Here is a 144,179-nt window from a genome sequence, read left to right on the forward strand (position 1 = left end):
TCTACTGTTGCTCCCAAAGTTCACCACCTCAATTTTGGGATGATTCCTTGTCTATTCAGGTATTCCAGAGATGCAGGGTACATCAAGTTGATTGTTAAGATTTAATCCGCTGCTCCTGAGGCTGCTGGGAGAGATTTCCCTTTCTCTTCTTTGTTCACACAGCTCCTGTAGTTCAGCTTTGGATTTGGCCCCGCCTCTGCATGTAGGTCACCTGAGGGTGTCTGTTCTTTGCTCAGACAGGACGGGGTTAAAGGAGCAGCTGATTAAGGGGCTCTGTCTCACTGAAGCCAGGGGGAGGGAGGGGTACAGAATGCGGGGCGAGCCTGCGGTGGCAGAGGCTGGCATGACGTTGCAACAGCCTGAGGCGTGCCGTGTGTCCTCCTGGGGAAGTTGTCCCTGGACCACGGGACCCTGGCAGTAGCGGGCTGCACAGGCTCCTGGAAGGGGAGGTGTGGATAGTGACCTGTGCTTGCACACAGGCTTCTTGGTGGCTGCAGCAGCAGCCTTAGCGTTTCATGCCTGCCTCTGGGGTCCACACTGATAGCTACGGCTCACGCCTGTCTCTGGAGTTCATTTAGGCGGTGCTCTGAATCCCCTCTCCTCGCACACCCCAAAACAATAGTATCTTGCCTCTTAGGCAGTTCCAGACTTTTCCGCAGACTCCCTCCTGGCTAGTTTTGGCACACTAGCCCCTTCAGGCTGTGTTCACGTAGCCAACCCCAGTCCTCTCCCTGGGATCTGACCTCAGAAGCCTGAGTCTCAGCTCCCAGCCCCCACCCGACCCGGCGGGTGAGCAGACAAGCCTCTTGGGCTGGTGAGTGCTGGTCGCAACGATCCTCTGTGTGAGAATCTCTCCACTTTGCCCTTTGCACCCCTGTTGTTGTGCTCTCCTCTGTGTCTCTGAAGCTTTCCCCCCACCACCCCCCATTTCCGCCAGTGAAGGGTCTTCCTAGTGTGTGGAAACTTTTCCTCCTTCACAGCTCCCTCCTCGAGGTGCAGGTCCTGTCTCTATTCTTTTGCCTCTGTTTTTTTTTTTCTTTTGCCCTACCCAGCTATGTGGGGAGTTTCTTGCCTTTTGGGAAGTCTGAGGTCTTCTGCCAGCATTCAGTAGGTGTTCTGTATGAGTTGTTCCACATGTAGACGTATTTCTGATGTATTTGTGGGATGGAAGGTCCTCTCCACATCTTACTCCTCCGCCATCTTGAAGGTCTCTCTAAACTGGCTATTTTGTAAGCCAAAGTATGTGTTATCAGTTGGATCACTTATTGGCAACAATTACTGATCAAAAGAAAGTAAACTTTTATAGGTACTCCCCCTCTCACTTACCCCATCCTAGAACCATCTAAGCACCCTTCTCCAAACTCACACACTCACATAATTACACTCACACACAAACACACAAATACACATACACACAGCTTTTTTGTCTCCAATGTAATCAAGTTTCAGGGATAAGAAAACTGAAGATGGTGCAAAGTTAAGTGTGACATTTTTTTCCTATGAGAAAATACTACAGTAAACTGTAAAGACCTTACATCTTTCAACAAAAAAAGAGCTTGAACTTTTAAAAGTCAACATGCTGCAAAAAAAAAGTGGTGAGTGAAAAACAACTACTTGCAAAGTAAATTACTTTTCCTATGCATTTTTAATGCTGAAATATAACAATGAGCTAATGCTTCTTCAAAAGAAAAAGAGGAAACACCCCAAGTAGAATGAGTAAACTGAGCTGAAAACTTTGGGGAGAGAAAAGTTAACCATTAGATGCCAACCTCATAACCTCTAGAGGGTTGCACTCCACCAGCAGCTCAGGGCTTTGTACTTTTCCTTAGTAGATTTTTCCTAATTCTAAGTTATCATTTTCCTTCTCTCTGCCCCTGGATGTTCTTCAGTCTGCAAAACTTGGAGATGTCTCCTATTTCTGGGCCAGACTATACTCTGAATCTTCTGATTGCAGGGAAATAAAAATGTCAGCATTCCAAAAGACACAGTCTACCCAGGGTTCCAATTCTCCTTTATTCTCTGTGAAATATAAAGCCCAAGTGTACTGACAATTATTAAAGCTGTATGATGTGGATATCCCATTAATTATACTATTCTCTCAACTACTATGTATGTTTGAAATTTTTCACAATACAATTCAAAAATTCAAGGCCCAAACAATTTTCAGGTATTTCTTACTTTGCTTCCAGGCTTCTACCAACAGGAAGGAATTCTAAGTTGTCTAGATGGTCCTGAACTCCAGAAGTAGCATCATACATTTGATGATTGGAGAGCAGAGAAGAGAGGGGATTTTGCCTATATCCATTCATGCAGGGAATACTGCTCAAATAAAAAAAAAATGGATGGGGCTGTTCTGACTCATTAATTAATTTTCCCAGGGCCAATTAGAATTTCCTTTTGCCTCATTTATCTTAGAGAAAAACAAGTATCTCCCTAATCTATACGTATAAAAAAAGAACAGGTTCATTATTTCAAAATGCTGCAAATCACGTTACCTTACAAGGTGATAGACACTGCAAAAGGCCTGGTTACTGTGCAGTCTGTATAATCAGAAACATCTGATATTGAAAACTGATTTCAAACACATTCTAACTGCCTGCTTTTTCTCTCCCACATGGCCCTAATTTTATTTCTCACAATTATCTTTCCTCCACTCCCCGTTGCCTATTCTGTCTCACCTACCAGGACCTCTTATCTCCCCAGCATTTTACAATTGTTCTTGCCTCTCTCCAGCCTTTATTATTTATTGATATTGATATCCTCATTTTTGGCTACAAAGAGTCAGTGAAGAATGTATCCAGGTTGGATCACTTCTCACCCTCTCCATGGCCATCACCCTGATTCAAGTTACCATTTTCTCTGGCCTGGATTATTGTAGTAGCCTCCTAATTGGTCCCTCTGCCTCTGACTTTGACCCTCTGCAGTCCATCGGTCACAGTGATACTGTTAAATTTCTGAGCCAGATTACTGCTCTGCTCAAACCTGAAGATGCCTCCTATCTCTGGACCAGATACACATGTGGCTACTAATTGTTTCTTTAGGTCTTTATTCAAAAATTACTTTCTCAGTGAGGCCATCTCTGGCTGCCTTAACTAAAATTTCAGTAACACCCAAGAGTATCTTATTTCCCTGATTGATTGTTTTCCTCTCCTTAGCATTGATTGCAATCTGACATAACATATATTGCACTCATTTATCTTATTTATTGTCTGTATTCCTCACAGTATGTAAACTCCATAAGGGCAAAGATTTTTGTCTATGTTGTTCATTAGTATATCCCTAGCACCTAACAGACTACCTATCATATAGTGAGTGCTCGATTAGTATTTGTCGGCTAAATGCATGAATCAGAAACCACAGTAGGTACATATATATGTCTCTGTGGGTGTGTGTTGGTGTTGGTGGGACTGTAGGTTGAAGGATAGGGTAGGAAGTGGTATTATATCATCATCTTCCTATAATCAGACCATTATAAATTCTCCCATTTAACAACTCTTTTTTTCTCATTCTTGCCCTTTAACCACCAATCACATAATAAGATCTGCCAAGTTTTCTTTCTAGTACCACTGCCACTGTCCTAATTCAGGTCCTCATACCTCATGCCTAAATTATAGCAAGAGTCTTCCACTTATTCTCCCCAATGTCCATCCCACTGTCAAACCACTCTTCAAGAAGTCTGGTACTCAGCAAGCACTCAGAGGTAATGCTTTCTGAGGCCCCTCAAACCTTGTGCTATGTGCAATGGGCCTAGGGTTGCAGAAGTAGAGTTATGGTACATGAGGCTCAGAGAGAAGGAGGGTAGACACAGCTAGATTTCTTATGAAGTTCAGAGATGGATTAATCCTTGAAGAAAGACAGAGACAGGCTGAAGAGGAAAACAGCTAGCTCAATTTCTCAGACACAATGGTAAGCAATAAAATGAGAGAAAAAATGTAGGAAAAAACTATACAGCTAACTATAAGATTCAAGCTTCAATATTCTCCTCAAAACTTGTGAAGTGTGTAGGTAACATCATCTGAAAATTCAAGCTAATGTGCTATGAAACAAGAGTGTCTCTTTCTTCCTCTGAGGTGTGTTCTTTGAAAAGATTCATTTTGTGAAGTTGGCTTGGAGATTGAATTTATGTTAAACTGTGCTTTACTTGTCATGTATATGTATGTACTTATTTGCATACATAGATGTGACCATTGTATATATTGAGAAAGAAAAAGAGAGAAAGAGATAGAATTTGTTTTGATTGATTGGGGTTTTTTTCTCTCTTTAGTGATCGTGAAAATTATTTTCTAGCTCATTGCTTGCTAATTGAGGTTAGGTAAACACTTCAGTTGTACTACAAGGGGAAGAAATATAGAAAATAAGAAGTATGACATATAAAGGGGACACTGGTATGGAGCTTCTCAAGATCTGGGCCTATGAGTAAGGCACTGTATGATACTGAAATATCTCTAGTTAGAGCGCTTACTACTCGGGATTGGGGGTGAGTTGCTCTGCATGTGAAAACTGGGGGATCTTTGGGGAATGCACAAAGTCCTGGGAATTGTAAACAAAAATACTTGTACACACCACTACAACAGTAAAGTTTAGTAGTTGCAACAGAGATCATCCAGCCTACAAAGGCTAAAATATATACCATATGGTCCTTTACAGAAGAAATTTGCTGATCGTTGGCATACAGAGTTGAATAGAAAATCTCTGAGTGCATTGCAGGTAACAAGGATAATTGTTTGTGAAATGTTTGTTTTAGTTATGTGTGTGTGTGATACTGAGTCATCATGCAAAATGCATTTCTTACTATGGGGCGCAATCCCCCCAAATTGAAAAGCACTCTTGTCCATATTAAGGAGTTTGGACTTCATCTTAAGAAAACCATTGACAGGTTTTAAGCAGAGTTGTGATTTAACCAGCATTTTGTTTAAGCACTATCTTTCTGGCTACAGTGTGAAGAATGTGATAAATAGAGGCAGGGTGGATGAGAGGAGGCAAATTAGGAGACTATTTCAGTCATTCAGAGGAGGGATGCTGTGGCCTGGATCACAGTGGTGGCAGAGAAAAGCTTATCAGATATTTGGGGAAAAGCTCCTCTGTATTAATTTGGGGACATAAAATGCCTCTGTCCTGGTCTCTGACACTCCATATTTTTCTGCTAGAAGGAAAAAAAATGAATGCTAGAACAGTGTTGGTAAAACATCTCAATGCATAGCATTCCCTGTAACTGAATTCTGACATCCAAAATCCTAAAGAACTATATCCCAGACTAAGTTCTGGACCACTGAGGCAAACTGGACAAGATCATTTCAATAACAGGAATTTTAAAATGGGTTTGTCTTTAAATTCTTTATATCAAGGCCTCCTTTCGGGGAAACTGGTATATTCATTACCAAAAACTTCATGCATGTAATTGGGATCATTCCTCTCCTCCCTTCCCATTTTTCTTTGTCTGACTTCACTTCCTAGTTTAGCTCCGTGTTAAGGCCCTTGCTGACTAAGAAGGACCAGATAAAGGGCCTTTGGGGGCCTCTCAACACCTCTTCGACCCCACTTGAACAATGAGGCAGGCATGGGAACAAATTCCTAGGCCTCTGGTGGCCAAGTGTTCACAACTGATGCAGCCACTTTTCTCAGCTAATTTTTCTGACTCCTTGATATCTTTCTTTGCAATAGCCTGTGTTTCAATTTCTTTTCAAGTATGCCGCCCATCCCCACCCTCACTACCACCCTGTTTTAGCCTTCAACCTACCTCACTTTCAACCAACTTTTTGGACCTAAAAAAGTCACCAAGGTCTGTTGTAAACATATATTGGGATCGACTCCAGCTGTGCTGACCTGTAACACACATGAATACATCCTTGACAGATTGCTTGAAACCCAGAGGGACAGATGAACATAGGGTTACCAGACCTTCATTTCAAGGGCTGTTGACTAGCTAGTGTGCACAGACTCTAAAAGGAGCCATAGTTGTGTCGTGCATGACTAATGCAACTTGAAAGGCAGGTACTGGCTATAGAAGGAGTAGGGAGTTGCCTATGAGGCTGATCAAAAGACCCCTGGCTTAAAAATCCCACTGCTGCAATCACTTCTTTGGACCATGACACTGAGTTCACAAAAATCTCACTTAAAATGTCGATATGTTTTTCAGATGGATAAATGCCTTAAGATATTAGCATCCATTGTTAATACTCTAGTAAGGAAGAACTTACCAGGTTGATTATTTGTCCCTTAAGAGTAGTTGAGAAGAGTGATAATTTCTAAGTAGATAGACATGGTTTTCAATTGTAGCTCTGCTACTTAGTAGTCGTGTGACCTTGGGCAAGTCTCCTAAGCTCTCTAAGCCTCAATTTACTTGTGTATAAAATGGAGATAGCATCATCTACTACATAAAGTTACTGTGAGGATAAAATGAGATGATGTTTGCAAAACATCTGGTACATAATAGGTGCTCAATAAACGTTTGACTCCCTTAAACCCTAGCCGAGAAAAATCATAGAAGAGATGGGATTCAGCTAAATTTTAGAGATAAAGTGGAGAGGGAAGTAGGGAGACCCTTACAAGAGAGATGAGACCTCTGGTTGGGCAGATGGGGTATACTGGAAAACCTAGACAGCTAAAAGAAATTCAGGCTTTGGGCACCTGAGGAAAGTCAAGACACAAAAACACACAGAAAAGGAGAGTAGGGAAGTGTTGGGACCATTAGCCCAGCTCCCGCCTCACTTCCGGGCAGAAACAGCAGGTGTTCCTAACAGGGCCCAATGGACTCCCTGCAGTGCACTGATCCTTGAGAGAGTGGGATGGGGTTATGGCCAGTGAGCCAGGAATTGCATGTAATGGAGAGAATCTTGTATCACTTCCCACCTATCCTCCTTCTCCACCTCAAAAGCAGTACAAGAATGCAGCGTCAGACATGTGCAACTAGGTCATTTGCCAACATGAAGGAAGGTTAAGGACCCAAAACTCTAAGAGGACACCTCTCTGCTTCCATCCTGGAGAATTTTGTTTTGGGGGTTAAGGGTCTGATCCCCTTACAAGCCGTGGCAGTGCATCCAAGATGCTCCTCTCTCAGGCATATCTCTACCCCCAAACCAAAATAGTAAAAATGGTTAGTGCTATCTTTGTTCCTGGAGCAGCTGTCACCTCCTATCAGAAAACACCCTCTTAGGCATCAATTCCCAACATGGTTTCTTGACTCCCAACACAGCAAACCAGTGACACATTTGAGGTAAGTCAAAAGCACTCTGTTAACCAAAATGAAGAGGGGATTATTTTAATGATTTGTTTTATTGTGTTTTATAAATTTGAATAGTTTTGGGGTTATGCCTCTAATCTGGTCACTCTCCCATGTTAGGTAGAGGTACACAGTAGTGGTCCATGACCTTGGATATACCTATGTTGCATATGTGAATGCCCTTCATTACATGAGAATTTATTTATTTATTTATTTATTGCTCATTCTTTGAAGGATCTAATTTTAAAGGAGGAGTTGCCATTTCTTTGGGGACCAAAAAACAAAAGGTAGATGGAAGAGAGTCAAAAAACTTTTCTTTGCCCTCTTAGTGTGGACTAACCCAGAAGCACTCATAATGGCCTTCTAAGACATAATGCCCTCCAAGCAAGTGACAGACCAGCCTCCCTCCAATACACCTTTATGAACATCTGTGAGTCTGTGTGAACATCTGCACCTATACCAATGTATGTGACTTGCGTGTCCCCCCATGTCCATGTTTGCTTTCTGTTAAACTGCAGAACCTAATATCTGGCTATTGCTGCGGCTTTAGGGCTAATTCTGGGAAATAAGATGCAATCTCAATTTAATACATGTCGGTAGAGATAACAGGAAGATGGAGATCCGGGGAAGCAGTGGATTTCCTTGAGATCATTTTTTTTAATTGTCCAGAGAGAGTAGGTCATGCTGAAGCAACTTAGCCTTTAAACACTAAAGGCAGTATTTGGAAATGGTCTGCCATGCTCCCTTTTTTTCCTCCACTCTGATTTTTTTTCCTGCCAGTTGCAGCCAGAATGAATACTTACAGCGCAAGTGCTAAGTCTCAGAGAATAATAGTTTGGATAAAGAAAGCTTGTCAGGGCTTTCACTGCAGCCTTGTTATGTGCAAAGTCAGAGCCTCTCCTGTTGCTTCTTTCAAACCTGAAGGCATCAAAGGGGCAGCCAGGTCATCTTTGTTTTAGACTCTCTTTTCCCCTGCTGTCAGCCTCTACTATTTCTCACCTTTTTTAAAATTAATTCTTCAGAGAAGACCCACTGTGAAGTTGGCCTGAAATGGTTTATTTTAAAGAATGGTTTTAGTGCTCTTGTGTAAAGTACCACCCAGGAAAGTCGTTTACCACTCCAGATATGAATGGGTCTCCCTCCTCAGAAAAAGGTATTGACTGGGGTGGGAAGGAGAGAGGTACTGAGGAAATGACTGGAGCCTGGCTGAAGGAAGAATCCCCTCTTAGTTGGAGAGTTGGTGATTGTGTGAAATGAAAAAGGCAAAAGAAATCCTTTAGGTCTGAACATCAGTGAGCCCACCCAGGGCTGGTTCCCTCCTGGACCTTATAGTCACCCCCACGCCCCAGCCAACCAACACACTCCGAGACACATTTCACCAAACTATCATTTTTCCGTAATAGCCTTTAATACTAAAATGCATTAAATTTTTGAAGCAGAGAAAACACATTAAGGGGAAAACAGAGAACCACCAGATAAAAGGAAACAATGTGGCAGATAACACCGTCTAAAACATAACTGTAATAATTTAATAAAGCTGCTTTATCATCTTCATAAAATAGAGAGAGTGGTGATTCTTTTTTGTCTTTTTTCTTTTTACAATGATTCAATCACTGTGAAAATGTACATAACATACAGATCAGCATATACAACAATTTCATCTTCATATAGTCAGCAACAGAGACTGCTTAATGAGACATACTGTACTTGCATCCCTCTAAATTTCCACCCTGGTTTGACACGTAAACAGTAATAGTGTCATCAGGCTCATTCCCCTCACTAGAGGAGCGAAGGCGTAAGCCTTTTGCAACTAATACCTTAGCATTCAAATAGCACAAGGAGGTATTTGTTGCTGAATTTCTAGCTCGAGCTAGTCTGGCTCTTGGTCATTAAAGTCTGTATCCTAGCCTTCCTCAGCTGAACGCCAGCCAGTGCCAGTAAAAATCTACTTAACCAGTGCTGTAATGGTGTTAGCTGGTTTGTTTGCTAAGGTTGACAGCAACTTTCAGTTAGTAACAAGGTCATCTTTAATTGCCAACACAGCTGGAGCAACAATCAGCATCATCAGTTTTCCCTAATGACCTACAGTGCTTTCCAATCAAGATCAAGTTTTTGTGGGTTGTTCCTTACCAAGAGCGCCTTACGATATATATTTCAGACAAGGTGGTTGATTTTCTTTGTTTTACAAAAGCAATATGAGTTCTATTGGAAATTAATTCACTTTGCACAACATGTGACCCACAGGCCAATTCCAGCCTCACAAGAAAACAAAGAGAGCTGCAATAACTTCATTAGGACAATGTGTTTTGCTCTGGAATATTTCATATCAATATAAAGCCACCCAGTCCCAGCCCCACCCCCACACATCCCCTTTGAATATTACTTTGTTACATACTTAAACTAAAGAACAACATCTCAATACACTTCAGTGTCAGCAGATACAATTTGACTCATGAAATGACATCCTTAAATGTAACTTTACCAAGAAGGCAAACACTAGGACTGTATACAATGGACTTCTTAAGCTCATTTATGCCAGTTTTTCAAAGGCAGGGTCTTATTACCCTGGGTAAAGAGCCAAGTGGACCAGACTTGTCAGGATGCTTTGGGGAACATTCAACATCAAAATGATCCCCATAAAGTGAATTGGAATCCCAGCCAGAACTTCTATTATGTACAATAATAATCCTTTTCCCACCCTGAATGTCCAGTCAAGCTATCGCTACACCCTTGCCTCTCCCAGAACTGCCCTTTATCCTTGCTGCTTCAAGTGAACTGCTTTTGTTTTGCTTGTTAATATGATAGAGCTATACGAAAAGTTCAACTGAATTCCCTTCAGACAATCAGTTGTATGCTGAAGTAACACTATTGGGATGACACTCTGGGTGGTTCCAATTTTCAGAGTTCTAAGTTATATTCCTTTAATATTTTTGATTAGTGGTCAGCAGGTCACCAACTAATCAGTTTAAATGGGCACCTTAGGTACAATTAGCTCTATTAGGCAGGTTTACACTGGAGCAGTGATACTCAAAGTGTGGTCCCTGGACCAGCTGCATCAGCATCACCTGGGAATTTTGAAATCAGCAAAGACTCAGGCCCCATTCCAGACCTACTGAACCAGAAACTCTAAGTGCGGGGCCCATCAACCCGTGCTTTAACTAGTCCTCAACCTTTAGTGGGCATCTGATCCATATGGATTGCTAGGTCCCGCCTCCAGAGGTTCTGCTTCAGTTGGTCTGCATGAGGATGGAGAGTTACCATTTCTAACAAGTTCCCAAGTGATGTTGGTGTTGCTGGTCCAGGGACTACACTTTGAAAATCAGGAACTGCGGCGTCCCTTGGCCCATTACCTATTTGGGCAATAAGGTGGGCCATAATTTACTCTACTAGCTTTAAGAGAATCAAGGGGATGGTTAGTTTCCTTCTGAACAGGTTCATAGATTAGTCAGTATAGAGAAAAGAAAAAAGAGACTCCACACATCATGGCTCCCTTCTTCCTATTCCTTGTATGTAGTGTATTCCCATATTTGGGGAAAAGCAATCAATCAATGCAAACTAAAACATTTATATTGCATGAAGACATTCATCTGCTCAGGGACGTGCCCAAAACAGTTATTAGTAAAGCAAGTCACGTCTCAACACCAACTCCTCCCCAAAAGGGACATCAGAATAAATGGAATAGAACTCCCTACAATTTAGGAACTGAAATTGCTGCCTCATACTTAAATGTGTAACATGTTTAGAGAGGAAAAGAAGAGAATATTTGGCCCTCTGGCCTTTGTGGCTTTTCATCAGACATGCTCAAAAGAAGGGGAGAAAAACATGAGCCCAAAGAGAAATTTAGGATCCTTACACAAAATTCCTATTTGCAGCCACAGCCTGCCTATAAAACCAGCTTACAAAGCCCTCCTAGGATGCACTTGTGCTTCTGGGAGGATGTATACATCAAACAACTGTAGAGGGGGAAAAAAAAGATATTTTCTTAATGAAGGGAATTCTCTGAACATGCTCAATAAAGGGTTTGGAAGCCAAAAAAATGTCTGACTGCCCATTGTGAACAAAGTTTTTTGAGAAGGAAAAAGGATTGGTCTATCGCTTAAAACTGAATTCTGGAAAAAAAAAATTGGAGGAAAAAAAACACAAGAGAAAAGCAGAATCAATGTCACTGTTACACTAACCATTTTAAACTTGGCTGTTTTAAAATGGTTAGTGTAGAGACATGGCAGCCAGTGGCCCCTCTGGCTCAATAGCCACATAACATTGAATCCTCCCACTTGCCACAATCTTTTCAGCTCCCTCATTCTGACTGAGCATAATAAGAAATACACCTATACAAAAACTGTCAAATCTGACTTGAAAGCGACCTTGAGGTGGTAGCTAACAACATGATATCAGGATGGATCAGGTGAGGAACAGTCTAAATTCTACAGGCAGCCATCATAACTTAAATGGAAAAAAATTAATTTTTAACGTGTTAATCAAATAGTCTATTCACTTGCAAACAGAAATAAATACCTAATTCAAAATCTACTACTAAAATGAAATGAATCAAAGGGGAAAAAAGCAAGAGAATAAAATGAGCCAAAATGAAGATGCTATGGTAATTGATTTCTAATTGTGTCAGTTTCAGAGGGAAATTTGCAGCCACACCAATATTTTGCATGAGGTAGTATTCAGCACTGAATAAGAAATAAGGATGAATTTGTAGCTTCATTATAACTTCTTTTTCAGAAATATTCTCCCCTACGTAACCCCATCCCCACTGCCTTACCCACCCACCCCCAAAACCCTCCCTCCTGCAAAAGAAAATATTCCTAGTAATGTATAATGCCAGGAACTCAGGCAAAAATAACTAAAACATTTAAAAGAGCAGACTTATCTACCTAAATTTAAGAAAATAAATCCTCTTTTGCATTCTTAGTGCTCTAACCTCTAAGCCTTTTTTTGCTGGATACTCTTGAATTTCAAAAAATGAAACAAATGAGAACATAACCACAAAACTTGTTTCTCTAGAAACAACTCTTCGAAGACCAAGGCAGAGCAAAGGTGACATATTTGTTTATTTTTAAATAATGAACTCTTAGGCTGCAAGAATACTATGTTGGCTAGTGAATATTAATAGACAGTTAATAAACAGGGGAGTTCGAGGAATGTTAAACAAACAAAAAAAGAATGTGTGTAACAAACTTGTTAATAAAAAAGGTGTATTCCTAGCCTACAGCAAAGAGTTAGCTAAATGTAAAGCATTTTTAATAGTTTCCTGTTCACATTTTTAATTTAAAAAAAGTGTTAGTCATAAAAAGACGAGTTCAAGTGTCCAAGTGTCTCCATTCAGAAGGCACAGTAATTGAATTAATGATGCTGTTACCTGTTACCTGTCTTTTCCTAAATGTACACTTTGTACTGCTTACTCTATCCCTATTTATAATCCTACGATACAGAGCAACATGGAGTTCTCAATTCCAGCCCATGACATGCTTTGCAGTCTAATTCTAATCATGACGGGGAAACACTGAATCAGGAAGTGTGTGTCTGGAAAGATGCTTATTTAGAACTCAAAATAGATTCAGTCTTTTTGAGTTTTAGATGATTGGAGATAAGGAATTTCTAAGCCTGGAAACTGATAACTTCAGGAGCAACTTTTCTGTTCAGGGCCTGAAAATTAGAAAAATTGATCTCATAAAACTTTCAGCACAGTATTTCTGACAGCTGCAAATTAGATAGCAGAATATCCAAAAATGTCTTTCTGCAATGATCTATCATGGATCTGGGCAGAAGACTGAAAGTCAGGAAAAATACCCTGCAACGTGGTGAGCAACCACTCCCTGGGTAGACTCTGTGAGTGAGTATCCTCCAAGTACTCAATCCATATGTGTGGTGTTACTCATTCACTTGTTGTCTCAGTTGTTTGCACTTTGTTTTTATCTGTAGTTTTATTTTAGTTTTTTAAGGAAAAAACACCAACTTCTAAAAGCCTTTTGCCATCACCACACACATAGCAATTTGCAATATCAAATATGACAATAGCACAGCTAGCAAAAGGGTTCTTAAAGCAGGGGTGTCCACAGCAAAGTAGCGGCATTGGAAAGTACTCGAGCTTCAGAAACAACCATTTGGGGGCTTGATTTCACATCACTGAATCAATGAATAGTACACAATAAATGACCATTAACTTGTCTACACTACAAAACAGTGGCGAGCCTATTAAAGGTGTCCAGAGCTTTTTTTTTTTTTTTGCTTTTTTTAAATGTAATCCTCCACAAACAATGGTAATTTTTATTATAATTTTGACATACAAAAATATATAAATCCAAACACTTAATACATAATACTTTTCACAACTGAATTTGTCTCTGTTTCCCCAACATCAAGGCCCCATGAACAACTCAAGCCAAAGCTAATTTGCTCCAATGGAACACCCCTGCTGCCTGTTGAAACGAGAGGGATTGTCACAGAATGATAGTCACTTATAAACAATACATTTAGGGAAAGCTCTGAAATACAGCCACTCAAGAACCAACCATTGGTGAGCAATTAAAACGATCAGCTCCTGCTTCTTTGCTAGCCAGCATGGTTTCTCTCTCTTCTTCCCCAAGACTGATTTAGAGAACGATATCCTTCAGACGCTTCACGCCAGGAGACTCTTTGTCTCGACCTTCCTTCAGAATAGGGTTGACCTCATGCACGACTTTCTCGCCATCAGCTCCACGGGGTTCAGCTTCAGAGGGACGAGAAGGGCCATTGTTGACATACTGCTCCAGATCGCGGGCCGGGGGCGCCAGGGCAACGGTGTAAGACACAGAAGGCTTAGTAGGCAGAGGGCTCTTGAGGTGCAGAGGGGAGGTGACAGGGCTAATAGCCTCACAGCCATTGCCTGCCTCCCGGATAGCGCCGTTGACTTTGGGGCTGCAGATGGTCACATCAACAGTCCTCCTGCCTTTCAGGGTGGGCCTCTCCTCAGCTGGGTGGTCGCTGACATCCTTTCCAAAGGTTGCGAAAGTCCGCTTGGTGGGGCCGCAGTCATCATAAGCTTCAACATCGGCAGCAGTAGCTTCAATGGACAGTGCAATGATGTTCCTCACATGCTCAGGGGACTTGGAGCGGGTGGGCATGGGGTTCCGGGGCATCCAGCACCTGTCAGAGTGGCCAAGAATCCGGCATTCTTCCCTGCAATGAAATCCTTCATTCTGATCTGTTTGGAGAAAATAAAATGTCAATTTCATCAGCTTTTCCCAGGAATCATTGTTAGTCCCCAGTGTTCTGGTTTCTTAGGTACCCACAGGCCCTTCTGGGAAATGATACTTTTAGATAGTCCTTTGTTGCCTTTTGGGACAAGTGTGAAGAATTGGATTTTTAAAAAGCTGCAGATCTCCCCCTCAATACCCTCCCCTCCTTTTTAATTTTTATTTTTGTTGCCGCTCCCACTGCTGACAAAACTAAAAACCAAAAGGGAAACACAGTGTGATGAAAAAATATATTTTTAAGAAGTTTATCCTGACTGTAAAGGTGCTGAGAGTCAGCATTTTTATCAACAACTCCTGTTAAAAATCAACTGTGTTTGAAACTGGTTCCAGCAGAAGAGGGAGTGGAGGCAGAGCAGGGAATCCAACAGTTGGTATATCTGAAAAGTTTTGGCCATGTTTTTGAGCAATAGCACTGTCAACCACATTCCCACCCTACCTGTTAATGATAGGCAATGCTTAATTTTAGACTAGTAACACTGCTTTCTTTGAAAACCCAATCACGTCACTTCTTTTTGACCACCAGTCCCACCAGCCAATCTCCTCACTAAACCATTTACATAATTTCATTTCCCATCAGAAGGAATATATTGAGATCTCTTCCTTACATGTGACCCAGAAGGTTCAATTGGCCTTATGCACACATCACTCATAGATTGAACATCATTTAATTATATCCAACTAGCCACCCCTCCTTATCTTTCTTATCTGCAGTTTCATTAGGGTCGTATTTCTTAAAATAATTCTTTCATGGATTACTTTAACCCTATCATAGAAGATCTCAGCAAACAGCATTCATAATTATTGGCAAGACATGCTTTGCTCTTTTCATATCGGTTCATTTAGAGTTAAGGTTTTAATTTGGCTCTCAGAAAGGCTTTCTACAGGGGCTTCACTAAAGCATGGACCCAGGGTTAACGTCTACCTGTCCACTGGAAAACTGTTAATGTCTGGTTTACAGCTCTAGTTTTCCAGATCAATTTATATTTGTTACATTCTTGCATGAGGATGACCTAATGAAAATTTTCATCACATTGCACAATGCATCAAAATATTAGCAGCTTAACATTTATAGAAATCCTTGGGGCAGGATCGGAGGAGGTGGGGAGACCAGAAGAGATCGCAAGGACAAAAAAGTACATGTCAAAAAAAAAGTTATAAATATGCTCTGTGGCTGCTTTTTTTTTTGCAGGAAGAAGTCTGCAATTCAGGGTCTTGCCTAATATTAGTCTATATATAACACACCTTCCTTATACAATTGTATTTCTGTGTTTTAGTCTGTTTCTTGATTTTTTTAAAGAGTAAATGACGGAGCAAAGAGGCACTGCTCTTCCTCAATCATCGAAAGTTATTTTGGTAAAGGGGCGCTTGGGAGGGGGCTCAAGAAATAATGGTTGAATTGGGTGTATACTTCATCATTTGGAGAAAAAGTGTTAGAAGCAGCTAAACGTCAAGGCCTAATCCAGGCTGAGTCCAGATTTCAACACAACTCTGGAAATGGCCTTTAACCTAGTCTAAAGTATGGAAAGGCCAACCAAAGGTAAAACCTCCTTCAATGTACCTGGACACAATTTGCCGACTTATCTTTAGGATGGCCATTTTAAGCCCTCTTTCAGTACTGAAGAATGAAACTTTCAGAATTTTGCAGAGGTGCAACCAAATAGCAAATGAGCATTATCACCAAGAAGATAAGTGCCTTCCCCATACACAGGACAATGCTTCTGCAATCTCCAGCACAGTTCCATGTCAGGGTTGCCTGGCCACCTCTGCAAAATGAGGATTTGTCAAAAGCCCTTTCTCTGCCTCTTCCCTGAAAACTCTCAGTGCTGCCATCTGATAACTTATCATTATTCAAAACACATATGTTCTCAGAGAGTGAAGTAAGTCAGAAAGAGAAAAACAAGTATTGTATATTAACGCATACATGTGGAATCTGAAAAAATTGGTATAGACGATCTTATTTACAAAGCAGAAATGGAGACACAGACGTAGAGAACGAACATATGGATACCAAGGGGGAAAGGGAGGGTGGGACAAATTGGGAGATTGGGAATGACATGTAAACATTATTGATACTATGTATAAAATAGATAACTAATGAGAACCTACTGTATAGCACAGGGAACTCTACTCAATGCTCTGTGGTGACCTAAATGGGAAGGAAATCCAAAAAAGAGGGAATATATGTATACGTATAGCTGATTCACTTTGCTGTACAGTAAAAACTAACACAACATTGTAAAGCAACTATACTCCAACAAATATTTTTTAAAAAAACATACACATATGTTCCTGGGAGGCAGAAAGTATGAAAGTATGGGAAACATGTTGAGATATACTTGGGAAACACTTTGTGTAGACCCAAACATTATGAGTGGAAGAGTCTATAGCTGATCCACCCACATTCAATTTCATCCAAATCTAGTGTTTTCCCCAAGAGACCCCAGGATTCCTCCAGTAGGAAAGAATTCACACCTTCAGAGTTTCCCCGAAAGATGCTTGTTCCTCAACATTTCCTCTGAGGCTTATCTCATAACTCTATTTAGAGTAATAGCTCTAAAGAATTAGTTTGAGTGTTTGTTTGGAGGTGGGGAGTAAGGAGGTGCAAGTGGGGGAACAGTTCAATAACTAACTTCCATTTCTATAACTCTGAGTGAGCTCCCTGGAAATCAGAAAAAAAAAGAAAAGAAAAAAATGTCTGGAAGGCTGTGGGATCCCTATCCTTTCTGTCCACAAGTTAGGGCACAGAGGCAGAGAGGCCTTAACCTTTGAGCCATGGAACCACAGCCATATGACCAGCTATGAAGAGGAAATCCCAGCTGACCTTCAGACTGATATTACAGGCCACTTGCTCATACTCCCAGAGCAGAACAGTGATGAATGACAATCTAGTAGAATCTTCTCAATAGGCTCAACATAAAGCTCTCTTAAGTTTCTTTTAACTTTTTAGTTTCAAGTAGCTATCTTAAAATTTGAAGAGGTAGTTCTTTTCTCAGCACAATTCATTAAGAGAACGCCATTCATGTGTCACCCCAAATCCACATACAGTGCTCCTTCCCTATGGTAGGCTGCTTCAAATGAACAACATAAGGAGACCTGGATCCCCAGCATACACAGAGGGCAGAGACCCCAGAAGTAGATACCTCTAAGATCTTATGAATTGAGAAAGACCAGAGCAGGGAACTCAGTCATCTCAGAAGCTTCTCTGCAAAGACAGTGCTTGCTTTCAGCTTGCCCACTGCCTAAGTGAATAGATCACTCTCTGGGAAGAGAAAAAGGTAAACTCACTCAGCACCCCCAGGAACGCAATCGGTCTAAGCCTACACACCAATCTCACTGAGCCCACCTCAGCCCTTTGGGAGCTAGAATAATATGCAATTTTCTTCGGTTAATTATGTGTACATATTAGGTACACTGCTCTTACACCATGCAAGTGAAGACTTGAATCTGAAAGACTCATTTACTCACAATGTCTCACTCCTGGTTTAGATCTGATCTCTTTATTTCCTTAAATCCTTACCAAGGGCAGTGACTTGCTGCTTATCATTTTAGTATCAAACAACACTCAGTGACATTAGTGTCCATACTATTGAAACAAAATCTGACCTAGCTTTAGTGTTTATAGACATATGAAATATGAAAGAAAATATGGAGAATATAGATGGACAGAAAGAACATCTTCCCAGCCCAAGGTAACCTACATTCATAAATGCAATGCAGATGAATTACCTTTAAAAATCAGAACTTCAGTTTAGTAAGGAAATTAAGTGTCCTTTAAAAGTGAGAGGGGGGAACTTCAAGACAGCGGAGGAGTAAGACGTGGAGATCACCTTCCTCCACACAAATACATCAAAAATATATCTACATGTGGAACAACTCCTACAGAACACCTACTAAATGCTGGCAGAAGACCTCAGACTTCCCAAAATGCAAGAAACTCCCCATGTACATGGGTAGGGCAAAAGAAAAAAGGAAAAACAGAGACAAAAGAATAGGGAGGGGACCTGCACCTCTGGGAGGGAGCTGTGAAGGAGGAAATGTTTCCACACACTAGGAAGGCCCTTCACTGGCAGAGACGGGGGGATGGGCAGGGGGGTGGGCGGGGGGAAGCTTCAGAGCCACAGAGGAGAGCACAGCAATAGGGGTGCAGAAGGCAAAGCGGAGAGATTCCCGCACAGAGGATCAGTGCCCACCAGCACTCACCAGCCTGAGAAGCTTGTCTTTTCACCCGCTGGGGAAGGTGAGGGCTGGGAGCCAAGGCTCGGGCTTCGGAGGTCAGATCCCAGGGAGAGGACTGGGGTTGGCTGTGTGAACACAGCCTGAAGGAGGCTAGAGCGCCACAGCTAGCTGGGAGGGAGTCTGGGAAAAAGTCTGGACCTGCCTAAGAAGCAAGAGACCATTGTTTCAGGGTGTGCGAGGAGAAGGGATTAAGAGCACCGCCTAAATGAGCTTCAGAGACAGGTGCGAGACACAGCTATCAGCGCGGACCCCAGAGACGGGCATGAGATGCTAAGGCTGCTGCTGCAGCCACCAAGAAACCTGTGTACAAGCAGAGGCCACTCTCCACACCTCCCCTCCCAGGAGCCTGTGCAGCCTGCCACCGCCAGGGTCCCATGATCCAGGGACAACTTCCCCAGGAGAACACACGGCGCACCTCAGGCTGTTGCAATGTCATGCCGGCCTCTGCCACCACAGGCTCGCCCCGCATTCCGTACCCCTGCCTCCCCTTGGCCTGAGTGAGCCAGAGCCCCCTAATCAGCTGCTACTTTAACCCCGTCCTGTCTGGGTGGGGAACAGACGCCCTCAGGCGACCTACATGCAGAGGTGGGTCCAAATCCAAAGCTGAACCCCAGAAGCTGTGCGAACAAAGAAGAGAAAGGGAAAGGCTTCTCCCAGCAGCCTCAGGAGCAGTGGATTAAATCTCCACAATCAACTTGAGGTACCCTGCATCTGTGGAATACCTGAAGAGACAACGAATCATCCCAAAATTGACACAGTGGACTATGGGAACAACTGTAAACTTGGGGTTTGCATTCTGCATCTAATCTGGTATCTGGTGTTATGTTTATCTTAGTTTAGTATTTAGAGCTTACTATCATTGGTAGACTTGTTTATTGATTTGGTTGCTCTCTTCCTCTTTTTAATTTATATATATATATTTTTTCCTTTTTCTCTTTTTGTGGGTGTGTATGTGTATGCTTCCTGGTGTGAATTTGTCTGTATACCTTTGCTTTTACCATTTGCCCTAGGGTTATCTCTGTCCAGTTTTTTTGGTTGGGTTTGTTTTGTTTTGGAGGTTTTTTTAGTACAGTTTTTAGCACTTGTTATCATTGGTGGAATTGTTTATTGGCTTGGTTGCTCTCTTCTTTCGTTCTTTCTTTTTTTTATTACATTTTTAAATTTTTAATTTGATTTTATTTTTTATTTTAATAACTTTCTTTTCTTTTCTTTCTTTCTTTCTCTCTCTCTCTCCCTTTCTTTCTTTCTTTCTTTCTTTTCTTCCTCTCTCTCCCTTTTCTTCTGAGCCGTGTGGCTGACAACGTCTTGGTGCTCCAGCTGGCTGTCAGGCCTGAGCCTCTGAGGTGGGAGAGCCGAGTTCAGGACACTGCTCCACCAGAGACTTCCCAGCCGCATGTAATATCAAACGGTGAAAGCTCTCCCAGAGACATCCATTTCAATGTTAACACCCAGCTCCAATCAATGACAAGCAAGCTACACTGCTGACCAAACAACTAGCAAGAGAGGAACACAACCCCACCCATAAGCATAGAGGCTGCCTAAAATCACAATAAGGTCACAGACATGCCAAAACACACCACCGGATGTGGTCCTGCACACCAGAAAGACAAGATCCAGCCTCATCCACCAGAACACAGGCACCAGTCCCCTCTGTCAGGAAGCCTACACAACCCACTGAACCAACCTTACCCACTGGGGGCAGACAGCAAAAACAAAGGGAACTACGAACCTGTAGCCTGTGAAAAGGAGACCAGAAACACAGTAAGTTAAGCAAAAAGAGAAGACAGAGAAAATCACAGCAGATGATGGAGCAAGCTAAAAACCCACCAGACCAAAGAAATGAAGCGGAAACAAGCAGTCTACCTGAAAAACAATTCAGAGTAATGATAGTACAGATGATCCAAAATCTTGGAAATACAATGGATAAAATAAAAGAAACATTTAACAAGCACATAGAAGAATGAAAGAGCAAACAAACAATGATGAACAACACAATAAATGAAATTAAAAATTCTCTAGAAGGAATCAATAGCAGAATAACTGAGGCAATAGTACAGATAAGTGACCTGGAAGATAAAATAGTGGAAATAACTACCACAGAGCAGAATAAAGAAAAAAGAATGAAAAGAATTGAGGACAGTTTCAGAGACCTCTGGGACAACATTAAACACACCAACATTTGATACAAAAACAAGACCCGTATATATGCTGTCTACAAGAGAACCACTTCAGACCTAGAGACACATACAGACTGAAAGTGAGGGGATGGAAAAAGATATTCCATGCAAATGGAAATCAAAAGCAAGCGGGAGTAGCAATTCTCATATCAGACAAAATAGACTTTAAAATAAAGACTATTACAAGAGACAAAGAAGGACACTATGTAATGATCAAGGGATAAATCCAAGAAGAAGATATAACAATTGTAAATATTTATGCACCCAACATAGGAACACCTCAATACATAAGGCAAATGCTAACAGCCATAAAATGGGAAATAGACAGTAACACAATCACAGTAGGGGACTATAACACCTCACTTTCACCAATGGACAGATCATCCAAAATGAAAATAAATAAGGAAACATAAGCTTTAAAAGATACATTAAACAAGATGGACTTAATTGATATTTATGGGACATTCCACCCAAAAACAACAGAATACACATTTTTCTCAAGTGCTCATGGAACAATCTCCAGGATACATCATATCTTGGGTCACAAATCAAGCCTTGGTAAATTTAAGAAAATTGAAACCATATCAAGTATCTTTTCCGACCACAACGCTATGAAACTAGATATCAATTACAGGAAAAGATCTGTAAAAAATACAAACACATGGAGGCTACACAATACACTACTTAATAACGAAGTGATCACTGAAGAAATCAAAGGGGAAATCAAAAAATACCTAGAAACAAATGACAATGGAGACACGAAAACCCAAAACCTATGGCATGCAGCAAAAGCAGTTCTAAGAGGGAAGTTTATAGCAATACAATCCTACCTTAAGAAACAGGAAACATCTCAAATAAACAACCTAACCTTGCACCTAAAGCAATTAGAGAAAGAAGAACAAAAAACCTCCAAAGTTAGCAGAAGGAAAGAAATCATAAAGATCAGATCAGAAATAAATGAAAAAGAAATGAAGGAAATGATAGCAAAGATCAATAAAACTAAAAGATGGTTCTTTGAGAAGATAAACAAAATTGATAAACCATTAGCCAGACTCAACAAGAAAAAAAGGGAGAAGACTCAAATCAATAGAATTAGAAATGAAAAAGGAGAAGTAACAACTGACACTGCAGAAATACAAACGATCATGAGAGATTACTACAAGCAACTCTATGCCAATAAAATGGACAACCTGGAAGAAATGGACAGATTCTTAGAAATGCACAACCTGCCGAGACTGAACCAGGAAGAAATGAAAATATGAACAGACCAATCACAAGCACTGAATTTGAAACTGTGATTAAAAATCTTCCAACAAACAAAAGCCCAGGACCAGATGGCTTCACAGGCGAATTCTATCAAACATTTAGAGAAGAGCTAACACCTATCCTTCTCAAACTCTTCCAAAATATTGCAGAGGGAGGAACACTCCCAAACTCATTCTACGAGGCCACCATCACCCTGATACCAAAACCAGACAAAGATGTCACAAAGAAAGAAAACTACAGACCAATATCACTGATGAACATAGATGCAAAAATCTTCGACAAAATACTAGCAAACAGAATCCAACAACACATTAAAAGGATCATACACCATGATCAAGTGGGGTTTATTCCAGGAATGCAAGGATTCTTCAATATATGCAAATCAATCAAAGTGATACATCATATTAACAAATTGAAGGAGAAAAACCATACGATCATCTCAATAGATGCAGAGAAAGCTTTCAACAAAATTCAACACCTATTTATGATAAAAGCCATGCAGAAAGTAGGCAGAGAGGGAACTTTCCTCAACATAATAAAGGCCATATATGACAAATCCACAGCCAACATCGTCCTCAATGGTGAAAAACTGAAACCATTTCCACTAAGATCAGGAACAAGACAAGGTTGCCCACTCTCACCACTATTATTCAACATAGTTTGGGAAGTTTTAGCCACAGCAAACAGAGAAGAAAAAGAAATAAAAGGAATCCAAATCAGAAAAGAAGAAGTAAAGCTGTCACTGTTTGCAGATGACATGATACTATACATAGAGAATCCTAAAGATGCTACCAGAAAACTACTAGAGCTAATCAATGAATTTGGTAAAGTAGCAGGATACAAAATTAATGTACAGAAATCTCTTGCATTCTTATACACTAATGATGAAAAATCTGAAAGTGAAATTAAGGAAACACTCCCATTTACCACTGCAACAAAAAGAATAAAATATCTAGGAATAAACCTACCTAAGGAGACAAAAGACCTGTATGCAGAAAATTATAAGATACTGATGAAAGAGTTTAAAGATGATACAAATAGATGGAGAGGTATACCATGTTCTTGGATTGGAAGAATCAACATTGTGAAAATGACTAACTATACTACCCAAAGCAATCTACAGATTCAATGCAATCCCTATCAAACTACCACTGGCATTTTTCACAGAACTAGAGCAAAAACTCTCACAATTTGTATGGAAACACAAAAGACCCCGAATAGCCAAAGCAATCTTGAGCAAGAAAAACGGAGCTGGAGGAATCAGGCTCCCTGACTTCAGACTATACTGCAAAGCTACAGTAATCAAGACAGTATGGTACTGGCACAAAAACAGAAATATAGATCAATGGAACAGGATAGAAAGCCCAGAGATAAACCCACACCCATATGGTCACCTTATCTTTGATAAAGGAGGCAAGAATATACAGTGGAGAAAAGACAGCCTCTTCAATAAGTGGTGCTGGGAAAACTGGACAGCTACATGTAAAAGAATGAAATTAGAACACTCCCTAACACCATACACAAAAATAAACTCAAAATGGATTAAAGACCTAAATGTAAGGCCAGACACTATCAAACTCTTAGAGGAAAACATAGGCAGAACACTCTATGACATAAATCACAGCAAGATCCTTTTTGACCCAGCTCCTAGAGAAATGAAAATAAAAACAGAAATAAACAAATGGGACCTAATGAAAACTAAAAGCTTTTGCACAACAAAGGAAACCATAAGCAAGACAAAAAGACAACCCTCAGAATGGGAGAAAATATTTGCAAATGAAGCAACTGACAAAGGATTAATCTCCAAAATTTACAAGCAGCTCATGCAGCTCAATATCAAAAGAACAAAAAACCCAATCCAAACATGGGCAGAAGACCTAAATACACATTTCTCCAAAGAAGATAGACAGATTGCCAACAAAGACATGAAAGAGTGCTCAACATCTTTAATCATTAGAGCAATGCAAATCAAAACTACAATGAGATACCATCTCACACCAGTCAGAATGGCCATCATTAAAAAATCTACAAACAATAAATGCAGAGAGGGTGTGGAGAAAAGGGAACCCTCTTGCACTGTTGGTAGGAATGTAAATTGATATAGCCACTATAGAGAACAGTATGGAGGTTCTTTAAAAAACTAAAAGTAGAACTACCATACAACCCAGCAATCCCACTACTGGGCATATACCCTGAGAAAACCATAATTCAAAAGGAGTCATGTACCACAATGTTCATTGCAGCACTGCTTACAATAGCCAGGACATGGAAGCAACCTAAGTGTCCATTGACAGATGAATAGATAAAGAAGATAGGGCACATATACACAATGGAAAATTACTCAGCCATAGAAAGAAACGAAATTGAGTTATTTGTAGTGAGGTGGATGGACATAGAGTCTGTCATACAGAGTGAAGTAATTCAGAAAGAGAAAAACAAATACCGTATGCTAACACATATATATGGAATCTAAAAAAAAAAAAAAAAGAGGTCATGAAGAACCTAGGTGCAAGACGGGAATAACGACGCAGACCTACTAGAGAATGGACTTGAGTATACGGGGAGGGGGAAGGCTAAGCTGGGACAAAGTGAGAGAGTGGCATGGACATATATACACTACCAAATGTAAAATAGATAGCTAGTGGGAAGCAGCCACATAGCACCCGGAGGTCAGCTCCGTGCTTTGTGACCACCTAGAGGGGTGGGATAGGGAGGGTGGGAGGGAGAGAGACACAAGAGGGAAGAGATATGGGGACATATGTATATATATAATTGATTCACTTTGTTATAAAGCAGAAACTAACATACCATTGTAAAGCAATTATACTCTAATAAAGATGTTTAAAAAAAAAAGACACTGATGAAAGAAATTAAAGATGATGCAAACAGATGGAGAGATATACCATGTTCTTGGATTGGAAGAATCAACATTGTGAAAATGACTATACTACCCAAAGCAATCTACAGATTAAATGCAATAGCTACCAAACTACCAATGGTATTTTTCACAGAACTAGAACAAAAATTTCACAACTGTATGGAAACAAAAAAGACCCTGAATAGCCAAAGCAATCTTGAGAATAAAAAACGGAGTTGGAGGAATCAGGCTCCGTGAGTTCAGACTATACTGCAAAGCTACGGTAATCAAGGCAGTATGGTACTGGCACAAAAAAACAGAAATATAGATCAATGGAACAGGATAGAAAGCCCAGAGATAAACGCACACACATATGGTCACCTTATTTTTGATAAAGGAGGCAAGAATATACAATGGAGAAAAGACAGCCTCTTCAATAAGTGGTGCCGGGAAAACTGGACAGCTACATGTTAAAGAATGAAATTAGAACACTCCCTAACACCGTATACAAAAATAAAATCAAAATGGATTAAAGTCGTAAATGTAAGGCCAGACCCTATAAATCTCTTAGAGGAAAACATAGGCAGAACACCCTATGACATAAATCACAGCAAGATACTTCTTGACCCACCTCCTAGAGAAAGGGAAATAAAAACAAATATAAACAAATGGGACCTAATGAAACTTAAAGCTTTTGTACAGCAAAGGAAACCATAAACAAGACAAAAAGACAACCCTCAGAATGGGAGAAAATATTTGCAAACAAAGCAACTGACAAAGGATTAATCTCCAAAATTTACAAGCAGCTCATGCAGCTCAATATCAGAAAAACAAACAATCCAATCCCAAAATGGGCAGAAGACCTAAATCGACATTTCTCCAAAGAAGATATACAGATTGCCAACAAACACATGAAAGGATGCTCAACATCACTAATCATTAGAGGAATGCAAATCAAAACTACAATGAGGTATCACCTCACACAAGTCAGAATGGCCATCATCAAAAAATCTACAAACAATAAATGCTGGAGAGGGTGTGGAGAAAAGGGAACCCTCCTGCACCATTGGTGGGAATATAAACTGATATAGCCACTATGAAGAACAGTGTGGATGTCCCTTAAAAATCTAAAAATAGAACTAGCATAAGACCCAGCAATCCCACTACTGGGCCTATACCCTGAGAATACCATAATTCAAAAAGAGTTATGTACCCCAATGTTCATTGCAGCTCTATTTACAATAGGCAGGACATGGAAGCAACCTAAGTGTCCATCAACAGGTAAATGAATAAAGTAGATGTGGCACATATGTACAATGGAATATTACTCAGCCATAAAAAGAAACAAGATTGAGTTATTTGTAGTGAGGTGGATGGACCTAGAGACTATCATACAGAGTGAAGTAAGTCAGAAAGAGAAAACAAATACCGTATGCTAACACATATTTATGAATCTAAAAAAAAAAAGGTTCTGAAGAACCTAGGGGCAGGACAGAAATAAAGATGCAGACGTAGAGAATGGACTTGAGGACACAGGGAGGGGAAGGGTAAGCTGGGACAAAGTGAGAGAGTGGCATGGACATATATACACTACCAAACATAAAATAGTTAGCTAATGGGAAGCAGCTGCATAGCACAGGGAGATCAGCTAGGTGGTTTGTGACCACCTAGAGGGGTGGGATAGGGAGGGTGGGAGGGAGGTTCAAGGGGGAGGGTATAGGGGGATATATGTGTTCATAAAGCTGATTCACTTTGTTATAAAGCAGAAACTAACACAACACTGTAAAGCAATTATACTCCAATAAAGATGTTAAAAAAAACAAAAGTTAGAAAGTCACAACACAAAGTCCCTTAAGAATAGCAATGATGACAAACCAGATATAAAAAAGCAAAGAGACGACTTCTGGAATTGCCTAGAACTGTTAGAGATTATGTGCCTGCCATCATGTAGTATTGTGGCTGGGGATGGAGGTATGTGACTAGACAGGAACCATTTTGTATCATCACAAATTAACTGTCAAGATGCTGGCTCCAGTTGAAATAGAGGTAAGCTAACAATTCACTAATTCCCAGCTAAGGTTCCTCTTATGAGCCTATTTGTGACTCTACACCTTGCTACATCTTTCTCTGAATGTATTACCCTGAGCCTAGGCAAAGCAAAGTGTTAAGACTAAAATCCACACAGAGTTGTGGAAATTTAAACACACTAACATGTACAGATGAATAAAAGCAGGTGTCTTTAATTCAAATACACACATGATTAGGGGTGAATGATGAATTTGCAAATTGGTTTTCCCTGCTTCTGAACTTGTTCCTAGGATTTGCAAATAAATAAATAAATAAATGAAGAGAGTCCATAAGTTTGGAAGAGGACACAAACCTTGAGGCCATGGAACTCCTTAGTTCAAAACAGATCAGATTATTTTAGACAAAAAAATAAATAAACAAAATATAGAGAAAAAATAAAGTTTCTTCAATCTAGGTAGTAATAAATATATTTTTGGTCACAATCTGTCATTAGGGACTTTGGTAAGAGACTCCCAAAACCTCTGGCCAAAAGAAAAAGTAAATAAATCTTAAAGCATCAGTCTTATGAGAACATGGGAGGCATAAGAGGCCGCAACGCCTAAGTCATGATGGATAAGGAAGTAATTCAAATAGTAAAAGAACAGAATATGTTACTTTGTGCAGAAAATAGCAAAACTTTTGGCAGCAATTACTACCCTCCTCAGGACATGAAACAGCTGTCTCTTCAGATGTGGGCAAACAATATGCTTCCACACACTAGAAAGAGCCTACCCAAGGTCCCAACCAAAGTAAAAAAAAGAAAATGATGAAAACACCATCTCAGGCTTTGCTAAAACTTTCAAAGTCTTGGTGGAATAGAAGGGTTGAGAGGCTCTGTTGGGTTTGTATAGATGTTCAGCCGCAATGGATGTGTTCAATAATGCTGGCAGTTCTTTACCGTGATTCAGAGTTTGGTGTATTAACTCAAAGATCCCAATGATCAGAGACAAAACTCCAACACTAAAATAGTTCAAGGTAAGAATTACAAGAGCAATGTGTTACCTCCTCAGAAGTGATCTGCAATCAATGAGGCAGAAAGGGAAAGTTAAAGTAAGTTCCAGTTCCTGAGAGCTCAAGTAGTCAGCTACTTCTAAGTAGCAGCAGTAACATAACTTAGAAGCAAGTGATGCGTAAATCAGAAAAGCTTCCTGGATTGTACTCATATATATCCACTTAGCTTACCCTGTGTCACCCATAAACAAAATAATCTAAGACCAAAGTGGGGCCATTTTTTGTAAGATACAATAGAAGGGATTGTGGCAAAGATTATGAAGAGGTTAAATGCTGTTAAAATTGATCACATGCACCTAATCAATAAAACACAACTGTTGAGAAGTGTCCCCTCTTGACTTAGCTAACTCCTACTCATCTGAAGCAGACATAACAAACTGCCTACCAAACATCCATATCTATATTTTTAACATCTTTATTGGAGTATAATTGCTTTACAGTGGTATATTAGTTTCTGCTTTATAACAAAGTGAATCATTTAGAAACAGAACTCCACTTCTGTTAGGACTGGCAATGTGCCAGCTAAAACACTACATTTTCTAGTCTTCTTTATAGATAGGAGTGGCAATGTAACTAAGAGTGGGCCAATGTTATGGAGGCAGGATGTCAAGAAATCTCCTTAAAAGAGGTGAGCTGACTTAACTGGGGGACCTTTGTCCTTATTTCTGTCTGGAATGGAGACATAATAGATGGAGCCACAGCATCCATCTTACTACCATGAGGCAACTCTGAGGATGGAAGCCATGTGCTTATGAATAGCAGAGTAAAAAGATATAAGGACTTTGGGATATTGAAGATATTGTAAACCTACCTCACTAGACATGAACTTTTTTTAAATAAGAGGAAAACTAAGCCTCTCTCTTATTTCATTCACTGATTTCTTTCCCTTAGTGAGGGAAGGGGATGTTTATTACCAGCAGTTGAACACTATTCATATCTGATACATTATCCCTAAAGTCTCCACTTAAATGTAACTTCCTCAGGGAATCCTTGCCTGATTCCTTAGATTAAGGTAGGTCCCATACCACCTCCTATATAGCACTCATCATACTTGTAGTTACTTGTTTAATATCTATATTCAATGCCAGCTTGTAAACTCTAAATGAGCAAAGATTATATCTGTTTTGTTCCCTCCCATGCCCACAGAACCTAGCAAAGGGCCCGGCAGAAAGCAGGTACTCAATAACAGTTTAATTTAACTGAATGAAAAAGGTACCCAAAAAGGTGATGGCAACAGAACAAAGAATCTTGGTCAACACACCAGATACTGTGCCACTAATACAACTCCTAAAAGTGGAAATAACTAGTATATTCTATTTAGTAGAAACACCAAGGAAACCTGAAAAGAAAACTATGTAGCTTTGCTGAAGGCAATAAAGTAAATGAACACTTGAGAAACATTGAAGTCAAACGTCATCTTAGCCTCTGAGTGGTTTCCTGCACACTATATACAGATCTTAAAGAGACCTATTATGCTCTGATGTCCAGTTGAAAATACATTTGCCATGTACCCTGGAGTTTTTAATTCTAACAATAGTTAATGGGGCCTGTACTCATAAGTTAACAACACAATAAGCAGAAGCATCTATTTTATGAAATTTATCTGTTGTCCAAATACCCACCGCAGATGTTGACTCTTCCTGGCAAAACTAATTTAAATACCCATCGAGAGACTACTGCTCAAGTCAAATATGCTTGGGAATTACCAAAGGAAAGAATTATCTTGGAAATAATTCTTAAAAGTATTTTAAGGCCTGCAAAGAGTCAGGAGAAAGAACATCCATCCGTTATCTGTAACTTAACAATGCAAACGTGTAGCAATGGGCTCAGTAGAAAAGGGAGGGAGGGAAGGAAGAGGGAAGAAAGGAAAGAGAGCAGGAAGCACTATCTAGGCTTCAGATATTCCATCTTAGTTTTGATCTGATTGACATATTAAGGACTAAGCTTCTTTTGGGTATTTAGATACCATTTGAGCACCTAGCAAAAATTCAATAAGGGCTCAGGACTTTGCAAAATCACAACTTCCCAAAGCCTTCCCCTCTTCCAGCTGTAATTCTGGGAGGAGTTTACACTCACTTCCTAAAGGACCCAAAGTTTCAGCAAGTAAAGATGGAGCTCCATTTGTAAAATATTCAAGGGTGCACCAGTGAAGGCTGGGACATTTCTAGAGACTCGTGAACCAATGACACCAAGCTATCCTGCAGCCATTCCAGTGTGACAAGAAGTAAATCACAAATTATGTAGACTACAAACAGCTCCTTGTCTCTCACTCTCTTCTTCTCTTTCTTTCAGCATCTTCTGCCATTTTGGTTTCTCCCTAATGCCTTCTTTCTGTTCTCCTGTTCCCTAGCCTCCTGCTAGCTAGCAGCCCTACCTACAGCACTATGGCCAGGCAGACAACATGCAGAAGGGGTAGGATGCCAGAATTGTGATTGGCATTCAAAACGCTTATGTGGTATTATGTGACAGATGCCAAAGAAGAAGTATACAAAAACCAGCCCTTGTAACATGGAGAGAAATTCCCACATTTTTCATTCATCTGGATACAGGTATTGAAAGTCCCTGTTAAAATAAGAGGATCCACTATCAAACTGATATCATCAGATTTCCTTTGGTCATAGAGCAAAGCCCTGGGTAAAAGGTACCAGGAGAGGAGAGTTTGATGGGGGTAAGAAAGACTAGAAATGTCTGGAGGCAGAGATACCTCAGGAAAGGCAAGGTGGGGGATAGGATATAGGAACAGAGCTCCTGAGACTGGCAAAGTCTGTTGCCAAAAGAGAGGAGACAGACAGAGAGAAAAGTCAGCTCTGATCAGCATAGGTTGGCATTTTCAGGATGGCTAACTAGTTAAACAGCAAGAATTCTGTGAAGTTTAGTTTTAGCTTGCAATAAAGAGGATGGCTGAAAAGACTGATGAACCCCAACCTTGCCCTAGACCATTTGACAGATCAGCATCAGTTAGCAAGTGCCACCCGATATTTGGCCTCTGTGATGCCAAATGGCACAAAGGTCTCTCCCCTCATTCACGGTCTATGCACCTGAAATTCACTTACTCCTGGTGCAACATGAAAATAGATTAAAAAGATGCCCCTTCCAGAATTCAAAGCAATTGAATTATCTTCAATGGAATCTTCAGTGCTGAGCTGGTCGAAGAGACAAAGTTAAAACATATTAAAGTATAAGTGGTTGAGAATTTAATATTTATGATAGATGAGAGTATAGCATGTACAGTCATACAATCTAAGTTGCAATTTGGGCAATCACAATAGTTCCTGGAGTTTTCATTTTGGTACTGGGGCTCAATTCTATTCAATCCATAAAGAAGAGATTTCAAGATGTGTATAAGTATAAATCATTTGTGTTGATGCATGGGGAGTAAAGAAATGAAGCTGGGGCTGCCTGGAAAATTGAGACTGAGAAATAAGAGGCGCTGACAGTGACTGAGATAAGCAAAGATTGGCTAGACTAGAATCTTTGTATTTTGGCTTCTATGGTGGAGCAAATTATCTGACAAAGTTCTGGACTTCATCGAAGTGCTTCGAAACCATTTGAAAAAGCTTTACAAGTAAACTATGAGGTGTCGCAGAAGGCCACTGAACTATTCACCCAAAGGAGGAACATTGAGATACTGCAACTCTGAGCAAAGAGAGTTTCATTCTACAATGTCCACAGAATTAAGTCTTTTAGTCTACATCCATTGGACACCTACAATACCTCATCACTTCTGTGAAGAGTACGAACCAGCTGTTTAATTTTGTGTAGATGAAAAACAGACAGACCGTTTGACACATTCTACAGGTAGTTATGCCGCTGTGAAGACAGAGTCTTTAGATGATGCTTATAAGTAGCACTTAACTTAATGTTATTGCCAACTTAGTTTCACTCTTTCCTTGAAAATAAGGAAATTGCTGACACATCATTAGCATGAGAAAAAAAGCCACTTTTATGCTGGTCATAAGTTTCTGGGTATTGGACATAATATGTAGTGAGGATGTCACAAATAAGGCTGGTACAGAAAGCAGGAGGGGCAGGGCATGTTAGCCAAGAAAAAACCTTCCCTTTTTGAGTGAAAATTTAATGTTGGTGGGGAAAAAAAGGCGCCCAGCAGCTGGTGTTCTTCTTAACAGGAACTGACACTTCCTTCAGTCAAGTCCCAGGACATTCAGTTTAGTGGAACAGGCAATGCTATACATGAGTCAATGAAAAATGTTGCAGCTGTAACTTCTAAATTCTTTAAAGATTCTCGACTGCCAAAATGTTCTTGTTACTGGGTGGGGAAGCTAAGAAACAACATTAGTAATTCTCCAATCACTTCCTTCCCATTTGAAAAATAAAGTGTTCAGTAAACCAATCACTGTTTCTTGCAATGATTCAAAAAGATAGTGGGTGTCATGTCATCAGATAGGTAAGAATCACTAGAAATAGTCACCGGAAGCAAATAAGAGTGTCAGAGGGATTAATATCTATTAACTACCCTAGGTTGGACTATTCATTACCAACAAAAGCCTCATAGAAAAGTCTAGCATTATCTTGATATTTCAGCATAACTTCAGCAACCATCTGGAATACTGTAATTGCAATGACACTGCTTCTGGGTACAGCAAACAGTACAATCATTAAAAAATATTCATTTCAAATATCTTCCTGGAAGCTAATAAATTTTACAGCAGTTTCAATCCTTCCACATAGCAACAAAGAAAAGCTTCCTTCCAGACAAATTAAAAGTAAATTGATTGCCTTAGGGGAATCTATTCAAATATCACTTTTCCATGTTAGAAATCTTTTTTCCTAAAACATTAGAGAGAGAGAGAGAGAGAGGCAGAGAGAGAGAATGAATCTTGGATGGGGGAGTGAGATGGATGATGGAGATAGTGTGAAAGGGATAGAAGCCAGTATATGAAAAAGACAAAATAGCAGCAGAGAGAGAGTGAGAAATAACCAAAATCATTACATCCTTGTTTGCAAAACCAGGTAGAAATCAACTTAAAATAAAGTGCAAGTATGTCACTGAGGTGCAGGCCTAACATTTGTGCTGGCATTTATGAATCATACCTATGAATAATGAATACCAAAATTGAAGGGATCAAACGCCACCTTCTATGTTTACTTGTCATTATCCATCTTTCACGGACAATGCTCAATTTTATTCTTTTGCTCTTTTCCTTAGAATTACTTAGAATTATTCTTTTTCCAGTTGTCCACTTAATCATACTAGTAGGAGAAAACAAGCTGTATATTTCAGGGTGTTGCCTCAAAAGCAATTAGACAAATTCAGAAGCAAGGCCAATTAATATATTCTTTGAGGAAGCTAGTCCTGCCGCTCATTTTAGAAAGAAAAAAATCCTTTACACCTTCAGCACATGGTGGCTCCAGTATGACCCCCTGACCTTCAGCTTATCCAACTCTACTTGGAAAGAAAGAATGGCTGCTCGATCTGAAGCATTGAGGAAGTCTTAGAAACTCTTTGGGCCACAGCTGTGAGGGCTTTTTCTGAGTTGGCTTGAACTCTGAATACAGAAGTAGCAGAAGATTTTCGGTTGGGATGACCTGAGTTCAGACATTCTGACATGGCTCTAGAAAAATCTATGTAAGAGCTGATGCATAGTAATCCTAAATTATGGCCATAAAAAAACTATCACGGATACACACACACTCACCAGCACCCCTACCAGTCCTCATCATCCTGAATACTCATCTCCATTCACAAGTTAAAACAATGGAGCATTATATATCAATCATATCTCAATAAAGCTGGAAAATATCAAATGGAACAAATCAAAAGATGACTAAAAAATCAGTCTGGTAAATTTAAATGCTCTGTCCATTTAGTACAGATCATGTATCTTTCCACCCTTGGAATAATCTGTTTTTCCAAAACATTGCCTCTTCTGAACTCCAATTTTATTGCATTTGCCCCTTGTTGGTTAAAATGCCAATCTTTCATGACTGGGTCTGTGAAACATGGGGCTAATGAAGGAATGCCATGTTGTGGCTTAAGAAGCCCTGAGGAGTCTAGTTCTATGTTCAGAAAACAAGACAGCACTGGGAGTAGAGAATTTGATGCTTCATTCAAGCCTGCATGATTTCTATTCTCTGAGATTCCAATTTGGCAGTTATAGAGAAGGAGGGTGTAGACTTGTTTAATCTAAGATGTTGGACTCTACCATAAAAATATTCTAAGAGTAAATTGAAATAATTAAAGAAAAAGACCTCTTTGGCCCTAGAGCTTTCTTATCCCCTTAATTCCACTTTGAAATCTTTTTTCTTTGCTTCCCTCAGTTAGTGAACAGCAAATAATCTAGCTTGTTATTAAAACTGCAGATAAAATAATCAGCTTTGGCAAAATGCAAACAGCGACTAGCTGAAGAGCTAAGGATCATCATCTGCTCACATATGAAGACGTGACACAATTCTTTTAACTATCCTAATGGTCCTGGATTGGGGGCGGGGTTTAGAAAAGGGTTGGAAAGGAGAAAAGAACGGGGCAGATGCAGAATTATATTTTAAAACCTCCTGCTGGCAATCAATGAGCTCTCTGCTGTTACTAATCACACGCACATACACACATAACACAGAATTGTAATGCTGACATAGCTTCCTGGATGAGATACTTATAGGACAGTAACAAAGACATTGACGCATGGTTTTATTCTCCTGGGGAATCTTTGTCCCCCTTCTTCCAGAGTTTATGCAAACTGAAAGGTTTATATGTTTAACACCCTGTTATCCATTCCAATATGGGAGGTCAGCGGTATTTCAACAAAGAAACCACTCATGAGTAATGATTTTACGGAGACAAGAGTGGGAAAACGAACGGTTTGAAATGAGTCTAATTCCTTGTGTGATGGCTAATAAAAAGAAACATGTGAACACAGTGCTTGAGAAGCATTTTTGTACTGTTCAACAGACTGAAAATAATAGCCGTTTTTCTGGTCTGCATTACCATTAATAACAGCCTTCCCTTCTGGTCATCTGTGTTTACAGAGGGAATAAAGATTGATACAAGAGCCCGCCTTTCTTCTGCACCACCCAACTAGACACAGACTGTCCAGATGATTTTTTTTTTAAACACAAACCAAGTTTTATTTTCAAAAGTAAAACTAATCAGGGTACCTAAGTGTTTCAGAAATTACTTAGAACTGTGCAGAAGCCAGAGAATTGCCAAGATGGTTCTCAGAAAGGTTGTTTGGAGAGTAAAAGGGGACGTTGACATCTCACCTTTGTTTAAGGAAGCTCTTGAACTGTCCTGAGAGGAAATCTTTCATCTGTTCTATTTACTTTCTTCTGACCACACCCCAAAGACTGTCCAAGGCAGGGAAAGAGTAGATTGACTATGCACCAGATAGAATATTCCAAGGTAGGTTGTCGGTTCCCCCATTGCATTTAAGATGGAATTGTCTTCACAAAATTTCTAACATATTCACAGGCATTGCATAAAGGAAGGTTCCCCTGGAGTTCAATGGACCTTTTATTCCCACCTATAAATAATAAGTGCTCTCATGAATTAATTCTCATTCCTCTTTTCTCATCTCATTTCCCTTGTCTCCATTCCACAGTAATCAACACATCTCTGTCCTGCCCAAAATATCCTCTTGTCTTACCATTCTGCTCAGACTTTGTTTCTCTTCCTTTAGCTTTGTAGCCTTTCCTCATCACATCAAATCTTTCTGCCTAGAAACTCACACCTCCAGGGAAGCTACAGGGAGGCAATCAGAAATAACAGCAGTGGCCAAATCTCTGACAGAAAATCCACCAATATGAAAAAGGCCTGTTCCCTTGGACATTTCCCACTTCCCACCAAGAAACCTTCAGAGTAAGCCTGATGGTTCTGTGGGGGCCCCTCCGAATATTAGAAACAGCTGTGTCTGGAAATTCCTTAGCCGGATATGTTACCAGAACCCCTTACAAGAAAAACTTGAGGAGAGGAATATTATCTGTACAACTACATAGTCTGCACACCCTATAAAAGAGCCCACATTTCCCTATTAGGAGACTGAATGGTTAACATTTATTATAAAATAAAATTTTAAGACTTACAATTCCCTCAAATTCTAAAAATGTTGCCGTGAATTTTATGTCTGCCCAAAAAAATCAAAAGGGTATTCAGTAAACCACTCAACTATTTGCTCACTGGAAACGCAGTCTAATTTATCACTGGCCCTCTCCTGTCCTTCACATTAGTATCATTGGGCCATCGGCCAAGGCCTAGAGAAGTGGTAAGCTTCATCTTGGTGAATTGGAATCTCTAGTGTCAGATACAGTCAGCCTGACTAAGGGGAACTACAGCTTGCCAAAATCTACAGCCTCCCTGTCTGTTCCACCCATCAAATATGCTTAGAAGTCCCAAGGCGCAAGCCCAGCAGTCTACAGATCCCAATCAACTATCAATAGCTTAAGTGTAAGTGATTGTAGATGAAGTACAAGCCAAATGTGTTTCCTGTTTAGTTTCAGGAACTCCAGTGCTATTATGGCACCCATAATTCTCGTACCTAATGGTTCAGACAAGTATCCAGGAGCTAAGTTTTATGGGATGCTCTGCCCATGCCACAATTACAGCATTCAGCATAACACTAATAGGCATCCCAGTCTCGAGTTCCAAGGGCACCACATGCACAGTTTTGACAGGATTACCCCTCCCATCCCTGGTTAAATATGATGGAAGATGTAGGGGTTCTCATATGCCCTGCTGCTAGTCTGGAGGCCTGTTTCTGCCTCTTCAGACTCCCACAGCTAGTGAACAAAGGAATGCATGTGTATACGTTATAGCCTAGAACTCTCTAGTGGGTCTCTTATTTCCCTAACATCCTAATATTGCATCAAATGTTAATTTATTGAATTTTCCTTCCCTTTCTATTCTTGAACACTTCCCATATGATTCAAACTCAGTGCTCTATCAAATTATCTTTTCTTCTCAAACCAGAGGCTTCCCATCCTATAAAAGAATATTCCATCTCAGAGACACTACTTCGAAGTGAGCTGCTCAGGAAAATAGTTTTTCAATAGCTAGTTGTATCAGGAGTGGATCTGAGTTATCCCTAAATGCAACAGCATCCCAGTGCATTTAAAGGGTAGTGCTTTATTTTCTTCCTTGATCAGGACCATATCCTGACATTCATATCCAGAGGAAAGCCAACTGCCTTGTGTTAACTATCACTGACCCTCCTCCAAGAATAACCTGGAAAATCCAAGGCATGGAAACCTGGCATCTTCAGAAAGCCCATACCTCGGGGCTCAGGAATATGCATGTCCATGTGCCTCTTTAGAGGGATAGAACAATTACTAGATTCCAGACTCTATTGAACTGGGCAGAGCCAACTTTGTACATAATCGTGGGTGGAGGGTGGGGATGGAAAAATTGGATAATCCATAATATTTTTATTTGCTATGGGGAAACCACAGTTCCTTTCACAATAATAGTGATCGTATATTAAAAGTCTTTAGCATTATTGAGCTAGTCATTATTTAAACAAATCTCAGGAATAAAACTGAGTCCAGATATCAGAACAAATCAGTCCTTTCCAAAGGCAATATTCTTCTGCCTTTGCTTCCAGTGAACATGGAGAGAATCAAACTGAATATCAATGCAGCTACAATTTCACTAGACATTTTCTTTTCACTGTCATATTTAATCTTTGAGGGTTCCTTATTTTGTCCAACATCTTCCATTTCTTTGTTTCCTAGCACCATAACCAGAACATATTTGAGCATGTGTCTTTAGATTTTCCTAACCTTTGCCTAGTTTTCATCCCCTACTGATAAGAAGCTATAAGACAATATAATTAACACCAGCTGCCCCATCTTCACTTCTGACTCTAGGAGCTGAGCAAGCCAACCTCACAGGGTGTGGACTAGAGGGGGGAGAAGAATGTCTGGCTCCAGCCCAGCCATGGTGGGCCTCTCCCAAATTGCAATCCTCCTCTATTAGATAATACCTAAGTTCTTCAATCATGTTTACACAGCTGGAACTGTGCAGACCCTGAAAATCATGCAAAATGCAGACCGCTTAAGACTGCTCCCTGCTTCATTCTACATTTAATCCTGTTTATCTAAAGAAGAATAAATGCATGTATTAAATTCCCAGCACTGGGGTAACGGCTACCAGGAAAGAAAACTCCCTTTCCTGCAGCATCCCACAGGTGTGAGGCTTTATGTCTGCTAGTAAGTAAGCAGCAGCCAATACAAGTTCAGTCCAGAAGGAAAAGCAGTAATAACAGGAAACACAACCATTCACGTCAGAAAACAATTCACTGTGTGACTACACTGAAAAACTACTTCTAGTGGAGAGACTGGCACTACCTTAGTGAGGCACAGTTTCTAGCCATTCCGGCCCTTGAGAGTATGGGTGAGTCTGCTGTCTCCTTCACAGAGCCCCCACCCTGAGTTTGTCATGTTCCTGCTGGCCAACACCAAGGAAAACCCTCCACACAGCTCCATCAGCTCCAAAAGTAGAGAACAGATAGAGTGTAAGTTTGGTCCTAGGCATTTGACAACTGTTCCTGCTGAGGACCTAAAGTCATAGGGACTGGTGAAGAAAATTTTTAGCATTGCTAATTTTGGGGGTACAGAAAAGCAAAGGCAAACCATTCTGATGCAGCACTGTGTCCAAAGGCAAGCTTCTCTCCAGATAGAATGAGGTGTATGTAAGTCAGATCTACTGGGGCAACTCAAGACTTAATCTGCTCCTTGCCAAAGGGAAGCTTACCACCCTGCAGCACACCTGAAGCCAGCTTCTCTCAGTGAAGTGTGCATTTGAAAAAGGCACCATCCCTCTCTCCCAGAGGCAGTGTAGCATAGAGTGTAGACTGCAGGCTCTGGAGCAAGACTGCAGGCTCTGGAGCAAGACTGCCTGGTTCAAGTCCCAGCTCTACCACTTAATAGCCCTATCAGGAAATTACTTAAAATTATTCTCTGTGCCTCAGTTTTTTTTCTTCTATCTGTAAAATAGGAATAACCCCACTGACCTCCTGGGGTTGTTGGGATGGTTAAAAGTAAAAATGCATGTAAACCAAGCTAAAGAGTACCTGGCACAAAGGAAGAACTCCATACATGTTTAGGTCAAGAAGCTCTACCTCTTTGGGATAGATGGAGTCCAAGCTGGCCTCATCCTTAGACCATGTAGCCAACTACTGGTGGGATATAAAGGAAGGGATGCTGGGAAAGATCCCAAGTTAAAGAGATCACCCTTATCAGGCTGCCTTGGTGGCCCAAATGCCACAATTAACTATTCCCTTGTATTATCATCACATTAAGATATCAAATGCTATTTGGAAAGAGAGACCAATGAGTTTAGCAGATCCCTTGGAACAATTAGAACCTTGGGGAAATGGAACGTGAAACAGATAAATGTATATGTGGGAAGTAGGAAACAAAGCCTGAGAATGCAGGGCCCTGAGTGGTGACAGAAACTAAGAAAACCCAAGGGGAGTATTAGATGCCAGTGTTCCCAAATGGAGGGGAAGGAGCAGACAGATATAGTGGCACGATAGACACAATTTTGCCAAGGGCTCGCCCTCGCATACTCCTTCTGAGAATGTGAGCAATGCTCTTTCCCTCTGTGCTTTTTTTCCTCCTAGGCACAGAGCTAATTCTGACTCTCTGCTGCAGTAGCGCTCATCACTTAAGGGGAAAAAAAAATCACACACGCAGAATGCATTCAAATTTAAAAAATAGACCTCAGAAAGGAAATATTGACAAGATGCCTAATATGCTAAGTATGAGGAATTAAATTGAATGAGGCACTTGGGGCGGGAAAGCAAAAACAGGCTGCACCACACACATTTGGAACGATAGTACTAGACCGACAATACAAAACGCTTTCAGTTGATTAACAGGGAACATAATATGAGAGGGAAGATGGAGTGGAGTGGAGAAGCTGACTTGATATCTTAGATGTAAGGGCAAGCTATGATAAGTGCAATTTCCAACAGTTAACAGTGGAAGTGAGTCATCATAAAATTAAAGACCAGAGGGGCAGATAACATCAAAGCACCTAGGGAAAAACAGCAACCGCTTTCTAAAATACAGGTGTACATAAAAGTAAAACAAAAAAACCAATGGGCAAGAAGGTTTCTTAGGAATTGAAGTGGAGAGTCTGTGAAATCGACAAATGAGAGCCATTTAATTCAGGGACAAAGTATATTTAGGATCTTTCTTACCCTCTGTTTCTCCATCAAAACCACATTAGGGACATTGGCCTAGGTTCTCCTCATAGATGAATCAGCGTCTCAAAAGGCTGAACAACAGAATCATTGGAGATAATGAGGCAAATGGAGCTCTGAAAGATTGCTAAATTCCCAATTTCATGTGAATTAAGACCCCCAAAGATTGAAAGGCACCAAAGGGAACAACTCTGGTCATCAGATTTGGGAGTTCCATCACCAGGAGATGGGCTAGTAGTCCTGAATTAATGAACAGCTAAGAAATTGAAAGAAAGAGCTAATCATTCCATTTTGGGAAAGGCAGAGGCAGCTGCCAAAACATCAGAGAGGGAACAGCTGTGTTCTTCACTTAGGGGAAAGACCTAATTAAGTTGAAAATTGCAAACTATTCAGAAATTGATGATTCAGTAAGGGAGAAGGAAGATGAGAACATGAATCGGGCGTAAAAGGAAAGGAGGACCATTTTCACAAAAATGCATGCACTTGAAAGCAGAGTTAAGCTAAACACATGCAAACAAAAGTCAAAGAGGAGGAAGAAACTCAGAATGTTTAATACAAGCTATCTTCACCAATGTTTCACCCTAATTTCACTTGCCACAATGGAAGGATTTTTACAACCCAAAGTCCCATGACTGAGTCATATTTCCCATCCTGGCTTGGTCTTTAGAAATACAAAGGAAAATCCAGCCAACATGCCTTCTACTTCCCCAATAATCCTTTCATACTAAATGAAAATTGAAGTCATAAAGTATCAGCAATAATGAGCCCTACAAATCATTCCAGTCCAAACTCTTCACTTACAGATGAGGAAACTGGGGCCCCAAATGAGGAAGTAAGTCGCTTAAGATCACAAATGGGGTTAGTAACAGATCCAGGACTTGAATCCAGATGCCCGAATCAGGGCTCTTCCCCAAACAACATAAACCACAATAAAAAGAAAAAAAATAGAAAACACCTTAATAAATACTGGGAAGTCCTCAAGTACATTCTCTACGTCTGCATCTTTATTCCTGTCCTGCCCCTAGGTGCATCAGAACCTTTTTTTTTTTTTTAGATTCCATATATATGTGTTAGCATATGGTATTTGTTTTTCTCTTTCTGACTTACATCACTCTGTATGACAGACTCTAGTGAAGAATGATCACAAAGTGTTTTAACAATGTGGAAAATATTTTTTAGGTCATCTTTGAGAAATGACTATCACCAAAATGTCCATACAGTACCACAAAGAACAAGCCAATCTAGAATGATTGGGTCTCAGCAAGCTTGCAGTCCAATAAGTGAAAAAGAATGAAACCATATGATAAAACTTAGGACATTTATCTTAATGAAAACATTTGACCCAGAATAGCCCAGATCAGAGGAAATGATGAGGGGAACAGAAGCTAAAGATTTGAATTTCATCAGACATTTTTTCAAGCCCCAACATGAGCAAGAAATCATCAAGGTTAGAGGGAAGGAAACTTCAAGAAGACTCAAGCTGTGATTCAATTGAAGTGTTGTGGTCAATGGAATTGCCAGTGACACAGATTACACAGCAGACCAACTCAAGGAGTAAAATGTAAGAAACAAAGTGAAAGGCCAATATCTATATAGATATACTGTAGACACACCCAGGTACTATCAAACATGCCCCCTGGGCTAGTTAGGCACGACATTTCTTTCCTCCCATCTCATAGTCATGCTTCTGACTCCCTGATCTTTCTGGCTTCACTGCCATATTCTGCTGCAATTTCCCTAAGCAACATCTCTTCTAAACTGGAGGAGGTAGCCCTTTCATAACAGGAATGAAAACTTCCTGCCAGCCCAATAGCCTTTGAGATTTCAAATGGAAAAACAGAACAATGCCCTGGAGTCACATAACAAATCCAGGAAACACAAACTCTCTTCTGATCCTTGCCCTGTCTTAGAGTAAATCATTTCACCTCCGGCATCTGTAGAACAGGGTGGATGAGAACTGCCCTGGGGATCAAACATTGGTGGCTGGCATCTGTTGTTTGGTAGTGTTCAGAGCAATGAACTAATCAACATTTGTTCACTAAGGGTCTTCTCTAGTCATAGGAGTGTGCTATGAGCTGTGTGAGAGGAGGGGAAAAGTAATAAAGAAGGCAACTCTACTGAATGAAAAGAAGCCATAAAAACCTCCCATAAAGGAACACTGAACCACTACAACCAAAAAAATTCTTACTCGATGTCATTGAAAATATCTCTGTTTTTCATAAAAATATAATGGTGAAAGAGAAGCTGTCCCTAGAAGAAAAGAGGATGGAATTAGGCTGAGCTTAAAAGGGGGAGGGTTGGAGAAAGAACTAAATAAGAAACATCAAGGGGAAAAGGTGGGGGAGGGAAGAGGAGGAGGGGGAGTGAAAGGCTATAGTAAAGTGAGCAGTTTACAACTGACCCCATAGAAGAAAGGACACCAGATTTGGCTTAGAGTATTAGATTTTAAGAAGAACAGATTGACTGTGAGAGGTGTGACATGGTAGCCAAGGAGGAGGAGTCTTAAACATTGTTTAAGGAAAATGAAGACAGTTATCAACTAGGTATAGCCAACTTGCTTAGGAAAAGAGGAATGAACAGACATTCTAAGTTCATTGTGTCCTTAGACTTATTTGGCCTCTAATACTAGGGTGAAAAGCCCCTCCCTTGGTAGAACTTCATTGGTCCTTAGTTTTTAAATGTAATTTTTCCTGAAATAGACAAGTGACCTGCTACTTCAGTTTGATTTTTACCCCATGCTTCATGACATTGCCATTGAGTAGTTTTCAAGAAAGGAACGCCAAAGGGAGGAAATTAAGATGAAAGAGCAATTACCCCTCAAAGCAAGCACACCATACCGTCTGTTAACTTGAGTATGGCACTCGTTACAGATCCATTGGCAAATGGCTGTGTGCTCAGGAATCTAAAAAGATTGTGCCCAGAACCCAAAATGCAGAATAAAAAGAGCTTGGAAGTTGAAAGGTCCTAACAATTACCAACCCCCTCATTTTACATTTTAAAAAAATAGGTAAAATGCAAATTAATGTGATATAAACTGTGTATATAGTTGTTGAAGAGGTGCCAAGTAAAGGAGAGATCAGTCAAGAATGGCTTCTTATAGGACTTAAATTTTGCCCAAGAGGATTTTAAAGTAAGAAAGAGATATGGATAAGTGAAGAGGGGAAGTAAGCCAAGAAGGAGAATGTTTTCATTAGCTTCATCTTACCACCATGATTCTTTGTGTGTCTACTATAAAAGAGGTACTTATCTAAGATTTTTACGTGCATTATCTCATTTAATCCTTACAATCACCCTATAAGGTAGGTACTACCAATAGCCTCTGTTCTACAGATGAGAAACCCAAAGACCGGACAGGACAAGTAACTTGCATACAGTTGCACGGCTATGAATTTGTGGAATATAATGAGAACCAAAATCCCCTGACTCTCAGGTCAGTGTTTATCTGCTAAACTAGATTGTGCTGATAGTAGAGTGCTCAGGTCAAAAGGTCAAGCAGGAGAAGGGCAGAGAAAAAAAAAATAGCTGACTCACAATTATATTGTACCAAGAAAAAGTATTATACACATATAAATAGCACTTTGGTTATTGATCCTAGCAATGTTATTGCAACATTGCTCATCAGCCTCTCAATAAATATATGAATTAAGATTTTGAGAGGTTAGTGACTTACCCAGGGCTCTGTGATGAATAAATAATAGAGTGAAAACTACAATTCTCTTTCCCCTGGGCAACATGGTATTAAGTCATTTTAGGGCTATAATGATCTTTTTAGCATTTTGCATATATCATGTGGATTTGGATTTTTAGAAAGGCAAAAATTATGTCCTTCCAGTTACACTGATCATAGAATGTTATGTTCAAGCTAGGGAAGTTTGGTTTTGTTTTTCAGAATCTGCCTTTTTTAAACACAGTGCGTGTTCCTGTGTTATAAGTCTTTTTTGCATATCCCTAATTCCATGCTAGTCTCTGTATGTGTTCTCACTCTCTCCCTCTCTCATTCTCTCTGTCTTTCTCTCTCTCTCCATCTCCATTTATTGGCAAACACAAACATGTCATAAGGTCCCTTACAAACCAAAGCATTTTATGCCACAAAACCACAGCCTGCCGGCTAAATTCAACACACTATAACCAGTGAAGATGAGCTACCTGACTTACCTTAATATAAGACAAACAGCTCTAAGCAAGGCATGAGTAAAAAAAAAAAGAAAAAGAAAAAGAAAATTCATTTATCAACTGTGTATTTGAGTGGCTCTCTCCTGGCATTTATATAGAGAGGATTTTACAAGGGGCTTTGGCTGAGTTTTTTTCTATCATTAACAAATTCATTTTTTTCATTACAAAAAAGAGGCAGAAATCCAAAGGCACATAAATTCCCATCATTGCTCAGATGACATTGTCCCCATGGACTTGCTGTGAGCTCATTCATATGACAAGGAGATATGACCTTTCAGGTAGGAGCTGGGCATTTTTCAGTCCACTGGCAGAAAAAAAGAATAGAAATGATCCTTTGCAGGGTGACTTCTAGAGGAGAACTAGAAATGAAAAATGTATCTCCTCATTTATTTTTTAATGAAAGTCTGGGCATGAGGTAGAAACAAACAAACAAACAAACAAAAGAATCAAAATGATGTCCCATTAGCCATTTAAGAGCAGTGAGGCAAGAGAAGGAGAGCAGGGAAGGATAGAGCCCCTGGGGGTTGGAACATGCACATTTTTGCAGAGGAAAAGCAAAGCAGAGTCAATGCCAACAGAAAAGAACAAGAACTTTGCTTGCCTCACCACAGGTGTGCAAGAATATGTGCATTTTGTAATGTAGATTAACATGGACCTCTCTTTCAAATTCCACAATGAAACCAAGCAGGACACTGTGGGGCTCCTGGGCACAGAAGCCTTTCCATGTCCCCCATTTCTTGTTTGTAGGGAATAGACTCCAGCCTTCATGACCTTCCCTGAGTTTCAAAGGGCAGATTAGAACAGTTGCTAATCAGGGAAGGGAGGGGATGCAGAGACAAGGGAGGAGCAGCCAAGAAACAGTAGTGCAGCCTTGGGGCATGGTCCTGGTTCCGCCTCAAGGATACACATAACAATATCTTTGAGCTCTGTAAAGAACTAAAACCCCCAACAAATGGAAGATTTTAGCATTCTTCATTCCAGAGAAGATCACAGTTTGAATAATCTAGAGAAACTCATCAGGGGACCACCTGAAACCAGACTAAAGGAGTGCAGGCCCTGCACGCACCCAGATCCTCATCAGCAACCCCACTGTTGAACCATTGCTATAAAACTCCTCACCAAATCCTCCCGGGTTGGGACACACAGTTTTTGAGGCATGAGCCTGCTATGTCCCCCTTTGCCTGGCAAAGCAACAAAGCTATTCTTTTCTACTTCACCCAAAACTCTGTCTCGAAGATTCTATTTGGCACCTGTGCACAGAGGCCAAGTTTTCAGCATCAATAAGAACCTTTAGTGGACATCCTTTAATTTCTCAAACCAAAGTCTGGGCTAATTCAGAAACATGATGTGATAGTGAAGGCAGCTTTTCAGCATTCAGATATTTCACAGAGAGTAAATCAAATAATTATCCAGCACTCATTTGGACATTGATAGCTCTGGGTGAACGCATGAGGTTGTCATCTTTGGCACTCCTTTTCTGTGCTTCCCCCCACCTGCTGAGACTCAGTCTTCAATATTCTAGAAACCACCCCCACACACACACCAAATTCCAAACGTAGAAACAATCTAATAGCAGTCATTTACAACTTAGTGTGAATTTGAATAAATGCATTCCCTCTTCCCATGGGCTGCTTGAAATTTGAGCTATAATTGTAAAATGAAATGCCTGACCCTCTGTTAAAGGTATCATAGATAGCAGCAAGCAGATGAGAGGCTCTGGACAGTGGTGTCCCTGAAATCATGGAAAGTAGATATTTCACTGACTGAATCTCTGTAGTAATAATGGCACTTTTTATTTTTGAGCACTTACTATGTGCCAGGAAGTAACACTAAATGCTTTACCTGGATCATCTCACAACCACCCTGATAAGTAATTTCTATGTTTACTCCTATTTCATAGATGAGAATATTGAGGGTTCCAAAAAATAAGTAATTTGAGTAAGGTTAATAGCTATTAAGAAGCAAAGATAAGCACGGAACTTAGATCTGTCTTATTCCAAAATCTGTAGTCACTATGATGCTATGCTTGCCTTCAGATTTACAGGCAGACTAGTTGTGTCGATCTTGAGGAAAGTGGAACACGGTAGAAGCTGGACTTGCTTATATTAGTTGGAGCCTGAATTGATGGGACACTGTCTGTCTGGAAAACTCTAATGATAATTAGAATTCTCCGGTTTACCTATGAGGATTAGCTAGATAGTCTGTCTGGATTATGCTTCTCCTGTCCCTGCCAACCTTACTTTCAACCACAGATATTTGTATCTTATTTCATTTCTCTCAACTCCTCATTCTAACCTTGTCTACCTTTCTTAATCAGCTAAGATTCTGATTTTGAGCCTCATTTTAAATGGCTGTCACTCCTCTGTTAACTTTTTTAAATTCTACACTTGTTTCCCTCTCAGGGTTGCTGTAATAGATAAATGATATAACATGAACTCCCTTTCACGATGATTTTGGGGACTTTTCAGGACTTCAAACATTCTGTTAAGTGGAAAATTAAGATACCAAAGGGGCTCTAAGTAATGCTGCAGGTAGAATATTAGGTTCTGTGTCTGCATTTCTGGTATAGGTATTTTAATCTCTAAAGGATCCTACATAATTAACATTAGGCTTCCGGAAAAAGTACCACTTTTCTAAATTAAATAAAACAATGTCTAACTTTGCAAATTTCACTTATTTAATAGACAGCCAATTCCTCATCTAAAGGTTCTGTCCCCTAGGATCATGTAAGTTGTTCATTTTAGATAATTTTTCTTTACGACAATGAGAGAGAAATGAGGCAGTTAAAGGTGCTGTAGATGGATAAACAAAAGCACAGGATGAAGACATGAGTCCAACAGGTTTTGAACACTTATCTCACAATGCTCTTTCCTCAGTGACACTTATTTCCGGGTGTGGAAACTATCAACGAGGGAGTGGGATGGGGGACAATAGCAGAAAGGAATGTTGCTCCTTCATCTTCATCATGCAAATGTAATCGTTTGAATGTTGGGTAGGCCCAGTTGATAACCTATCATTTTGACTTAAACAGTTCTTTAAGTATAGAAGACTTCCCCCCTCCCAACAGTACAATGCTCATTCCTTGGCTCATCATCCTGCAGAAAAGAAGCAAAACACACCTCTAAAGCCCTTAGGCAATCAAGAGGAATTTAGCTCAATGCAGAAGGCAGACAGGGAGTCTGGCAGACAGGGTTACATCCTGGGAATGGATACCTTCAGACCATCAACCTATAATGTTGGTAGAAACATCTGCCACCCACTTCAATACCACCGGAATCTGGAGAGCATTATACATTATACCAACTACAGAAGCAACTTTTTCTGGCATTTTAATTGCTGGAACATTAGAGATTAATTAAGCAAACCTTACTTAAATGGCAAGTCAGTCATTTTCCTCCATGAGGGGCACCATACTAATGGAAGCCTTAAAGTAGACTGTGTTTCTTTGAAAACTGGATTTTAAACCAAAGAAAGATCCAAAGCCGATAGTTTTACGAGTCTCTAATTAGCGTCACAAAGGAAACACCAAAAGGTTAATAAGAGATGGTTAGTTTGGAATGGTGGTTTCCTGGTGCCAGCTCCAGCAGCTCAGTCTGTTTGCAAACTCATTAGCTGCCTAGATTGATTATCAGCTGAATTTAGGAAGTGCTCACTTGCTGTGTTAGCAGAAGGCTAGTGTGATTCGATACACCTACCCTACAGCTAACTAGGGCCCAACAGTAAGGTAACATTTTCTGCAGTCAAATAAGGCAGCTTTTCTTTGCCTTCAACTTCAGTTGACATCACTTATAAATCTGAAAGTGTTTGGTGAAGCTCTGAGAGGCATAATGAAACCTTCTAAGTTGACAGTTGGCACAAACAAAGGTCTGGCTCCAGGTCTTTAAGATCCAGTTTGTGCATAGACACCATATTTCTGAATTCTCATTTTGCCGCTAAGCAAAATCATCCAGTGTAAGAAAACCCAAACTTAATAGAGTACTCACAGATAATCACTCAGCTTCTAAAATGTACAGTTTGATGGGCAGTGAGTCAAGCAAAAGAATTTGCACTTTGGGTTTCACTCTGGACTTTGCCATTGATTTGTGTTCTGACGTGAATAAAGTTTTCAAATTCTTGGTGCATCAGTTTTTCTTCCAGAAAAAAAAAAATGGAACAGATATTTATATGAAGCATGTCTCTGAAATAAAATGGGTCCTTGAATTAAAAGGACTAAATTTTCTAGCTAGTGATGATAATAATAATAGTTCCCCAAATTTAAAATAGTTCACATTTGCATATGAATCATGGTTCAGCTTCTGCATCTGACTTACTTTAGTTTACCAACAGTGGGCAACCTGACTCTTACAAGCTGGAGGCATTTTTTTTCCAATAAACTGATTTTTAAATTAAATTAAAATCAAAACCGTTCTTTTGGTTCACCTCCCAGATTAGAGCAACTGACAACCTCATTAATGATTAAAAACAGCAGGTGGTGATGTCTTAGAACAGTTTGACCAGTTTGAGTATCTTGGAACCTCTACCACTCCTCTTTTCCCCCTTTTACACGTATTAAAAAGGAAAGATTCTATTGTTCACACAGGTTGGAAACTCCACAGGGTGAAAGAGGAGGGAAGAAAGCAAGTGGTCAAACGTCTATTATTATCCAACCTAAGGACAGAAAGGAGTGACTATATGAGCTTAGAAGTGGCGAAAGCGGCCACACATTGGAAAAATGTATCTCTGACACTGGATTTGAATTTGCAAACTCATGGCTGGGAAGCTGCCTTGCTGTAATCAACTAAGGTCACCAAGTTTCTCCAGGTGATTATAGCAGTGTTTGTTTACAGATATTTATCAAAAGGGAAGCAATATAATAGGTCATGCTTTTATTTTAAAGTAGATTACAGTTGCACTCCTGCATGACTTAGAGTCTAGTTACTAAACCACAAATTAGAAAGAATCTAAGGCTTAGCTAACTGGGGTAGGGGGAGGTGAATGTGTTTTTAAGGTTTTAACTTCTTCCAAACTGAAAATCTCCCCGTTCAACTAAGACAGGAACATAAAGTGTCTCATTTGCCGTGAAAATGGATATTATTAAGATTTAAAAGAACTAACAATAAGATGGTGTTGCCTATTATTTCAGATTTAACAGTTTACAAGTTTGTTGTCTACACCGTTGTGAAGAATAATGGAGTAGAATTATTATTTCTGATAACAAAGAACCCACAAAAGACAAAGTGTCTCTCATGAGGCCACCTCAATGAGACAAAACTTTGAATGAATTCACCCAGAGTTCATTTTATGACAAACTCCTTTGGCCCCTTCTGAATTCAGTGCCTTTCAAATCACCTCTGCTACCTACCATCTCACCTATTCCTCTAACTACAAGAGTAGATCTTTGGGGTGCACGTTTTGGGGTGAAGTCCAGTGTTCAGCATAAAACCTAAAATCCCACAACACCCTTCTGACTCTGTCACTTGCACACAAATGTCTAATCCCAAAGGATTTGCTCCAGAACAACTCTAGAGACTGGTATCTCACTGATAACCTCTTTACGAGAAGCCGTGGGGAACTGCTTTGTATTCTCTCTGCATGGCAGAATAACTAGTTGGCGGGGAAGGGGTTCCATTCTGCCCAACTGCAAAAGCATCTGTTTTGTCTACCCACTTTAAGCTGTGTGTAAGTCTCTAAAAAGTACCTTTTCTGATGGCTCTAAAGGCCAGTTCAAACCTTTTTCACTTTGGTGCCCGGTGATTTTTCCATGGCTGAAGTTTTATTGGGGGTAAGCCTTGGGGTAGGAATAGAAATTGAAAAGACTTTCTTGTCAAGCCACATTTCAAAAGTGGATGTGTCAAATTAGCTTTCCTTAGCCCAAAATGAACAAACAGGCAATGAGCCATCTGGTGAAGACAGAGACCAAAAATACCTGGGGCAAAGACCTGATCCTGGATGACAAAAAGCATCTACAGTAAGAAAGGAAAGCCATCTCACAAGTATTTTGCCTATAGTGCGATAAAGGAATACTACATGATTTTGGTATTCTTGAAATTACTTTTTAAATTATGACTCAATTCTTCATATTTATTTCATAATAAAAGGGTTAAAGGGAAGATGACAGAAAAAATACTTCATAAATATTTAAACAGAAAGTTCAGATTCATGTTTTCCCATCCTGATGGAGTTTATTTATGGTCCTTAACCATCTTATGATAGGACAGAAATAATGTTAAATAGATTGAGAGACCCAAAGAAAATAATGATCTTGATATTTCAATGGACTTTTTGAGTGTGTGAATCAACCATATGATCTAGCCCTATACAACAACTTGATTTGCTTCTCATCTGTTGTCCTATTGGCAGTGTCCCTACTTATCATGGCCTATAGAACTTGCTTCATCATGAAGCAATTGGAAAAAAATTCACCTAGCAAATCACCCACATAGAGCATAATTTTATCTTGCATACTATGTCGGGGCCTGGCTTCCACTATTCCTCCAAAGGGATCCCATTACACCAAACTGTCTTTTGAAATGCACTTTGCTTTCCAGCTCAAATAATCTTAATTAATTTCTTCACTGATCCTCTGCAGTCTATTCCATACTGGACCATTTGTGCTATTGGGTCATAAACTCCTAGAGAATGAAACCCTTAATTGTTCAGTGTGCTCCCTTTATATAGCCTCCATCCTCCAATGCTTTCCGAGTGCTCAGAAATATAGAAATTCTTAGTGTCAACCAGTAAAGAAAGCCCTTGGCATTTATTCTCGTGATGAGTAATGAATCCCATACTACAGGTAATTATTAATAATAATAAATTTTAAAATAGACAATGACTATGAGACAACTAAAAGTTCCAAGTAGATCAGGAAAACATTATTATATTAAGAAAAGGAATAGTGCTTTTATTTCAAAGCAGATGAACAGAGCTGTCCTAAAAGAATTCTCTGACCAAAAGGCCCAGGCCAAAATAATGCTAGTAAACAACTGCTAAGAGCATGGATGTTTCCATTAGTTAAGGACAACGTTTTATTCTAGCAGCCACCTTGCCAATAAAATGTAAATAATGCTTTGGAAGGAGTCCAATTATCTGGTGCAGCAATGTAGTTGAAATAAACAAAAGCATCCACCTGTCACTTCTCTTCCCACCTACCCAGCCATTGCTGAGACTGAGAATGGATAAAGGTCCTGGATGTCAGAATGAAAGGGAGACTGGGTATTGAGTATCACTGAGTACCTCTTAACCAGCAAGGTAACTGGGCATGTCAGAGATTAAACCAACCATCTTACAATGACAGTAACTAAAAGTAAGCAGGAAGTTCAATCTCAGAGTAGATGGATTTAAAAAGAAAATGTTTAACATTGTGACACTGTTCAAATTAGAACATCGAGGAAGAATCTTCCGTGATACTCTTACTAAAAATAAGCTCTTGACTGTAAGTCTTCTTTTATTGTTTCTTTTGCTTTATTGGCACAATATTAATAAGGTTTTTATTAGTCCCAGGCTCTATTCTTATGATGATTTCTAAAATCAGAAAGAATTATTCATTTCATCATTGAGCTGACCTTGGTCACCCCAGTAAAACCCGGATAAGCAAAGCTAAAAAGATAACTTTCACAGTCAATAACAGAAGTAGTTGACACATTCCCAGAGCCAGACATATAGTGGGCACTCAAAAATATTGCTGAATGAATGAATAATATATATCTATGCATGGATTGTTCCTGTCTGGTTAGAATGCTGTATACCTGAGGCAAGATGAAAAAAACCTGCAAGTCATATATATAGAAACACTGTATACATATACATTACTGTGTTCAAGTAATTAAACATTTTACCTGGTATATTTTCAAGAGGCTAAAGACATCTTTTAAAGATTCTATATGAGCAAAACCAGGGGAGAAATAACCACATGAATTGCAAAACAGTATATCTAGCCTGAAAGATGCTAATTCGGGTCCAGGGGGAGCTAATCAACCTCTTTGTTGAAGTAAAGATAAAACTTTTTGACAGCAAATGCTATTCTGATAAAATGGAATTTTCAATTACTCTATGAACATCTGGTTCATGCTACCATTTCTGGAGCCCAGCAGCACACTGCTTTGCAATGTCACAAAATAGTCTCCATTGAGAACTCCCTATTTTGCTAAGAGATTAATTGAAATGAGTGTTTGGAAATTTAGTGAGGTGAGAGGTGAGTCGGGGGATAGGTAAGAGGATAAGGAAAGGATGTTCAGTCACTGAATCATAATTTCATTAAAAGCCTAGAGGAAATTAAATTACACATTGTTGGTAGAGTGCTGAAAGTGTAAACGTCTTAATACACCTGTGGTTGAAACTAGAATATGCATAGTATGCAGTCTACAGAATATTTTCATGGCTAATTTGCAACAGTGGTTACATTAGGCACAGATCAAGTTCTTCAAATCCATGTTTTACACAACAAACATGTTAAATGATATTCAGGTGATGAAACTAGCAAATAAACAAGTTTAGGAAAATGCAGAAGAACCTACACTCCCAGAAATAAAGCAATCATTATATTGCATTTTGGTGATTTTAGATGTCAAAATCAGCTAGATGTTATCACAAATTTCTGTATGTTGCTTCCATTTGGTATCAATTAGCATGGGAGGGAAACCAATTCAGTGTTGTAGTGAACTCCAAATTAGGTGCATATTAGAGCAATTAGAGTCATCTTTTCAGCTGATGAATTTATAATCAATAATTAAAATCATAAGGTAAGAGATTGAGTGTGATTTGAAACAAATTAGTTGGGCTTGGGACTAGTATGTACGGTTCTAAGACATGAACCTATAAACTCTAATTTCATATCAGGACTACACATTTGAGTATGCATAATGGGATATCCAAGTCATCACAAATGGGCATGCAAAGAAGCAAGGAGACAAAAGCCTCTTAACCCAGCACTATTCAATCCAAAAATAACCCTGATAGGAAGAGATTCAAGCCCAGTGAAACCCCCAATTGTGCAACAAACCCATGAGCCTCTGGCATCTCTGACCACCCTAGTTTTTGGCTATTCTTCTTAGAGACTGTCTGCAGAAGTTGCATAGGAAGAAATTTTTGTCCCTGCCAGAAGGTGGTAATTTTACCAAATAACTCAAATTCAGGGAGGGAAAACAATGGTTAAAACATTTGAGTGCGACTCCCCAGCTCAGCACCAAATCACATCAGGAACCAGATCAGGTGGTAAAATCTGCTGAGTGATAACACTTACTTGCTCTCAAGGCACTCTGAGAGCTATAGAGAGATAGCATTGCAAAAAAGTGCCATATGCCAGTAGAAGTACAGGATAAAGAATGTTCCATCACCTTCTTTTCTGGGAAGCCATGAGAAGAGCTACAGTATGGGGGACAAGCTGAGACATATTAATTCAAAGGCACTGCAGATGATAAATGTAATTCAGTCACCTGGCAACCAGGAAATTCAGCTCAGCCAGTTCATCAACCCACTGACCTGGTTTTAGGCTTGTCGAGAGTGATACCAGGATTGATAATAATCCAGAAAGAAAAGATTCCTGCCATTCCATCATATCTCCACCCTGACCCAGCTCACAGATGTGTTTGGTTGGGGCAATCAAAATGCAATCAGTCAGTGATTGTCTTTCAACCACTGTGCCTTAGGATAAAATGAAAAACATTTATTATATGAATCCAAGTTTGAGAAAATGCTAGAAAACGTTAATTTTTGAATCATTGCTATTGTTTGAGGTAGCAATATTCAACCCAAGTAAACTGGTGACACCACCTATGTGGCTAGCCTAGAGTTGATTGGGGATACAATTAAGTACCATTATGGAAAGCTCAGTAGTACTGGGATATCATAAGGTAGAGCCAGAGATGTAAACAAGGCCTGAATTCCCTTTGTAACTAAACTTTTATGATTCAACCAAATTGAAAAGAACAAACCCGAGGGTTGGTTCAAGATTTAGCCACTGCTAGAATAATGGAAAAAATGAAGATACATAGATAAGAATCGAATATTGAGAAACAAAATGTAAAAGTCAAAATGTAAAAGCCAAAACAGAAGAGCAAAAAATTGTGTGTGTGTGTGTGTGTGTGTGTGTGTGTGTGCGTAGTCCCCATCTTAAACATAGGAGAGTCTTGGGATAATGCCACACACTTGCTTTAGAATCTCATTATTACAAGTCTACAGTATCTATACACAATACATCCCTTTTGTAAGAAACACGCCCTCAGAAAAATTAGCGGCAGTCCACTGGTACTATTTTCCTAGAGACATGTGCCAAAAAACTAAAACAGATGTTGCTCTAGCCAGGCACAAAGTGAGACTCAATTATGACTATTTCTTTTCCTGGAGTCATTTCATTTTAGAGAGCACCTAACTAAAACCCTTTCTGATACAGATGAAAAAGCATTTCTTTGAGACACAAGACTAGTAAAGGATACATATCAGTCTGTATCCTGTGACACGCTGCTAATCCTCTGGGAATCAAATAGCGTCTGTTTCAGTTATGTAAATGTTTAGTTTTTTCATCTTTAGTCTTAGTCACCCAGAAAGTATATTATGTCTGCGGATGGCACCACTCACCAAGGAGAGAAGGCAGCAGTGCACAATCGGTAGTGACATATATATTATAGACTTTGACACTTGGATCTGCTGGGGAGGGGATGGATTAAACAATTTAATAGACTCTACAGTGGCTAACTTTTTCTCCATGGAAAACATTTTATTTTGTGGATCGTACATTTTTTTTTCCTTTGGATTCATTTACAAGACCAAAACAAAAGCATTTAAGGATGTTTACAGTGAAATGAAACAGCTGAAGACCAGCACATAATCACCATATTTTGTTTTCTCATCTTTAAGTCTTTTAGCAGTGGGGCTTCCAGCTGAGCTTGCGTCTAGCTTCTCTCAAGACATAGCCAAGCATTCTGAACCTTCACTGAGCCTAAACACCAAGCTGAATTCATAGTTCTTAATTGAAAAAGACAGGCTGTTTGCCTAGCATGTTTGCATCAGTAAAACATTGAAAATGACATTTGTGCCCAAGTCCGTCTGAACATTCTGCCTTAGCTGAACTCTGCTAATGTTTTTATAGCCTGGTTTATGCTTGGCTCCTCTTGCTAAAGCATGTGTGGCTGAGTTCCCAAAAATAGATTCTTCTTCATACATGAGGATGCCGTTCCTGACATGTGCTTTGAGGCATTTTTGACATGCACAGAATGTTACATTAAGTCAGCCATGTTTTCTTACCCTGGTCTCTCCTATGACCAATGGCATGCATTGGGATGCAATGGCATGCTTCCCTGGTGGCGCAGTGGTTGAGAATCTGCCTGCCAATGCAGGGAACACGGGTTCAAGCCCTGGTCTGGGAAGATCCCACATGCCGCGGAGCAACTAGGCCCGTGTGCCACAACTACTGAGCCTGTGCGTCTGGAGCCTGTGCTCCGCAACAAGAGAGGCCGCGATAGTGAGAGGCCCGCGCACCGCGATGAACAGTGGCCCCTGCTTGCCACAACTAGAGAAAGCCCTCCTCACACAGAAACGAAGACCCAACACAGTCATAAATAAATAAATAACAAATACTTTAAAAATAAAATCAATGGGATTTGGCATCACAGCCCCATAGACAAAATGGGAAGTTTTGTACTCTCTCCTCAGTAAAGAGTACACAATCTGTGGTCAGAGAACAGGGTCTCTTTCTGGGTAAAGTTAACCAACTTGATATGGAAATAAAACTCACCCCTTTGGTGTCATAAGTGCTGTGTTCTCTGCAACTCAACTGATCAGTCCAATTCATGTACTAAAGCAAAAAGAGGCATTTATTCCTAGTGAGAAGGCATCTGCTAATTTCCTATGTGTGCAGTGCAGTTATGATTGATGAGTATGTATGCAATATGTATAGGTAGTTGGCTTTTTAAATGCCTGAACATTATATGATCATAGGGGATCCACTCAGGGAGGGTGAAGAAGAGTCTGGACAGGTGTCAGGACATCTCAAAACCCTGTAGGAAAATACACTCATTACAGTAAAGTAATGCAGTGAGCCTCCAAACATCCTGGGTTCTTTGGAATCTATGGTTGCAACTTACAGCCGATCAGCCCTTACCATGATCAGGCATCTGAGATCCCATGGAGGTCACACTGGTGTTCAGCACATCATTGACAGCAGTGTCACAATACAGGCTTCGCTGGACATCATGCTCACTGTCAGTCTGGTCGCTCTCCTCATGGCCGCTATCCTTCAGGCTGTTGCCCTCTAAGTCCTTGAAGGTGGAGCTGCTGGGTTAAAGAAAGAATGATAATTTATAACTGTGATAGATCTGATTTTTAAAAATCTTTCAGAGCCAGGATGATGTCAGCTCTGTGGTGAGGCCAACAGCAACTGGATTGTCCAACAGGGCAGGAGGAAGAGAAATTTCTGTTTAAAGATCACGGAACTTAACATTGTAGAGAGGTTCCCACTACTGGATGCTGATGCAGCTAATACTTTCATTCACTTATCATCTTCAGTGCATCGCTACGGGTGAGGCGGAAGAAGCTACAACTCTGAAACAACCACCTGCAAAAAATATCATCATTTCAGAAGGTTTTTTTCTCTTCTTATGCAATCAAATTAAAATAATAACAGCTAATGTTTACTGAGGGATTACTGTGCATGAGGCACTGTTCTAAGTGCTTGACATGAGTTAACTATTTTAATAATCACAACTCTATAAGAGACAGGTGCTATTAATAGTCACATTTACAGGTAAAAAAAGAGAGGCACACGGAAGTTAAATAACTTGTCCAAGGTCACACAGCTGGTTAAAATGTTAGCAGATCTAAGACCAAACCCAGGCAGTCTAGCTGCAGAGCCTGGACCCTTAAACACTATGTATACTACCTCTCCAAAGATATCTACTAACCAACTGTGAAAATGAAAGTGGCAGAAATTGAGGTAATGCAATTCAAATAGAAAGGGTTATCAGGATCAGAGAACTCAGGTCAGTTTTAACTGAGAAAGGTTGAGGGACAGAGTCAAAGAAAAAGAGGAGAGGTAGGAGCTGAGAAGAAGAGAGCCTTCGTGCATGGAAAGTAAGACGAAAGTGAGAACCAGAGAGTGAACTCTAAGGAAACTGTGAGTGTAGCTATGCTAAGAACATGGCAACTTGCAGCTCAAGACTTTGTGTGTAAATTTTTCTTGCACCTATTAAATCAATCCACCATTCAATGCACTAAGCATACTACCCAAAAACCCCACACCATTTCTCACGAAATAGAGAACAGTACATTAGGTACATCCATAGAGGCCCCATCTCCTGTTTCTAATACTTTGTATGTCCTGACAGAATCTGCAGCTGTGCTCCACCATGGACCATAAATTATGCATCTGAAATACCTAGTGAATGGGGAACCCATTCCCTAGTCAGTGAGGAAGCTGCAAAGGCATACTCAAGAAAATGTGTTGTTGTCTCAACAAGGGAGAATGGCACGCTTGTGAATTAGGACAAGTCCCAACAGACCTACTCTACCTCTGAAAAGGGAGCCCTGTGGAGATGACACTGCAAACTCGCTTGATCTGCTCAACCTTGAACATCCACAGGCTTGGCTCTCTGAAGCTTTGATAAGAACATTCAGTACATACGATGAAGAGCTATGCCATGGACACAATGGCTACATTGTCATTCTCCACACTTGGTCAAAAGGAAATCACAGCAGATTTTTAACATATGACCAACCGAGATGTAGAATGCTTGCTGCCCTGAATATGAAAAGGAAAAGATCAAAAGGGCAGTAACTGGAAAGCCATAATTGTCAGAAAATGAAGGGCAGAAGGGGGTGAGGCATTGACCTGTTTGCTAATTATTTTCAGAAAGAATAACTGAGCATCAACTGTATTAAAACTAAAATCACTCAATAGGCCAACTCACTCAGCTCCTCCAAATTATGTCATGCAGCTACTCAGCCCTGTGGACCCACCAGGATGCGGTTCTATTCAAAAATCAATCATCTTATGAGTCTTTTACGGTCATTAAGACCAAATGGAAACACATGCTTTAAAGTGTGTCACCACCTCTAGTTTTATGGCACAGATTTGGAGGCTTCCTGTAAATACTAATCGCACAGCATGAACAGATTCAAAGTTTGTTTTTTAGAAAAAAATCTGGTCCTGCCCACATGCACCCCTGCACCTCAGGAGAAAGGAAACCTGCCTGGATGGTATTACTGGTTGCTACATTTTTATAACAAATAATTTTTTGACCTGCATTTCTGCTATCTGAAACATGGGAAAATTTCTTTAATCCACAATGCAAAATTGTTACCTTAAACCACAGAATTCAACCCTGAATTGACTGCATTTTAGCAGTTGCTAAAACTTGCTTGAGATATACGATGGTGAGGGGTGTAGAATAAGGACAATGCAATTAACCATTCCTTAGAGCAAGGTTCTCAACCTCGGCACCATTGATATTTTGGGCTGCATAATTCTTTGTTGTGGGTTGGGGAGCGGGGGGGTGTCCTGTGCATTGTAGGATATTTAGCAGCATCCCTGGCCTCTACCCACTAGATGCCAGTAGTGCCCCTCCCAGAAGTTACAACCAAAGATGTCTCCAGACATTGCCAAATCACTCCCGGGTGAGAACCACTGCTCTAGGTTCTTTAAACTCTTTTCCTGTAGCATATTAGATTTCCTGATTGTAGTGGAAAGAGCACTGAACTTGGAGTCATTAGAACAAGTGATAACCCATAATCTGCCACTTCATCTGTGGGAACCTGGGCCTGATAGCTAATGTCTTTGTGCCTAGACTTCCTTGTCTGTAAAATGCATTTGCTGGGAACTCCCTGGCGGTCCAGTGGTTAGGATTCCACACTTTCACTGCCAAGGGCCCAGGTTCAATCCCTTGTCGGGGAACTAAGTACATCATTGTTAATCAACTATACTCCTATTTAAAAAAATAAAAAAGAAAGAAAGAAAAAGAAAAAACCTAAAAAAAATAATAATAAAATTCATTTGCTAAAACCTCTTTCAAGAGGCCATTTTGAAGACTCAATGAGATAGTTCACATGAAGTACCAGGTATACACAAATGCTCAGTAAATGGTTATTGTTTAATATGATCATTACTCCCATATATGGTAATGCTTTCATTGAGTTACAATTAAATATTATGTCCATAGTTTTTTTATAGGATTGACATAGGAAATGTATATATAAAGAATGTTTCTATATCTTCTATAAACTATAGTCAGACATTGTCCACTATGTTAATTTCTTCTAAAATTCAGGGACAGGAAAAAAATTCTCCTGTCAAATGTGTATCCTTCCTTTATTGAAAAATGAGAATGACACGCTCTGTATACTTACCTTTCTGTCTTGGCTTCTCAAAAGCTTCAAGGAAAATATAATGTTTAATTGCAGTGAGTTACATGCCAGGGATCTCTATTTAGCTTCTTGTAATTGGTTTTGGATCTGTCTTTTAAATTTTTGATCATCGTTTTTATATGCATCTAAATATTATAAACCACCTTGGAGCTTTTGGTTTTTTAGGTAGAAAGAAGAGAAATAATAAGATAGTGAAGAATTGGCTACTAGGACTTAAGGGACTGGTAAGGTGAGAATAAGTCACATATTCTCTAAAGAAAAAGCAAGGAGTATTAACCCCCTCCCCCAAACCTTAGAATAGTTAACTTGTTTAAAGCTCAGTTTGCCCATCTGACAAACTAAGTACCACTTACTGTCTAAGTACCACTTTCTCTCTCTCATCCTGTAAGGACATTTAGTGGCTTAATGAATGGATTTCTGTAAGGCAGTTTAAGACAGTAAGCAAGATGCTGCAAATTGTAAAACAGCCTGGTAACTGGCCACTCACCCAAAACAAATAACAATTTATGCCAGGCATAAAAAATGCTGATTCCACTTGCTTTATTACCTGTGTACTTCTAGGGAGATGAACGACTTGTAAACCAACTTTTGTGGGACAATAAATTAGGGTTCTTTTTGCAATGGTATTGTAAATACAAATGTTTCTATTACTTGCTCTGGTGGCCAAGAGAGGGACAAGTTTGTCTGAGAAAACTTAGAACAAGATTCTGCACACAATAATTACTCAGAAAATTCTTGGTGAATGAACGTTAATAACATTCTGACCCGTATTTACCCTTTAAAATATTAGAAATCTTTCCAAAAGACAGAAAAATCTGAAAGGAAACAGGTCTTATCTTCCTAGTAGGTCACGCCACATACCCAGGAAATGCCTTCTGAGAATGAGAAAAGAGTGAAAGTCAAAAGAGAAGGGAAACTATATTTAAGAAACATAAGGAAGATCCCAGAGTGGTTCCTGGACCACCTGTATCACAATCACCTTGGGAACCCATGAAAACTGGAGATTCTCCAGGGATGGAGCTAGGGACTCTGCATTTAACAAGCCTCCCAGGAGATTCTAATGCACATAAAAGGCCAGAAATTGCAGGTTTAAAGAAACATTTAATGCTAGTTTTCAATGGAAAAATGCTGAGGTGTTTTTTTCAACTTTTTTCCTCCATTCCTTCAATAAACATGTACCAGCATTTGTTATAGACAAGGCACCATACCAGGTGCTGCAAAACCCCAGGACAATTTGGGTGGAAAAGGAAAGCACTATGCATGGTTTAGGAGCCAATGTTCACTTTTTTCCCCCACACTGCTTCAGTACCATGTTCATTTTCTGTTTTATTTTCTTTGAGCTATAGCCACATGCACTGCTTGATATTGCTCAAAAAGCACTGCAGAAGCGGGTATCAGACAGCAGCACAGAAAACTGGCACGAGGAAAGTGTTGCAGCAGGGGCAAAGTAGCACTGCTGGCTTTCCTTGCTCTGAGACGACAGCAAGGAAACAAACATAGCAGGAAGGAGATCCATCCAGAAAAAATCCTAACTGTCTTGGCTTGTTAATCTGGACTCTGACATAAATCTTGGGTATACCTGCAGGTTACAGGTGACGTTCTGAAAAAAAGAAAAAAAAAAACTACAGAAATATATCGCTAGATTACTCAGTGCAGAAGATTATGGGCGAATGGTTACCCTTCCAGATCTACTCTTCACCCTTCTCAACCTTGATTTGTGCTAGGAGAAACCCCTTGCCCTCTGGCTTTCCTTTGGTTTACCTTAGGTAGACAGATGAGAGAGAGAAAAAGAAGTCTGAGCGTAAGACAGTTAACAGCTGCTGGAGAATGCCAAAAAGAAGGGTCCAAGAAGCATCCTTGGATGGGTAGAACGTGAGTAGAGGAAGAAAAGATGGATAGGAAAAGAAGTTCTCAAAGTTGGCCTGAAATTGGATTGGCATTTAAAGAAACAAGGACTTGATAATAAAATTAAAACTGATAATCAGATTCAGAATGTCCTGGCCAGGAGCTTTTTCCATGCATGTAAATGGATCCTCAAGAAACCACATACAGTGAAACGCCTTTCAAACATCACTGTGAGCTATTTGAACATGGTTTGTGTGGTTTTATCACCTAGTCACTACTCTCTTAACATTTTCCACACATTTTACATTTAAAATCGTTAGTCCCCCCCAAAAAGCATAGCACACAAGATTCCCTGTGTCTTTCCAGGTATTGTGCTTTGTCTAAATTCAATTGATCCTATAAATTCCAAGGCCTTTGTGGTTTTCTAAAGCCCTCAGGGTTCCAAAAACAGAACCTGGCAAAAATGCCTGTGTCCCTGAGCTTTCAGATGTTTCCTCTTAATCAAGGTTGTCCCTGGTAAAAAGCCACTATCTGATTTCAGGCAACATCAGCAGATTTTTCCACTGAGATCCTATTGAGTCCAGGTTGTGCCTTTTGTGTGCCCATGTTTGCAAACAAAAACATATAAAGTAATTAATCAAAATCAGAAGTTCGAGTGAGTCCCAAAGCTGCTGTGGAAATACATGTGTCCCGAAAGCTAAATGTTCGAACATAAGTTTTCATCTCATCAGTTTGCCTTGTGCATTGGATATTCAGGTCTGACCTAAGACGGTGAGGGTCCCCAGGAGTCTTAGCTTTCTGCCATGCTATGAAAATCCGGCTTATGCTATGAGTTTAACCTGGTTGTAGAATTCTCAGGTACCCAGAGCTAGCCCAAGGGATCAATGAGGATAAGGTAAGTCACTGTTTTTACCAGAAGTTTAAAAAAGGAGTTATGAAATAACAGTTCTGAAGCAGAAAGAAAGCAAATTTCTGCTGTGGTTACTCTAATAAGTGCACAAAAAAGAGGGCTTTTTCCCTCCTAATAAATCAGTCGGATAATTTTGAATTCCTCCCCTTTTGTTTTTATTCTGTGGGCCAAGGAAATATTCAAAATGGATTCCTCCCAACCCCTCAAAAACTTCCAAACAATGCTATGACTGTTAATACTGGGCTATCCATTTTCAGATAATTAACGATCGACACTTAAGGTCACAACCGATTCCAGACCGATACAGATAAACCTAGCATGTTTTCAGGGGTTACTGCAGCATCGTGAATTAAATTAGATCTGAATTAAAGTTGTTTGTACAACAAACTAGTTTATTCCTCGAATCCTACACTTCCGGTGATGTAAAGTTATGGAATTAGAGCCAGCAAATAATAGAGTTTTCAGATCTTCTCTACTGCAGCTCTAACATACCCTGCTTGCTTCTCTATTTCATTTCTATTATTTTAACAATCACACACAGAGTTCAATTTTAGCTGCAGAATAACCACTGGACCATTCAAGAGGATATTTGCATCAAACAGCAATAAAGGCATCATCTGAATGGTCAGTACCAATTTTTCTGCACAAGTTCTCTCCTTAGAGGACTCCCTGAACCCCTTATCTTGCCTGCCTTGGGCACCTTGGTGCCCACCACACCAGATAGAAATCTTCCTTGGCAGTATGCAGCTCTGTATTCACATACACTGTGGGTCCATGGATAACTGAGTTATGACCAACCATTCACACAAATCTCAACTTTGAACGCTTCATTTGAAATACTTCTATTTCAAGATCTATTGAATTAGGCAAATATCTTTTCTTTCCCTCTCTCATCTATAAAGTTTTTTAAAGATAAGGAATTAGTTTATCTGTCATTAAAATAGCCTTAAAATGATTTCAAAGTTGTCAAAATAACAGCCATGCTGAAATTCACTAGAAGTTCCACAGGAGAAAATTTTAATATTAGATTTCTTAATCATCACATGAAACTGTATTTTAATATGACCCCAATTTTATTTTGTCAATTATTTCTGTATACAGTTATGTAAAGAAACATGATAAAATGCCAACAGTGATTCTGGGTGGCGGAATTACCAGTGATTTTTACTTAGTTTTTTTTAACGCGTTTCTGAATTTTCCTAATTTTCTACAATAAACAGATAGGCATTTTCATTTCAAAATCTGAAAACGGCACCATTAAAAATATTTAATCTTTTTGCTTTTTATATTCAGTCAAGCTTAGTTGTAGAAATAGGCAAGCAAACCAACATACCTTTTGATTAAATGGGCTCGGCTGTTCACGTAGTTGGAGTCAAAAGAATAGTTTTCAGTCTGCAGTGGGGGAAAAAAAAGATTAAAAAGGTTACAGAGATGATTCATGAAAAGAGCTAAACTCTCCTACTTAGGAGGAATTTTTCTACTGGGCAAGAGGTAATGAATGAATCAGAAACCAAGGCCATAGTGGTGCAAGAGCCTGACGAATGCCTGCCACCTCCTTGGGGCCCTGGGGGCTCTGTGGAGGCAGCTCTCCCAGGCAGATGAAGATGAACTTGACACAAACATCCCCTAGAATATGCCTGGCTACTGACCATGCAACCACTTAGGGAGGATACAGCATGACCCAAAATCTTTACAGAAACTAATTGCTTCCCATTCCCCAGTGGACACAATTCTGTGCCCATCAAATTGACTGGAAGTTCAAAGGTATTTTTATTAGTAGTAGATAATTAACATGTTAAAATATGTATTCCATAGATATGGAAATGCAAGCAAGGTAATCACTATGGATTTAAACTGAACTTCCCTTTGTTTTAAGACATTTTGCTCAGCACTGGTTATACAGGAAGGCCTTCGTTTTATCACAGGCATAAAGGCAAACAAGTATTATGCCTAAAACAGGATGAAGGGCAGTCCACAGGGGGTGCCAAAGCCTTTCATGTGAAACATGAAGTTTGCAAGCAAACCTATCATAGCAAGTTCCTATCATTAAAACACCACTGTCTAATCTGGTTACAGCAGACTGCCTGAGCAATGGTTTTACAAAAGCAAATGCAGAATACCTGCCAGATGAAAGACATGGGATAACAGCTGATGAGCATCCAGAGGTTGGGGGTGGATTGAAGGGGGGGCAGCCTTAGAAGGGGGAACACAGGGAAAAGTCAACACTGAAGTAACTGAAAGTCCAGTAAAGTGGATCTTACCTCCAACACTAAAGTACTACTCTCCTTGAACCATTGTATAAACTGAAAAATGCCCAAACACATCTCCTCCGCTCTCCTGCCAGTCTACCAGAAATTCTCACCATTCTTACCATTCCTTAGGGCCTTCTGAAATCACTTCAACTGAAAGTGCCTGGGAAAGGAAACACAATAGCTGTCGAGCTAACAAAATAGTACATTCCTTTCCGATGACTACGTGTCTCACATTAGCTGCGCTAGGCTCTTAGATGCAGCTTTACGTTTCAAGGAGCTCAGAATTTGGTAGAGGGGAAAACAGGACAGGTGATAGCAGATCTAACTACCACATGAGCACCAAACAGCCAATAGTCAGGATAGGGACCCTAAGTATCTAGAGTAAGTGGGGATAGGGGTGGCGAGTAGGTGAGAGAAAGAAGGAAGAACGTATGGAGAAGAAAACTAAATCCCATCACTGCCCTGCACTTACTCAGGCATGCCCGTGCCCTCCACATGCCCCTTATTTGAAGATAAGCTGTATAATATCCACCCACACCGCTTTTATCTAGAGGATAAAATCCCCTTTAATGAAAACCACAGTAAGTTTTTGTGCTGTTGGAAGGAATGGATTGGGAGAGTGAAAATCAAAAGGGTCAGTTCACTTCTAATTTGTTCGTAAGAAAACGGAGGCTGAAATTGTTGCAAACATAATTACAGAAGGAGGAAGCAAACTTGAAGGTGCATGGGGAATACAATGCTGGAAGAGGTTGTCCATCAGTCAGTCAACCAACAAGCACTTCTTGAACTGATTTTTATACCAACATAAAATGCAAAAATGGTGTTAGGTAAATGTGCTCTTCTATGATATTCAGTACAATATATAATTTAGTAAATGGAAATCTCCTAACCGCCCCCCAAAAAGCATTCTATCCAAATAAAACAGGGGTGGGCTTCCCTGGTGGCGCAGTGGTTGAGAGTCTGCCTGCCAATGCAGGGGACACGGGTTTGAGCCCTGGTCTGGGAAGATCCCACATGCCGCGGAGCGACTAGGCCCGTGAGCCACAATTACTGAGCCTGCGCGTCTGGAGCCTGTGCTCCGCAACAAGAGAGGTCGCGATAGTGAGAGGCCCGCGCACCGCGATGAAGAGTGGCCCCCGCTTGCCGCAACTAGAGAAAGCCTTCGCACAGAAACGAAGACCCAACACAGCCATAAATAAATAAATAAATTTAAAAAAAAAAACAGGGAATTGATTAAGCACTCAGGAGTTTAATTATTAGTTTGTACAACCTGGGACAAATTACTTAATTTCTACGTGTCTCATTTTCCTCCTCTATAAAATGGGCATCATAGAACACAAATCCAAAGGGGAATTTCAAGTGCATTTATCATGACTCATGGTGGGAATGATGGAAACCCTTATCCTCTGCTTTCTACAGAACCTGGATCCCTGAGTAGGATCAGGGATTTGACCACATTCGGGCAATAAAAGAGTAACGTGTATACAGTCCATCTCAGCCTCCAAACTCCCTAAATCATTTTTTCAAGAAAGTTAATAGCTAGAGAAACAGATGTAAAAGAAAGGAGGATACTGGCTTTGCAGGGAAAGCATGAGCAACATCCCAAGATATTGTCATGTTAAAGAAGCCAGTTTTCAAGTAGAATAGTTTACATAGACTTGCATATGAGGGTGTCCAATCTGTGTGCACTGTGCATCAAATATGCAGCCCTGTGGAGATGTGACCTCCAGGCATGGTGCCAGAACTCTGTTTGAGCAAATAAGCAAAACCATACAAATTTATCCCTGGTGACTGTACTACTTCTTGGTCCTAATGGAATAATATATCTCACCTTGAGGATTCCCACTCACAGGCACTGAGTTAAAAGAAGACACAAGTCTAAAAGGCTTGCTTATGGAAAGCTCAACAATTCTCTTTCCCTTGCTGCGATATACAGATGGGTTAACCTGGGCAGAAAAGCCAGCCATGATCTGCCACTGTAGGTAGGAGAGTATCATTGAAGCTTATCACCTTCCTATCTTTCTCCTTTTTCTTAGTCTAAAAGAGTAAACCCCCCTCCCATTCTCGTGGGTCCTGGCCTTCAAATGTAAATATTCCATTCCCCAAACCAGCACCAACCATAAGGGACAGATGGCCCATGCTGCATCCTCATGCAATTAGAAGTACTGTTCATGAGGCCAATTACTAGAACTGATTTTCCCATAATGGATGGAACTATGCTGAGTCATCCATTGTCTTTTGCCTCTTTAATTAGTCTCAGGTTTCTTTGTGAGGCAGCTTGGTTAGCGTTATGGAAACAATGTATGCAACAGAATTATTCTAATTGGGTAGGATATACTATTCTGGCCTCATTAGAACTATAATCCAAACAACTGAGCTAACTGGCCATAGATGGCCTTTTATGGGTCAGGGTATACTAACATCAAGTGTTCTTGCTCGTACTGATTCAAGGCGTGTGCTCAAACCCAACTCCTGTGCATTGAAAGAGTAAATTTTTTTCACACTTCAGGTAGAGCAAACAATGCGACTCAGACCACCCTGAAGAAGGAAATAATCTTTTCTTAATGAATAGTTTGCATGCCTTAAGCTGGTGATTCTCAGCCCTAACTGCACATTAGAATCAACTAGGGAATTTTTTTTAGAAATACTGTTGTGAAGGTCCCAGTCCAAGAGATTCTGAGGTAATTGGCATGGAATGGGGCCCAGGCATTGGTATTTTTTTTTAAAGCTTCCCAGGTAATTCTAACAGACATCCAGAGTGGAGAACTCTCCTGAGCAAAAGACGGGCCACAGGCTTTGACCTGATGTGCTGTGTTTTCTAAGGCAAGCCCAGCTGTTTAGAAGATGGATCTCTTTTGTCAGATTATCTGCCAAGGTGATCTCAATAGAAGATAAAGAATGACAACAGAAAAACACTTCTTAAGAAATAATAGAAGAGCTTTTCTTTTTTGCATGAATGTATTGGCTCCTGGTTAGCCTTATTTAATCAAAATTTGCTTGACATTATTCCAACCCCCTCTCTAAGTATTCTAAATGGCAAATAACATGAAACATTTGAGAGGGGAAATTTTCTCTAAATGTCACATTAATTTCACTAGGAAATGTCCCCATCTCTAATGATACAGCCAAGTTAGCACAGGAACACAACAAAGAGACAAGAATATTTGTTTCTGAAAAACCTAAATTTTGACATTAGAAAAAAAAATGGGTCTAGAGCAAACTTATTTTCTGTCTCAGTGGTAAATAAGAGTCACTTTAATATCATTTAATATATTTCTCCCAAATCCCTTCTCTAATTAGAATTCCTTATCCTAGGATTCACTGAGGGCAGACTTCTCACTTTGTTTAGGTTTAATACAATCTTAATTTTCTGAAAACCTAAAGAATAAATACTTCTGGATAGCAGAGTTTTTTAGATAGCTTAGTGCTTTCTCCTCTAAGGACTAAAACTTTGATTTAAAATCCTACCCATTCTGCCTTCTTTTTGAAAGTTATCACACAGTTCCTTATTGGTTCCTTAGAAGAACCTTTCTAAACATAAATCACTGTACCGTGCAGGTTTTGCCTGTACACTCACTGACCCCAAAGCATTGTGTTTTTTGAGTTCTTGCCTTTAATTTTTAACATATGTCTCCCACCAACTTGCTATAAAACACTCTTCCATTTCAAGTTTGATATTTCCACTCTGCTGTCTTGGAAACTATATAATTATATTTGTTAGAGCAGTCTAGAAAATGAGAGTTAAGTTCTGGGTAGAGAGCTGAGATGTTTTTCTAAGAGGGAAATGACGTGATCTTTACTATAGGGACTTCTGTGCAATGTTTTGGGTTTTGTTGTTGTTTGGGTTTTGACCTGCTCAGGAGCCTTCTTTGCTAACTACTTTCTATTCGCAGCTCCGTTCTGGATATGGGAGGCTTCTAGAGAGACTTTGGGGTGGGTAATATGTTATTATGTTAATGAGTCTGGCACATCTGAAGTCAAATACTTCCACTTTGTCAGGCCCCCAAGGTACCAGAATGCCCTACTTTAATTGTCATTTTGCATTACTTTCACAGTTCACTGAGTTGTGCCCTAGTCTCTGGAAGAGTGACTGCGACTCTCTCAGCACCACATTTATCGCCAGAAGAGACTTCAGCCCTAAGGAGAAACAAGCCCAATAAATGCAGATATCCAGGACTAGAATATTTGCCCAGCGGCACAAATCCCCAGGTCATGCTACAAAGTTCAAAAAGGTTACAGATGCTGAGATGAAAACAGAGATTCATCAAACCTTAAGGTTTTCATCTGAAAATGAACAGCCGTTTTAAATTACACTTTAAAAGTCCCATCAAACTGAAAAGCATTATAACTGCGATCGGCTACCTAATTTTTTTTTAATTTTTCACTCAGTCATCTTATCAATACAAATAGGAAAACTGGAATCCTAAATCAGATGCACAGCAAAATGATTTTTAAATGCTGGTTCTTGATCAATAATGATAAGACGCATAACCTTTTTCTAAAAGCGATTGCTGCTTTAGATGTTCAAATAGCATCTCCTCACAAAGGCGTTTTTAGAAAATGAATTGACAAATGGCTTTTTCCTCCTTACTATCCTCAACACATAAAAGTTAAAATGTAAATTCTATATAAAAATAAAGCCAACGTGCCTCCAGTTAGAATGTATATTCAAAGACATCCATCCAGACAACAAAAGCTGGAGGAGGAATTAGTAAAGATGGAATAAAAGGCACCATCCCCAGAGCTGCCATCACTAGAAAGCTCATATTTACCCTGAACTGGAAAACAAGCTAAATAAACTTCCACTAGCCATGCCTATGTACACACCAGCACTAATTCTCAGGCACACACATGTGCGCACACGTGCGCGTGCACACACACACACACACACACACACACAGTTTGACTATAGTAAGCAAGGTGGTGTAGTGGGGTGACCTGAATTCCCTCCTCATGTTTGTCACTGACTCATTGATGGCCTTGAATAAATCACTTGATCCCTCTTGAAGCCTTAATTTATCTATCTAGGGAATGAAGAGAATAACCCAAATGATGCCAATGTTCCCTTCGAGCCCCCTCAAATTGTAGGATTCTAAAACAAAATGGGTCTTGTTCATGCACTGATTCATTTATTCATTCATCCATTCAAAACACATGCACCAAACCCTGAGGATGAAGAAAAAGATATAGGCTGTACCGGTAAGGAGGTCACAGATTGATAGACCTCTTGCTGGGGATGGTTAAAATGTCAGCCATTCAGAAAAACATGAAACACACACACATAGAGACACATACACCTGCAGACACATGCATATACTTGTACACAGGCTATGGAGTGCAACTTTGAGAATTACACTGCAACTCTACGGAACTAAGTAGCATCGTAATGGCTTGATGGTAGTAGGTGATGCACATAGGAGGATTTGGCCTTTATATTTGTTACATGTACAAACCCATATCACAAATACAAACCACATCCCTCTCCTATCAAATGAGTTATAAAACTTAAGAAGTTCTTAGAAATAGCATGTGTATATGTCCTTTTGGCTCTACTTCAACAGCTTTCATCACCTTGTGCCACTACTTCTTCAATTCCATTTGCCTTTTCCTCGAGCCCATTTTGCAAAACGTTATGTGGATAATCTTCCTCACCCACTATTTTCATCACAGCATTTCTCTTTTCAAGGCCTCAAAGAACCCTTTCAGTGGTTGCCTGTTACATTTAGCACTAAATCTAAATTAAATCTTTAGCTAAGCAGTCATCCAACACAAGTCCTCTACTTCCCTCATATCTCATTTCCTTCATTTCTAATATGTCTACATCCCTGATCATCCCACATAGCTTAGCATGTTCTCAGCACTTAGTGTACAGACTTTGTGATGTAGTTATGCATTTCCTCAGGTTCTATGATTACTTCAGTGTGTAGCATGTCACTTCATCCTCCAACTGGATTGGAAGCTTTCATTTGAAGTGTCACTGCCACAATGCTGGACACTTAGCAAGTATTCATGTAATGAATCCGTCAATGAAAGACCAGAGAAGAAATGGAAGAGGTTTAGAATGAAGCTTCTCGTTGCAGTTAAAGCAGGTGACCAGTTCTATTAGGCCAAGGTAGTCTTGTTTCTTCAGAAAGTATCCATTCTGCCCACTGTCTTCTGTAGTTACAGTTTGTTCTCTGTCCTCACTCTCAACTATGACCTTATAAATACACAGTAGTCTGGATATAACTGCCAAGGATAAGATGCCACAGTTAGGTGCTTCCTGCCCATCATCCATCAGTCCTGCCATATCTCTGGGGATGGCAGTAGTGACACATGATACTGTTTCCAAACCAGGGGTAGATAAAATTTCTGTGATAAGATAAGGCTTTGCCTTATCTGTAGACTTCTGAGCCACAGATTGACAGCGTAGCAGCTACTTTTCTGCATGTGGAAGGGAACTCTAGGATGCCAATGGCTTTCAGGACAGGGCTATCAGTGGGAAACACAGCCCATTTGGTTAACATCCAAGTTAAGTTGAAAGAGTTCCCCTCTTGGTGGCCTTTTGTCATCACTGCTAAAATTCTACTGGCACCATTGATGTGGTCAGACTACCTAGAGGTGACAAAGGCAGCATAGGGAAACCACTTTTCTCCACCCTCATCTTTTATTGGGTCAAAGTTGTGACTTTAGAAGAGCAACCCAGTGCAAATTTTACTACAAAGGCCTCCTTGAGAAACCTAGCAGCTTTCTTCGGGAATCCATGCAATTCAGAGGCAAAGAGCCTACTAAATGACCAGGCTAAGCACCATCCCATTATATAAATAAGAACAGGCTTCTGAATAAGGCTCTGGGACCCTTTTCCAAGTCCTCTGTGGGGCACAGTGCACTTTAAAATAATATCTGCTTATAAAAAGCTCTGAGGAACCAGTTAATACCTATTCTACACAGGAATGCAAAATCAACAAGACTTCGGTGTGGATACAAGTAGTTTAAATAAAATGACTAACCCAATCACATGAGTCATACTATCTCATCCCACATAAACGAAATTCAACCTGAGAAGTAAATAGCTGTCAACCACATTCACCAATGGAACAAACCCTGAAGTCCAATCACCATCCCCAAATATGTAACTACAACACATTAAAGCTATTTTGCAGGCTCAGAGTGCCTTTCATCCCCAAATATTAAAGTACTTTACAAGCAGGTGCCAATTGTTACTCCCCCCCTTAAACAGCCAAGAAAACAAACACACAGGTTAAGTGCTACAGCCGCGTTAAATACTGACTCAGCTAGAAGAAGTCACAGAAACAAGAAAAATCCCCAGGAACACTGTTCTTGGCATTACCTACTACTGAGATGGAAAGCAAACACAAGATGGAAACATCAGGGAAGTGATTAGCCTGCTTTATACCTATTTTTCTCTGAATGACTTTCTTGGCTGCTTTCAGTGAGTGGGTCAGGAGAGTATAGTGTAGCAGATAGACAAAAGAAAAATTTGGCACACACTAACTGGAGATAGTTCTCCAGACCTAGATGGAGGACCCAGTCACATAGCCCGAAGGATCCAGGAATGAGCCACTTTCTTCCCTGCAACCTTGGTGACCATTTCAATTGTCCTTTAGAGGCATTTACAACCATCTTTACAAGGTGACCTAAGATGACTAGCGATGACTTACGGGGTAGCTTCAACTTCGGAAGCTATGATTTGGTAAAGCTGGTCTAACTGACAGTAAGAAACCAATATAAGACGTCCCACAAGCAATGGCCCACGGATCCACAGTATGAGCTCTCCTGAATCCAGCCTATCTTTGAGCCCTCCTGGCTTAGAGAAGGTCCAGCACTCTGAGCTGGTCGATTTCTGCTAAATTCTATTTCACTGGTCTCAATTCTCTACTACTTAGCAGCTACAGAGCCCTGACTGCCTGCAGAGTACAATTTCTATTGAGCAAGCCTTGTCAGCTGAAAAACTTTCAGAATATTTGGAGGGAAAGCAGTGGGTGGCCCTGTGCCTCTGGGCCAAAACAACACCCCCAAATCCAGTTCCAGCCCCAATCTCATTATTTATATTATACATCACTTACAACCCAGTTGTCTCCACAAGCTTATTTAAGAGTGAAGGAGTAACAGCCTTTGGCATATCATTCTAAATTCATTTCCCTTGTACCGGCTTGTTGCTCAAGCCAGTAATGTGTGATCATGCTGACAAAAAACAACCGAGTTATATACCATCTTAGAAATAGTGAATGTGTTAGCTTCTAATATTAATGTTTTCTAATCAGATGCAACTCAATAGATCATTTTCTTGTTTGTCATCAATGAAATCCTCCATAGTTCTCTTTTGGTGTAGCTATTTTGATTACCACCATGGCAAACACAGGGGTGTCTCAGTTCACTGGGATGCATAGAGGAAAGGGTGTGCACACACAGCATCCACTACCAAAATATAAACAGATTATTTATTTCTGATCTTAAGTACTAATTTCAAATTTAATGAGGCACAATAAACATTTCTCAAAATCAGACTCCATCGGTTGCTTAACATTGGCAACCCTCTAATTATGACTGGAGTTTAAATAAAGGGCATTGGGTTTTGTCGAAATTATTAGGCACTGAAGGAAATCCACAGTAACCTCCAATTTCTAGTGACTTAAACAAGCATTGCAGCAAATCAGTGTTGGAGACAAGACAGAGCTTACACTTTGGCATCACCTCATGAAGCATCAATGAGAAGCAATAGGAAGAGGACTGATTCAAGGAAGTAATGGAAATGTTTACTCATTCTTTCAAAACCCCTACCCGTCCTCCCAAATCCTAACAGAACTTCTCGTTTTATGCCAGGGTGGGGGTGGTGAGGGTAGGCTGGAAATTGACCTGATTTTGTAAACAGAGATTAATCAAAAGGCTACTATCTGACATAAGAGTGCTGGCAACCATGCACAGTAAATCCATAATTACACCTTGAAAAGTGGCTAATATTATGAGCAGTTTGAAATTGTCAGAGTATCAGAAAGTTTAAAAAGGGTTTCAGGAGAGAGAAAAAAATGTACTTAACCTTTGAGAAACCATAAGATAGAGGAATATTCTTAGGTGGGCAGAAAACAGACACCCAAGTTAGAAACTGGGCTTGAAGGTAGCTACATTTTCTATAGAGCTCATAGCACAGAATTTTGCTTCTCATCCATCCAGCAAGACTTCCAGGAGGTGCCTGATAAGTGCAACAGAGCAGGTGCCTCCTGTCAATATCATCCTGAAAGAATTAGCATTTGGAAATGAACACGATACACAAAAACTTGCCCTTTTTTCTTTTTTTTTTTCTTTTTTTCCCTTTCAACCAACATTAACTAGTTAATTCTCCTGCTACTATAAGCTAAATAAATATTAGTAACCCCATTAACAGCAGGACAAAACAGGTTAAGAGACTTGCCCTCTGCTAGAGAGGAGCAGTGTCACATCTGCAATTAGAATTCAAGATTTCTCACTGCAGGTCCTGCGCTCACACCACTAGGCCACACCTCATTAGGATTCTGGGGAATGCAATGAAACAGAAGTAATTAAGACTGGCTGACTGGATGTACTATTTGGGAGAAAAAAAAATACCCTAGCCTGCTTGAACATGACAGGTTCAAGGGCAGTGAACACAACTAGAGCAATTTCCTCCTGCAGGAAGATTAAGAAATAATGAGGGGGAACACCTCACCCTCCCTCTCCCATCAGACTCCCAGCAGCAAAAACCAGGAACAATTCCAAACTTAACTGTTAAAAAAAAAAAAAACTTAATGCTGTCAGAAACATAACACTGTACTGTGCCTGGGAGTCCTACCACTCAACCTGTACAAGTAACTTCTATGTTGCTTTCTCCATACAGTTCTTAGTGTCCTCCCTCCCCAGCTTTCTCCTGGCCCATCTTTCAAATACTCTTTTTTTTAAAATAAATTTATTTATTTATGTATTTATTTTGGCTGCATGGGTTTCTTTTTTTTAACATTTTTATTGGAGTATAACTGCTTTACAATGGTGTGTTAGTTTCTGCTTTATAACAAAGTGAATCAGTTATACATATACATATGTTCCCATATCGCCTCCCTCTTGCATCTCCCTCCCTCCCACCCTCCCTATCCCACCCCTCTAGGTGGTCACAAAGCACCGAGCTGATCTCCCTGTGCTATGCGGCTGCTTCTCACTAGCGATCTATTTTACATTTGGTAGTGTATATATGTCCATGCCACTCTCTCACTTTGTCCCAGCTTACCCTTCCCCCCCCAGTGTCCTCAAGTCCATTCTCTACACCTGTGTCTTTATTCCTGTCTTGCCCCTAGGTTCTTCATGACCATTTTTATTTTTTAGATTCCATATATATGTGTTAGCATATGGTATTTGTTTTTCTCTTTCTGGCTTACTTCACTCTGTATGACAGACTCTAGGTCCATCCACCTCACTACAAATAACTCCATTTTGTTTCTTTTTATGGCTGAGTAATATTCCATTGTATATATGTGCCACATCTTCTTTATCCATTCATCTGTCGGTGGACACTTAGGTTGCTTCCAAGTCCTGGCTATTGTAAATAGAGCTGCAATGAACATTGTGGTACATGACTCTTTTTGAATTATGGTTTTCTCAGCTCTTTCTCCATTTCTAGCACACTCACTCCTCATCCTGGTCTGCCCAATACTTGTGTCTACTTGATAACAAGGAAAGATTTTATTTGGGGTTCAACCAGTACAAACAGGTGTGGGCAGTCATAGCTTCATTCATAACACACACACAGGTACACGCAGATTACATATAATTTTTGTGAGGGAAAGAGGGTTGTGTTTTTGTGTCTCCATATTAAAAAATGCTTGTTCCTGGTCGACACAGCTTCAGTTAGGGCCATAAGTCACCCTGGTGATTGTTTCTGCAGGTTGTTTTAAGCTTAGAAAAGGACACAGACTATTCAAAGAAAAGTCCTAGAAACCCTCCAAATACAGAGCCTTCAAGGTAAAAATCGCTGTGTGACCTTGCAGAAATCACTGAACCTCTCTGACCTGCAATTTCCTAATCTATAAAATGGAAATAGTACCTGTCCTAACTATCTTACAGAGTTCTTATTAGGATCAAATAAAATAATAAATGTGCAGGTGCTTTCTAAAAGTGAACTGCCAGACAAATGACAGGTCATGTGATTATCAGGTTATAAACTCGATTTCTCTTGAATACTCATTTCTATTTGCAACTAAATTTCCATTCAACATCATGAATAGTTTTTTTCTGAGGTTTCCTACTAGGATATTTTATCTAATTCTCCCCCTATCTGTACTATCAGAAAAAGAAATAATGCAGTGAACAGTCTTGTTTTCTGGCATGAGAGATAAAAATATATATACATGGACCCAACTTCTCTAATTGCTGATTCAACACCTTAGCTGGAGTGTGTGTGTGTGTGTGTGTGTGTATGTGTGTGTGTGTGGAGAGAGAGAGAAAGAAAGCTCATCTAAAGAGAGTTGAAACGACCTCATAACATCTGAAATTATGTGAAAGGCAAGATTTGAGACACTTTAAAATCCTTTATAAGCTAGTTTTCCTTCGCCCCATTTGCTTCCTCTGTTATGATTGAACTGTCATGGAATCTCTTTTTAAAAAGAAGGAAGAAAGGAAGGAAGGAAGGAAGGAAGAAAGGAAGGAAGGAAGGAAGGAAGAAAGGAAGGAAGGAAGGAGGGAAGAAAGAAAGAAAGAAAGGGAGGGAGGGAGGGAGGGAAAGGTAAGATGAAAGAAAGGAAGAAAGAAAGAAAGAGAGAGAGAGAGGGAGGGAGAGAGGGGGGAGGGAGGGAGGGACGAAGGAAGGAAGGAAGAAAGAAAGAAAGAAAGAAAGAAAGGAAGGAAGAAAGAAAACCTCATCCCAGGGATAAGTAAAGCACATTAGCATGCATAATTCAGAGCAGTCAGCTGGAAAGGAGCCATTCAAAGCCTAGTGTAGTGTGTGGATAGAAAAACATGGTTAAAGGGCTGGAGCAGCTTGACCAGGGCCTTCTAAGTTCCAAAGAAATGAGAGAGTTCAACTCAGGACCACCCTGGAGTCTACTGTGGGCTCATTCTACCATTCCTTAGAGCTGTGCTGTCCAATGGCATAGATACTATGTCCAATAGCACAGATATATGTAGCAATTTAATTTAAATTAGCAAAAATCAAGTTAAATTTTTAGTTCCTCAATCACAGTAGCCATCTTTCAAGTGCTCAGTAGGCAAATGTGGCTAGTGGCTAGTGTATTAAACAGCACAGATATAGAATATTTCCATCATCCCATAAAGTTTTATTGAACAGTGCTGCCTTAGAGAGACTGTTGGCCTGTGACTCAGGACTCTCCAGTTCTGAAATGTGATGCCCTTGGTGACCTAAGGAAATATAAGGAGTAGACTTACCTCTATCACATCATGTAACACATTTTATTACCTATATGTTAGCCCCATGAGACTGGAAACTCCTTGAAGGCAAGGACCACGTCTTTAGTGTCTGTATCTTCAGTGCCTGTCACCATTCCTGGCACAGAGCAGGTACTCACCCACTACTTGCTAGTCAGCTAACAGCTGATGTTAGACCTGTCCATCAGATAGGAAGAGCTTATTTGTCTCTTCCATAGATGAAATGTAAGGATTTGCAAAACTCTTTTAAGAAAGGCTACTGTGCTTCCTAGACTTGTATTTGTTTCAACATTTCTCAAGAATTTAGATTGTAGGGAGGACTGGCTTAAGTTAAAACTACCCTTCTGTCTCCCACCCCTGTAAACCCATCTCTTTCATTCATCCAAAGAATCACTTGTGAACCTAAAAAATTAGAATGGTATGTTTATTAACACTAAGATGACAGTGTATAATACACATCATGATGAACATGATACAATCTACACATTTAAAGAAAGTTTTTACAATCTAATACAGTGAGAAACACCTGTAGGGCTGTGTCTCTCAATGGCCCAATTTAAAAAATTATTTTCTTAAATAGCACCTTGTTTCAGTATGGTGACTGTTTTTCACACAGCCTTGCCCTATGCTCTTTTCCAATAACCACAACAGTCTTAAGAAGTACATAGGCAAGGTATTATTTTTCCTTTTTTAACAGATGGAAAATATGAGGCCCAGAGAGTTTTTGAATCCAAAATCAATAGCCAATTTTTGGCAAAGTCAGACCAAGAACCTGAGACTCTTGCTTCCCAGACCAGGGGACCTTCCACCCAGTCTAACTTTATAGACAGTAGGAAATGGAAACCCAGTTGGCCAACACTGCTTTTGTTTTCAAACTATAGTCTCTTCTGAGTTCTATCTTTCATAAATTACAAAGAAATACATCCTTTTATGCAATATTAATTATTTCTTCAGATCATGATAGAGCCCTCAGTTGCTTTTCTGCCAAATGTGGTCATTTGCAAAGATTCTTGAAATCATTATTGCAGTCTAACCATGCTATTCCCTAGGCTTTGAAAAATTCCCTTTTGGCCTCATGACCGTCACAGAATCAGATACTCAGAGAGCATTAAAGCTCAGAAAGATCTTAGAGAGTATCTAATCTCTCTCTGTCTCTCTTCCCTCGCTGTCTCTCTGTTTCTCTGTTTCTTTGTCTCTCTCTGTCTCTCTCTCACACACACACATGCACACACACACGCACCCACAGTCAATATTTTTAAGACAAGGAAATGGGCCCAGGGAACCTCACCACCACCCTCAAAGCATCACAGCTGGTTATTAGAAACCCAGACAGAAGTTTAGAACTCATCTCTTCGGGCACCCAGGCCAGGGCTCATCCCTTTCCACCTGCCCAACTCCTTCCTGTTATTTCTTCTCAGAAGTCCCCAAAGAGTAAAACCTAATGCTGTAAATTTTGTCAACAAAATTTCTAAAGGGAGGGAAAAGTAAAATTTAGTGCAAATGATGTTTGTAAATCATTTTTTGTCAATATCCTATCATTAAGAAAAGTAATTGTTCCTCAGGATACTGCAGAAAGAGGATGTATGATCCACCCAAGGAAACAGACTGTCTTTAGCTGAGTGATCCGAAAAAAGTCTAATGATAAAGCTCGGTGAAATACAGCCTCATTCTAGCAAATGACTTGCTTTGTTGGCACTTAAATTGCTCATCTATAATTGCTAGAGATAAACTGCAATCAAAATACAGTATCTTCTATTAGTTTTGCCCACTGGGGATTGTTTGTTCATACTGAAATTATTGAAAAGGTAAATTTGCTCATTTTTACTGCCTCAGTGGGAACTGGCATTAGACCACTGAGGGGGGCTAGACTGATAGCAAGTGTTGCTTCCTGGTGAGGGAGCTTTTCTCTTCTCTGAATAGGACTGAGGTCCTGCCTCTGTGACTAACTAAGCAGGAAAGGAGGAATCTGCTCTGCCCACTTCCTCAAAGCATCATATTCTCAGGCTTACTTGCTTCACCGTGTTGGAGACATACCTTTGTAGTTCAGATGTCACTAATTCACATTTGGTGATCATTCTGATAGAGCTAGGCTGCTGTATCTATTTTTAAAAACGTTTGCTGGGCAAATTATGATGTAAACAAGATTACAAGGGAAGTGTTTAAACTACTCAAGAGAATAAATTGTTTTTAAGCACTTTAGAAGCAATTTACAAACAATAAATATGTTAATTGCACATCATTCTTATTTATTCATTAAAGCAGATCCAAGGACTCCTACTTGGCAAAACTTCCTGGCAAGGGCTTTGTTAGTCTACTTCTTATTGCTCTATGAACTTGAAAGTAATAAAATTGCATTTCTTTTCTATCTATAATTCCGACTGGCCTTCCCTCAAGTTAGTCTCAATTAATCAGATTTGACTGTACTAAATAAAGGCTGAGTAAAATGACAAAGCCATCAGCCCCAGGTCGAAAGACATAAAAGTCACAGAAAATCCAGCGCTATGTTTAAGACCTTTCTTTGTACAAACTATAAGCACCCAGCAGTGAAAAATGGTAGATGGGAGTAATGGGGGAGGGGGGATAGAGGGAAAAGCAAAAAGATCATTCAGAGCCTTCCCCACAATTGAAAAGAGTTGCCTCATGCTCCCTGGCTGCCCTTGACTGCTGTTTAGAACAAATGGAAGCAATACACAGCTCAGGCCCAAAATAATTTAATTCAATTCAACAAATACTATTAAAACTATGTGCCAGGCCCCATAGTAGATGCTAAGGGTATGGAGATGTATCAGATTCCACTCCTGCCCTCAAGGAGTCCACATTTCTAGTGTTGGGGACATGTAAGTAAAGACAGGATTATAATGGCATGTTGTAAGTGCTATGACAAGGGTATATATGTGTGGGAGCACAGAGGAGAGAGCAACAGAGAAGAAGTTTCCTCTAGGTGACACTTGACATCAGAACTGCTTTCAGACACATGCAATCTAAGGTGGGGGATGGAACTAGTGAAATCATTTGTTTCGGGGGAAGAGTTTTCTTCTCTCTAGCTCTAATTCTTGATTTTGCAAGCTACGTGTGAGTGTCATGTGTGAGAGAAAGAGAGCATAAGCCGTGCTTAATAAAAGCAAGCAACTTCCCTACAGCCACAAATCCAACTGGATTTGGGTTGGCTCTTCTGTAAAGTTTGAAAGACAAGTTACATTCAGTACAAGTGCTCAAAAAATCAATGTCCGAAGGGGTAGCTAATTAAACCACAGAGACTTATTTTTGAGCCAGGAAAGGTTTTCTCCAGTGGTCAGGTGTTCATGACCTTCAAATTCTTTTTTGCAGCCTTTGCATAAAGATGAGTCCCGAGACAAGTCGACCCTAGCTTGGATAGTCTCTTAAAAGGTGCCCTAGTCCACTTGTCAGAGGTAGGAAAGAAGATGGAGCTCTTTCCTACAGCAGCCTGCAGGTGGAGACCTTCACTTTCCTTGCATGGCTGACCCACTTGCTCTCAACCCTACAAGAGATTACCATAAAACTTGCACCTTTGGTGGGGAGCAGAGTGAGCACTTTCTTTTCTCCTTTTATGGAGTCTAAGAATGTGGATTTTATGCTTTTTCCCTTCCTCTTCTGATTGCCTGACATTGTGCGTTTCTTCCAGAAAAAGCTGAAAGTTCTTGGGTCACCCTCTTGCTTTCCAGGTCCTGCTGGATCCCTAGTTCCTCCCTATCACCAGGTAACTGAGTGCCATCCCTGGAGCCCTGATCCCATCCAGTACCTCAAAGTGAGGGAAGGTCACAAGAGGAAACAAGGGAAATCTTGGCTTGTTCACAAACACTGTCTCTGCTCTGGATGACTCTCAAGCCAGACTCTTTCTGTCTACTACAGGCCTTAAGCCAACAATGTACACGTTGTGCTTCTGTGCAAACAAAAGATTACTTTTATCTCTTCCCTCACAAGTTTTCTCCCCTGTGTTTTAAAAAATAAATGAATAAGGCATGAGAAGATCGACAATTAATAAATAAAGGTATGAGTGACCTCTCCCTACGTGTTCTAAAAATAATGAGGATCCTATGGAGGTCAACCATTTCATAAAATTTGCCTTTTGAACATTTATTTTCATAAGTTAATATTTCTTCTGTCATTTGGGATGATGATGATGATGATTAGAAGTGCTTTTTAGAAAAAGAGCCTATAAGCCAGAAAATCTCAAAATTTCCCACTACATGCTCACCTTCTCAATATTCCTAAGAGGAAAACAAACAGCATTCAAGGTTATTCCAAGATATTAACTCCTTCCTAACTCCACTAAAAGCACACCACTACAAAGCTGCAAAGGATGTCAAGAAGATGGAAGACAGCATACTAGCAATCAGTCCATCCTTTCTAGGACCTTGCCTCTGGCAGTGGTGTTTTTTTAATGATGAGAAGATTAAATATAGCACTCCACAAGAGGAAGGGAAATCCCCATGATCACCCAAGGATCCATAAGGTTTTAGCCTTATACCTGAGAACTGATCTTCCAGGCTGAGTATGTAAAGGCTGTTGTGCTGGTCGAACAATTAGCTAATACTGGGTTCAAACACTATATATTTTTATTCAAAGTAACTAATTCAAAGTTCAAACATTAGGAAGAAGACTGTTTTATACTTTTGTGACATTTTGGTTTCAGTATCTTCATTTCAACACATTTTCCCAGTGCAGACCAATGATAATGTTGGCTTCATGCAACTGACTTTTTGCCTCCATCATAATGAAGCAATAGAAATGTTGTTCCACAAATGACGTGGTCTCCTTGATCAGTTTCTTAACCTTCTTTGAAGCTTACTCTAGTCTGTCAGTGTCCTACTTAAAATAAGGCGACGCAGGATTGAACATAATACTCCAGATGTAATCTGAGCAGCAAAGAGTTCAGAGGAGCTAATCCTTTCCGTAATCGGCAAACTATACTTCATTAATGAGGCCTAAGATCCTATCTGTTTTAGCAATCCACTTAACCTCAACTTGCTCTCCTCATAACATTTCTATCCTTCCTGAAGACTCCTTCCATTTTGGCATTACCAATCCCACTCCAGATTGACATTGGGTTGGAAATTTCAAAAAAACCACCAGATAGGCAAGCAGAGTACTGCACTGAAGAGTAGACCAAAAGGGAAAGTAACAGAACTCCCAAACAAAAGAAATTCTCCTGAAAAGGAAAGCGAACAGGCCAGCTAATAGGGTTACCAGCTAATAGGTTACCTAGATAGAGAGGACAATTGGAGACTGCCAGAGTTGACAATATAGAGAAGAGTGTCATAGCCTTGCCTGTTGCACTCTTCACTTGTAAACAGCTAATTACTCCTGCTCACCAAAGTAACACCACATGGACATAGAGATTATCATACTAAGTGAAGTAAGCCAGAGAGAGAAAGACAGATATCATATGATATCGCTTATATGTGGAATCTAAAATGTGATACAAATCAACTTATTTACAAAACAGAAACAGACTCACAGACATAGAAAACAAACTTATGGTTACCAAAGGGGAAGGGGGAAGGGATAAATTAGGAGTTTGGGATTAACATATACACACTACTATATATAAAATATTAGATAGCCAACAAGGACCTACTGTATAGTACAGGGAACTATACTCAATATTTTGTAATAACCTATGAGGGAAAAGAATCTGAAAAAGAATACATATATATATTATATATGTATAAATGTATAACTGAATCACTTTGCTGTACACCTGAAACTAACACAACATTGTAAATCAACTATGCTTCAATTTTTAAAAAATGAATTGGGGACTTCCCTGGTGGTCCAGTGGGTAAGACTCTGAGCTCCCAATGCAGGGGACCTGGGTTCAATCCCTGGTCAGGAAACTAGATCCCACATGCCACAACTAAAGATCCCACATGTCGCAAACGAAGATCCCACACGCAGCAATGAAGATCCTACATGCCGTAAGTAAGATCCAGTGCAGCCAAATAAATAAATAAATATTAAAAAAAAAATTGTACCAACAATGCAGGGAACATTAAAAAAAAAAAAGTAACACCACATAGCACATAAAGGCAGAAATCAGCATAAATAACCAAACTGTTGTCTACTTGAAGAATAAATGGAAAGAAAAAAAGTTAGCTAAACTATATTCCACAGATGTCAATTTAAAAGTCATAACTTTATTATAAGTCATGCTCTCCTGGACACACATTCCCCTCATCTCTCCTTTTGCTCTTCTATTCTCCACCCACTAGCCTTTCTACACTATTAAGAATTTGGTAAATATAGTCAATTATTCTAAAGGTGCCCAAACTCTCATTTCAACTTGTTTCCCAGTTAATGTACCATAGCAGAGAATGAATTGCTATTACAAGGAACTAAAAATAAAAATGTTTCAGAGTCCATAATTGGCTTGTCTTGTTGGTCTTTTTAGGGAGCCAAAGTACCAGTTCCAGGATATTAGCCCTTGGTTTGTAGGAGAATAAAATATTTCATGAAAATACTTTGCTCTCCATGGTTTAAAAATAAAAAGAATGCATTTTATCCTACAGTCTTTCATTTTAGGGGGTTTTGAATCTTTGCAGGCACAATGAAAGGAGAAGGAAAAACAAATAGGCACTCTGCTCTGAAAGTCAGCCATTACTTCATTAAAGCTTTCCCTCCTTCTAAGTTAGTTTTTCTAGTAGCCCCACAAATTCACCACATCAAACAGTCATTAATTTGTTTTCCAGAAAAATACAGTCGTATATATGTGTGTGTGTTTAAAATCAAATGCCAGTAATTAGCTAGGATGGAGGCTGAAGGTATCTATATGCAATTATGGCAATCAGACATTTGAAATCACAAATTCATGGATCCCTAGATACAACCATAACCAAATGAGACTTGCTGCTTTGTAATCATGTCATCATGGTCCTTCCTACTATAATCCAGTGAGACCAAATGTTCAGTGGTTTGTCTGTGGCCTTTAGCCTCACAGAGTTGGTAGCTGTGTCCTGGCCTCCATGTGTGGTACATGTTAGTACCCTGTACTGCTTTCCATCACACTTATCATGATTGCAAGTAATTATCTGCGTAACCATTTTTTACTGTCTACTGTACTATACTCTGGGCTCCATAAGGGTAGGAGAAATATCTGTTTTGTTCTTAAATGCATATCCCATGTAGGATACAAAGGTAGTAGGTAGGGTAGGTACTAATGAATGAATGGACTATGGGCCTGGCTGGAGAAGAGTCTGTGTGTGAAGTGACAAGGAATAAAAATAGGTTTCACTGAAGCCTTACCTAACCACCCTATTTAAATTTGCAAAATTTCTCCAATACTCACAATCCCTCTTTTCTGTCTTTCTCCATAACACCCATCTTCTAAAATATCATATATTTAACTTATTTATTTTGTTTATTACCTCTTTCCCCCTACTAGAATGTAAATTCCATGATGTTAGGAATTTTTGTCTGTTTTGTTCACCGCTCTTCCTGGAACCCTGAAAACACTGCCTTGCATGAAGTAGGTATTCAATAGCTACTTGTTGAATGAATTAATGTTCTTTATGGACTAGGCAAATGGCTACACATACAAAAAAAATTTTAATAGTAAATGTGTGATACGCATTCTAAATTTTGTAAGGGCACACCAGAGAAATGGGCCTACACTAGCCCCCTTTGTCAGTTTTCGGCTTCCTAAGATGTCAGAACATGGTCCTGTTTTACTAGAGGACCCCACCCACCTCCATTTCCCAAGTGTCCTATGTCCTCCAAGCATCACCAAGCCACTTCAGACAGCACAATGCCTTTCTTTCCTAACAGGGCAGCTGTAGGTAAAATAGAGAAGGAAACTGCCTTTTCCTGGTAATGAGATTCCGTTGCGACACGGGAAGAAAGTGCTGCAGTCATTTCTAAAGTATTAGCCTAATGCCCTCTACTAAAAGTTTTTCCTAGAATTGTCCCCCAACTCAAATTTTATGGGTCAGCCAGATGCTGTCCCCTGACCTAGAAGTCTCAATTGCCAAAGAGGCAGAGAAGCAAATTCCAGATGCCAAAGAGGCATCTGGAATTTGTATTAGAACTACTAGGAGCCTCTCGCTTTTCTGGAAAACTCTGCTAGCTTTCTGCGGAAGAAGGGACTCTGGATCAGAGAGACTTGGGTTCAAGTCCTGATTTATATGTGACCTCAGGAAAATTACTTAACCTTTAAATACTTCAGTTTCTTCATCTGTAGGAATAGGATAATACTGTTTCCAGTCTCAAAGGGCTGTTGTGACTATCGTTAGTTAATGTAAGAAAGGATCAAGCCCAAGAACTGATGTAGATTCAGTGTACAATTAATGTCCTCAGTTCCCTTCCCTCCTTGGATCCCTTCTCCTTGTTTTATGGGAAAAACAGGGGGAAATCGATTTGCTATTCAAAAGCACTATAAAAAATCTTGAATTCTTGTTGCGAACAATGGTACCCTCTGAAAGGATGATCTCATTGGGGAAAACTGGTTTCATTTTTAACGTCTCCCTTTGTCTTTTCTTTGCACTATAGTAAGGAAAACAACTTAATATGCTGAGATGCACAGAGAAGAAACTTGGACTTTTTCCCCTTACTCTTCCAGGAGAAAGCTCTTCAGAGCTAGCCCCTTTTCCTTTCTTTGAAAAAAGAGCAAAACCTCCACCAGGCAATGTTAGATAGTCCCCAAGGCATTAAATTTAAAAAAGGCCTCCAACAAAATTAAAACTTGGAAAACCTCAGAGGGGCAACTTCCTTGTGAGGGAAAAATAAGAAAACCAATACAATGAACAGGCTAGAGAGCAAGGCAAGAAAGTTCTAGATGAGAAAAAAAACAAAGCAGGGCTCTGCCAAAAGTGGAAGCCAGAGGGACGGTCCTTTGGGGGCTCTCACAGGTGACTAAAAGGAAAGCAGCAGCCTCAGGGAAGTGACGATTTAGCTCCTCTTTTTAACTACATTTTTTTCCAGTGTGGCTTGTGCTTGCTGGCTCTGAAACCTCCAAAAGTAGGAGAAGATTCCCTAAAATAAGGGTTTCTCTAGGGGAGCCACCTTTGGAGGCTGGGTGGTTTTCATTGATTTAAAAAGTAGCTTTCTTAGAAGAAAGCTTTATGGAAGAAACAGGGAAATCGATTTTGCCTTCCAGAAAGCAAACTTTTTCTAAAATTTTACCTCTCCCCTTTTGATAATGCATAGGCAATACCTTGGGAAAAGGGGGCCAAATAACAGTTATTAATTACCCTAATTAACCCAATTCATGAGACATATTTGTATGGCTGTCATGACAACTGCTTTGACTAACTTGCCAAGAATAGCTTAGCTGTCCATTCAAATAAATCCCTGATAATTACCAGTCTAGTTTACTGGGCTTCTGTGATAATAATAATTAGTGCTACTGTGCAAAAGGTCACACTAAACAATTTATGAATGATGCATTTTGCATGGTGATTATGTGAGTCACAGGTAATGTACAGAATGTTCACCATTGCGCTATTAATGTGGAAGGAGGTGGCCAAATTTGAGGCAGTGACTGACTCTATGGTCTTTATCGCTAAAAAGGAGCAACAGGGGGAAAGTGGTAACTGTACTATGAACTAAGACCTGTCCAAAGAATAGCAGGGTACACTGTAACCGACTCTTCCTCTGAAGCCATAATCCATAAGTGATGGTCACAGTCTTGGATTCAAAAGGGGATGAAATATGAAATAGTTGAGTTATGGAAGTACATACCCTGGTAAGAGTGTTTGAGAGGGTAGGTATGCTGCATTACACGTAGTAGGAGCTCAGTAAAGGCTCAGGAACAGCGTTCAGGGATAATAAAGTCTGCGTCCAGATGTGCATGTTAAGCCCTATGCAGTAAGGACAAACCTCAGAAAAGTCCCCTTGACAACTGGTGATGACCTTGGTCAAGTAAGGAGGTAAGGCACTTCAGTTGAAAGATCAATGTTTTATTATTCTAATGAAACACTGTTATGGTCCACATGTTTGAAAAGTAACACATCTTTGAAAAATGAGTTCTGAATGTCGCTGTCACTTTTCCATACTAGTAAAACGTCTTTACACTCCACAATTAGAATAGGAAATACAGATATCATACTTGGGTTTTAGAGGTACTATAAATTTGACTAGTTAGAAAAGATTGAGTCAATTGCAAAAACACTGGTCCTTCCTTCCTCTTTCTACTTTGCTTTACTTTTGGTTCCCTCTCTTCCAGGGATTTTTTTAAATGGCACAATATTTTGGTGTCAAAGAAAAAAAAATTAGACCAAAGTTTTGTTTTTTGTTTCATTCCTATATCAAATAATTGTATTTATTAGCTAGGTCTTTTTCTAAACTGCATTCCTTCTGAGATCACTATTTGTCATTTCAGGCTTCAGACTGTGCTCTAAGTACTGTTCACATCAAATTAGAAATTCGGCGTTAATGAAGCGCTCTGGTTGAGTTGGCAGAGATACAAAACACATCCCTTTGTTGTCAGTAAACTTGGATTTTTTTATCGACAGCAAATGCAGAGAAGGTTCATTTATGGTGAGCAATTACTAAGATGCTACAATGAAGCACTTGGAACCTTGCCTGGCATGTGGTGAGTGTTCAAGGAATGAGGAGCTATACGAAGAAGGAATTAGGTAATATTTACACTAATGTGGGACACAGATTGTGATTTTGCCACCAGGTTGAGACTCTTGAGCATTAAGATCACAATTGGTAACACCTGTCCCCTTGCTGTTGCTTGTGGGAAACCATGACTGACTCCATTTTCCATTCCTTTTGGTTCCCTCCCTTCCAGGCATGAATTAAATTGTACATATTTTGGTGTCAAAAGAAAAAGACATAGACTCTAGTCTGTATGTAATGTCAAGGCCTGTTAGAGAGTAATCTACATATGAATTTTTATTACTCTATGCCTGATGGGAATCTCTTAGAATCGCATGAGTTCTAATATCATACTAGGTACATATGGAAGCAGGATTGAGTGTGTTAAGAGACCCCAGAGTTTTATCGCAATTCTGCCAATACCTGCAGTGGAACCTGGTAAAATGTCCATTTTTCACTCAATTGTGCTTCATAATTTTTTTTCATTATGGAACAGAGTGGTGGCAATAATCTCATTATAAGTAACAAATTGCCTTCTAAGGTGCTTTAATTAGGCCAAATATAAACTGTTACTAGGGAAGTGGTAAAACCAACACTTACTCTTCATGCACATAGTTTTTCATCTTATGTACTGCCCTGTCCTAGCCCCGCCCAGTAGACTGTAAACTCCTTGAAGGCAAGGATTATTCCCCACTCACTTTTGTAAACTCTGCAGCCTCTAGCACAGACTCTGATGCACAGGTGTTCAATACCACACAGCTGAATTGAACCGAACCCGTGAGCAGATAGGGCTGCCTGAGGCACTGAAGTGTGCGGTCAGAGCTCATGGAGAGCTGTAGATTAGAGAAGGTTCAAGAGAAGTGAATCTGCAAGTGTGTAATTAACAACCCAGTGACTGTTGATGGGAAAGAGAATTCAATACTACGCAGCACCAAACACAACTTAACAAGCAGCGACCCATGTAAGGGAACCTAATACTCTCCACATTGTGGAGAGGAAAATCCTGCTAGGCAGTGAGGTGTAAGGGAATCTAATCTACTATGAATGGATGGCAGCCTAATAGGGTTTGATGTGATTGGAAATCCAATGTACTGGAGTAGAAGGAAACCCAATACGGAATAGTAGGGAAGAGGGAATAAGCACAGTGATTAACCAAACTGGTCACTGGAAGTTTCCCTTGTTCCACAGACACAAAACCAAGCCGGATAAGTATTCAAACCAGGATTGCAAGTCTATTGAGAAAGGGCAGGAATGACCCTGACTATACACTTTTTTTAAGTTGTTCATTTATAGCACACAAACCAAGGAGTAGTAGCCTGGGCCTGACTCCCAATCTTGCTCCCATCGTACGGAAGCCATCCAAGAGAGAGCAAGCTGGCAGCGCCACTCACTCCATCAGAAACAGTTACTGTGTTAAATGCCCTTTGTGTTTAAAGTATTAGTGTTTTGCTGGCATAGAAAAGAAGAATACTTCTACTGGGCTCATACGCTAACATGCAATCTGCCCACGTGGATCTTGGAGACAAGGGGGGCAGCCCAGAGCCCCAAGGGGAAAAGCTGAAAAGCATTTTATTGGGAAATCATTCTGCTTTTTAAATAACCTGTTCTTCAACACAGCTCTTTTCCAAACTCGCTAACAGTCAGGAAATTTACATGGAAAATGGCCTTTCGGAGCTATCACTATTATTTATGAGAAAGCTATAACTGTGCCTGATGCTTCACAATAGGCAGAATATGCTAAACTAAACCTTGTTCATTCCTCGTGTGGAGTTATTACAAAACTAGTTAGTTATGAAGCTCCCTGCACTTGTATCAGTGTGCTAGCCAGTATAACTACCCCCGGCCAAGCAATTCTTTGTGACACCAGAATCATTTGAGCAAAGCAGAACAAAAGTCAGGTTAAGACATCAGAAGGAGATTGGCACTAGGGGCAGATGAATGTGAAGTGCGTGGGCTTTTGTCAGAAGTCAGTACTAAGCTGCACACCTCCTCACTCCCTGCAGCTGGGCTCTGGATGTCTTCTCCGATTATGTCATTGACACAAACAAGTCTCCACCTTCATCAGCACTGCCATGCTAAGACATCTTCGGAGGAGCTTAAACTAGCTCTCCTCTGCCTCTCACACATCACGCACACAACTGTCACAGGCATATGTGGTTTGCTTTCTACGGCCAGTGATGTTGGAGGCAGACAGGCTCCAGCTGGATTCTCTGACCTTGGGCAGAGTGAACAGAGCACACGGTTAAAAGGAGACAATCCTCTTTGGACTTCAGCAAGGAGCAAATTCAATGAAGAGGTCATATTTGGGGAAGAAGGTGAATCTCCCCCTGGCCACATCATCCTCATTATTAAGACATGTCAGGAAGCAGGGCAGCTGCTATGAGGACAACAACCCAGGGAAAGCAAAGAAGAGGATCCCAGACTTTCTGCCTTGTTATTGGCAAAATGAGTCCTTCCCAAATGAGTCACAGAGGGTACCAGCAGCTCTGAGATCTGTCACAGTCACACACACACACACACACACACACACACACACACACACACACACACACACACAATTTGCTCCCAGATCTCAGGAATACAGTCCAGTTCTCTCTTTTTTAAAAAAAATCTAAACAGTAGCTTTTTCCCACCTTTACAAAATAGGTGGGGAAATGGTTACCCTTGATGAAAATATTAAAAGAGAAAAGGCCAAGATGCATCCCTATCTCTGAGGAATGTAAAGATGAAGAGATAAAAGACAATGAAATCACTGTGGCCAGAGGAATAAAGGCTGCATTTTCGTGCATTTGTGCGCCCTCTACTGGCGATTGGGCAGAACTTCACAGAAAAAAAAGAAGGAACAGAAAGGGCAGAGAGAAAAAGAAGCCGAGACATAGGGAAAGAAAGAGTTCTTTCTTCTCTGGGACCTGCTGTCTATTTATCCAGAGGGAAGATGAAAAGGAGGAATTCCTTGCCTTCTTCTCTATCAAGAGCAGCCGAGAAAGAAGATAAAATCATAAATAATGCCTCGACACTACTGATTCATGTCGTAAATGTAACTTGATAAGCCTGGAGTGTGTCACAAACACTATGTCACAGAGCTCATCAGTACACCACTCACTAATGTGTGTGGATGCAGCATGAACACAAAAGGCCATCGAGCAGAATGGGCTTGAACTACAAACCATCCATCTGATTCTGGCTGCAGGCTGCTTCTTTCTTTACTTTAAAATCGATCCTTTCCATGGCTACTTTTCTGAAATGAATTTGTTTTCTGCAGAATTCACAGTAGACTCTGTGCACCACCCTCCTGCCTCAACCCCTTTTCACTTTTTCAACCAACGGCTATGTGTGGGATTACAGACGTCAGCAGTCAGATTCAAACCACCTGGGGGGGAAAGAACAACTCCCTGAAATTCAGCCGAGGGTTTCATTCCAGATCCACACCTCACCAGCCACAGCATGTGATGTTTTCCCACTCACCCACCTGCTCTGATTCCCCCGGCCCTCTCACTCCGGCTCCACCAAGCTCTTTCCCACCTAAGGGTCTTCATACAAGCTACTCCTTTTCTCAGCTTTCAACCATCACCCCATCTCCACCCCTTTTTGCATCACCAACTCTTGTTCATCTTTCAAGTGTCAACTCAAATATGACTTCCCTAATCCCCCAGACTGGGTCAGGTTCTCCCATTTTCTTTCATAATAACATGATCCTTCTTTCATAGCACTATGATCTTATAGTGGGGTTTTTGTCTCCCAACTCCACAAAGGCAGGGATTATGTCAGTTTTGGTCACTGCTCTTTAACCAGTATCTAGAACACTAAGAAAACACTGGGAAAAAAGTATAGAATAAAATAAATGAATATATCCATAGCAAAGCAAGCTAAACTATTCAAGAAAAGGATTTTCTAATATTGACATAAGCCTTAAAAAGCGTTTTGGAACACTTCCCCCAAAATCTCTGTTCTTTGGTTCTTATTCCTCCCAAACACCCAGATATACTTAGTTACATCAAGAAATGCTGGCAGAAATCTTATGCCACAGCCTGCTTTCTGCTTCAATTACCTCTAATTCTGTTTTCAAATTCCAAATCAAAATCCTGTTCCCTGCTACAACTTACCACTCCAAGTACTTATACTATGTTTATTTAATTTTGCAAACCAAGGAATCAATAAAACATATTGATAACATAATTTCATTGTATCCTGCAAACAGGCCATCAGCTGATGCTTAACCAATTAATATTGAACTCTATGTATTCTCATTTGATCTAATAGTCACATACAGTATTTACATAGTCCATTATTCAGCAATAAAAAGGCCTAGAATCATTTGATCTATTTCTGACTTTTAGGTTCTAAGAAATCTTCTTTTTCCACTTTGAAATATTATCTATAAGGCCTTTCACCAAATTATACTCTGTATGCAGTATATAAAGTCCATGGCCAAAGATAAATGTTATTTTTAAAAAACCCTTCCTACTAATAGATGAGTAAACATGACCTATTACCTAGTCTGCAAATGTTTAACATTGGTAAGAAAATGCCAGAAGGTCTTAGCTTAGTGGAATTTCACCTACCTGACTTAAAGATGGGTTAATGCAATCCACCAACAGAGACATTTTAAAGTCTTCTGTATGGCATACATTTACCATCACAAAAGACAGCATAATCTGACAAACTGAAACCCGGGTAAAGCCAGTGAGTGATTTGTACCCAAGCTCCTTGTGGTCATTGAAAGCAGATTTTTTTTTTCCTCTGCCACTCAGCCATAGGGAAATTAAATTTCATTTGGGGTTAATGCTTACTTGATTTGATGTAGAGGAAATTTTTCTCCCGCTTCGTTCTTGCACCAAAAGAAACTACATCCCATAGAATGTTTTAGGTAGACTGTCAAGGTTATGGAGCACAATGTATATGATACACTTCTCTCTGCTACATTGTTATCAATCATTAAATTACATTGTGCCTGAACAAGAAAGCAAGAGCAAAGGGGGGAATCTGCTTTGTGCAGGGAACCACTTCTAAAATTACATTAAAAGGAACTATCCACCTGAAATGAATCATCAGATAAGCTTTGTATTTTGCACATTTCACAATGGTTAGGATGATGTAATATGGGCAATTACACACAAGCAACTAGAAACTTGTCGTCCAAAATAGCTACAGCACAGCTGAGGTTTACTCTGGGTCTGTGGTTTACAGCAAAGCAACAACCTTCCTTATACACAAAAGCCACTACAAATTCGCAGGAAACCCTGAGCTGTATGTGCATATCATTTTAATTGTACGCACATGGATTACAACTCTATAAGCTAGAAAGGAAAAAAAAAAGAAAGATCAGCCTGTACTTAAATAAACAGAAAGTGATTGATACTCAACGGCTGACTCTATAGGGAACAATATCTAGTCATTTAAAAAAGCAAACTAGTGTATCAGGGCTACTTACAACCTGATTAGGAAATAGTGGCACCCAGCTACCTATTGTTTTGTTGGCAGCAATGAATGAGTGAGACCATGCTTGCCAAGGTTCACACTTACCATTCAGGTTAAATATATTCACTCAGAGTAAAGCCATGTTTGCCAGGTTCACACTTTTCATTCACATTAAATATTATAATAGAGAATCAAGCTTTGTTCTCCCTTCCTACCCCCACCCCCACTAACTTCCTGGCATTTCCCTGAAACTCCCAAAAGTATAAAATGGTCCCCAAGTGGCCAAAGTGGAATTGGAGCGCCTGTCCTAGGCCCTTATCTTCCTTCCCAAAAATTGAGAAAAGAGTATAAAATATCCCTCAAAAAGAGACACCAGGAACTGGTTTCCTGGGTGGAAGGAAGGCATGTCTGGCACAGAGCACAGTCCTGGGAACGTGAGCTCAAAATTTCCTCACCATGAACTGGCTATTTAAAATTCATTTGTAAGTCACTTGCATGAAAGAGAGAAGAAAAAGCAGTGGCCCTGAAACAGAGCCCAGGTCTGCGGAAGCAGCAGGTCACAGGAGAAGAAAGGCTTGGGGCAGTATTTATTGAAGTGCAAGTCACAACCCCAAGCCAGTGGTCCATGAAATTGCCATCTCCAGAGCTTCCTAGCTAATGGAGATGCCCAGCACAGAGTCACGCAGGAGAAAGGTTGAAAAATGCCAGATTAAGGCCTAAATTGATATCCACTGACTCTGGAAAGAAAATACAAGGAGATAACATCAGAGAAGGGCTTTTTGCTCTCCTGCCAGCACATCTAGCTAACTCTGATACATGTAGGACCTCCTCCAACTTCACAGTTGAACTAGAGATGAGTATCATAGTAAAGAGCAATGAGAAACCTTGAAGGAGCTGCTAATGAAAAAACTAAATATTGTCATGCAAAAGGGACTTCATGTAACTAATAGCAAAAAACGTATGCTGGGGTGGAATTTATTTGTAATAATTAAATAGAGGCAAATGGAAGTTTTCCTTAATTTCAAAATTGGATTGTGTTGCCCTCTACAGTACATGGTTAGGGACATGAGAATCTGATTGCTTCCTTCCAAATAGAGAGGTACAAATTAGATGCCTTCTTAGGCATAAAGAGATGATGATAATAATAATAGCTACTTAATATTTATGAAAGGCTTACTATGTGCCAGGTACTTGAATACTCACACTGAATGCTCACAAAAATCTATGAAGTAGGTTGTATTATCCTCATTTTCAAATGAGGAAGCTGAGGCTCAGAGAGTAACTTCCCTTAAAGTCACTGGCTAAAGACTAGCATAGTTAGGATTCTAATAGTCTGCATCCAGAATCCAAGCTCTTTCCACTATCCTGCCTATTCTATGCCTAGATGTATAAGTCCAAGCCCTGCCTTTTTGTCTCCCCAAAAGGAACTTTTCACCCAAGTGAAAACCATGTCTAAAAAAAAAAAAGCTAGATACAAAACATAGCTGCAAAGTAGCTACAAATGTCAAGAGCTCTCCTACATACTCTACCAGCTTTCCAATTAGAAAATGTAATGGAGAAAAGAGCCCCCTCAAAATAACAGCAAAACTATAAAGTAGCTGGAAATAAGGTTAACAAGAAATGTAAGGAGAACTATATAAATTTAATGATGACAATGGAATGAAACATGACTAAATAAAAAGATATCATGTTCCTATAAAAAGGTATTAAACATTATATGTACATCAGTTCTTCCTAAATTTATTTCCAATCAAAATCCCAACATAATCATTTTTAAATTTAACGTGATTCCAAAGTTTATCTGAAAAAATACAGAAAAACTAAAAGTTTTTTTTGAAAAGATAAATAAGGAGAAACAAATCCTACTATTTATTAAAATCCATTATAAAGTATCAGTGATTAAATCAGTGTGGTATTAGTACAAAAGTAGACAAACAGGTCAGTGGGAAAAAATGAACAACTCAGGTAAGTTCCTAGTATATATAAAAACTTAATATATGATGTTTTTAAGAAGCAACAGAAAGCAGTGAGGAAGGAGGAGAAATAAACAATAAATGATACAAAGTCAACCAACTAACCATCTAGAAAAATATTTTTCTACAGTCACCTCCAACCACATGCCACAATAAATTCCTAATGAATTTAAAATGTAATGAAAAAATGAATTCATAAGAATATTGGAAAATGTGATATATATATATGCAGATTTGACCAACCACAGATGAAAAGTATTTGAAAAAAATCCAGAAATTTCCAAAAAGCAAAGCTTGAATTTGCCACATGTTGGCAACTATTTACATAGCATTTACTTGTATTAGGTATTGTAAATAACCTAGAGATGATTTAAAGTAAACGGGAGGATGTGTAGGTTATATGCAAATACTATGACATATAAAGAGACTTGAGCATCCACGGAAACAATCTCCCACAGATACTGAGGGACGAATGTATATATATAATCTCGGGGTTGGAAGACAGTTTCATAGCTTAAAAGGAACAAAAGATATCATAGACTAAAAGGGTGATATATTTTTCTATATAATGATTCCAAAACACTGTAAATAAAAAATAAGCATAAACAGAATTAAAAGTCATACAACGCACTGAAAAATGTCTTTGCAACAAATGATATAAGGGAGATTTTTTTTTTGAAAAATCAAAGAAATACAAATTTAAACTAAAATTAGATACCTATTTTCATTTATAGAACTAATAATTTTCCCTCCCATTCCTGTGCCCTATACTCTCATTTGCCATTTTCCCAACAGGCACCCATTCTAAATAATTTCCTGTTTATCCTTTCATACAATTTCATGCATATATAAAACAATAAAATGTACATTTTTTCTCTCCTTTTTCACACAAATGATAGTGTGCTTACATATTTTCCTGAATCTTCCTTTTGTTAACAATATATTTAGAGATCTTTCACTATCAATACATAAAACATTCATTTTTGAAAGGGTTATATTGCTTGACATACATATTGTTTTAATTTTTGCTATATCAAATAATACATCAATGAATAATCTTGTATTTACATAATTTTGCACATGGTCTAGCATATCTATGGGATGAATACCCTAAAAACATAATTGCTGGGTCAAAATATATCATTTGCAAGTTTGAAGAATGCTGTCAAATTGTCCTCCATGGGACTGGTACCAATTTATACACCCAACAACAATGTATGAGACTGCCTGTTTCCCTATGGTTTCATCAGATTGGTGATGATATTTTATAATAATGCTTTGTGAGTACAGTGAAATGGGTTCTTTCTTATACACTGCTGGTGGGACTGTACATTGGTACTTTTCTGGGAGAAATATATATATCAAAAGTCTTAAAAATATATAAGCCTTCAGATAAAACAATTTCACCTCTAGGGAATTTATTCTAAGGAAACAATCAGAAATAACAATGAGATTTATACATAAAGATATCTATTACAGTGCTATTTATAATATGACAAAAATTTAAATAACTTAAAAGATCCACATTAAAAGTTCTTTGAGTAAAATAAATCCTATCTATAGAACAGAATACAATTCAACCACTAAAAAAAATCTTGCTTATAAATATTTTCTACTGATATAGAAAAAAACTCTTATGATATAATGTAAAGATGGGAAAAGAAACAGAATGATCTCAACTAAAGTGATTCCAATTTTAAAACAGTAAAACCGTGGAAGTTTTTTTCATTAATTCACTAACTTTTATTGAGCATTTATTTTGTGTCAGGCACTGAACAGAAAGTTAATGGTGGTTGCCCCTGAGTGGTGGAATTATGGATGATTTTCCAACTTCCTCAAATATTTCTGTTATTTTCCATTGTTTTCGCAATGAAAATGAATTCATTTTGTAATGAGTAACTAATAAGAACAATAATAAAAAAGACACTGGGGGAATTCCCTGGCGGTCCAGTGGTTGGGACTCTGCGCCTCCACTGCAGGGGGTGTGGGTTTGATCCTTCGTCGGGGAACAAAGGTCTCACAAGCCTTGTGGCCCCAGACTACTTTTCCCCCAGAGAGCAACAGGTTTCCTAATAATTGTCAAGTGAAAGTCAGCTAGTATACTACATTCACTCAGGACATTAACAGGTGTGTCTTTAAAGATACTAACCCTTGAGATTACCATTTGTGGCAGGGGGCTTTTGTGTGTCTATATCTCCCTAGGTGGCTCAATCTCCCTCATAATGGCACTGGTAAACAAGAACTTCTCAACCACAAAGTCTAATCAATTCTGTTCTTGGGCCCTAGGCAACAACAGCCGTGGAAAGTGGAGGGTAGGGAGAACTTGAAGGTCTTTAGACCTATCCACGGCCCATAGGCAAGTTCAGAATCAGAACTTCACACACATACTAGGCAGCAGTATTACATTTTATTTTTTCAGCTAGAACACTCTGCTTTATCACATTAACTTCTTTCAAATCCTGGCTTAAAATCTATTAAATATTTTAATTTCCTGGGAATTCTTTTCTAATCCAAACAACTCCATCTTCAAGCCATATGAAGGAAAAATGTGAATCTTTTTTAAGTTGCCTCATAATCGTTTCAAGCATTCTCAATATTTCTTTAAATGAGGACTTTTTCATTAAAGATCTAAGATAGAAAAGAGGAGGGCTGGGAGGAAGGTAATGGTGTTTCCTTTAATTGCCCTTAATTTTTAGTCCCTTCTTCCTGTGACCACACTCACAAAAAAGAAACAGCTATTTATTTCTATCAAATACTCCATGTTATAACATGAAAAACACAATTTGAATAGAAACTCATCTAGTTAAATGACTGCACATATAAGAAATACAGTTCTACTGAAGTCCATAGTCTCCATTCATCCAAGGGACAGACTACAGAATTAGGCCACAGATGTTTTCCCGTAGCTGGCAAACACTTCATCTACAATCAGGGTGACATTGTACAGATGATATTCTCATCTATTAGCTATGGTGGCGGGTGGTGGTGGGGAGCATCTGTTTGTTTGTTTGTTTGTAATGAGAATTTTCTTTACAATATCTAAATAGTTCTGATATCTACACAGGGCCACTGAATAGTCATTTTACATACTAAGTGCAGTACTGAGTATGTGAGAAGTTTACACAACCATCATTTAAAAGGTGTCCCAATGGATACTGCGTTTTGTAGTATGCTGTTTAAAGTTAGGCTACTAGATGGGGAGGCAATCAAATAAATGAGCATTTCTTTAAAAGGATTGAACTCATTCCATTTTTTTTGGAACAAAAACAGTGCATTTAGTCAAGGCTGAAATTTGAAATTTTCAGTATCTCAGTGACCACCAACTCATCAACTCCCTCCTTTTTATTGTTTCAAATTGTCAGGGCTATCCTATGTCTCAGAGCCAACAAGCCCAAACATGAAATCAAATACTGAGGAGTATAAAAAAGTTCTCCTTCGAATTGGCTATTTGCTCCTGAAAAGGGCACTGAAAAATATATTTTGTGAAAACTGGCCCTTAGAAAAAGTCCACATCATTTTTATAGTATTAAAAATCTGTACGGATTAAAGTTAAATGTTACTATTTCAAAATCCCTCATTCTAAAAATAAAATTTGTGAACCAGATGTCTAACACTGGTGAAATAAGTCTACTTTTGCAAGAGTATACATATGGGCAAGAAGAATGAAGGAGGAAAAAATATTTTTCATAGCATTATTTCTCACACTTAAAATGTAAACTGTAAAGAAAAGGGTTATTTTTAAATATAAACCTTCATACCTGTTATCATCTGAGAGAGACCTCCAAAAAAGGAAAAATAAGAAGAAAAATTCAGAAGGTATAATCTGACTGAAAAATGAAATTGAAAAACATAATTGATCTGTCCCTCCTCATAATAACTTACAATCCTGTTTATGCCACCTCTTTGTTCCTTAATAGTTGCTGTGTAATATAGTAGTTAACTTTTTTAAGTAATTGCTTTCCGATGTCAAAGATAATACATGTTCAATGTAGAAAAATAGGGAAATTAGAAAAGTATATTTAAAAAGTAAACAAAGTAAAAATCACCTGATTTCCTGAACTTGAGATAACTATTAACACTTTGGTAATTTACCTTCCAGTGTATTTTCTCTGCATATGTATTTTTAAACAACTGGAATCAATCTATACATGCTGTTTTGTTTACTTATTTTTTTCAATTAATGTATAACATGAGCATTTTCCTGTGTTACTAAATATTCCTCAAAATATTATTTTAATGGCTTCATAGTATTCTAGCAATATATGTACCATGATATATTTAGTCTTTCACATATTGATGATATTTAGGATATTTCCTATATTTTATTTCTATAAACTATGCTGAGATTGACACCCTTGAACATAAATTTCTAAGCAAATCTAAAGTTACTTCCTTAGGATAACTTCCAGAAGAAGAAACACTACATATTCAAGGACATTTAAATATCAACAAATTGCACCCCAAGAAAGATTATATTAATTTCAATTCTATCAATTATACTCCACGTATGATAACCACACTCTTGCCAATGCTCAGTATAATTTTTTTTAATCTTTCCTAATTTGATAAGTAAAAAATGACATCTTGCACATCAAATTATTGTCTGTGGTTCCCCTGAGGTAATGGACGGGTGAGAAGAGAGTTGTGAAGACTTCAGTTCTATTTTGTACACTCCTGTACTGCTTGACTTTTTAATAAGTATATATAGTGTCCATAATTAAAAGTTAATAATGGCATTCCATTGCTATTATTTGGTTATTAAGATTGAAATATTTTCATATACTGGTCATTTGTACAGCTTCTTTATGAATTACCTGTGTCCTTTGCATTATTTATTTATTTATTTATTTATTTATTTTTGGCTGCATTGGGTCTTTGTTGCTGCACATGGGCTTTCTCTGGTTGCGATAAGTGGGGGCTACTCTTCGTTGCAGTGCACGGGCTTCTCATTGCGGTGAAATCTCTTGTTGCGGAGCACAGGCTCTAGGCACACGGGCTTCAGTAGTTGCGGCACGCAGGCTCAGTAGTTGTGGCTTGCAGGCTCTAGAACTCAGGCTCAGTAGTTGTGGCGCAGGGGCTTAGTTGCTCCGTGGCATGTGGGATCTTCCTGGACCGGGGCTTGAACCCATGTCCCCTGCACTGGCAGGCAGGTTCTTAACCACTGCACCACCAGGGGAGTCCCATAATTTTTATATTGTAGTATTTGTCTTATTGATTTGTAAGAGCTCTTTATATTTGAAGGGCATTGCTTAAATGTCCCCTTATCCAAGATGTCTTCCCTGACCTCCCTAGAGAACCTTCATTCCTGGCAGAGCATGTGCCCTTTACCATTCCTTATTTTTCTACATATCACCACCTAAGATATTATATATTTATTTGTTTATTATTTGTACCCATAAAAATATAAACTCAATGGGGACAGGGACTTTGTTTTGTTCACTGTTGTATACCCAGCACTTTGAATAGTGACAAGCACACAGTAAGCACTCTATAAATATTTGTAGAAATAATAAATATAGGTTATTTGCTATATAAATTGAAAATATTTCCTGGCTTATAGTTTATTTTTTTATTTAGCTTTTGAAATTTTGGGACATGCAGACATTTCTAAATTTTACTTAGCCAGAGCTGCTGGTATTTTTCTTTGCGTTCATTTACACTGCTTTTACGCTTCTGAAGTCCTATTCAGTTTCAAGGTTAGATGTATATTTATTTGTGTTCTTTTAATAATTGTATTATTTGAATTTTCATCTCAAAGTTTTAACTCTTTAAGCCATGTGGAATTTATTTTGACATAGAGTGTGAAATTAAAACTTTTTTTCATTGTTAATCAATTACATGTCACCACTTAGTGAATAATCCTTAGTTTCCCCATTGACTTTTTAAAATGTGTTTAACATCTCATTTTGTCTCCTCAATGACAATATAAGCTATGAGGGTAGGCACTGCTTATACTTGCTCTATATCCCTCAGAGCTGAGTACTGGCTGGTCAATAAAGGATGATCTACAAATATTTGGTGGATGGATGAATGGGTGAATATTTTCAAGCCAAAATATCTTTTTGAAAAAAAGTCTAACTAACTAAACAGTAAGTCCATTCACTAAAGTCTGGAAGTAATCCACATAGAGGGCCAGGCTTTACCTAGAATAAATGAATACCCTTTAAGATCAGGGCACAGTAACCACCACAGAAACTATATAACTCACGGGTAACAAAACACAATAACACCTGACACTGTACAGAAGGAATTGCACAGAATTGGCCCTGCCTTCAAGGAGCCCCTGAAAAATATTCTTTAGGGGGCTTAAAAGTAAAACAGAGCTTCCCAAAAGCTCCCCTAGTGACCTATCCTTCCCCTGAAATAGCAGTTTACTCTCTGAAAGAAGTAGATTGCTTTGTTACAGATAGTGCCCCAAATCCTGCTAAATGCAATCCGCCAGCCTCCAACATGCATTGAGTTTAATAATTCTGGAATCAAATCTGCTTTAAAAGAAAATCTAACTCATTTTTGATTCTCAAGAAAAACCCCAAGTGCCCCCTATATATTGATTCTGTAGGGCTCAGTTAGCCTCCTATGTCCTGAAATTAAAAAATAACAACAACAACAAAAATACATGTTTTTATTGAATTCTGGCTCTTTGCTGATTATCTATATATAGCAAACAGCAAAATAAGCAAAGCCATGGTGAACTGCCTCTCATGCCAACAAATGCCACCAAAAAAATGACAATCACGGAAATATATTGTTAAGCATGAATAGTAGCTAAAAAATATTTATCTCTGTTGCAAGGTATTAAAATGAGAAAACTTTCAAAGTTGAAGCTTCAAGCAATTGCATTAGAAGTTGCATAATTTAGTTAGACTGACCTTAGAATGGAATAAAAAGCTGCTTATTTCCATAATATTGGCCTTCAAAAGTATGAAAGGTTAGATAATTTATCATGATATACAAAACAGTTCTCAAGAATACCTAACTTAAAAAGGAGGTCTTGGTGACTTACAGCTCTGTGAATTTTTCAGTAGCGTGATAATCAACATAATTTATACTTAAGGGAATTTGTGTTCTTCTGAAAGGTCTAGCTGGCCAGGCAAGAGAAGTGTATCTCCTACTCATCCCTAGAACAAGTACAGACCAACTGAAGCAAGGTTAATGTACTCATTGCTGCCTTTATGACAGAACTCACGTTGGACAAGGAGACCCATTTGAATAGGTAGGCTACTGACTTTTGCTGTACATGCAACTCACATTAGACATAGAATATCTTGCCCTCATGTAAAAGCTAAAGGGCCGTATCTATTGTGTCACCTGTCATAGCTAAGTCCCTTAGTCTCAATACCACCATTGTGGTAGCCATTGTAGCAGCCATTGTCATCATAGACTCAAACCTTAATGCAGTTATATGAAACCCTTCAAACCAATACTGCAAAATTCAAATTACACTCAGAGCTGCAAAAGAACTTGGAGATCCCCTGACCCAGTCTCCTTATATGTTTGTTCCAGGATTGGTGCCGTTTGGCATCTGTTTGGATTTTTCAGAATTCTCAGTGTCTTGGAGTCTGGTTTCCTAAGTAATAATACATTTCAATAAACTAAAGCTTCTCTTTTGTGAGGTTTTTAACTCTGTTTCACCTGTTTTGCTAGTGACCTCCTCCTCCCCTATCCCAGAATTACAGATTTCTAGATTATCTTTGGGAATACAGTGACTAGGGGTGACACACACATTAGGGATAACTGTCCCAATGGAGCTTGCTAGGCTCAAAGGGTGAGGAAAGCAAGGTATGGCAAGTGTCACACACATATTTAACTCCAAATATTACACCATGCACAGCCACAAACATTTGCAGTTCCAGATGAACCCTTACAGTACAGTTTTTCTCCGCCTTCCATGATCACTTCTTGAGGGCGCTAGATGATCAGATGTGCAAACACCAAGCTTTACCAGTTTTCTAAGATTTTGCTCTATCAGGCCCCTACATAGAGTTCGTGCAAAAGCAGTTTAACTTTCTTTCCATTTCAGGCATTTCCTTATTGTATTTCTTGCTGCAACAAAGCACACACCTTTTTCCGTTTCTAAAGAATTACCAGTAGAGGCAAAATTAGAAATAGTGACCTAGAGAGGTAAGGACACACATCCCATTAGCAGGCTCACAAGCCACACAGAAAATTGGTGTTTCATATATAGCATTTGAGATTTGTTTCTAAAGAGCCATAACTATCATAAATTGTTTTGCAATTAAAAAATCAGGCAAAATCTCATCATGAAAAAGACATTATTTAACACTAATGCCATCATGTTCTCTCCCCTAAGGTCTTAGGAACAAATGTTGCCATTAGCATACTCCATCACTCGAAAGTCTATACTTGAGAAAATGGAAATGCACTAAATAAAGAAATGACCAGGATGGCAAGTTCAGAGTCAGTGACAGTCTTCTGAGGGCAGCGTGCCTGTGTCCTCACCATGGCCTCTGTGCCTGGCAGCACAGAGAAGGGAATCAATCTTCCAACAAGTCATTCAACATTACCTATAGCCAGATGCCTCTGCTTGTCCCTGCATTTCCAGAGCCCTGTATCCCTCAAGCATGTCAAGTTTCAAATATGAATGCTAGATTACAGGCATCTTTAGTTATAAAAAAAAGTTGCTTAAAGGTTAAGTCAATCCCTATGAATGCAGTCTGATCTAGTCTCCCTACTCATACATCTCACTCAGAAAAGATATGGTTTTATAGCAAAGTACCTGTACACATAGGCAGCCCAAACCAGATTTCCTTGAGCCAAGTGAATTAAAGAGGAAGACTCTAAACAGCATTATGCCCAAAAATGACAAAAAGAGAAACTGAGACTCAGAAAATCATTTCCAAGGAACTGAGATTCCCTGTAAGGTTTTCTTAAGCTAGGTTGTATGCGCAGCAATGTTTATTTGGCTGCTTCCTACTCAGAGCTCTCAATTAAAAATAGTCCCCAGGATATCTGTCCCTGGGCTATATCAAATTGGGGTACCCTGGCCTCACATTTGGGGGATCACACCCTGCTGTGATGAGGCTTATAAGCATTTCCTTAGGGAGATAACCAGCAGAGTGTCACAGTGCGGAGGGGGGCTCTGAGAAGCTAAGCTCATAGATATGTATACAATCAGGCCAGCTCAGAAAGGCTCCATCACCTCAGAGGCAGAATAAGTGGGTGAGACAAGTAGATATGTCCTCTCCTCTCTCTCTCTCTCTCTCTCTCTCTCTCTCTCTTCTCTCTCTCTCTCTCTCTCTCTCTCTCTCTCTCTCGCGCGCGCGCGCGCGCGCACACACACACACACACACACACACACAATCCCCTAAAGGGAGAGTCTGGCCTCTGGATTGAACTTATCTTCCCACCAGCGTACACAGGGAATCCATTTTGTTCAGAAGAGCAAACTACACAATCTGAGATGAAGTGCCCTTCATGCTCTGGAAATCAAATTTACGAGCAAAAATTATCCAGAAAGCAGAGACTGCCAAGACCAGTGCTGGTGGCAGTGAGGGAGAGCAGCTTGCCACAGAACAGTGGCCAGATGGGTCCCGGTGGCAGAAGCTGAAAACTGGCCACCCTGGCATTCAGAGACTTAATGGAGCATCCGAAGACTATGCACATCAAGGCAGTGCTTAAGCATCTGACATGAAGAAGCCCCAGTGCTAATCCATGAACACTGAGCTCAAGGAGAATGCAGGCTTCACACCAAGCTTCTTGCCTGCTTCAATCCCAAATGGTCTGCTCAAAACTCAAGATAGCTGCCCCTGACACCTGTCTGTCTGTCAATCTGTCTAACTCTCACTCTCACTTATTTTCTTTCCAAAAAGTAATTTTCTCCGTCCCCAAAGGCTGAATTTTTTTAACATCTTTATATACTACCAAAGGCTGAATTTAAAGCAAGTTTAAGAGAGCCTTCTCATTTTCCAAAGTAATTCCCAGGCTCTACTCAATCCAGGAAACCCATATTGACTTGGGGAGCTTTTAGGACCTGGGGCTGCAAAATGAGAGCCATCTCTTTCAGAAGCGAGCTCAAGAGGCTAAGACAGAATGCACCAAAAACATTCCTGATGGGTTTCTGTTCTTCCAGCTACAGACTTACAAAGAATGGATAGAGGGAGAGGAATAGGATGGGAAGAGGATAGCTGTAACCTTTAATTTTTTTAAATCTGGAGCAAATATGAAATGTTAACATTTGTTAAATCTGGGAGATATTATCTGTCTTCTCTGGACACCATGTATTTTAGATATTACATAATTACATTTTTTAATTAAGTGAGATTCAACCAGGAAGGCTAAACAGTGAGAAGTCAAGGGAATAATGAATTAGCCCATCTTTCAGAGGCTTTGTAAATCTTGCCAATATGAGGAATTGCACTTTAAGCAAACAAGATATGTGAAAAATCCAGACTTACAAAGGAAATTGGTAAGGAGTTGATTATTCACATTACACAGGGCTCTTTCCTTTATGAAAGAATCCACCACAGTGTTTCTATATGGAATGCCACCACTGTGGTTAACATGGGGTCTAATTTACAAAACAAACACTTTCCTGCTGCACAACTTTTCAGGAACACAACTACCGGCCAAAGGTATAGCCACAGGTCTTCTTGTGGAATCCAATCAAGTTTTCTGTTACGTGACAGAAAGCACTTGGAAACTGCAACAGAGGAACTGCTATCAATCCAAAGGGACCCAGTTTGGCCCCAAATGATGTGTGCCTGGGCGACTCATCTGCCTTCTCTGCAGCTCCATTTTCATGATTATAGAGTAGAAATACTGGTCCCTTCTGACACCTCTTCCAGGAGTGCTGTAGTGCTGTGTGGTCCTAACCAGTATCCTGAAGCAAAATCCTGAATGCTGCTGAATGATGGCAAATGAGATTTCCTCATGGGAGGCCAAGTTCCTAGAGCTGGCAGAGCTGTTCTCCAGTTTCAGGCTGCAGTACTTTGCTCCTGGTTCCCTGGGGGGACATAGGAAGGCACTAGCAGCCTGGGTACACCCACGGGAAGCAGAGTGACCCTCACCATGCAGCCGCCACAAAAACCACTCCTAACTACACAACAGCCAAAGAGGAAATGTAACCTGAAGAGCACTTCCCTCTACAAACAACTGATCCTCTGGGACTTTCACTTCAAGCCTATCAATTGTTCGAAGTAAATGAGGCTCACATTAAAGGCCAACCAGTCACACATCAAGAAATCAAGCCTCCTCTCAGTGGGGGAAAATGGCTGCTCCAGAGCCAGCCTCCCGCCTCTTATACACAGGCCTCCTGTACAAATGGCTTCATTTACCCACATCTGAGACACCTGATCCAGCCAAGCTTGGCCTCCCCTAAGCCCTAGAAGCTGAGATACACATGCAGAGGGGTCAACATCTCAAACTCCAAGCAGACGCCTCAGATCCACTGCAGCACCATAACTGAAAGACTCCAGCTTTGCCAGGAGGTGGCTTCATCCTCTTTCAGTCTTCCAGTTCCGAACAAGCAATCCCCCAACCCCACTGCTTCAGCCGCAGGGCATGGTATACCAAAGCCACAGCAAAGACTAGGGCAAGGTTAGGGGAGGAGAGGTCTGCAGCTCCTCCCACCTTATAAATCTGACTGACAGAGAAAAACCAGGCAGGGTTACTGGGACCCAAAACAAGTGGTCCTCTGATAAGAGGAATTCCAAAGCCTCAGAACCCTCTATGGAAAATGTCCTGCCTCCAGTCCCCTAGCGAGAGAAATCTCAGGATCATTAGCAAGCTCTCTGGCTGAGCTCAACTTTAGTGAAGGTGTATGGGGAGAGAGGTGATCTCTAAGGTAACCAGTTAATTGCCAATAAGGAATGATAATAATAAATTAGCAAATACTAATGTAAACTAACTCAGTTCTGCAGCAGTTGCATGGAGATGACAGAGGAACAGTTTATTCTGGAACACATCTTGCAAGCGGATCCCCATGGGAAACGCACTGCTTAGACTAGATGTGAAACGGGCCAATAAGATGCAATGTAGGCAATGGGTGGCCCTAGACTGTCTCTCAGTGAAAGTGGAGCCTTTGATTTTTAAGAAAACTGGAGTGAGCTTGAAAAGATGTGGGCTGCACTGTTTTCCATTGCTTCCTTCTGCAGCCTGAGGGGTACTTTTGACCCTTAGGGATAAGACTCAGATGGTTCCAAGACCCTGTCAAAACAAGGAATAATAAAATTGCTTGCTGAGGCGTTTGTTGGTTTGTTTTAATTGGAGGGGGCGATTTGTGTCATTACCTTGCTATCCTAACCAGCCTCATTGTACCTATTAATTTTCTAGTGACTTCTGAATCTGACACCTGATAGGTTTGTGGCTGCTTTTCTAGCTCCTTAGCTCAGAGTTTCACTCAAATCGCTGCAAATCCCTAACTTTTAAAACTCTTTTTAGGAACCAAAGCATGCTATTTCTTTCTTATTTTTCTTCAAAGCCTAACTGATGTTTTAGTTTCATTATTTGCACTAAGATAACACGCACTGAGACTTTCGGTAGGATAATTGGAAGCATTCAATTCGGTCTGCCACATACATCCTTGTCCTGCAAACTCACCCACTGCTACCGCGCTGCTACTTATGAAACTGCTCCGTGAGTGACCATAGCAGACCACGCACACACCCTGAGGATGTCTTGTATCAAAGATGTTACAGTTTGCTAGTGAAAGAAGGAGAAATAAAAAGAGAGAGCTCAAGATGGAGTCTGAAACCAAAATTAAATCCCTATGCACTCTATGACTAGAATTCTGGAAGCTCTTGCCCACTATCACTCTCTTAGAATTGTCAGCTCTGAAACATTCAATATTTTAAAACTCAAATTAAAAAATATCTCACCAAAGAGACTGGATGTTTGGCCATTTCACCCCTCCTGAAGGCAGGAAGAGGTCCCACCCAAGTCTCCATTACCAGCAGAAGAAATGAGTTTCATTTTCTTCCTTCAACAATGACCATGGCCTGGGTGACAAAAAGGGTAATGCAGGAATACTGATGTACAAAGGAGTAATACTTTGTAGCATACAGAGACACCCAGGAGGCATGCCACCATTCCATAAGATTGGAAGAAAAATTATTTGCCGTACTGAGGAGTCTCTAAAAAAACTGGACTAAGTTTAGAAAAATCTTAGCAAACTGACAAAACTACTTACTTTCTTCTCCATTATCTATTTTTTCAACCTCCTTTCCCCTCTCTTCACTCTCCCCCCACCCCATACACCCATATGCATGTGCGCGCGCACACACACACACACACACACATTCACTTACATATACACTAAGTCTATGGGCTAAATAAACCAGGATGCCAAAGAATGCAAATCTCACCTTCAATGTAAAATATTTAAGAGATACTTGACATCACTAATTCTACAGAAGTCTTCTGTAAACAGCAAAAGCATTCTCCACGTTCCCTCCTCAAATTTGTGTACAAAACCACAAAATCCACACAGCTGATCTCCTGACCAACATCAGAGGACAGGTAAATGAAGATAAAGAATTCCAGGCAAGATGGTCTCCATAATTCTAAAGGCTGAGTTCCAATGCAACTCACTTCTTCTGCTGGTAATAGAGACTTGGGTGGGACCTCTTCCTGCCTTCAGGAGGGGTGAAATGGTCAAACATCCAGTCTCTTCGGTGAGGCATTTTTTAATTTGAGTTTTTTAATATTGAATGTTTCAGTGCTCCATTCCCTTTGCCTTTTCCTACCTAACTGCCTTTAAAGTCACGTTCCCTTCAGTTTCTAGAGCCAACAATGTTCAAATGTGGCTAGGTCTGCACACTGATGCAAAAGTTACCCTCACATGAGCACCAAACTTGAGAGCTCAACAGTAAATCCACATATAAATGATGGCTGCACTGCCAGGGAAGGAGGAGCAGGAGAGTACTGGGCAGGCTGCAAAGTGACTCGAGGTTAGAAACCCTTTTGTGTTGCTTACAGGGAAATCATGTGGGTGATCTTAGCTCCCCAACCAGACTATGAACTCTGAAGGCAGATGCTACATCTTATATTTATTTGGGATCCCCATGGTACCTGCCACACAGCTGAGCACACAGTGGACACTCAAACAATGCTTAGTGATTTGATTTAATGCCATGGTGATAAACTTAAAAGTGTGATGCAGCGCTGTGAGGGGAGCAGTTCTCACTCCTCTGTAATGCCATTGCCAGTAAGCCCTGTAACCGACGCTGCAGCTAATGAAGGGAGTGAGTTTGTCCACAAGGTAGCCCAGCAAAGGAACCTAATGCGTAGTGACCTTTGGTCCCAGACTGGTGAGTAAGAATGTAACATGTGCTCAGTAAAGAGATGTTCTCCTAAACTGAAATGACCTGTTTACTTGTCTGTCTCCCTGTAAGCTCCCTGGGGTCAAGGATCAAGTGTTTTATTTTTGTACCCTCGGCAAGTTATACAGTGTCTGGCGTGTTCTAAGTGTGCAATAAATGCTCCTGGGTTGGGTTAATGAACAAATTTAAAAAATGGTTTAATGAAATAATATAGAGAAAAATGTACATGACATAATAAGATTTAATACAGAAATTTCCACAGAATCTTATATGTATCACATGGTAGCACTTAACACTCTGTGCTATAATTGCTTAATAACTGTTGGTTTCTTAGATGGATTAATTAATTAATTAGGAAAAATATAAAGAAAAGGTAGGAAATACATTTTGATATTATTATCCTAGTAGTGGAGACTTTCCCATTGTACCTGATAATAGCATTTATCACTCCATACCGCAAATCACCTATTTGCTTATCTCCCCCATTAGAATGTGCATTGTTTGAGATCAGAGGACATCTTTTTCATTTCTCTAACACCAGAGCCTACAGCAGAACCTTACAAAGAATAGACACACAACAAATATTAGTTGAATGTATGAATCAATCATCCCTACTCCTCTACAGATTTCACTGTACCTAAGTATTCTACCTAGTCCATGTTCAAGGGCCTCTGGTATGGGAAGAAAAGGAGAAGTGTCATTTTCCCCATGCAGGACTTTGTGACAGATGCAGGTTTAAATGGCCTGATTCATGCTCTGCTGTGAGTGGGTCTCTCTCCTTTCTGAATGGGTTTGTCAGTTGAACTCTCCAGGACTGCATATTAGAAATACACAACCTCACCGTGCCTAATATATGCTGTCTTGGCCCTGACTAGCCCTAGACGCTAGGTCTGCATGACTTTGTTAAATAAGAGAGTATCTTGCTTTGTGAGTCAGAGATAGGATCAGAATTCAGACTTTCAATGGCTTTTCTAAATAACTGAAGCAATACTTTGTTTCATTTTGTCCACAGGAGAATCTCAGAAAGAACACCAAGCTCTCAAGTAAACCATGCAGACATAGTCATATATCTCTTGCCCCCTCAAAACATCCCATAGACACCAGGGCTTATGTTTCTCTACTACTTTGAATTGATTGCATAGTCACCAAGCCCTCAGGATTCAATTCTTTTGTCCATCTCCACAGGCAGCAGCAGTCTGCACCTAACCCAAAACCTTGGCATTTTTTACCTCCATTGTTTAAAAGTCCAGTATGAATACTCTAACAGCACCACTTTGTAGATCTTCTCTATACAGAACCAGCCTAAATTCCTCTTTGGTTATAAGTGCCTAGGGAGTTACACTCAGGTAGGCAGGCCATTACAATAGTCACCCTCCAATTACTGTCTGGTGAAGAGATCTACGGTTCAGGGGGTACCTATGTGTCAGACCCCTTACATTACATAATGTCATATTATTCCTTGGACCAACCTTGCATGACAGATGTACCCATTTTGTAGATGAGGAAACAGAGATTCAGAGGGATACCATAGCAAGACATGTCCCCCAGATTCAAAATCATGGTGTATCTGATTCCACTACAATAGCACTACCTCTCCCTTTCCATTGTTGAACTCTTGGTGGTCCATGAGTAGTCCTCCAGAAAGTCTATGGTCTAGTCCCTAGTAGTATCCACTGATATTCATAATTATAACTGAGCCTACCTAGCATAATACTGGATTTTCAATAAATCCTTATTTATAGATTTATAGATTGACAATATTGGTGTCTCTGTTGCTAGAAGAAAATCATCAGTTTCTCATGAAAAGCACTGCTTTTTCGCCCCATTAATTCTGATGAGAAATATTTTTCAGGAACTAAGAGGAGCAGTCGATAAAAGTGGTCCTAAAACCCTTTGCCCTATGAAATTGATATAAATACTATGAGGCCATTTTATATGCATCCCAGCCCAGGTATGTCAGGCTGAATTATTTCTGAGGTAGGGAAGTGTCACTGAAACAGCACTCGCCAGAGTTATAGAGCCCTGCAATCTAGTCCTTCCTCTCTCTCTCTCTTGATATCCCTGCCCTGTGAGTCTGAACAAGTCCCTTAGCATCTCTGGACCTCCATTCATCATCTACTGAAGGACAACCTATTAAGATACCTGACTGTAAGGATCAAAGAAGACAATGGTTGTGAAGTGGTCTCCAAGTATGTAGTATTCCTTTCATTAGTGGCCTGGAAGAGGGCATATGCCTCCCAGTGCATTAAATTTCCAACCAAAGAGGGACTTAAGCAATTCAAGGAAAAATGAAATTAACTTAAGAGCTGTTATTTATAGCCTTCCACCCAGCCACCAACCTACCATCATCCACATTACTACCCTACTACCCTGAAATATTTCAATAGCCAGCAAACACCGGACCATGTAGTGTCAAAAAAAAATGCTTCCATTTGAAAACATTCATTCCTGGTAAAGAGAAACAGAGCTAACTCAAATACATAGTTAATTCCTGAAATTTTCATTATTAGTGACAGTTTCAACCTCCTCATTTGTCAAACGTCACCATAAGAACTATTAAGAAATAGCAATGTGGCTTTTTTATATTTTTGTTTGCCTCCCTTTAACCGGCCCATCCATATTCTCAGCAAAGCACATATATGACCAAACAAAAAGCAAAAGGGGGCTTCAGGAGGCTGAATCACTCTCACACTAGGAAACTGGCCCCCGAGCATTCTAGGGCTCGTCCATCTTTAAGACTGCTTGTTGATTCTCAGCCACTTTAACTGTAGTACTGGTACAACAGGCTGGCAAGCGTACTGTATTTGCAACAGGTGGTACAATTCGTATTACGCCAAAATACCATACAGATACTTCAAAGGCTCAGACCTTGAGCTCCCACTCCCAACATCCATCCCGACAAAGGCTCAATATGTTGGGTTACCCTCTGCCCCAAGAAGCACTGGTAGCAAACCCTGACTTCGGAAATGGGCTTAGGCAGAGAAGTTCTCCCACCCCTGCCAGGGAATGTGCCACCATAGAGGCTGATGGGGTCCAGCGAGCAGCATGGGAAAGAGGCCTGGGAGGACCGCACAGAGCCGCTTAGCTGCACTCACCTCGGGCAGAGGCACACCGTTGATGATCAGGTCTGGTTGCTGGGGGCCCTGGCTGTTGAAAGAGTGATGGTAGATGTGGTTGGCGCTGGTATTGCGGGTATTCTGGTTCTCCACATTCAAGAAAGTGCTCTCAGAGCGGCGGCAGCCCAGAGGAAGGGTCTGCTGGTGGTAGTCGAAATAGTTGAGGGACGAGGTCAGGGAGGAGCAACTGACAACGTTCATCTTGTCTGTCTCCTCCACGTCCCGGGGCACCAGGCGGATGTCATTCTTATTGATTTTTTTCTTCTTGCTTGATTTCTTTTGATGCCCATAGGAGTACTCAGCGATTCTATGTGACAGAAAAGGCAGCATGTATCGCTAACGCCCTCCCAAACCATGCATCGATTAATAAACATTAAGCATCCCAGAGGGCTGCACCCCATCTCCGCTCCAGCTTCTTATTCTGGTGCATTACATCATCAGGTTTCTCCCTGTGCTTTCTACATGTGAAAACAAGCTGAGAGCTGTAAAGTTTTTATATTAAACATAGTAACCTCCCACTACCCCCCCCCAACGTTTCTATACTTTAGATTTGGAATTTCTCACTGTGAGTGGCCATTTAACAGGGGTGTGGGGACGAGGAAAGTTGAGCCTATGGGAGAGAAAGCATGAAAATGCTCAAACCTGGAGCTTTTTTGGAACCCAAAGGAACTCCTGGGTGAAATAAGAAGCTAGTCCTAATTTAACAGAAGAGGAGATAGAAAGAAATCAAAACGAATCCCCTTTCCAGCTCCTCCAAGCAATTGCCATGTGACGAACACCCCCAATCAGGTTCCTTGATGACTGAACTGATCGGTTTTGAACTGGAGCAAATCAGACCCTGTCCTTTGACAAATCCTCAGCTCCTCTCCTCCACACCCTCCTTCCCCCTGCCCTAGCCCTGCTCCCTTCTGCTCCCCACCCCACCCCCCACCTCTCCTCAAGAAATCTGATAGCCAAACCCATTTGAAGGAGGGGAAAAGACTTTTTACCTCTTTCCCCTCAGGCTCACTTTCTCCTCAGCCTTTTTGTCTTGCTCCTCGCTAATGGGAGAAACCAAGATGCAATGCAGACACTTGCTGTTTAGTCCTTTTTTAAAACAGCTGAGGAGACAAGTGATGGTTAAACAATTACTGCAAAGGAATTTAAAGGTTAGTGCATTCAGCATCCTTCTCCATTCAGGTGTACCTACAAGCAGCTGTGCTGCCACTGGAACATAAAGAGCTCAATTTAATGAACACTGACACAGACCCAGCAACGTGCACCGAAGACACCAAGCATTAAGAGACTTGTCGAAAGAAATACATTTAAATGTAGCCAGATTCTCAAAGTCATTTATTACTTTGCACATAACGATTCAGCTTATTGTCTGGAAATTCCATTTCTGAGCAATAATCAGCAAAACAATAGGGTTAGTAAATAATACAGGTTGATCTTTACAAGGGAAAGACTGTGCCTGTATTCTCCCTCGACAAAGCTAATTGTCTGCATATAAAAAGGGAGCCCAATTCAAGCAGCAAGTGCAGATCATCTCGCAAGTATCATAAATGAATGCATTTCAGGAAGAGGCTCTGCAGAGGCTGAGAACAAGAAACCTCTGCTTAATACATGGAAAGACAAGCTCTTAAACTTTAGGTTTCTAAAAAGTGAGCAGACCAGGAGATTGCATATCTCCAGAGGCACATTCTTGCTCTGTCCCAGGGATCTTCCTAGAGCTGAGCAGTTGCGTTCCCCTCACCCTTTCGCTCTGTGCTCAGGCAGACTTGCAGTGAGGGCAAGCTGATGCTACTGGGGCTTGGGAGCAGATAAAATCCCAAAGACCCCAGGACTGGGGTTGATTTTCTTTTCTAATCGTTTAGAATCAATGGGAAGTTCTAATCATTTTGTTTACCCACGATGGGTAAGTTTGGCAATGCCCCGTCCAATTATTCAGCTGAGGCACTCATTGCACAGCCCTTTCTGTATCGAGCAATTATTTAATTAAACTGTACTTCATTAATCCCAAACCAGCGCAGGAAACAGAGCTCTTTACAAAATACACATATGAGTGAAGTTGGAGAGCACTGAGATTCACTTGTTTTGTTTTTTTTTTCTTTTCATTTCAAATGCTCTCCTCCCTGTTTAATGATCTCCCTGGCAAGCTCTCAGAAAGAGCTCTCACTTTGAGTCATACATCACCAAGAGGTGGCAAAGCCTTCAATATCTCTATTTAAACCTGATTTCTTTTCATCAAGGAAAGGGTCTTATGCATTTACTTTATGCTGAGGAAATGGCTTAAAAGAGTCCCCTCTATCATTATCTCCATATAAATAAAATTTTATAGACCCCTCATTTTTCTCTTATAAAAATTGCCACTGGCAGTCACAGGTTTCAAAGGTAAGAGTAATATTAATTTCCATTTCTCCCATCTGAAATGACTCGGAGCTGAAGGAAAGAAAAGTCATGGCCATTTCACTAGCAACAGGATTAAAGCATTTATGAGGCATTGCAGCTGCTCTTTTATGGCACCTGATTGATATTCATGTGTGGTTAGCATTTGTCTACTAACTTGTGTAACGCAGAGAATAGTAAAAGGGAAACAATAATTGCATGGCTGTTACATATTCAGGGGGCTCTGATTCACAGAAGTGTGCATTTCTGTTGATGTCAAATACAAATTGGACCTACAGGAACATATTTTGACTGATTAATATGCAAGCACAGATGGCACAAAAGACACGCTGGATGTGTAGGTGTATTGAAAGCACACATACACCTTGGTTGGAAATAGCAGCATCATTCATTTTCAGCAAACTAAAGAAACAACTTTTTTTTTTCAACCGTTTCAATGAGACACTGCTGAAAAAAAAATTACATGTATTATCCTAAATTGGATATTGTAAGGAAGGGCTTCAGCAAGACCCTCCAAAGTGCTTATCAGGAAATCTTTTTTTAAAAAAAATTACTATGTGTCATTCCAGTTTCCACATTTCTATTCCCCCTCCCTCCCTCCCTCTCTCTCTCTCTATCTCCCTCCCTCCCTCCCTCCTTCCCCCGCCTCCCTCTCTCTCAGGCATACCACACATGTATCCTGCACACATTTCAAGGGAAACTGTAACACCATAGCCCATAGTGACATCCACTGGTAGGGACCAGCTCTTAGGGCCACAGCAGAGTTCCACATTAGAGGAAAGAACCATCAACTCCAGAAGATTGCTACTTTTAGTGAAACATCTGGATGCAAAAGTCCTGTTCCTCATTGGGATGTTTGATCTCCACCCAATAACCAGATATTTGAAAACATATAGATGACTGGTAGAATTTCACTTCACATAGCCAGATGTTTGGGGACTGGATACAAAATAAGCCAAGAACACACTAAAAAACTCTAATCACCTGCCTCCCCACACACTCCTGTTCTCTCTTCCCCCAACTCTGTTTCCTGCCTTAGACTCCCACTCACAGGCTTTCTTCAGAGTTTCTCTCTACAACAGGACAGGGCAGCTGCCAGTACTCCTTTTCCTTTCAGTACCTGTCCCCAAAACGCTACAGCCCCCAAATCAAGTTGTGGTACTTCAAGTTTCTGCTAAAAATCAATCAATCTTCTCTCTCTCTCATATTAATTTTCTTCTGCCATAACTTCATGGAGACAGCTGTGCAAATTTTAAAATGATAATTGCTTTTCTGCTCATCATCATTATGTGACAGAATCCATTCGAACAGTAAATGATTGTCTTCCAGAAAACTGTCAGTTCAAAAGAATTGATCAAGTTGGGCTGACATAAACTCCCCCCTCCCTCCAAAAAGAAGCGCTGTAAGTAGGGTGCATGCATTTAAATAGGAAACAAAAGCACTGGGATTTTCACACAGAGACACAGATACACATTATTCACCCAAGACAAAGAAGGAAAGAAAGAAAAGTTGGCTCTACCTGCAGTTGTAGGTCCGGATTTCTTTGTTGTCTCTCTTGCACTTGATCGCCACAAAGATCATAGTGACAAAGAGGATGCCAGCAATGGAGCCCAGGGCGATAATGAAAATCAAGGACAAGTTCACCGAGCCCATCGACTCTTGGGCGTCGAGAGCAGGGGATAGGTAGATTAGGACGAGCGCAGAGGCGGAGAGAGACGTCTTGCCATGGTCGTGGGCCACCACAATAAGCTCGTAGGAAGCTTTGGAGCTCTCGCTGAAGGTGCGAGTGGTTCTGACCTCGCCATTGACCTGGTCTATTTCAAAGAAGCCGCGGTCGCCCTCTGTCATGTCATAGGTGACCCGGCCATTCTCGCCCTCATCGTAGTCGTCTGCTTTGACAACGGTCACCAGGTAGCCTATGCCCGAGTTGCGGGGTATGTAGACTTCAGCGGTGCCGTTGATCAGGGGTGGGGCGGTGATGACTGGGGTATTGTCATTGACGTCGAGGATGATGACCCGAACAGTGGCGTTGCTCTGCAGCGAGGGCAGGCCGCCGTCCTTGGCCAGCACCTTGAATTCAAATGCCTTGGTCTGCTCGTGGTTGAAGGATCGCAGCGCATAGATGTCACCCGAGTTAGGGTTGATGGAGACATAGGTGAAGACAGGCATGTCCCGCACCTGCGACGGCACGATCTGGTAGGAAACACTGCCATTGAGACCCAGGTCGGGGTCTCGGGCCGACACAGAGAGCAGATAGGCACCGGGAGTGTTGTTCTCCTGCACAATGACCTGGTAGTAGGGCTTGGAGAAGTGCGGGTGGTTGTCGTTCTCGTCGGTGATGCGCACGGTAAAGGACTTGGAACTCTGCAGCATGGGCACGCCGCCGTCGCGCGCCTGGATCGTGAGATTGTACTGGTCGTGCTGCTCGCGGTCCAGTCGTCCGTCCACCAGGATAGTGGAGAAGCTTTCATACTCCTGCAGCCGAAAGGGCACGTTGCCCAGCAAACGGCACTGCACGCGCCCATTGAGGCCGGAGTCTCGATCAGACACCCGCACCAGTGCAATCACGTAGCCTGGGGGGGCGCTCTCGCTCACCTCCACCAGCTCGCTGTTGACCGACAGCAGGTTGATGACCGGTGGGTTGTCATTGGTGTCCAGAACGCTGACGGTGACCTTGCAGTGTGCCGGGATGGAGTTGGGCCCCAGGTCCTTGGCCTGCACATCCAGTTCGTACACATGGCCCTCTTCATAGTCTAGGGCACCAGTGACCGTGACCAGGCCGCTGTGCGGGTCGATCTGGAAGAGCTCTCGAGTGCGGTCGTTGACGTAGCCATAGAAGGAGTAGACCACCTGGCCATTGGTGCCTTCGTCTGGGTCACTGGCGTTGAGACGGATGACAGGCGTGTTGGGAGGTGAGTTCTCTGGCACGGTCACTGAATAGGTGGACTCGCCAAACACAGGGTTGTTGTCATTGGAGTCAGTCACCTTGATGCTGAGGCCAACAGTGCCCAGGTGCGGCGGGTCGCCGCCATCGAGCGCAGTGATGCGAAAGCTGTAGTGCGACTGCGTCTCCCGGTCCAGACTCTTCTCCACCACGAGTTCTGCAAAGCGTGAGCCGTCGCCGCGCGTCTTGATCTCCAGGCCAAATAGCTCGTTAGGCGTGAGCTCGTACGTCTGCACGCCGAAGCTGCCCGAGTCCGGGTCATAGGCGCTGTCCAGCGGGATGCGCGTCCCGGGGCTGGCCGCCTCTGAGATCTCCAGCTCAATCTGTGTCGCCGGGAAGCTGGGCGCGTTGTCATTCAGGTCCTTGATCTCCACCTTAATCACGCAGATCTCCATTGAGCTGGACATGACCTCGAGCGAGATGATGCACTTGGGGCTCTGGCGGCACAACAGGTCACGGTCGATCTTCTGCTTGGTGACCAACAGGCCCGAGCTGGGGTTGATGTCCACCAGGTGCGGAGCGGAGTTGGACACCACACGAAAGGCAGAGGCCTGCCGTGGGTCCAGTGCGAAGCCCGCCTCGCGCGCGTCCTTGGCCACGTTGGCGATCACCGTCCCGGCGCGCTGCTCCTCTTCTACCGAGTACTTGAGGTTAATGAGGGCGGCCGCCTGTGTCCACAGTACAGCCAACAGCAGCAGCACCGGCAGCAGGAGCGACTCCATGGCTGCGCGGGGCTCTGCCTGGCCTCGCCTCTCCACACCCCTCCGAGGCCGACGCCGCCGGCGCTCCAGCTTCCCGCCGACTCGGGCCGCCTGTTGCGCGCGCCCCGGGGCCCCGGAGGCCGCGGGAGGAGTCCCGCCCAGGGCTGTCCGGCGGCGCGGGGGGGACACCCGCGCCGGCTCCAATGCTGAGGTTGCGGCGGACCAGGCGAGGGCTCGCGGGGGGCCCGGGGGCTCCGGGGGGCCGAGGGAGCGCCGCGCGGCCCCGAGCCCCCTCCCTCCAGCCCGGCTACTCAGTTTTCCCCCTTCAAAGTTAGCCGGGCTCGACTGGCCGCAGCGGCGCAGGGCTGCGGGTCGGACGGCGTCTGAGCGGCCGGGTCGACGCGCTGCTGAGTCCTGACCGCACTTGAGGCGAAAGCGGGGAGTGCAGTGAGGGTACAGCCTCTCAGGCACTGCCTGGCCCGCCGCGGCGCACCTGCACTGGGGCTGGCTATCGCGTAGTCTGTGCACCTGGCATGCGCAAGGACCTCCCCCCAGTGCTCCTGGATCACTGCGGAGACAGGACCCGCCTGGAACGCGCCCTCCGGGGTCCGGGGGGGTCACGCTGGCCTTTTCGAGGCCTGTTGGGGAGAAAGGGGGGTCGCAGGAGGGAGTTTGAGTTGCTGTCAAGCGCCGCAGCCGCCAGAGTATCCGGCTGAGCGGGATGGCTCTCCCCGGGCCGGCAGAAGAAGGGGGAGGGGAGAGAGGCTGCCGAGACGAGAGCGCGCTCCCTTGCAGTGTGGTTGGCTTCAGAAGGCTTGAGGGGCGCGTGTGTCCAGGATCGGAGGTGGGCACGGAGCCACCCCCACAGAGCAGTTGGACTGCGGGCGTTTTCGTCTCGAAAATCACAGTTACCAACGCAGCCCGAGCCTCCACGTCAAGTTTGTGAAAGCAGGCCGATGGCAATTTGTCCAAGAAAATAGAAGTCCGGGTCTTTCCAATGGCCCGGGGGGCGGGGAATGGGGAGGAGGGGAGGAAAAGCGACAACAGTACCGGCCAGGAGAGGCGGGGCCGACGCCGCAGGTACCAGGGGCTTCTCCTCCTCCCTCAGTCTGGGCTGGGGTGTCGCTCCGAGGGCCGCCGCCGCCGCCGCCGCCGCGGTAGGAAGCCCTCCTAGCTCAGTTGCATGTCGCTGGGGTCCGCCTCAGCAGCTGCCACGGTCGACGGTTATGTCGCCGCCAAAGTTTACTTGCGGGAGCGTCTTGATTCCATCCTCCTGGAGAGGCGCTGGCCGCGCTGCGTTGGGCTCACTCCCTCCCGGGCGCTCGAGCACTCGGGAGGTCTATCTCGCTGTCTCTTTCTGTCTCGGGCTGTGTGTGAATGTGTGAGAGAAAGGAAGAGTGAGTGTGTGGTGTGGGGAGTGTGAGTGGGGAGTGTGAGCGAGCAGGGGTGGGAGGTTTCGGATCGCCGATAAATCCGCTCAGCCGGAATGCCGCGGAGCGTAACGCGCCAAGGGCCCGCGCCAGGCTAGGGACGCGGGTGCCAGTGTCCCCCGGGCAACCGGGGCATGGCGCGCGGGAGCCTTGCTACCGTCTGTGCCCGCTCGTCCGTCTACCCAATGCACCCGCCGCCGCCGCTACTGCTGCTGCTGCTCCTGCCGATGCCGCAAACTACTGGCCGTGGAGTCTGGAGAGAGCCGGAGAAAGCCCGAGCTGCCGAGCCCGGCTACGCCAGGCGTTAGCCAATCAGCGCGCAGCCCAGCGGGCTCCGGGCTTGGGGCGGGGCCAATGCGCGGGAGGGGGCGGGGCGGGGCCAGCCGGAAACTTACACACTGGCGGGACCAAGTGGTACCCCAGCCCGCGGAGCCGCAGCAAGAGTCAGGGGAGGCCAGGCGGGCAGGCCCAGCAGGGGCAAGAAGGCAGGGTGGAGCAAGGAGAGGAGCGTGCTGGCGCTGCAACTGAGCCTCCCCAGGAACTGCGCGCCTCTCGTGTTTGTAGAGATTGCAGGATTTGATTCTCTCGGCGTGTTTATCTCCCTCACATATCTTCATATCTTGAATATAATATTCATATTCATATTCTTTTTCGCCTCCTCCCCCTCCCTCTTTGTCTCTTCGCCCTGGGTTTGTCAGTCAGTTTCTCTGTCTTTCTCTCTTCTCCTTCTCGGGTAGTGGAAGGAAGAACGGAAAGGAGAAAGCGCCGCAGAGGTGGTCATTCATCGGCTCTTGGCCGGTGACTCTTCACTTCAGCTAAGAACCACGGCAGCCATCCTCCCGGACCGTCACCCCTATCCCTCCTTCCCCGGCAGACGCAGCACCGCGCTCCCCCTCCATCCCCGGCCCAAGCAGGGCCCCTGACCCGGTTCGGTTCGCTCTTGTCTGTTGCTTGTTAATCAAATGAGATCTGTGGCGCAGGGAGTGAGCCGCCGAGAGGGCTGGACACAATTCGTTGGCCCCTCACCCCACCCCGTTGTAGAATTTAGCTCCCTATAAATAAACTGTACGTTTGAGAAGAGCTGGTGGAGCGCGCCGCCGCGCCAAGCCGCGCCAAGCCGAGCCAAGCCGGGAGAGCCCCGAGTCCAGCGGGAGCTGCGGAGCTGGCGCGCAGTCCACATAGGTCGCTGGCAGCTGGAGCCGGCGCCGGTGTGCTGGGCGCCCCAGCCTTCCTGCGGGGCCTCGGTCCTAGGGGGCTGCCAGCTTCGCTCGGGCGGTGGTGGCGACAGTGGCTAGCGTGTGCCAGTGCTGAGAAGCGGGAGGCCAGCGTGGCTGGGGCTACCAAACTCGGCTTGCCTTCTGGACTGAAGGCGCCCTGGGGACAGAGGGGACTCCTCCCCGCCCCGTTCTTAGTCTCTTAATTAAGGTCACTGGCGGGAAGAATAAAAAGCACTTCGCCGAACAAGTTGGGGTGTTTTTTTCCATCACAGATTGGGGGTGGAGGGGACCGACTCCTGAATTCACAATTCTTGGAAGAGTAAAGCTCCCTTCTGAGTGAGTCGTCTCGGATATTTGGGAATCTTGGGTGAGCAAAGTCATAATTAGCCCAGCGACGTTGGCCCGAGTCTGTGTGCTTAAAATGAGACTCACTTTTGCCCTTTAAAAAACATTAAACAAGAAAAGGGAAAAAGGCATTTGAACACATAATAGGTTTTCTCAAAACTGCCATCTTCTTGCAGAGAGCAACCCAGCTGCTTTAAAAAAATATTTCTCTTTCCAAAAGGAGCTAGTTTAGCAGCCTTTACCTTGGCAGGGGAAGAAGAAGACAGCTTCCTCCTACAGAAAGGAATTATTTCGGGAGTGAGGTTGAGACCCCCTAAACGTGCATCTGAGACCAAGCGGAGGGCGCGGAGAGCTTGATCCGCTTTCCGCGTGGGGGTCGTTTCACTCTCTCACATTAGGATGCGATTCAGCCCAGAAAATGTAGGAGAAAATCGAAGCATCTGCATTGAGTATCATTTAATTTGGTCGTTTAGAGGTGCGGGTGAACAGCAGAGTTGTGGCTCGAGGGAGCCCCGCGGCCCGCCCGGTTTTCTGCAGACCCTGCTGGAGGAGAGTGACAACATGGCAGGCAACGCGGGCACACCTCACGCGCTCCGTAAAGAGAAGGGCTCCATTTGATTTATCACAGTTATTTACCTTTGATGTCAGCGAGTGGGAATGAAGTGCATCTTGGTCTAATTAAAAAGGCCTAAAAAGGCATTTGAAATGGGTTTGCTATCTGATCACGGGATATGAGTTCGGCGTTTGGCAGCTTTCTAAAATATTGCTTGGACTATTTAAACAGAACAATTAGCTGCATACTAAAATGTTTGCATGCTATGCTTAGAAGCTTTTAGCTGTAAACTTTAAGGCGATCTGTTCCCCTTTAAGTTAAAAAAGGATGATGCTGCTTCCTTGTGGCAAAGGCTGTCAGGAACCCGCTGATCAATAAAAGTAAACTGGCGCCTCCACGGCTTGATTGAACGGGAGCAAAGAGTCTGAGAAGTAGTCTCGGCCATTAACAATCCCCCAGGTAACGAGAAATGGAAGAATTGCTCAGGTAAAATGATTAACATTGCCGTGGCATCTGAAAAGATGCACACAACAAGATAAGAGGGCTGAGGACCTCTTACCTTGGGGAGTGCTAATAGAATGTCTATATTCTGCTGTCTTTTAAAGATAAATAGGAGAATTCAATTCATGTACAATGTCATTACCTTTGTAAGCGCAATCACATTGTAAAGACCTGTTCTGCATTTGAAAGACAAATGCACTCTTAGCTAAAGAGATCACACGTAGTTCCCTGGGTCCTGTTCCCCGTTCACACTCAATGCGCCCCTCCTTTCCAAGTAGAGCACCCCAAGTACTCCCAGCTATACTAAACCGCTTTTATGGAAGTCAGGTATGGAGAGAGGCAGGGGCGGGTGCCTCTGCTTTCCTACCTTCCCATCACCCCCAAGCTCAAAGTGATAGGGACACCTCCCTTCCAAAATAATAGTTCTTCCATCCCCCGCAATCAGCTTCTACAGATAACCCTAAGGCCGCCGCCGTTTGCTCTCAGAATGTATTTTTTGCGAATAGACGCACTTTATCATTATACTCCACAAATGTTTGCTCATAGACACACTTGATCATTGTACCGCAACAATGTTATTGACTAAGTGAGTAGCTGAAAACACCTTCATGATCAGGAATTTATTAATTAATTGAATAAAACCGTTCTGGGTGTAGATAATAAAAACAAAAAGAAAGTTCCCTCAGTCTTAGCTTCCCCTTACTTCAATCCTGAAGGGAGCCCCCCCTCCTCAGCCTCTTTAGAGACACAAGAGGGACATCTAGTGACCATCCTCAGTATTTTTGATCCAACTTTGCTGAGAAACACTAGGCCCCCCTAGGTATCAACTACAGTGCTGTGCAGCCCGGGCCAGCTCTCTGGACCAAGACAGCTCTTGGTTCTGAGGCCAGAATCAAATTGGTAAGATATTTTTATCTTTAAAATTTCAGCCATGCCACTGAAATAATGCTGAATGGCAATGGAAGAACTAGGATGAGGTATATCATGTTGACAGCTTCCTGAAATTCTGTCCCTTCTGCCCAAAGTAATTGCCCAATTTCTAGTTAACAGCCCCCAGCACACACACGCGCACACACACACACACACACACACACACACACATATACAGACACACACACTCTCAGGCATCACAAGGAAAGGCCTTAAGAGAAGCAGCCAGGGATGTAGGCCTGCTGGGCAGGGGTGGGGTGCTTTTCCACCATCCTGGATGCTGTTTATGACACTTTTGAAATACCAGGAAGACAAGGGAAGGGGGACAAGGAAAGTCTTTGAGTCCCTTGTACTTTTTCCTCTCTTCCTCCCAAGCCCCACCCCCAATCCCACCCTGTGACAAAGGATAATAATGACAGCCCGAGAGCTGTAGCAGGAAAAACAAAGGGTAGAGAAAGTGTTCCTTACATGCTAAAATTGTTCATCATGACCCTGATGCTTGCCTTTTCCAAGAAACACAGAGAGGTAGGGAACAGTGGTGAAAAAGAGACGGAAAGCTATTAATCATTCCAAGTCTTCCCATTTTGACGAGACCAGCATTCCTGAACAGATTATGCCCAAGTCCTTTCCATGCTTAACCCCTCTCATTAGGAATGGCACTTCCCAAAGGGCCAAACCCCTGCTGCTACAAAACTCATAACTGGTCCCTACATAAACACACATCATGGGGACTATTTAATTAGCAAAAGCTAAATCAGCAGATACATTTCAATAAATGACACTGCTCTCTAACACCTTCTGTACTATCCTGCAGTGACTACCTGTGATGTTTTGACAGCACCATTTGAGCTCACGGCATTATTGCCTGAACCTTTTCATGTGAATTCTCTCCAAGTGGATCCCAAACACTATTTTCCTAGGTGTAAACTCATACCAACTGTTATTGTTCCCCACCACCAGCACTTCTGAAAACAGAAAGCTCTCCCTTCAAAGGCACTCTGATCAGATCATGCCCATCCTTCCCACTGCTGCTTCTCTCATCCCAAGGAGGAGGGTAAGAGTGACATTCCACACTCCCACTACCACCAGAAGAAATACTTTCTTGACAACTTGGAAAAAAATCATCACCAAATAAGACCTCAAAAACCAACTGAAATATAAAGTGAATGCTAAAAAGAAGAGACAATTGAAAATGTACAGACCAGGGATGCTCTCTTTTAGGCCAAGTCATTTTTTTGCACTGCTATCCCCACATTTTAGTACTGCAACCTAGTAAGTGGATTCTAGGGACCCCTATACCATATGTAACTGCCTAGATTAGAGCTCCAGACACGATTGGTTTTTGACTCCCAGCCTAGACTTCTCTCAAAGTCTCTTCTGCTATTTCTGGAGTGGTTCAAGTGGAGCAGGAAAAGACGCAGAAATATCATTGAAAGGAATGGTTGATGGTGCTGAAAGACCCCTTACCAAAATATCAGCCTTACAGGATGGACCTTGAAGATCAGCTTTCTAAACTAAAAAAAATATCTATCTGGTTGCCTGGTTTTATAGGAGGCTGGATTCTTTTTGGAGATGTCCACAGGACTGGAAAAAACAAATCAGATCTTTCAAGGCTTTGAGATATACGGTGATGGAGCTGGGGTAAGTGTGTGAACTCCACGCTAGAGCAGCCCTTTGTCTTAAGTTCAAATAGACAATAATAGCCAAAGAGCTGGTGAAAAGAGGAACACAAAAGTCAATCTGATGAGCCAGCTTCCTGGGCTTCTCTAGATATCTTGGGCAAAAGATGATTTCAGTGAGGACCCCCGACCTGTTGTATGCTCTTTCGTCCTAGGTGACCAGGCTGGACCTAGGTTTGCTCTTGGTTACTCCAAAGCTTCTCCCAAAACTCAGGAGAGGCCTTGTGTAGCTCCCTGGGAGTTCCAGCTGCTCCACTGACTGATTTATCACTGAACTAGGAAACTTACTAGTTGGTTTAATGTCAACTTAAGAAGGAAAGAAAGAAAACTAATAAACATGAAGAACTACCAGTTTGACAGCTACAGTTACAGTACCTGGGCTAGCAATGTAAGTACCAAAGGCATGTCACGTATGCCTCTAACAGCACAATGCACCATATCTGTTCAGGTTGACAAGCCCTGGGGCAGTGGAGAATAAACTGAAAGAGGGAGATCCCAGAAGTAGACAGAGAGAACACCATAAAGGGGACAGATAGAGCAGAAGTGACAGAAAAATCACCTTAGCAGCAGAGAAATTATGCACCTTTTTTGAATGAGAAGAAAACAATGGCTTGCCAGCAGGGAAAACATCCCGATTTGGGGTCCAAGAGTTTGCATATTGGTGTACTGGACGTGAGGAGGGAACGCATATTAATTTGTGACTGTTGCCTGCAGCTGAGGCCAGAATGGCCAGAGAGAACCAAAGACCTTTCTTCCAAAAGCTGGGACTTGGGAGGAGTAGAGAAAGAGGGTGTCCTGAATCACAGGAGAAACCAGCTGGGCTGAGCATGTCTGGTCCCTTTCAGCAAAGATCACAAAATGCAATGACATCAGTACCAGGCAATATCTACTCAGGGATACCAGGCTAGGCAGCAGTGATCAAATTAAGTCTTGTGCCTAATGATAGGCTGGTAAGAGAACCAACAGTCTTAGAGGAGAGCTGGCCCAGCTTGAGGCCCAGGCAGCTCTGCGTGTTCTCCGCCCTGGGAAACAGTAGAACTTGAAAAAGCCTTGCCATCTGGCTGTGCAGTTTCATTTGGGGGAAGAGGCAATCAGTTCTGGAAGGCTGACCGAAAAGAGTGGAGAGGAGATGATAGCTCAAAATGAGATCCATCAATGACTTCGTTGCAGCCCCAGCCAAACAATCAAAAGCAAATAGTCAGTTTCTAAAATCAATGTTTTATGAAATGATGAGCCAGCCAGTGGAGTTCATGTGGGGGTGGGGTAGCAAGGAGGTTGGGGAGGGAGGGTAGAAAAATTCCCTCTCCCAAGTCACCCACCAAAGCAAGCAGCTGCATTTCCTTGAAACAGCAGATTTTGGTCCCTAGCAAAATCGGAACTGCAGTCTCCTAACAGAGCGAAACAAAGGAGCAGGGGGCAAGACACTTTTGAAAACAGGAAGGCGTTTTGGCAACAATCACGGAAGGGCTGGTAAGCCATTGTGCTCTTGGGATCCATCTGCTGAGCTCCATAACATCCTCCCCACACTCCACCCCCACGCAGCTCTCAGATTGCATGCCCAGGGTCAAGAACAGGGTCATTCAGGAAGAAACCGTAAAGTGAAAAAGACAGGCTCAGCCTGAAGATGAGAAGGGAGAAAATCCGCGTCTGATTTCTTCCATCCGTGGAGGTGTGGTGAGAGAGACAGGAAAGCCCTTCTGATTCTTGGTGCCATTGCAGAAGAGCAAGAGTGGGCTCAATTAAATTAATGGAAAATGCATTTAAAATTAAAATCAGTGTGCAACTTCTTATCAGCTTAGAATTTGCTGCTGTGAGAGACCACTGAGAGAAGCATAGTGACTGCATCTTTAAGGACCTGAATAATCTTATAGCTATTAATAATTTTGTTAGTCATGCAATATAAGTGAGCACTAGCAAGCTAATCAAATTGCATGCTCCATAGCAGAGATCAGGGCTATCTGGGGGGAAAAAAATTTAGATAGAGTTTCTCTCTTCAGTGTCAATGTATATGAAGACGTCTTCCACAGACTCTTCTTCCTAATGTAAAGAGAATAGAAAGTTATGTCGTTATATACATATATATATATATGTATTTTTTTAATGGAGTACCATACTTGACCTCATAGTCTGTGAAATCACCAGATTAAAACCCCAGCAGATGTAATCACCTACAAGAGTCAGAAGAAAATTTACAACTCTGAATTTCACATATTTTCTTATACGTTAGAGAAGATTCACGCATGGGCCTCTCTTCCTTTATAACTCAGGGCTCTGAATATTACTTAGTGGACCATTAACCTGTTCCAATATAGCATTACATTTTTCTAGCCAAGGAGAGTAAAATAAAGATGCTTAATTTAGTTCCCTTTTCCCTGAGAAATAAATAGCTGTCACACATCCAGAACAGCAGGGTTCATGAACAGCTTTGGAACATGGAGATCAATGAAATCTGATCCTCTCTTGAGAAAAAGAGATCTACATAGAGTTTAACCAAAGATTTCCTACCATAGGCAGTCCCTGGTCATCAGGAAGCCTTTGAAGTTCCTCCCAGGTTTCCTGTTCAGTCTTGTTTGATCTCCTGTGAACACTGTAATTATTATAAAGCAGTTTTATAAACGTAAATTACTCCATAAATGCAAAATAATTATGTCCAGCCTAAGCAACTAATTTCTGATTTCTGGAAGTTCCCATAGATTGGTCTAAGATAGGTGGTAGGATAATTCAACCTCCGAAGCAGATTTACTTGTAAGGATGATGGTTATGATGATGACTATTTAACTATTTCTTCCCTGTTTCTTCACTTTCTCATCCCAGTAACTAATATTTGCACATGAAAGGACTTTCATGTTTTGATACATCCTTATGTAATGTAGGTCTCTTGCCAACTGTAATTAATCATGAGCCTTACTTCAATTTATTTTTTTCATCCCCATTTAAGCCATCACCAACAGAAAATATTACTTAATTGATCTAAGTTCCTATACTTGATGCTTAAGACTGACAATACGTAACAGTGTAAGGCGTGAATCCTCCCCTCCAAGGGCTTAGGGTCTAGCTATGGATATCATAAAAGTAGAATTACAAATACAAGGAAGTACTTATCATGTATCCAAACAGCAGTACTCAGCACTGAAATAACCTAAGTCCAAAGGAGTGGCTAAAGACCTAGAAGCTGTGGGAAAGTCTTTCAGGTGAGGGAAAGGGTGTTTGTAGAGGCACATAAGCTGCAGTAAGTTCACTGTGTTAGGCAAACAATTAAGAGTATAGTTTGGCTCAAGTATTTTTTCTACAGACACCATCAAAGTAATATGATGTAGTTATTAATGGCACAAGCTCTAGGGCTAAACAGATCTGGGTTCAACTCTTGGTTCTAACATTTCCCTAGCTGGGTGACCTTGGGCAAATTAGTGTAGTACCTATTTCATAAAGTTGGGGGGATTACATGAGATGATGCCTGTAAAGTGAGGTGATATCTGTAAAGTACTTCATGTTTTACATGTCTAGCACAGAGTAAAGAACTCAATAATTTTTAGCTGTTATATGTACTAACAGATACAATTTAAAGTGCCAGGCTACTAGTAAAAAAGAGAAAGCTTCTGCCCTCTAGGGTCTCACAGAAGCTTTGTAAGAGTAATGGGAGTTGAGGTTAGAAAAGTAAGTAGAGGCTATTGTGCAAGACCTTGACTGCTAGAATGAAGAATTAGAACCTTATACTAGAGGCCAGTGGAGTCATCAAAAGTTTTGAATGAGGTAGTAACTAAATATCATTTATATGATATGTGGTTCACTTGGAAATAAATCAGGTTGGCTTCCTCTTCCTTCCTCTAGTTTACCCGCATTTTAGGTTAACTCACTAATTCTTACACAAGTCAAATTCCAGTACAACATATACCAAGGCAGTATAACTAGAGCGAGCTCAGGATCCAGGCTGAGAAAGGGTGGCAACACTGAGACCAGAGGTATTGCAATTCAGAGGAGGCTGGTATCAGCAATGGCAGATGGATGTCTAAGGCATTGTGTCCAAGGAATTCATGAAGTCCCAAAATATTTCAGGGAAGAAGAGGACAGGATACATCCATCCATCAGCAGATGATTCCAGGTAAAATGCACAGGTAGAGTCTTTAGTTGGTTCCAGGAGATCTGGCTGTGACAGAGGGTACAGTGAGTAGGATCTATGACTTGGAGGCTACACAGACATCTAGAGTACATCTCTAATACACTTCATGTTAGGGTAAAGGTGTCTTAACAGTTTGCACAGCACATTTAAATTATTTAATTGTGTGTACCTTCAAAATTTCCATACCCTAGACTAAATCCTCAATCACTTTGCCTTAGTTATGGTTCGAATGATTTAAGTGGGCTCTGGGTCTGGACCTAGAGGTGGGTCTCATTAGTAGATCTAGTTGTAAATAGGTGGAGAAGGCAAAGGCAATAATAAAAAGGAAGAGACTGACATAGAAGACTGGAACATGTTGCCCTGGCATTTTGTTTGTAGCAAATGTTCCTTGAAATAAAATGTTCTATTGATTGAGATCTGGGAGTCTTCTTGTTATAAAGAGATTTTATGATAATAAGAGCTTGGAGGAAAGAGATATTTGAGCAGTTTAAAAATACTCCTTAAATTATCATTAATTTACTTGGCAAATATTTATTGAGCTCCTACTATGTGCTGGGCACTGAGGAAAGGAGAATGAACAAGCAAACACAAACATGGTTTCTACCCTCATACAACTTTCAGAACAGTGGGAGAGAGAGACTGAAAAATAAAAAAGACAAACTGACACCTACAACAATTTAAAGTTATAATAAGTGATATGAAAGATACAAACATGGACTGAAATGATAATGAGAATGATGATGATGACAGCCAGACACTGTTCTAAATGCTTTATGTACCATAACTAATCCTCACAACAACCCTATGAAGTATGTACTATTATTATGCCTATTTTACTAGGAAACTGGGACGCAGAGAGGCCAAGTAACTTGCCTTGGGTAACACAGTTAGTGGTGGGCAGAGCCAAGGAATGGATCTATCTGGCTCTAGAGCATGTTTTCTTACTATACCAAAGAAGAGGTTGGAGAAACTAACTTTAAAACAGAGGGTCAGGAAAGGCCTCTCTGCAAAAGTAACATTTAATATGAGACCTAAAAACCAACTAAGGCAGTCTACATTGATAAGAATTCACAAAATGCCAAGAGATGGCCTGTTGAGCAAACCTGATTTTCTTCAAGATGTTTGCTAGCGATTAGACCAGGAAAGTTTCAGTAAAAGCAGTAAGAACTTTGTCAAAAGATCACACAGTATAAGGAAAAGACCAGGAGGCAGAGGTTAGTATAAGACCTAGTGGTAGAAGTGAAAATTATTAATTCTGGGAACCCTGACAGTATATCTGTAAAACCATGTATTGTTGTTTTGCATACTCTTGGGGACAGAAGGTCCTGGAACTCTCCTGTGTACTCCCACAATTTCGACCTCTGTCAGAGCTCATGAGTACACCAGAAGTATGGTGTGTTCCAAGCCTATGACATCTTTCTTTAAGCCTTGTCTTGGCATAATGAAAATTAAATGTGTCTAAGAGCACCCAGATGACCAATACTAAGAACCAACCTCTTCCATGTGAACATAAAGCAAGTCTGACTTTGAGAGTGGATCCAGCAAATGATAGCTCTCTTGGTGCTACCCACGCAATTGCTTTAGGCCTGACATGTGGACCAACTCCAAAGTTCAGAAGACAACTCCTTTCTATAAGACGTCCCCATTTTGCACTAGGTTTCACTTATCAATAAAAAGGTAACCCCTCCTCTCTCCTTGACAACAAAGAACATAGCGGATCAAGCACTTAAGTTCATCTTTATTTTCTGCCAAGTCTCACATGAGGATGGACTATGGTGACACACAAATAGCAGTGTAGATGGAACCAAGGAGATAATTGGCAAGGCTCTCAGTATAGGTTGACGATAAGAAGATAGAGCAGCCAACCAGCTTTTCCATACTTCCCAGGGCTTATAAAGCACTGACTGTGGGCTCCTAGTGTAATTGACAAGGAGGCACTCAGTCTCTCTTGATACCTATACGTCCTCAGGCAAGAGGTTAACAAAAAGAGTTGAAGAGCAGTTGGACCACAAGATTAGTCATGCCTTAGCACTGGTCAGACCTAGGTTACTAATGCACTGTTTCATTAATCATAATGGATAGCTGTGGCTGGTGAAGAGTATAAGAAGTCTGTTTAAAGATTCATTACTTCCAAACTTGTAAATTTCATTCAATAGTTTAGAAACCAAACCACATTCCATAATCGAGCACCTCCTAAAGAATCAAGAAGCTTCCAGGGAAAAGAATTTTTTCTTAGACAAAAGAGCAGATTGAACATTCTGCCTGTAGATGACTGGCTGCTGGGAGTGAGGTAAGAACTGCTGTTGAAATCCCCCCCCAACTCCAGGTGGTGGCAGCACAGCTCTAGCTCCAGAAACTGAGGCAAACCTTTTCATGCTAAATCTCGGAGCATCTCAGCAGTTACAAATGACTAGGCTCAAAGGGGAAATGGAAAGTCAAAGCAGTGACCAAGTCATACTAAAATAGATTCATGGCTGTAACTGAGTTTCCTTCAAGCTTGTCCCTGCTCTCATCTAGACACAACTTCAACAGGGCCCTTGGATTCACCAGTGGCCCTTGGCTGGCCACTTCACAGTAGTATGTGTACTCAGTAGACCTGAAAATATTTTCATGTCACTCACAAAGGCCAGATATGGATCTAGCCTGTTCTTTTGGAATTATGCTTCAATAAATAGTGCACCCAAAAGAGATTAGAAAGCTAGGAAAGGAGAGACATAAGAGAAAGAGACAGAGTCGTTCCTCCTCTCTTTGGCTGGGCTCCACTCTTCCAACCCTAGTTCTCAGCCTAGAAAAAATGATGTAGGGTATCCCAGAATAACTTTGACCTACTCAAAGAAGAAGGGTGAAGTCAAACCCACAGAAGAGCTGGAATGCCATCTTCTTTTCCTCTCTGCCACATAAAATTTTCATCTCACAAAAGTTGCTATTTCAGGCATGACTAGAAAGTGGAGTTAGCTCATGCCAGAGATGGATATTATTTTCTTGGAATTCGACCTGTTCCCCAGCTTAGCATTACAATAGTGATAAAAGGTATACAGAAAGACCACAGGAAAAGTGAACATAAGGAAGTGTCCAGGGCCAAACTTGATCCCTTGAGTATAACAGAGGAATAATAATGATCTCATTATATACCTAGAGAACTCTATTTTTTATAAAAGACTTTCACGTACACTATTAAAGCTGAGATCCCAAAAATATTGTGAGATAACTTATAGAATACCACTTTACAGGTGAGGAAAATGAAGCTAAGATAGTTAAGGGACTTGCCCAAGGTCACTCAGCCAGGAAGAAAACAGAAGCAAGACTCACACCTAGGTCCACCTGACTCGAAGTTGAGCTCTCTTTCTACTAAACCGTGGTTCATAATCTTCTTCAGGAATATAAGGACTCCTTCCCAGATCAAAATATTTCAGACTCCCCCAAAAGAGCATTGTTCTTTTAGTAGTCACTGATTTAATAAAATGAATCATGACAAGAAGCCATGCTTTTGTTTTCAACATCTTTATTGGAGTATAATTGCTCTACAATGGTGTGCTAGCTTCTGCTGTATAATAAAGTAAATCAGCCATACTTATACACCTATCCCCCTATCCCCTCCCTCTTGTGTCTCCCTCCCACCCTCAATATTCCACCCCTCTAGGTGGTCACAAAGCACCAAGCTGATCTCCCTGTGCTATGCAGCTGCTTCCCACCAGCCAGCCATTCTACATTTGGTAGTGTATATATGTCCATGCCACTCTCTCACTTTGTCCCAGCTTACCCTTCCCCCTCCCCGTGTCCTCAAGTCCATTCTCTAGTAGGTCTGCATCTTTATTCCCGTCTTGCCCCTATGTTCTTCATGACCTTTTTTTTTTTAGATTCCATATATATGTGTTAGCATATGGTATTTGTTTTTCTCTTTCTGACTTACTTCACTCTGTATGACAAACTCTAGGTCCATCCACCTCACTACAAATAACTCAATTTCATTTCTTTACATGGCTGAGAAATATTCCATTGTATATATGTGCCACATCTTCTTTATCCATTCATCTGCCGATCGACACTTAGATTGCTTCCATGTCCCGGCTATTGTAAGCAGTGCTGCAATGAACATTGTGGTACATGACTCCTTTTGAATTATGGTTTTCTCAGGGTATATGCCCAGTATTGGGATTGCTGGGTCGTATGGTAGTTCTATATTTAGTTTTTTAAGGAACCACCATAGTGTTCTCCATAGTGGCTGTATCAATTTACATTCCCACCAACAGTGCAAGAGGGTTCCCTTTTTGCTGCACCCTCTCCAGCATTTGTTGTTTGTAGACTTTTTGATGATGGCCATTCTGACCAGTGTGCAGTGACACCAAACTGTAGTTTTGATTTGCATTTCTCTAATGATTAGTGATGTTGAGCATACTTTCATGTGTTTGTTGGCAACCTGTATATCTTCTTTGGAGAAATGTCTCTTTAGGTCTTCTGCCCATTTTTGGATTGGGTTGTTTGTTTTTTTGATATTGAGCTGCATGAGCTACTTATATATTTTGGAGATTAATCCTTTGTCAGTTGCTTTGTTTGCAAGTATTTTCTCCCATTCTGAGGGTTGCCTTTTCGTCTTGTTCATGGTTTCCTTTGCTGTGCAAAAGCTTTTAAGTTTCATTAGGTCCCATTTGTTTATTTTTGTTTTCATTTCCCTTTCTCTAGGAGGTGGGTCAAAAAGGATCTTGCTGTGATTTATGTCATAGAGTGTTCTGCCTATGTTTTCCTCTAAGAGTTTTATAGTGTCTAGCATTACATTTAGGTCTTTAATCCATTTTGAGTTTATTTTTGTGTATGGTGTTAGGGAGTGTTCTAATTTCATTCTTTTACATGTAGCTGTCCAGTTTTCCCAGCACCGCTTATTGCAGAGACTGTATTTTCTCCATTGTATATTCTTGCCTCCTTTATCAAAGATAAGGTGACCATATGTGTGTGGGTTTGTCTCTGAGCTTTCTATCCTGTTCCATTGATCTATATTTCTGTTTTTGTGCCAGTACCATACTGTCTTGATTACTGTAACTTTGTAGTACAGTCTGAACTCAGGGAGTCTGATTCTTCCAGCTCTGTTTTTTATTCTCAAGATTGCTTTGGCTATTCGGGGTCTTTTGTGTTTCCATACAAATTGTGAAATTTTTTGTTCTAATTCTGTGAACAATGACATTGGTAGTTTGATAGGGATTGCATTGATTCTGTAAATTGCTTTGGGTACTATAGTCATTTTCTCAATGTTGATTCTTCCATTCCAAGAACATGTATATCTCTCCACCTGTTTGTATCATCTTTAATTTCTTTCATCAGTGTCTTATAGCTTTCTGCATACAGGTCTTTTGTCTCCTTAGGTAGGTTTATTCCCAGGTATTTTGTTGTTGGTGGTGCAGTGGTAAATGGGGGTGTTTCCTTAATTTCTCTTTCAGATTTTTCATCGTTAGTGTATAAGAATGCAAGAGATTTCTGTGCATGAATTTTGTATCCTGCTACTTTACCAAATTCATTGATTAGTTCTAGTAGTTTTCTGGAAGCCTCTTTAGGATTCTCTATGTATAGTATTTTGTCATCTGCAAACAGTGACAGTTTTACTTCTTCTTTTCCAATTTGGATACCATTTCTTTCTTTTTTTTCTCTGATTGCTGTGGCTAAAACTTCCAAAACTATGTTGAATAATAGTGGTGAGAGTGGGCAACCTTGCCTTCTTCCTAATCTTAGTGGAAGTGGTTTCAGTTTTTCACCATTGAGAACGATGTTGGCTGTGGGTTTGTCATATATGGCCTTTATTATGTTGAGGAAAGTTCCCTCTATGCCTACTTTCTGGAGGGTTTTTATCATAAATGCGTGTTGAATTTTGTCGAAAGCTTTCTCTGCATCTATTGAGATGATCATATGGTTTTTCTCCTTCAGTTTGTTAATATGGTTTATCACACTGATTGATTTGCGTATACTGAAGAATCCTTGCATTCTGGGATAAACCCCACTTGATCATGCTGCATGATCCTTTTAATGTGCTGTTGGATTCTGTTTGCTAGTATTTTGTTGAGGATTTTTGCATCTATGTTCATCAGTGATATTGGCTTGTAGTTTTCTTTTTTTGTGACATCTTTGTCTGGTTTTGGTATCAGGGTGATGGTGGCCTCGTAGAATGAGCTTGGCAGTGTTCCCCCCTCTGCTGTATTTTGGAAGAGTTTGAGAAGTATAGGTGTTAGGTCTTCTCTAAATGTTTGATAGAATTTGCCTGTAAAGCCATCTGGTCCTGGGCTTTTGTTTTTTGGAAAATTTTAAATTACAGTTGCAATTTCAGTTCTGTGATTGGCCTGTTTATATTTTCTATTTCTTCCTGGTTCAGTCTCAGAAGGCTGTGCTTTTCTAAGAATTTGTCCATTTCTTCCAGGTTGCCCATTTTATTGGCTTGTAGTAATCTCTCATGATCCTTTGTATTTCTGCAGTGTCAATTGTTACTTCTCCTTTTTCATTTCAATTCTATTGATTTGAGTCTTCTCCCTTTTTTTCTTGATGAGTCTGGCTAATGGCTTATCAATTTTGTTTATCTTCTCAAAGAACCAGCTTTTAGTTTTATTGATCTTTGCTATTGTTTCCTTCATTTCTTTTTCATTTATTTCTGACCTGATCTTTATGATTTCTTTCCTTCTGCTAACTTTGGGGTTTTTTTGTTCTTCTTTCTCTAATTGCTTTAGGTGTAAGGTTAGGTTGTTTATTTGAGATGTTTCTTGTTTCTTGAGGTAGGATCTTATTTCTATAAGCTTCACTCTTAGAACTGCTTTTGCTGCATCCCATAGGTTTTGGGTTGTCGTGTCTCCATTGTCATTTGTTTCTAGGTATTTTTTTACTTCCTCTTTGATTTCTTCAGTGATCTCTTGGTTATTTGGTAGTGTATTGTTTAGCCTCCCTGTGTTTATATTTTTTACAGTTTTTTTCTTGTAATTGATATCTAGTCTTATAGCATTGTGGTCGGAAAAGATACTTGATATGATTTCAGTTTTCTTAAATTTACCAAGGCTTGATTTGTGACCCAAGATATGATCTCTCCTGGAGAATGTTCCATGAGCACTTGAGAAGAAAGTGTATTCTGTTGTCTTTGGATGGAATGTCCTATAAATATCAAGTAAGTCCATCTTGTTTCATGCATCATTTAAAGCTTGTGTTTCCTTATTTATTTTCGTTTTGGATGATCTGTCCATTGGTGAAAGTGGGGTGTTAAAGTCCCCTACTATGATTGTGTTACTGTCGATTTCCCCTTTTATGGCTGTTAGCATTTGCCTTATGTATGAGGTGCTCCTCTGTTGGGTGCATAAATATTTACAATTGTTATATCTTCTTCTTGGATTGATCCCTTGATCATTATGTATTGTCCTTCTTTGTCTCTTGTAATAATCTTTATGTTAAAGTCTATTTTGTCTGATATGAGAATTGCTACTCCAGCTTTCTGTTGATTTCCATTTGCATGGAATATCTTTTTGCATCCCCACACTTTCAGTCTGTATGTGTCCCTAGGTCTGAAGTGGGTCTCTTGTAGACAGCATACATATGGGTCTTGTTTTTGTATCCATTCAGCCAATCTATGTCTTTTGGTTGGAGCATTTAATCCATTTACATTTAAGGTAATTATCGATATGTATGCTCCTATTACCATTTTCTTAATTGTTTTGGGTTTGTTATTGTAGGTCTTTTCCTCCTCTTGTGTTTCCTGCCTAGAGAAGTTCCTTTAGCATTTGTTGTAAAGCTGGTTTGGTCGTACTGAATTCTCTTAGCTTTTGCTTGTCTGTCAAGGTTTTAATTTCTCCATTGAATCTGAATGAGATCCTTGCTGGGTAGGGTAATGTTGGTTGTAGGTTTTTCCCTTTCATCACTTTAAATATGTCCTGCCACTCCCTTCTGGCTTGCAGAGTTTCTGCTGAAAGGTCAGCTGTTAACCTTATGGGGATTCCCTTGTATATTATTTGTTGTTTTCCCCTTGCTGCTTTTAATATATTTTCTTTGTATTTGATTTTTGATAGTTTGATTAATATGTGTCTTAGTGTGTTTCTCCTTGGATTTATCCTGTATGGGACTCTCTGTGCTTCCTGGACTTGACTGACAATTTCCTTTCCCATATTAGGGAAGTTTTCAACTATAATCTCTTCAAATATTTTCTCAATCCCTTTCTTTTTCTCTTCTTCTTCTGAGACCCCTATAATTCAAATGTTGGTGCATTTAATGTTGTCCCAGAGGTCTCTGAGGCTGTCCTCAATTCTTTTCATTCTTTTTTCTTTATCCTGCTCTGTGGTAGTTATTTCCACTATTTTATCTTCCAGGTCACTTATCTGTTCTTCTGCCTCAGTTATTCTGCTATTGATTCCTTCTAGAGAATTTTTAATTTCATTTATTGTTTGTTTATTTAGTGTTTAATTTCATCATTTTTTGTTTGCTCTTTAGTTCTTCTAGGTCCTTGTTAAATCTTTCTTGTATTTTCTCCATTCTATTTCCAAGATTTTGGATCATCTTTACTATCATTACTCTGAATTCTTTTCCAAGTAGACTACCTATTTCCTCTTCATTTGTTTGGTCCGGTGAGTTTTTACCTTGCTCCTTCGTCTGCTGTGTATTTCTCTGTCTTCTCATTTTGCTTAACTTACTGTGTTTGGGGTCTCCTTTTCCCAGGCTGCAGGTTCGTAGTTTCTGTTGTTTTTGGTGTCTGCCCCCAGTGGTAATGTTGGTTCAGTGGGTTGTGTAGGCTTCCTGGTGGAGGGGACTGGTGCCTGTGTCCTGGTGGATGAGATTGGATCTTGTCTTCTTGGTGGGCAGAACCACTCCAGTGGTGTGTTTTGGGGTGTCTGTGAACTTATTATGATTTTAGGCAGCCTCTCTGCTAATGGGTGGGGTTGTGTTCCTGTCTTGCTAGTTGTTTGGTATGGGGTGTCCATCACTGGAGCTTGGTGGTCGATGAGTGGAGCTGGGTCTTAGCATTGAGATGGAGATCTCTGGAAGAGTTCTCACCGGTTGATATTACATGTGGCCGGGAGGTCTCTCGTGGACCAATGTCCTAAATTCAGCTCTCCCACCTCAGAGGTTCAAGTCTGACAACTGGCCGGAGCACCAAGATCCTGTCAGCCACACAGCTGGAGAAGATGGGCTATGAGTTAGATGTCAGCCACTGCCCTGTTGTAGCTCTGTCTCATCTGTCTCCAAAGGTCACCCAGATTCATTGGGTTATTCCACCATTCCTCAGAACTTGCACATGCCAGTCTCGGATTTGTAGATGTCCTTCTGATACTCTTCATTGAAATACCTTGCATTCATGGTGGTGAGAAATATGCTAATAGTGTTGGTTCTCTTCAGTTCAGAGACTGGGACAGTCTGAGCCTTCATTTGGCCAAGTCAGGAGCAGCTGGCCAAAGGTCCCAAAGTGATAACATGTCAGATTCCAAGAAGTATTTCTGCAGCACCTGAGCACTAGTGCCAAGCAGCTGCTCCACTCAGCTGCAGCACTCTGACCAGGGAACTTGGTGGGACCCTCAAACAAGGATTTCTGCCGTCCCTAGAGCCTGACTTGCCCACCCAGGCAAGGAGCTGAGAAGAGTGTCTCCTTGCCCTGTCTCACCAGAGGAGCAGACACCTGGCAGCTGCCAAAGCCATTCTTAATTCAATAATGCTTTTAAATGAATGTACAGTATAGCCAAACAAGATCAATATTAATTTTAAAACATTTAATGATCACATTTTTTTAGTCTACAGATAATGCTTGAAGTATATACAGATTCATAGACCCTGCACAGTGGTTGGGAACCACTTCACTAAACCACCAAGGCAAGAGGACCTGGTTCTCTCTGATCATTAAACAATATAACATGGTGATTAAATGCATAGGCTCTGGAATCAGACTTTCTGGGGTCACAGTGGTACCCACACCATGTATATTCAGATACCTGATTCTGATACTTATTAGCAGTACTGCCCTGGTCAAGTTACTTAATCTTTCTGTGTCTCGGTTTTCTCTTCTTTAAAATGAGATACCTCATAAGATTATTGTGGAAATTAAATGAGATTGTGCGCATAAAATCCTTAGCACAACACCTGACACATATAAAGTACTCAAAAATGTTGGATATCATCTGCTACTAACCAAATGTGTTATCTTTATCAGGTCACTGAAATTCTCTTCAATTATTTCTTCTGTAAAATGAAAACAATGATAGATTAGTCACCCTAAAGCAGGTGGTTCACGGTGGTATCTTGAGGTCCCTTCCAACACTAAGATATGTGGTTCTGAGACCATCACCAGCTGCTCCTCATAACAGGACTGCTGCTAGCTTAAATGAGCCATAACAAGGAAATCTAGAATCAATGAAACCTATAAAACTCCAATAATTCAGAACAACCAAAGCAACATACCTAATCTGGTATGACCTCATCTTAACTTGATTATATCTGTAAACACCCTATTTCCAAATAAGATGACATTCACATGTTCTAGGTAGACGTGAATTTGAGGGAAGGAGCACCGTTCAGCCCACTACTCCTGGGAACGTCACTTAATCTGCCCACTCCTCAGTTTCCTCATCAGTAAATTGGTGATCAGTAAATTGGTGAGAAAAGTGGGCTCAAATAATTTGATGATTACGGCAATGCCAAATTTTCCAGAATCTATAATTTTTATGGTCTCCAAGCACAGTGGGCTTATGAGGGCCTGAGACAGCAGAGGAACTCACAACAAAAACTTGGAAGTGTGAAGGACTGTGATCTGTTGTCCAAGCAGATCAGCATAAAGCATTAACTGACCACAAAATGCCAACTCCCACAGTGTGCCAATACTATGATAAACACTATGACAGTGGGGACCAGGGCTTTTATGAGTTTTGAGCAAGTAACACCTTGCACTGTGGGCGCTTAATAAGTGTTTATCATTATCATTATCATAATTGTATCATAGGTTACCAGCAGAGATAGATAGTGCTCATTACAGCTCTGTTTTGAGATAGTCTCAGTGGGGAAAACCAGAAAGGAGGAACATGTTCTCTACACGACGTGGATTGCCCAATATAGCAAGTTTTGCCTCTGGGCAGCATCTATGGGATTTTTATACTGCAGTCCTCTTAAAATTCAAATCTGTTACCTACCTCCCCATAATTACAACACCCTGAAACACAAAATGCCATAAATCACAAAGATAATGATTTCCCTAACTTATTTTTACTAAGGATAATGAGAGTGGATGGAGAAGAAGCACTCACAGGGAGGCATTGAGGCGTCTTGGAAAAACTGCACTAGAGTTCAGAAAAGCCTAACCACACCCATGGACCTACTATTCACTACCTATGCAACCCTGGCTTATTAAGTTTCGTAGGGATGTTGTAACAGATTACCACTGGCTGGGGCTTAAAACAACAGAAACTTATTCTCTCACAGTTCAGGAAGCTAGAAGTCTGAAATCAAGGTGTTGGCAGAGCCATGCTCCCTCTGAAGGCTCTAGAGAAGAATCTACTCCATGCTTCTCTTCTACCTTCTGGTGGTTGTTGGCAATCCTTTGAGTTCTTTGTCTTGTAGCTGTAGCACTCCAATCTCTGCCTCTGCCATCACTTGTTCTTCTTCCCTTTGGCCTCTATGTCTCTGTGTCTCCAAATGGCCCTCTCCTTATAAGGACATCAGATATTGGATTTAGGGACCATCTTAATCCAGTATGACTTCATCTTAACTTGATTATGTCTGAAAAGACCCTATTTCCAAATAAGGTCACAGTCACAAGTTCCAGGTGAAAATTAATTGGAGTGGGGGGCACTACCCTGGGAATGTCACTTAATCTTCCCATGCCTCAGTTTCCTTATCAGTAAATTAGTGATCATTTTTCCCACCATGTCTATCACACAGTTATAAGATATTCCTTTTAGGGAAACAGTGTGTACTTGTGGAAGTACGCATCCACATTTGTGATTCCAGAACCAGTTTGGAAGATGGCAAGGTAGTTTGTTGCCCTTTCCAAAATACGAGTCAAACTCACTAATATTTATTGTTGGCTGCTTGCTGTAGGAGGGATAGCTATAAGAAAGCAAAAGATTGCATGCTACAAAACTACAGTCTGGGTTTCTATAAACCATTCCAACATATACATTACATTATTTAATATAAATAATAGATGTTTCAGAGGTAATCACTTTTGAAAAATAAAATGTTCTGTCCTTTAAATAGAAATAACCCTACTGAGCCATAATCAGTGAAACAGAGAGTTTGTAGTGTTTTTCCAGAATAAGAATTCATCCAAACACTCCCCCTAGGTCCCCACTGAGTAAACATAAACCCAAGGCCAGGGTAATGAGATCAGTCTCTGGCTACTTCAAGTAGCTTCTTCTGCATTCAAAACCATTTAGCAAGTGAATACATGGTACAGTGAGCCCTGTTCAATTTCTCTGAACCCTACATATATGGAAGTATACCAATAAGTTTATCATTATTTACAGCTAATCAGCAATAAGCTTTAAGGTTAAGTTAAATAAACAGAGTGTTCTTGGTTATAGCTTCCTTCTGCTGGAGGCTTTTTTATCTCTCTACGTGGTTCAGTGAAGTTGGTTGTTGGTGTTCCATGTGCTCCTGTGGGAAAAGGTGTACCTCCCATTAGCAATACTTTTACCTCCACTAAAATGAAAAAAAAAAAGCAACACAGAGAACAAATCAAGGAATACTCCTTTGGGCTAATCCTTTAGTAGTTTCCTTTGGGCCATCTTTGTACTTAACGATGGATTGTTCTGCCACACTACAAGACTGAGAAAATCCATCCTTTCTTTCAGCCCAAACCACTTACACTTCAGTAATAGTTTTACTCAAAGGAAAGAGAGAATTGTTTTATATGAAAATTAGGCACCCAAGTAAAAATAATGGTAGAAGTTCTCCCAAACAACAGCTGGGTGCCAAGCCACACCTTCAAGGAAAGATGTGAATTTGAAGATTTAAGGGTGCCAGAGTGATCCTCTTCTTTGATTAACCAGATTGATTTTTCTAATCAAGCATTAAGAGAGAACCAGTTAGCTCAGATGACTCAAACTAGTCTGTGCAGTTGGAATTTCTTTGGTACTTTCCAGAAGAGAAACACGGCCAATTTGAGTAAGGATGTAGGCTCACTAGGATCAGTTTGGAGCACCTTGCAAGGAGATATTTGTTTGGAACAGTCTCTAAAATGAGATGGAAAAGGAGGTTGTGAGCTTTGAAAAATGGAATCTCTGCATATGGAGTTCAAGTAGTCTCTGCAGAAGTAGCCTGTCTCCCCTAAGTCTGTTAGGGTCATCCTGGGGCCAACGGCAGATTATCTAAATTTACCACAAAAATTTTAAATAATATTATATTTGCTATTTAGAAAGCAGGATGATCATTATGTCAAAATCAAAAGAATTTTGGACTTTTTACATTTATTTTACAGTTTAGCCTATTTTCACTTTTGAATTACATATGGGGAGAATCATAAGCTTTTTAGCACTTAGAGCCACTAAGTGTTAATCTGGCCAGGACTGAAGCACATAGGTAAGAAATTGTTTACCATGTTGACAATGGGAACATTTTTAAAAGATATGTGAGGAAGAGGATATGACCTCCAAAATCTGGGTGTCTGGAGTTGAATGATTCTTTCTACAAAGGCCTTTACCCATTGGTCCTACCAGAAGCCTCCTGTCTGTCTACATCAGGTTAGTTGGGGTCCTGAGGGGAGACTTTATGACCAGTTTCCAGAGAGCAGATGCTAGCTGGTAAGCCCTGTTTACCAGGCCATAGCAGGTCTGCCAAGCAGAAAGACCCTGTGGAGAGGCTGTGGGTTGGAGACTCACGGCTGTAGTTGTTCTGAGATGGTCCAGGGATCCAGATCTGCCAAGCAGGCACCGCTCCCAGCATTGAGATTAGGAGAGAAACCAAGCAAGCAAACAGTCGCATCAACCAGTATTTAACCTCTTGTTGCTGGGAGCTGAGATTTCTTGATTCACTGGGAATGATGGAAAAAAGTACTGGAGCAGTAAGGCATGAGTTCTATGTAGGTTAGTGCCAAAAAGGTTAAAGTTTCCCCTCTGAAACTAGCCAGTACAAAACGCACTCAGCCTCACAGTGTGATTAGGGGTCACATTTCAGCTGCTCAGTCATGGAAATGAAGCTCCTTGAAATTCTGCATGCCTCCTTAAACAAACAGAGGCTTCAATCTTCATCCTGGGCTCTTGCCTGAGTCTATATTAGACAAGTATGGAAATCCAGTTCAGGATTTTACTTCCACTGTCATGGGCTGAAGCATTAGCTCAAACACTTGGCCCAGACAGACAACTAGATCTCTGCTTGAGCTCTGTATTCACTTGAAATAATTTAGTAGCAGGGGCTTTCACCTCCAGCAAGCATAGGTAAACCCTAGATTAGCGGTCCTTGTCATTCGTAAATGGACTGCACATCTCCTGCTGCTAGGCCTTCACTAACAAACTGAATAAACTGAAGGGGAAATAAGCAAGCCTATTGCCATGCATACATGTACTCACAGCCTCCTCCACTTTCGTCTTTTGGCTCCTGGGATTCTCACTTCACCCTGGGTTCTTTGAACGGTTTTTTCCTTAGTGTCTTTTTATTCCAACAACATGTTCACTTATTTCAGCTTTACTCTCTTCAACTCCTCTTTCTTTTCTTCCTAACTGTATGGTGTCGTCAACTCCCACAGATTTCTTTTTGTTTCCTCTGTCTACAGTGACAATTCATGCTCAAAAATAGAGGTCTCCCATTCCCTACTTTTGCATTCCCCTCCCAACATGAACAACCCTAAATAACAACCTATGTCATCATAGATGAGAAGATCAAGGTATGAGTGATTCACAATGCCATATCCAGACTCAAAGGACTAGACAGATCCATCTCAAAAAGGACCAGAAAGAAGGAATAGACATGGGCA

At 40.9% G+C, this 144,179-nt stretch overlaps 1 protein-coding gene across 2 annotated transcripts; it reads right to left on the reverse strand.

The window, feature by feature from the left end:
- Positions 1–12,056: 12,056 nt before the first annotated feature.
- On the reverse strand, positions 12,057–118,719 carry PCDH19 (protocadherin 19). 2 transcript variants are annotated; one of them, XM_007181462.2, is made up of 5 exons: positions 116,383–118,719; positions 112,455–112,782; positions 63,827–63,885; positions 56,482–56,651; positions 12,057–14,411 (listed from the first exon to the last, which is right to left on the reverse strand). In XM_007181462.2, exons 1-5 carry the CDS (start codon positions 118,527–118,529, stop codon positions 13,822–13,824), a joined length of 3,294 nt encoding a protein of 1,097 aa, XP_007181524.1. In that variant the 5' UTR covers positions 118,530–118,719; the 3' UTR covers positions 12,057–13,821. The 2 variants fall into 2 exon arrangements, with proteins under 2 accessions (XP_007181524.1, XP_007181523.1); XM_007181461.2 differs by having other exon boundaries at positions 56,482–56,654.
- Between the last annotated feature and the right edge of the window lie 25,460 nt (positions 118,720–144,179).

The sequence above is a fragment of the Balaenoptera acutorostrata genome, chromosome X, assembly GCF_949987535.1.
Source record: "Balaenoptera acutorostrata chromosome X, mBalAcu1.1, whole genome shotgun sequence".
Taxonomy (NCBI): domain Eukaryota; kingdom Metazoa; phylum Chordata; class Mammalia; order Artiodactyla; family Balaenopteridae; genus Balaenoptera; species Balaenoptera acutorostrata.

Bases quoted from the DNA above. Each gene is read 5' to 3' on its own strand.
- PCDH19 (XM_007181461.2), bottom strand. From the start codon at position 118,529: ATGGAGTCGCTCCTGCTGCCGGTGCTGCTGCTGTTGGCTGTACTGTGG. The intron at 56,655-63,826 runs GTATGTTGGTTT...TCTTTAACCCAG, and splicing joins CGAGCCCATTTAATCAAAAG to CAGCTCCACCTTCAAGGACT. The intron at 14,412-56,481 runs GTAAGGGCTGAT...TTCTCCAAACAG, and splicing joins ATCTCAGATGCCTGATCATG to ATCAGAATGAAGGATTTCAT.